Source organism: Passer domesticus, chromosome 5 (genome assembly GCF_036417665.1).
Source record: "Passer domesticus isolate bPasDom1 chromosome 5, bPasDom1.hap1, whole genome shotgun sequence".
In the NCBI taxonomy this organism is placed as follows: domain Eukaryota; kingdom Metazoa; phylum Chordata; class Aves; order Passeriformes; family Passeridae; genus Passer; species Passer domesticus.
The window spans coordinates 10933391-11077569 of NC_087478.1; the positions used below are offsets into that span (position 1 = coordinate 10933391).

General features: G+C 39.0%; 2 protein-coding genes and 1 long non-coding RNA gene across 11 annotated transcripts in view; 1 reads left to right on the forward strand and 2 right to left on the reverse strand.

The window, feature by feature from the left end:
• Nucleotides 1–562: 562 nt before the first annotated feature.
• Nucleotides 563–69848, reverse strand: PTPN12 (protein tyrosine phosphatase non-receptor type 12). Of its 2 annotated transcripts, XM_064421921.1 has the most exons (18): nt 69543–69848; nt 38411–38519; nt 35311–35387; nt 34145–34240; nt 33058–33096; nt 32258–32329; nt 30780–30839; nt 28192–28334; nt 26735–26801; nt 26079–26156; nt 25887–25985; nt 16683–16768; nt 8449–9413; nt 5442–5519; nt 4059–4147; nt 3081–3111; nt 2474–2590; nt 563–1861 (listed from the first exon to the last, which is right to left on the reverse strand). In XM_064421921.1, exons 1-18 carry the CDS (start codon nt 69639–69641, stop codon nt 1800–1802), a joined length of 2367 nt encoding a protein of 788 aa, XP_064277991.1. In that variant the 5' UTR covers nt 69642–69848; the 3' UTR covers nt 563–1799. The 2 variants fall into 2 exon arrangements, with proteins under 2 accessions (XP_064277991.1, XP_064277990.1); XM_064421920.1 differs by lacking the exon at nt 5442–5519 and having other exon boundaries at nt 69543–69791.
• Nucleotides 69849–80771: 10923 nt separating this feature from the next.
• On the reverse strand, nt 80772–102326 carry LOC135301658 (uncharacterized). 2 transcript variants are annotated; one of them, XR_010363426.1, is made up of 5 exons: nt 102190–102326; nt 92255–92367; nt 90128–90270; nt 87055–87263; nt 80772–84627 (listed from the first exon to the last, which is right to left on the reverse strand). It is a non-coding gene; the product is annotated as an uncharacterized LOC135301658 (long non-coding RNA). The 2 variants fall into 2 exon arrangements; XR_010363425.1 differs by lacking the exons at nt 90128–90270; nt 92255–92367 and having other exon boundaries at nt 102190–102322.
• A 214-nt stretch (nt 102327–102540) lies between these two features.
• The window catches only part of GSAP (gamma-secretase activating protein), a 44320-nt gene continuing 2681 nt past the window's right edge, over nt 102541–144179 (forward strand). Inside the window, exons 1-28 of one of the 7 annotated variants that reach the window (XM_064421923.1) lie at nt 102541–103126; nt 106568–106641; nt 109450–109506; nt 110209–110278; nt 110682–110738; nt 110869–110957; nt 111381–111450; nt 112225–112271; nt 113578–113682; nt 114605–114664; nt 115276–115319; nt 116857–116942; nt 121270–121347; nt 123452–123529; nt 123998–124090; nt 125388–125605; nt 125901–125970; nt 126606–126688; nt 127301–127354; nt 131109–131234; nt 131654–131709; nt 132132–132163; nt 133727–133788; nt 135297–135392; nt 139808–139878; nt 140446–140540; nt 141656–141775; nt 143180–143241. In XM_064421923.1, coding sequence (XP_064277993.1) covers nt 102541–103126; nt 106568–106641; nt 109450–109506; nt 110209–110278; nt 110682–110738; nt 110869–110957; nt 111381–111450; nt 112225–112271; nt 113578–113682; nt 114605–114664; nt 115276–115319; nt 116857–116942; nt 121270–121347; nt 123452–123529; nt 123998–124090; nt 125388–125605; nt 125901–125970; nt 126606–126688; nt 127301–127354; nt 131109–131234; nt 131654–131709; nt 132132–132163; nt 133727–133788; nt 135297–135392; nt 139808–139878; nt 140446–140540; nt 141656–141775; nt 143180–143241 — 2739 coding nt within the window. Of the gene's footprint in view, nt 103127–103727; nt 104149–104524; nt 104789–104870; nt 105040–106567; nt 106642–107621; nt 107643–109449; nt 109507–110208; nt 110279–110681; nt 110739–110868; nt 110958–111380; nt 111451–112224; nt 112272–113577; nt 113683–114604; nt 114665–115275; nt 115320–116856; nt 116943–121269; nt 121348–123451; nt 123530–123997; nt 124091–125387; nt 125606–125900; nt 125971–126605; nt 126689–127300; nt 127355–131108; nt 131235–131653; nt 131710–132131; nt 132164–133726; nt 133789–135296; nt 135393–139807; nt 139879–140445; nt 140541–141655; nt 141776–143179; nt 143242–144179 lie in introns of those variants that run through there. The other 6 variants (XM_064421924.1, XM_064421926.1, XM_064421925.1 and 3 more) reach the window with 6 other exon arrangements.

Below are 144179 nucleotides of genomic sequence, written 5' to 3' on the forward strand. Positions count from 1 at the left end.
ACAAGTCAGAAACACAGTTGATATAGATTATCCCAGATGGCACATATCATTGAATTATTTATTTTTAAATGAATAACTACAGAACTACATCCATGGGAAGTATTTATAGTGCACACAGTTCTTTGAAAGAGCTCCCCAGCTTGGCAGTCTGTCACATGCACGAAGCACATGGTGATTAAACCCAGAGTCAGAGGCAGTAATTGCAGTAATTGCAAGTTACATCCCTTCAGGAGGTTACACCAGAGCTGCTATCGGGGCATCGGCTCTCTTTTAGCAGAGACACTAAAGGTACAAGTAGCAGATCAGACAAAGTTCCCAGCTTAAGTTCAGATTAATATAGTTTCACTACCTAAAATGAACATTTTCTTCTCAACATTCTTCTTTGCTTCTCTGGCATTCTTGCCAGCCAGAACTTCTAAAGTAGTTACTAAAAATAAGGTTCTGAGTGTCAGTGTTCTGTTCAAGTATGAGATCTGTAAGCTAAGCCAGACTGTCATCCTTCACTGTGTTACACTTGGCTTTTGGACACAGTTTTCTTTTCTAAGAGTAAAAACACCCAGAGTGAGATTTTTACTTTCTTTAATTTAAAGATTGTATTACAGAAAAGTTTAAGTAAGGAATCCTTATAAGGATTAACTCTTGACACAATATATTGCCAAGATACAGTGTAGCTGCAAGGGCTCCAGGTGAACCTTCATATAAGTTGCTTTCTTACATACACAGTCGCTGAACAACATAAATTGTATTCCCCATCTGCAAGAGAAGACAGTGGTATTGAACAGTCCTTTCAGCAGTGTGTTCTGGTTTTCCCAAATTAGAAACACGCCGTATTAAAACTGTAAAATCCTACTACACAGAAAGGTGATAGAGATGAACTTTCTAAAGATTGCAACTGATGAAACATTAAAATGAAAACTAAGGAGTGTTGATTATGTAAAATGGTTTCTCTTTTACTGGCAGGTCAAATATACTAAGGGACATACAAATCTTTTGATAATCTAATTCCAGATGAACTCAAAACACTGAAGAAACATACACAGGCTAAGAGAATTCAATACTGTTCCAAGGCACTTACTGAATCTCCATGACCAGATGAAAACCAGAACAAATCAGGTCTGACAATTAAACAGTATATAATATAAAAATAACCTTTTGCTTACAATTTACAAAATGCATTACAATCTTTATCTCTGCTAACCTGCAATTCTGGCTGTGTGTGTCCAGCAATTTTTGTAAAAAACCCCAGAAACTATTTTCTAAAACTTCAGGGCAAATAACTTACAAATAAGGTACACAAAAATTTAGATCATGCAGAGATTTCTTACATCTTCTGTTAATATTTTATGATTGCAACTTTATCAAATTATATACTTACTTGCCCTGTACATATACAAAATAATGCATACATGGTAATCAAATGTTAGCAAAAAGTAGTCCATAAACACAATCTGTCAAAAGTATTACTATATTAACATATGTCTACAAGCAGCGTGTAACAGGGTTAAAAGACATTAAGGCAATAATACTTGAAGTTACAAAATAAATCATATGTAATACTTTCTCCTAAGTGTAGTAAGGCAGGTAGATGGCCCCAGCAAAAGGTTGTAATACTGGAATCCACTGTTGTGAACCATGTGTCAGGCTTTGCGTGGGATGCACTGCAAGGATGTACCATTGATAGTTAGATCTACACTGCTCTGTTAGTCGCCCCCCAGGAAAGTGGAACACTATTTCTCTAGTTCAGTGGCACTTGAGTTTTCCAGTATAATTTATTGATAGTATGTCCATTGGTTCTTGGATCATGTCCATTCTGAGGGTGGCTCTCTTGGTCCCCTGGGCTTTGCACAGCGGTTACCAAAACCTGAGGAAAGAAATGTATTTGATACTTCTGTCTGCTGGGACAGCACAGGCTCACAAAGGCTGGCAGCAGTCAGAAGATCACTAAGACATGGCTTCAGCTCTTACAGAATACATTTACTCTCAGGGCTAGAAAACAACTTTGTAATACAAGGAATTCTGAAGGCACTCTGGCCGTAGGAAATAGAAATGTGAAGAATTTGTATTATATTATAGTTCGGTACTTAAACCTCACTGGAAAGTACTTTTCATTAAATACAGTATTACAGCCTTTATTATATTATTTTTCCCTCCTTCTCTGCATACCTAGGCTGTTATCAGGTATTATTTCTGGAAGTTTTCAAAAACGCGTAAAACTTTACAAAAATTATGATCCATTTGACAAATTCTGTATTTTTTACACTTCAGCTTTTTTTCAAAGTGAAGAATTATTTAATCATTTATTCTGGGGAAAACTTCTTCAGCACTGCTGAAGAGACCAGGCAGCTTATTTGTCTGGGTTCTGCATCTCAGTGCGTTGAAGAGTGGCAGCAGTAGCAGCTATCCAAACCAGTACTGACAGTGAATCCCCTGTTGAAGTCATCTAGTGATTATATTTTAAAAGAATTGTAATTACCAATATCTGTTACTTCTGCAGGAAATTCTGAAATTTGACCTCTTGTGTCAGTGGAACCAGAGAAAGCAATCTGAGGTAAAGTGTCAGTTGGTGTTTTGTTGCTTCGTTCAGGACGATCTAGAAAACACACAGACCCCTCACTGTAACATCCACTTAGTCACCACTGTGGCAAGGCCACTTGTCATGACAGCCCAGAAAACAACTGGCAGCAAATATCATTTACAAAAATAAAGCTTTGAAAGACAATTTCTCATTTCCTAAAAGTGAAACTTGAAAATTGTTTATGAAGTAAATATTCAGTGACAGCAACATATTCCTGCTTTCCATATCTGGATTATTTTGTATTAGTTTGTATGGATAGCTGAAATCCCACATAGCATCTATTTATAGCAAAAGCTCACAGTGCCATTTAATACAGCAACATAAAGTCTTCAGTTCATGTTCTTTCTAAACTAAAGGTGCTTAGACATCATAGATAACAATATATTTAGTATAATACAAGTATACTTAGATACCTTCAGAGCAAACACCAAGTTCAGGCAAATTTTTGTTCAGTAGGAAAAAAGTATTTTGAAAAAAAAAATTTAGAAAAGCTTCCACCACTTACCAGGTAGTATAGGTGAAGTTGTTTTCAAACCCTGTTAATGAGAGATATATAAAATAATTACACAAACCACTTCCAGAAAGTTAAAAGAAACACAGAAATTTAAGATTATGAAAACATCACCAAAATCATATAACTTTCATGGAAATGGTAATTTACCTCGACATTTTTTACTTGACTCAACACTGAAAAAATGCTACAGTAGTTAGTATAAGAATTTACTATTAAAACCCTAGCATTTAATAAAAATTTGAAAACATGACACTGCAACTTATTTAGGTAGGTTTGTTTTCACACTATATTTACAGTCCCTGAAAATTCACATCTATCTTTTCTGTCATATTTTTAAGTGAGATACTGGGAGCACATGAAAAAAAGGGACAAATGTAAAAAGGACTTATATGCTTTTAAAGTTTTGTCAGTTGTTGATGCAGGATGACTGTGAGCTGGATGAGAGAAAAGTGAAATCTGATGGGCAAAAATGGTTTGTTTAAAATAAATATGGACATAAGGGAAAACCATTTTCAGGCAGCAAAACAGGTTGCCCATTAAAAGTGTCCATCCATCCCTGGAGGTTCTCAAGACCCAGCTGGAAAAATCCCTCGTTAGTCTGGAGTGAGGCCCTGCAGAAGTTTAGATGAGAGACTGCTGTTCTCTTCCAGTTTGAATTGGGCTAAGATCTATTTAAGGGCAGACAGCAAGCTCCCTAAAAGCAGCATATTTACACTCTTAAGGCCATAGTTTAACATATATTTTGGAGTACTCCTTTTAAAAACATTGCTGACCTTAGAAAAACAGATCATTTTCTTGGAAAGAAAACATACTTTTCATGTCAATTCAGCAGCTCAGGCAGAGGAAAACCTGGCCAGTTGTTGATGACCAACAGCTGCAACTTCTCACAAGTATGGATTTTACTTTTTGTTGTAGGTCCCAACCAGACCAGGAATGAGTGATGAGTACAGACTTGTCTGCTGCACTTACTGGGGAGGCTGTGTGCTCAGGCAGGTGCTGGTCACGCAGCACGCTCCACTCCGACTGCGCAGCCACAGCTGGCTTCAGCAAGGGCGTGCCTAGGGAGAATTACATCAGCTCAACACACTTCACATCTCCTCATGATCAGGCATTAGTACACAGCATTAGAAATGTGCTCTAAACTTTTTTTTTTAGATTACATGCCTGTAAAACCAGAAAAATTTCTTTACATGAAAAGTGCTCCAAAAAAGGCAAAATGCCACAATCTAACTCAAAGCACAAGAGTACAGTGCTTGCATTATGGATGTTCATTTTGTTCCTTTGGGGGTTCCTAATCAACCTTCCTTTTCAAGGACAATTTAGAACTTCTGTTACATCAGCTGGGCAGTGATAGTATGTATTTTTCAGATCTCCTAAGTAAACATACAAGTCAGGACAGCCACACCTGTCCTTACTAACATTGTGCAAAAAGACAAAATAAAAGTGGTTTTAGTGATTCCAGTTCTGGAGAGAGATTTTTAAAGAAAACAGCTTTGTTCCTTGTGCGGTCACAGAAAAGCAACAGGTCCATGATATCCAAAGAAAGGATCACTTCGACTCTGAACTACCTATGCTTATGTGCTCAAAGAACACATTTACAAAACTTCAGCGTTTTCCTGCTGAAAATATTTAGATTTGGGCCCAATTTTTTTTTTTTATTTCAAAATGGCACTAAACAAAGTCTCAGTAAATAATTATATCATTTTAGGTTTTTTGGAAGGTACCAAGCATAAACCTAATTTATCACTTCATTTCAATTCATCTGTTTTGTGTTCTGCCATTATTAGCTTGATGAATGAACTATGACAATAGGAGCACATCATCTGTAAGTGTCAGCTTTCTCTTGCAGTTACCCTTTTGACACAAAGAGTGAACTAGATTAAACTTGACTAACTGGGCTTGTTCACTCCATGCAGTGCAGAATGAAGTGTCATCATCTTTCCTTTGCCCAAGAAAGGGGATCAGATAAACACTGTTCATGTGCATACTCACTCCCTACCTGGGAGCAGTAGCAAACTAAAATAGCTGGGAAATTCCCTAACCATACTGCATTTCCCCACTGTATCATCTCATTTCCATACCCTTCAGACTGAAAACCAGCTCTACTACTATTGAAGCCCCCAATTACTTAAATATCATAAACACCATATTTAGTCAGAAAATGAAAAATAATTTCTCTGTGTTCAAGGGTGTGGAAAAGTTAAATCCCAAAATAAGCCATTGCACATGCTAGATTTCATTCAATTTTACAATTGTTCCAACAGACTAACCAAAAATCAGGGGTACTCAAATACAATACTGACAAGCTCTTCACATTTTATCTCCAATTACCACCAAACATCAAAAACTCACTCTGTTCACTTGCTAATACAAACGATTCTGGTGTTCTTTCTGGGAGCGGGGGAGAGGAATCTTCACTAGCATCAGCATCTAAATCAAATATGACATTTAGATAAGTTAAAATACATAGATTTTTCTCCTAGTCTTTTAGAAGTTGATTTTTTCATATATGTGATAATCCTAAACTTGGTATAGTATCTAAAGCAAACGAAAAATTTGCTCTAAGTATTATAAAACATTTTGGTTTACCACACTAACACTGTGGAGCAACTTCATCTAACAACAATAACTTCACATTAAGGGCATAGGATCAGTTTGTGTGTTATGCAAGCAAGAAAACAAAAACATTTTCAGTCTAAATAATTCAGAGGAAAAAAACCCTAAGTAATTCAAATGAATACTTTTTGTTCATTCTTTCAAGTCTCAGTTTTGCTTACCAAATCCATGTTGAGCCCACTGGCTCCCACACCACTGACATGGTTAAACAGCCTGGTGCAAGGTTTACTGGGCCAAAGGGCAAACAGGAGCCAGAGGAGACGGCTACTGTTGGTGCCAGTACCACATCCTGTCCCCAGCCTGTCCCCTCTCACCTCCCAGGAGTGCACTAACACGAGCTATTCTGGCAGCAAAAGCCTGCTCTGACCTGCTAAGAAATTTGGAGTAGTAATTAAAGGTTTAAAGCAATTTAAAGTAGCTGCTGCCATAAGAAATCTCCTCTGACAACTGTACTCTGCGCAGGATTCAAAAATACAACATTTCAACTAATAAAGACGTGAAGCTTGAGCTGCCAGCATCCCCAGCTGCTCCAGGGACAGAATTCCATCAAGTTCTACAAGCCATCATCTTCCAAGTGACTTCTGAGACCTGCTCCATCTCAAGTTTACATACAGCACAAGAAAACCTTCATTATCAGAAAGAGCCTCTATAAAACCATCAAATAAAGTCACCATGGATCTGCACTAACTGAAAGTGAGTTTTTAGGGTTTTGTTTAGGTGTTGTTTCTAGTTTATTGTTCTCTTTGTTTTTTTCCTTTTACCTCAGGGTACAACTACTTTTCACTTCATTTGAATGAAAAGGAGGATTTAAGTGTGTGGTAAGATCATGCACAGCAGCAGTTATGGTTAGGCAATTAGGGTGCTGCTAAGTTCACAGACAAGTTTCACTGGTGATTGCAGCCACATTCCCAGCTGCAGACAGAAGAGTCCTGAGCCAGTATGAAAATGAGAAAGCCACTGTAAACAGGGTTTAGGATCACTGGTGCAAAGCAATCTAACCCTATATTCTTGAGTCCCAGAGGGATTACAAGACCTACAACCAGAATGTAAAATGGGAAGTGTTCATGATCAAACAGGGAACAGATACACCCTTATTAACATGAGATAAATGATAAGAAAAATTACTGTTAGAATTTTAATAAATTCCTGTGAAATGATCAACATACCAGCAGCAAAGGGCTGTACTGTTATTTCAAGACGTTTCTGATACACAGTTACATGAAACAAATTCTAGAGTGACATTTCTCCAATTCTTTATCATATTTATGACATATCACTTATTTTATTTGCATGTTCTTACAGCATCTACATAGTGAGATGCACAGAGAGGTGATAATTTCCAAACAGTGACAAACAATGATTGCTCTGGGAAAGCAGAAAAAATTCTGCCTAAAAGGAAAAATACAATAGCCTGCAAATCTATAAAACAAATCCAAGAACTGCTTGCAAAGTTGAAATAACTATGACAAAAGGGCTTTGTCAGCTCTGCAGCGCATCTTTTAAGTCACAGTGTTAAAAATATACAGGTATGTGCAAGTATTGTCCTGTGTTTACACAATCTAAACCAAAATCTATAGATCTATGGGTACATATCAATATCTATAGCTCTACATCAAGATCTACAGAAATAGATTGTTTTTAAGGCTGCAAAACAGTTCACATCTCTGGATATACGACTTTTGGTGAACATTCAGTTCACAAAGCCAGTACTTGCAATTCAGCTGGTTCTGCATCTTGCATCATACACTGAGCCCCATTTCACTTCAGAAGGTCATGAAGTCTGCACAGCCTCCTGAGGTGAGGCCATCACTGTAAGCAACTCCAAGCACAGGAGTCTGAGCTGGATCCAGAAGTTCATGTTCTTCCTTCAGCTCCACAGCCTCACTTCTTGTTTTGTTGGGCTTTGCACAAGCAGTTGCCAAGGCCTAATCTCTTCTTCCCTGCTCTATCCTCCATCTGCTCTAAGTGTGCCAGCCTGACTGAAATGTGCACTTGCATATTATGGGACTCTTTTGCCTTCAATAAGTGATGTTCTAACTTGCAAACTTTTGCAAAAAAAAACCAAACCTCAAAGTAGTAAAATATAAAAAGCCACTAAATAAATTTCAAAGTGCTAATAAAGCATAACTTGGATTTTCAGATGAACAGCTGTATTAGCTTGTCACCCCCAGCCATGTACAGAAAAAGAGGAAAGCACAGCTAAATATTTACAACACTATTAAAATGCAGAAGCCAAATCATGAGCAACTTCAAAGAGCAACGCAGTGAATGAGGTTACATCTACATTTTTAGGAACAGCACATCAACCAATAAGCATGAAATTGTTATGTATTTGCACAAGCCTGTTGAAAATGCTTTGACTAGTCAACCCCCAATTATTATAAACACTTCCATGAAACTGGGCATAGAGAAAAAATATGCACCAAATAATAACACAGAAACCTACAATCACATACAAACCTACAGGAATGCATTATAAATAAAACATTAAACAAATGCTCACAACAAAGCTCACAGTACAGCTTTTGAAGCAGCTAATCATGGTCCATAGCACTTTATACCAAAAACAGCTCACATGCAAATTGAAAGCTGTCAGGAAAAGACCTGTGCCCTCTCTGAAGCTGCCATACTGCACTGATCAAATTTACATTTAGAAAATTGTATTGAAAAGAAATTTATGTTGTCCAACTCTACAGATGCAGCTAGATAAAGAGCAGCACTTGTGAACCTCAGTGAAACCTACCTTTGCCATCTTCAGAACATGTTACAGCTGTTAAGTCTTGCCTAGCAATAGACATTGGCAGTACTTTTCTGGCAGAAATGTTTTCAGTATTAGTGGCAGCAGAGACTGTGGCACTTGCGGTTGACACGTTGGACGCGCTTTTGCTCATGGCTCTGTCGAAGTCCACCTCATCCGTGTCAGAATCATCTGCATGGAGAGGATTAGTAAAGCAGAGGGGTGCTCGAACAGAAAGAGGAGTATGGTCAACAGTATCACTGGAAGGATGTTCAGCTGGGCTGTTTGAGGCTAGAGAGAGAGTTTTAACACCGTGACACAAGGTGTCTGAAGACAGCTCTTCAGACAGGGACGTGCGCTGTGCATTGTCAGGCCCTTGTAGTGACCACGTGGCGTGTCCCTTTTCTGTCAGAGGCAGACGATCCGGCCTGGGTGGGGCATCAGACACCTGCTGGCCCTGCAGACTTTCTGGTGAAGGTATTAAGGCTGTGTTAGACTGTGGCACGCTGTATTCCACACATGAGTTTTGAGGAGCATCTACAAATGAATCCCCTGAAATCTGTTCCTGTGGCTTAAAGCTCTTCTCAGTTACACAGGATGACACAGGCTTAATTTTAATTGCATGTCCCCTGTTCAAGAGGGAGTTCCCATCGAAGCTGCGTGGTCCCTCCTGCAGAGGGACCTTCTTGATCTCAAAACTCAAGTTGCGCTCCAGCCTCTTCTCCGTGTGTTCGCTGGGTTCGTTCTTCCCTGAATGTTCTGTGGATTTATTATAATTCTCGTTGAGGTCTGTTGAATGCTCTGATGAAACCATGTGCAAAACTGGCTTTGGATGGTATCTGTCATTGTCCTGCCACACTGTAGTGACTGTTGGATAAGCTGATGGGGGAGATGGTGTTAGGATTGGTGGTACTGGCTGAGGCTCTGGAGGCTGCAAGATTTCTTCTTTAGCATCTCCTTCTACAAGGCAACTGCAAAACAACCAAGACACAATTATCTAAATTTTCTGGATTTTGACAAGATTTTAGCTGTCTATCCATCTGCCACTGCAGTAGTTAATGCTGTAACACCAGTATCAAACTCCACACAGAGTTTCCATTGCACACAGAAAACGATTATAGAATATGACTAGTGGGGTAGGCAAGAATTAAGTCAACACACTCAAAATGTCTTTCAGAATATCACAAGCACATTCATTCAGGCCACAACTAATCCTCACTAATAGTTCAAAGATTGCTCACATCCTTTCCCAGAAGCATTTTGCAAAGACATTGCAAGATAGGCCCTCTTGTGGCAGCATTTCACTACTTTTTTCTTTAAGTGGCTCTGAGAAACTTGACATATGGAATTCAAATTTCAATAAAGCCTAGAAAGATTTCTTTAAAAAAAAAAATCCTTACAGCCCACTTAACATTGAATGTCTTCCTTCAATTTAATTTTCTGCAAATGCTCAAGAGTTTTATTATGTTTGTGTATTTGATAGTCTCGGCTTAGTTGCAAACCAAATTTAGCTGACATGAGGTATATACAACATAAAAAATATTTCCAGTAGAATTTATGATTCAAATTACAGTGCATATTAGTGAGACCACAGCACTTGTAATTGCAGTTCATCTCAAGATACTTAAAAGGAGAAGTTCTTCAAGCATGTGGGGTCAGATTAGATGCAGAGTTGTTGACGACAAATGCTTAGCACAACTGATGAAGGCATTTTAGAATGTTCATTCCTTTAAAAATCCAGGATGACCCACCAACCTCAAGAGATGGGCCCATGAGAACATCATCAGGTTCAACAAAGCCAAGTGCAAAGTGCTGCACCTGGGCTGGGGCCACCCCTGGCATCCATACAGACTGGGGGTTGAACAGACTGGGAGCAGCCCCGGAGAAGGACTTGGGGGGCTGGTGGAGGAGAAGCTGGACATGACCCAGCAGTGTGCAGAAACCAACCCACAGTCCAAAAACCAACCATGTCCTGGGCTGCATCCAAAGCAGCATGGCCAGCACATGGAAGGAAAGAATTCTACTTTGCCCTAACGAGACCTCCAGCTTAAGAAGGACAAGATTGTGCAAGAACTCTGTCTACAAGAGAAAGGACAGGCTGTCATTATTTGTCTGCATGCCCCGTAATGAGCAAAATCAAAGTACTACTTCGGCTTCCTTGCTTCCAAACCATGCCTAAGAAGGACTCAGCAAGTGCAAATTCTTGAGACTATTGTGACATATAGGAAAAAACCCAAAACAAAAAAAGCCCAAAGACTGTTTCATAATGGAGTCTTGTAGGGAAGTAAAAGCATACCTGACTTGGGACAGGCCACAGCATGTGTTTCATCCTTGTGACTTTGTTAGCAACAAGCCATAGCAGAATGGGTTGTAGAACTAAAATCTTTATACAAGAGATTCCATGCTAAAGAGAACCATTTGGATTCTCAGTTTGTGAAAATCCTAACCCCCTGAAGTACTACAACAGCTTCCAAACTATCTTCTACAAGTTCCTGTATTTTTGTATCTGGAAAACCCGAGGTCCCCTTGCAGTCCTGGTTGATCCCTTCCAATCTCTGCCTGACCCCTCTCACAAAGAGTTGGGCCTCACATTCCTTCTCTTCCTCTCCTCCCTGCACTTGTATATTGCTGTTTTTCTTTACATTAAAACAGAAGAAATACAAAGTACATCAAAGCAATTGAACTGAAGTAACTTGGAAACTCTTGCCTCCAGTTGTTGAAAAATGAATAAGCTTGAGAATAAGTTGTTTGCCTGAATTAGTAAAGACAGGAAACAGGGGGACGTTAGTCTCATTCCAATTGAATACACACTAAGGACAAGAGAATTCCCTCCTCTTGGATTTCTCTCCTCTGTTCCAAATGGGGAGAGGAACACAGGGAGGGAGACAGTGAGTGCACTTGCACAAATGTTTACATGCCCCCTTTTACCAGCAGTGGTGCTCACTAGTAATCTCCACTAAATCCTCCTACTGAAAATCATGGTTTTCCCTTATTGACCTGATTTTCCTGACCCAGAGTTATTTGTAATCAGCAAAACTAATTCCTTATCTGGCACAGACCTAACATTACTCATTACAATTAGCTAAAGCAACAAATTAGCATTAAACTAGATATAACAAGGATATAGGTCCACAATACCAGTCAAAATTCATTAAGTTCTTCACCAATTACTGGTCAATAAAATCACTCTACCCTTTGATCCACTGGCAAACAGAGCCTCACACTTATTCAAACAGTTCCCTTAGATGAATCCATAGAACCGATGATACAGGAAATGCTGCACAAATCAGCAGCCCAAAAGTTGATTAAACAACTTCCTCCTACACATCTCAACAGAACTACTACAGTGTTCCCCATTACATTTGAAGTTAAATGTCACTTCTTTCTTAGATGAGAGCTTACAGTGAAGAAATGAGAAATTATTTGTCAAAAATCATTCTTTGCCTTATCAATATTGAAGGATATCTGTGCTCAGCAATTGAGATGTCCAAATAGCAGTCTAATGTATTTTTTATCTTTAAATTAGGAAATAAATCCCAATAGGCAACATTTTTCCATTTTACTGATATTTTTAATATCACTATTTCACATGTTCTGCATTGCAAATAATGTTTCTGTTCATTTTCACGCAGCAGAAATATTAGGATATTAACACATTCAGAAGATCTCTGGTAGTAGTTTTTTTCTAAAAGTCTTGTGAATCTTGGGCATTTTGGGCTGCTGCATAATGCTGTCTTTGGGCATGTCCTTCAGCAGCTGTGCTCCACAGACATTTCTGCCCCCAGAGGCAGAAAATTATCTGAAAATGAGCTACAAATACTGTTGAAAACAACAGGAGACAGTAAGACCAGATTGATTTAAAATACCAGGAAACTCACCTAAAGCTCATCAAAGAGGATATTGAGACAGAAAAGAGTCAGAGAACCAAAGAAAGCCAGGCCATTCAAGTAAGAGAAGAAAGCTTCCCTGTATTGCACCTTTAAATAAACACAGGCTTGCAAAACCTCACAGTGTGATAAAAAAATAGAAAGCTTTGTCATGACTCAGCCTCCAAGCGCCTCTTGAGACACAACTGCTCCTGATTATCTCAGAATGCCACTGCCTTGGCACTTCCTCATTTACAGCTGGACATGGAATTTCCCTGGGAGATCAAGGCAGCTTTTTCATACACTCTTATTGCCACACAGCTGATGCAGTGCCCTAGTGCCAGTGGCTTCTCAGGTGTCAGGTAAACCATGAATTAGGCAAAAACACCTTTTTAAAATTATTTGTCATAGTTACAATTACACACAATTTGCCAAAAGTACTAGAATTGGTTAAAAAAAAAAAAAGCCTTCCCACAGCTTTCAACCAAAAATGTATACATGAAAAAAGGCATTTATTGCTTTCTCTGCAATACATAACTTTTTAGAATGTTTTAGAATCTAATCCATTCTACTCCTAATGGAAAAGAGCTACATTACTAAAACTGCACACAATGGGTTCAGATTTAAATGAAACTTGGCCAGTGTTCAAAAGAAAAAAAGCCTTAAGTAATCCATGGTTATTCTATGCAGCATACTGTAGGGTATTTCAAATAAAAGAGAGTGATGCCAAGGTCATGGAATGCAGCTGATATGAACAGCCAAAAATAGATACCAAGCTCTACATCCTCCCTCATAATTAAAATAGGAAAATTAAACTCAACATAAGCAGGCTGAAGCTAGACAACCACACTATTCTACTTCAGCATGTTGCAAAAGCACTACAAATAATTTATATAAAAGTACAATGAATTAATAAAAATAACCAGCTGGTGAATTTATCTCTTAAAATTTACCTAACAAGGCTCTTTAGTTTTTCAATTGTGGCATACAAGTTAGACAGTTACTAAGAAGGAACACCCATCAATGAGTTTTGTCTTAGCTTTGCAGGAGACAGAGATAGTTTGCAGGGCTTGAAATGAACCAGAATAACACATAACCCTGGAAAGGTATTTACTATCATTAGACTGAAGTTGGAACAGAATCTGATGAGAAGTTAAACTGCTACAGTATTTCACCTTTTCACCTTCAGACAGCAGCACACAGCTCTTCATTACACTGCATACAAAAAAGCTGCTAAATCATCTTTGCTTTTTATGAGTTTATGTCTAAGTTTATGCTTTGATTTCAAACTGCATTTGAACTTGAAAAGAACTTTTTGTAACCAAGCCTGACTAAAATAAACCACTTCTTTCCCCTATACTTTAGAATCAACTACTAAGCACACAAATATTTCACAGACTGATACTCAAAAGTATTAAGATGCTCCCTCTGAATTCTGACACAATCACCTAAAATCAAGTACAGTCTTAAACTGTAAACTTAAAACTTAAGTTTTGTGCAGTCTCATAGCTAACAAAGTTAAACCTTACTTATGCCCTCTTCCTACCTTAACCTGAAAATAATGCAAACATATCTAACAAAGACTTTCCATGCCCTCAAGTCCTCTAAAGGGAGGTGACTTCCACAAGAAGTGATGATCAACTGCCAAGCCAAGCAATTTCTAGGATAAGGTGCTGGTGTATGCACTAATGAGTTGTTCTTGTTTACCTCTGTAATAATCAAGGAGTAATATTAGACTTTTTTTTATGTTGACATCAAATGGAGAGAGACATTAAGCTAAATTACTACACTCACAAGCAAATTTAATTACATTAAAGCATTACATGGTGATAAAAGATTGGAAGGCAATACAATTCCAAACCTCTGCAAAACAAGCACAGCTAGATGCTTCATGGCAACCTAAGTAAACAAGGTACCAATTTAATACCAACATAATAACGATATCCTAAAGATACTTCTAACTTCCAAGAAGACAAAAAAGCAGCCTAGAAAGTATCACTACATGCCCAGGCCAAAGCAAGTACTAAAATGATTAACTATACCTCTCTCTGAGTAAGCTTCCTACCTGGCATGGTAAAAGTGTTTAGTGACATCTCATCCTTAGCACAGACAAGAGCTACATGGTATTAACTGCACTTTCAGAAGAAGAGATCCTAAAGTCTAAAGATGATCCTGAGATGTTTTCATTAGAACATTACAAACAGAACAAGAGAGAATGAGAAAGCCAACTTCACAGAAAAATTGTGCCATCACCCGAGTGGTTCTCCAGTGGAAGGGGCTGCAGAGATGTCATCATCTCATCCAGCAGACTTGGGGCTGTCTATGATACTAACAGGTATCATAGACATTATTGTCTAAGCAAACATGGCTTAGTCCAGTAACAATATGGAAAACAAGCATCGTGAGGCCAAGAAAAAAAAATCTCAATTTTTTTCCTCCTCACTCAGGATCACCTCAGGCAAATTCACCTGAAACCAAGCTCGCCCAATGTACTCTGCACTGTCAGTCCCTATAACCCTTCTTGCTTTAGAAAAAGCAAATGTTAAACCTTCCCTTAAAAAATGCAGCTTGATTTACTAAATACACATTATAAAGCCATGTACAACATAGGTTATAAAGAATTTTAAAGCCTTATTTCTTTTCAAAAATAGTAGCTTCAGCAATTTGCTTGTAACTTCTTCCAAGACAGAGCATTTAAAACTCAAGTACACATTTGGCTGGCAACCTAAAAATGTTTCCTTGCGCATATGGGAATTAAATTAAAATGTTTCCCTGATTCTGCTCTCCCATCCTCTCCAGGAAAAGGATGTTAATCTATGCCAAAACATCCACAATACACAAAACCTGGCTCTATGTCCTGACTGAATCAGGCTGTAGATTTGTAAAATTACCCCCCACATCAAGAAAAAATCATGCTCATTAGTGGGTATTTTGAGCAGATATGACTAATAGCAAATAAAGTCTTTCCTCAGAAGCATCTTCCAGGAGGAGTTTAATTAATTGTTTTTAAAAAATAATCTCCATTTTAGAAAGACAACAACTTTGTTAAAAGCTTCCATTTATTCACCTCTAAGAAATCAATCTGCCTGCCACTGCTGGCAGATGGGAAAGTATGATTTTATAGAAACAGGCCCAAAAAAACCCCAGGCTTTAAGGAGAGATTAAAAGATTTTAACTTAATGCAGCAAGTAAACAACAATGCAGCGCACATAAGACAGATGTGTGCTTAAACATTAATTAAGTGAATTATACATATGTCAATATTACATTAATATATAAAAATGATAATAACTAAGGTACACCTGAGATTATTTCAAGGAACACTAGGAAGGAAATAATCTCTTGGACAGAAATCAGATTTCTAAACTCAGTGATGAAGTTCCAAGAGCTTGGAAGTCATCATGAACACAGGGTAACTGACTCCTTTGTCATCATCTTAATCTACATAATTGAATACAATGACATTACCATCAATCTGAACGAGGTAAAAAATACATTGCCTACATAGCACCAACCATGGAATTTGTTTGTAAAAAGCCCTAACCTACTTCCACCTCTTTCTTTATTTTAAAGGAACTATATTTTACTTCGCCTAAATGTTACCCAAGAACATCACCTGGCTGGTGGTTGCTTGGTTTGACAACTTTAGGAAACCCAAGTGCTCACCTTATGTCTGTTTAACTACAGGCAATGTAAGACAGGCAAGATCACCTGCCAAAGGCCACTACAAGCTCTGCACAACCAGCTGGGGGCCTTGGACACCTCGCTCAGGGAATTGCTTCTTTAGCTGTCTTAACACTTGGGTTGGGTACCCATTTTAGACTGATCAATCTGTTAGTTCAGATTTACTTTTGGCTTCTGTGAAGCTGTGCCTAGGCATTTTTAAGAGGTAGAGAAGATTTTCCTCTGCTGAATGAAAGGATTGGTGAGACCAGTTCTTCTCAATAATAACAGCATTTGGTTGCCATACTCTAGTCTAAAGCAGGATTTGTCTGAGATTTTTCTAGAGTAAATGAGGATGTTTCATTATGGTTTTGTCTCCAAAAAGGAGGGTTCAGTCATTATTTGAGGCTATTTGAGGTTTGTTTTGCTACTATCACCTAGCACAATTAAAACACAAGTAGATCTAACAATTCTGACTAGTAAACATGTCTATGCACAGATAATTATTGCAAGGTTGGTATATTTAAACACAGGCTTCACAAAAATATTGTAGCTTACATTTAGAGTCAATTATAAGACTTCTATTTGCATTATATATATTTCTATTTATAAACACAACACATTCATCTTAAGTCTTTATGGTATCAGTAGCTTAATTCTACTTTTTATTCATCTTTCAACCCAAAATATTAGAGGATTACAGTTAACTACCTGCGGGTCCTTGGAGGCTTTGGTGGAGGAGAATCCTGTTTCTCAGCATCTGAAGAACTGACAGCATTTTCTGTATTATTTTCATCCTGATTAAAAGAAAAAAAGGTATTTTTACTCATGGTTGTAAAGCTGATATATAGAATATTTGAACTGTGAGGCCCAAAGATCTGTAATGACACTTGGCAGTAACATATAACAATATGACCTATTTTTGTCTGTCATATAGAGACCACTTAGAAAACTCTCTTCTAAATGTAAAAAATTATTTTTCACCTTGTATATCCAACTTCAAATTTTTCTGACTGAAGATTTTGGTCGGCTTGGCATTGAACAATCCACTAGAGAAAATACTCAAAAGCTGATAGTTTTTAGTAAGCAAGCTCTTGTACACCCTCCCAATTATTCACCTTGAATAATTAAATGAATAATTGGATAATAAAGCATTTCTTTTCCAGTCAGTCTAATTATTTTCACTTGTACAATCACTCCAATGAAGATAAGAATAATCTAGAGTGTTGTAAGAAAATGAGAAAGGTCTTACTCACTTGTCTCCTAATGCATTGATCTAAAACACTTTTGAATATCTCCCATTTGTGTACAGGGAAGTTTAATTTACTCAGCAAAGCATGAAGATTTTAATTTCCCTTTGGGACCATAAACATAAAAGATATTTTTATATGTATGTATTTATAAATCCATACACACTTACACATACATACATGTAAAATACTATTGTGTGTTAACCCTGGCAGGCAGCTGAGCCCTACAAGAGCCACTCTCTCTCATTGCTCCACTCCAGCCCTGGAGGGGAAACAGGAATGGCAGGAAAACTCATGGGTCAAGACAAAATTGTTTAGCAGGCAAAGGAGAAGTGGGAGAAGATAAAAAGAAATCAAACAAGGAGTGCAAAAGCAATCACTCATAACCTTCCAGAGGTGGGCCTTTGCCAATTCCTGACAGTGCAAACACTGTTCAGCAATAGCTGCAGCATTAGCTACCAACAACCAGCAGCACTGTTTTCACCACAGATCTAAAACACAGCACCCCAAGAGTGGCTCTCAACACTATTTAACTACAACCCAGCCCCTAAGCAAAAATAGGGAAAAAACCATGATTAAAAATCAAAGTAGATCGTGCAACAGTCTAAAGCTGACATACCATTTCCAAACATGTGCCACAGCCAAAGACCCAACAAAACCAATGAGGACCTTAGTGTTATCTTAACTTTAATGCTTATTTTACCTAAAGACTGTTTTTGCAGGAGTTCTCTTTTGGAAAGCAATCTTTAAAAAGAACAACAAATATCCCAAATCTGTGTAATACATTTCAAAGCCCAATACCATATTCAGGCAACAGGGTCTGCTATGCCAGCCTACCTGCTGAGACTGTGGATACAGACTGACCTCCTTCAGTCTTACAGAACAAAAGGGAATTCCCTGTTAAATTTCTGCTTCAGGTGTGATAGTTGCATTTGAATTCAGTGAGCAATTTTTGCTTTGGAAGATAAACTACAAGTTGCCTCAACAGTTAACTAACTTCACCTAAATTTAGATGAATTATTTACATGTTTTTAACTTCCATTAATTGTCTTAAAAGTTACCATACTGCTGCTGGCTACTGTAAAGAGCCTATCATCAAATTCTATTCCTCAGTGTACTAAGTGGAGCTTTACCTGTGAAGGAAAAAATTAACTGTTTTGATCTTTCTTACTCTTTTTCCCTAGCAGCCCCCATTAACTTGCTGTCAAATATAATATTGCACAAGTACTCCAGCAGAAATACCCTATTGTTCCTTAATGAATGCATGGTGTTAGCCCTTTCAGGGAAATTGCACAGGGAGTTCATTGTCCTGTTGACCACTAGCTGTAACTATCAGGGTTTTTTGGAGTAAGATTCAATTAGTAGATAAAAGCCACTCACATTTAAATGAACACCACTGAAGCTCCCACTGCAGTCAATCAAGGTTGTTTGGTTTTATACAATCAAAGAACAGTTTCTGTAGGAAGGGCCCTTCAAAGGCCATTTAATCCACACCTTCCTGCAATGATCAGGGACATCTTTAAAAAGATCAAGTTACTCAGAGCCCTGTCCAAGCTGGCCTTGGCTGTTGTCAGGAATGCCAGGATGGGGCATCTACAGCCTCTCTGGGCAAGCTGTTCCAGCGTTTCATCACAAAACATTTCTTCTTGCAATCTAGTCTGAAATTAAAACCATTATCCTTTGTCCTACAGCAACAGGCCCTGATAAAAAAATCTGTCCCCATCTCTCTTATGAGCCCCCTGGAAGGACTGCAAGGCTACAATAAGGTCTCCCTGGGGCCTTCTTTTCTCCAGGCTGAGCAACTACAACCCTCTCAATGTGTTCATCTCCGTGTCCCTCCTCTGGACTCACTCCAACACGTCCCTCCAGCAGGGGACCCCAGTGCTGGAGGCAGCACCCAAGGTGGGGTCTCAGGCATGGAGCAGAGGGGCAGAATCACCTCCCTTCACCTCTGCCCATGCTGCTTTGGATGCAACTAATGACTGGGGGAAAATATGAAAGTGCATCGTTTTGGGTTTTTTTAATTAGTATGTCTATAGTGGTATGCACCCAGATTTAGGGTCCTCAGCACTGGAAACATTACCATGGGACATGAACATCCAGCCCCTCTACCAGCTTCTCTCAAAAATGTAAAAAAGGATTTCCTCCTTTTTGACATCAAGTTATGAATGACCATACAGATCACTTTGCCTTTAACAAATATGGACATTAATTTTATTGCCTCATTCAGGGAAAGGACCATGCTCAAGCTTGATGCCAAAGATGCTGAGGCTCCCAGTATTCAACAATAAACTCTGTTTCCTGCTCAATGGTTGTGTCATGTTCCTCCCCACTTCCCCCAGTTGTGCAATGCAAACTCTGAATCTCTCCCTTATGTATTTGTTACTATGGATAGCACTGGGTGCATTGGTATTGTACTAAAAAGGCTCCCCTTACTCATAAGTACTGACAACCAAAGCTAGAAAAGAATGCATCCTAAACAACTGCGTCCTGAGAACAGAGTGGGCTGCTGGCCTTGCTTCAGCACTGCAGCCCATGCCAGTTTCACAAGGCAGAAAGATACTAGAAAGAGAGAGACTCCACAAGAGTTCCTCCCCTCACCGCCAACCTCTCCATCCTACAGCAGATCAGAAAAGTCTCCCAGTTCAGTTTTACTGGCACAGAAGCTTTCAGGAACACATTTCTTATTTATGCACTCGGTTTTCTAAAGGGTATTGGCAAGGGAAAGGGTGTGCCTGTTGGCTCTAGACTAACTTGTCCAGAAAACAAACCAGCAGCTGCATCCCTGTCCTTCTATGTTTGTAAAGTGAAGTGTTTGTGAACAGAATGTTTCCTGAGATATGCTTTTCTCACAGGCAGAAGAAAAAGCTTACTAAAAAAGCTAACATATGTCAAAGCTTTTTAAAACTCCATGTATACAGTAAGAAGCAGTTTCTAGTTGAGACAGGCAGAAGTAGCTGAAAGGGCACTGCCATTTTTGTTACCGGTAACAAAAAGTTTGTATAAGCCTTAAAAAATGTATATAAACTCAAATGTCCAAGGCACATGCACAACCACAGAGTTTACAAAAACAATTCCTTGAAAAAGAAACATTTAAACTCCCAAACAAACAAAACCCAACAAGAAAATCTGCACACACAAAATGGTACTTTTTAACTTAACACCAGAAAAGCCAGTGGTTACCCCAATTTTGTACAGAGGGAAGACAGAGAGGTGCCAAAAGTTTCACTTGTGCATCAGGTTAAACTTCAGATCCATTCACTGTTTTAGTTATATTGAATGAGGAGCAAGAATGATTACATAAATTACTGCCACCAAAAAAGAGGTACTTTGCTACTTTATTTAATCAGATCGATGGATTGATGTTTCTGTGAGAAGGCTTTAGTTACTTTTAGAGAAGTCATTCCCTGTCACTTGTTCTCAGTTCTGTGTTACAAGAAATAGGGAATAACCAGTATTTTGAGTATTTCTCACCCTTGAGTGACACCAACTCACAGATTTCCCTGTCATATGTATCAAACTAAGTGAGCAGGCAAACATGCAGAAAAACTAGCACGGAGCAGAAACGAGGAAGCTGAGCTCTGAAAGTGAATATAGGGTATCTCACTGGGATGGCTGCATCTGTTGAGAGGAGCAGATGGTGGTATTAAGAAAAAGCCTTCCACAGCCTTCCTAAGCACAGCTTATCGACATCAGTCAACACTCCCTTGCTTCTCTAGACAGATGTTGTGCTCTCAGGCAGAGCACAATTTTTAAAAGTATCAGCTTAGACAAACCAGGACAAGATACGTAGCTCACAGGGGTTATCATACAGAATAATGTTTTAAAAATGGATTAACAAATGTGCAGTTCACTAAGTGTTCAGTGTAGCACCCTGCTTTCTCACAGAAGACAACTGTCCTACTGTCTCACTGCCCTGTCTTCTCACTGCAGCCTAGGTAAAGAGAAGAACAGGATCCTTCCCCAGCCTTTGTGTCTATATGCATCAAATGCTCAACAGTTCAAGAGTTGCCTTGGAGTTGCTCCCTGAGGGAGCAGCTACTGAGATCAAGTGAAAGTGCTCATAGTTAGGAATTTCTAGGTATGCTGCTAAATTGCAGATATAGAGATGAGTGCACACCTACCTACGAAAGACTACATTAACAAATGACAAGGTCACAAACTCAAATACTTCGTGTAGATTGCCCCTAGTCTACTGAAATGCAGAGTAACTTGTGTTCCTGTAGTAATACAGAGAAACAAGGAATTCTCAGAGCAGATGCAGTGCCTGAGCCCAGCTTGCTAAGGTAACCCAAACTGAGCTATCACCTCCCAAGGGGGCTTTCCCCACCTGCTTCCACCACGGGCTCAATCACCAAACAGTGCTGTCACTACCTTCAAGCAAACAGAGGACCACAGACTGAGATTTCACTCACACTGCCTACAAATCAAAACCTTTTCCCCAGGAATTGCAATGTATCATTTTCTTTTGGAACTCACTGTGGAAACATTTAATGTCATTCAGAAGCTTTCTGTACTAGTAAAATACTGGGAAATTTACTGCAAAGACTCCTCCAGAAGTAATCTCATGTTTTCCCTTAAAAGGAATTGAGACATTCCTTTTGCCCTTTTCATAAAGCAGCATGGGAATCACTGAGCATCAGTAGATAAAAAGAGAAATACTTCAGATTGAAATGATACACTCAAGTGACTCAGATTAAATAAAACATTCCAACAGAGGCAACGAGATCAATGTCTCTGAAGAAATACATGATTTTTTAGAAGGCTGCAATGACAAAAAATATCCTTCCAAGCTGCCAAACAGCAAAGAGAATATGAACAGCACAGTCTCTTCACTTACAGTTTCTAAACCATTAATGCTTCAAATAACAACATTCTTCTTATAGCAGCTGATTCCTCTGTGACTTCCACAAGTGCAGTCAACCACAGCAACAGAACTCTGCTGCTTTTACAGCACGAAATGCAAGAGACACTGAGAGCACCAGCACTGCCAGATTTTGGAGAAAGTGTTTATGAACACAAGCTTCTACTCATGGATAAGGGCAAAGCAAGGACTTGCAATACTGTAACATGCTTGGTACTGTCAAGAGAAAAAATTCAACAAGAAACATTTCTGAATTGAAAGTGAGCTTGCTTGTTTGTCTTTTAACCAATTTTCTTTTTTTGACTTCCAAACAGAACATCCAGCTTGATGAAATTCCATATGATTCAGACTTTCCAAGACAGCTACAATTCACAACTATATAGTTCACTACAGCTCATGAAGAACCTTCTCAAATAAAATATTTTACTGATACAAATCTGATACCTTATCAGATGACCAAGATTAATGATTTCACATATATTTCAAAGCTTCCAAACACAACACCAAGTGTAATAACTTTGCAGCAGTACTAGCAGAGCCAATGATGGTGAGAAGCACAGCTATCAACTTGAAATACATGACAATGTGATCAAGAACTTCAGTGGGAAGGGCTTCAGTCCAAGACTCTGTTCCAATTTAATTGTTTGGTAACTTGAAAGTACTACTAAGTAGGGGAAGGGAACAGTTCTGATTATCAAATCAGCATCTGAACTCTTTTCTTATCACAAAAACATGGCCCCTGAGCAGCAATTCTTCACCCTGCAATCGGGCTGCTGCAGGGTACTGCTGAAATTACTGGTATCTGAGCAGAGCTTTCCTTTTTTCATTTCATTTAAATACTTAGTGTTATGTTAAAGATTTGCAGCTCTACACATTCAGAATAGGTATAACTATATGGTAAGACATTAAAGCACATCATGTATTTTTGACATGGTTTGGGATCTATCAAATTCTAATGGAAATTCTCACCCTAAATCTCTGTTCAAACCCTGCATCCCTTGCTGCTGACTTTTTACAGTATTGTTTCCAGCAGGGAAAAGCTGGCCAGTTCCCAGGAACACACGTTTGGGATTGTGTCTGAGCTGCTTCCCCATGAATGCTGCCCCTCAGTGCCAATCAGATTAACCTTTTACTGGGATGTTACTGGCAGGCCCTCCTCTCAGAGCCTCTGGAACTCAACCCATTTCAAACACTGCTTGAAAGAACAGCAAGAGGAAAACAAAACCTTGAAACCAACCCTACAGAGCACTCCAGCTTCTCACAGTATTATCAAAATAGAATAAATGACACATTTCCTCTTCAACCCAGTAGCATCTCCTTCTTAACTAATAGTATTATATCCAAAGTAGGCACATGAATTTTATTTGGAATTATTTTCACCAGACTTAATTAAAACCGTTCACATATTGAAGCCTTCATATTGCTGTAGCATCTGCAGGCACAGTTACATACATGAAGGAGCCTTAGAATACTACATTGTATTTAATAAAGTTACTTTAAAACTTCCTGCCTCAGAATTCGTTTCTTAACCAGGATAAATTCCTGAATGCTTGGGGTTTTTTAAAAGACAGCAAAATAGAAAATTTCTGGGGAAAATCAGACATTATATACAACAGATGATACATACACTCCTGGAGGTGAAAAGGAGCTTTGTCAGAATATCATAACGAAGTCTCAAGTGAGCTTCAAAGTTCTGAGAATCAGGTTAAAACTACAAGAAAATATTTAACTGGATATGTGAAGTTTCCCTTATAAATCCTAAAGAGAAGCTAAGCCTATACCATTTAATTCATTAAAAGCAAATTTTCAGTAAAAAAATGGACAGTAGCCAATTTAAGTACCAAACTTTTAGATACAGAAATTCTTCACCTATGAGACTTCCTTCCCCTCAACCTTTCTTGCAGAACTATTCAAGTAACAGTAGGAAGAAGCATCATTTCCCAACACAAAAAAGGCTATGCCTAGTCAAACAAAGATTTACTTGGCCCTGCTTCCAGCAGTGACCAAAAGGGAACTTCCAGGGAAGAATAAGATCTGAGCAGGCATACTGGGACCCTTCCCTAGAATGTTTTCCAACAGATTGCAACTCTGGAATTTCATAGGTCAGAGGTCAGTGAAACTCATGGAAGAAGATTCCAAGATGGTGAGATATTCACCCCAAAGATGCAGGCTTTCAGCTGCAAGAAGCTCTGCAGTTTCATGTTGCATTTTTATACAGATGTCACTTTTTTATTAAGTCTTTCAGGTCTTACTGGTATCCCTTAGAAAAAGTTAAGAGCAATCAGCTTTCTGTTGTTACTCAGTAAATACTCTGTTGTATTTAACCTCAGCCATTTTTTTCTCCATCTCAGTCTGGCTGTTCTTTAAATTGAGCCTTCCAACACCTTTGATCCTTGTCCAGTTGTTTAATGTTCAAATTCTGTAACATGTTTTTGAGATAAGCAGACTTGACATGCAGTCAGTAGTCAAACTGCAAGGTACCCACACAAGGACATTACATTCTCTGCTCTTACCAGTTTCCAATTAACTGCTAAAATTCCATTTCCTTTACAACTTGTTGATCATAAACCGACATCATATCCAAGTAAAACTCAAAACTCACTCCATCACTGCCTTTTCAGAGCTGGGATTTATCCCTCTCTCACCCCCATATACATTTTCTATTTGATCTTGTTTTATTAGTCAGCAAATCTCTCAAGCTGTGCTAATGACAGCACTTGCCTTTGTTACAGACTCTCACCATATTGTGCCACAGCTTTACTCATCTTCTGGAATAGTAAGTCATTTAGTATATATAGTATTAGGAATAAGTAAATAAGAGACATTTTTGATTCTAGGTAAGAGCACAAACACAGGTCTAATTTAAGTCAAATAACCAGAAGATACAGTAGACTGATCTATCTATTATTTTATGATCACAACTCAAGTACTCAGAAATCACTTCTGTACAAAGCTAATCAATCTGCATATTCCAAACCCTGCCATGCTCATTTCTCAGGAAAAAGAACCACACATCAGCTTAATCAAACCTATAACAAATAAAAGCAGCCAGCCCTATCCACTGCATTTAGTCAACAGGCTTCTTGTCATAACTTAAAGTCGTAAGTACCTCATAAGTACTGCAGGAACTGATATAAATTCTTAGGAGTTAGCAGAAGGCTGGATGCATTTAATCCAGGAATTGAAAACATTCCTAGAAAGCACATATAGGACAGCTAAATCCCTAAAATAAATGGGATGCTTATTAATAAAACCACATTTAAAACTGCTTCAAAGAGTCCTGGAGATCCCACTTGTACTCCTTCTAGAGAGCTATGGAAACTACACCAATTAGGGACAGAAAAACATTGAATAAACAAAACACAATCCAGGGACAAAGGGTGGTACAGAAAGAAGAAAGCAAGAAAGAAGAAAGAAGATATTAATCCAAAAAGCCATTTCTCACACAGTGCCCAGCAACAGCCAAGAAAACATATCTAAACATAAAAAAGAGAATAAACCTATAGGGGACATGAAGCTTAAAGGGGAAGGATAGAAAGGCAGAAAAATCCTCAAATACTATGAATGCCAATGAAGAATATTTTTTCCTCTTCCTTCTCCTTTGTAAGAAGGGTAGAGCATGAAGGTCCTTGACAAAAGCATTTTAAACTTATTTTTCTCTCCCTTAACCTATTTCAATGCAAGCAGTACTTCAAAAAACATGAGAAACTTAATAAGATCACACCACTGAACACTCTAAAAACAACTTCACAGGAGAATTTTCATCAGAAGCTAACAGCTACATATGGGAAAGACACCTACCACTCCATCTGCAATCTTCCAGTCTGCACAACTTTCATATTTTTGCAGTTGCTTTTCAAACAGTTGTGCTATGGCTCGATGGACAAGTTCATACTGCTCCTATAAGGTACCAGATAAAAATTAATGCACAACATCTTTTCAAAGATGAATTATCACATTCATTTTAAAACAAACTTTTTGTTCTAAATATACCTTTGTTTGCACTGCAGAATGCCTCTGCGTCCTCATTTCCTGTATTAAATTAAATACATTGAATTCTTCAGGTATTTTCTGAAATAAAGAAGCAAGTTAATTACAATGACATAACTGTCACAGCAACAATACAAAAGCTGTTAAACATCAAAAAAATAAGTGTAACTTTTGTAGGTAATCTGTTCCTCTCCACACTGCAATTATTTAATTTTTTTTCAAAGCAACTCCAAACTGGCATTTGATTTAGACCAGATGAGAACATTTCAAGCGCTTTTGAAATGAGATATCCAATATTATTAATATGACACTGCAATGTTAACAATGCTTCATAATCTAAAAATCCCAGAATGAAGTTATCCCTTTATATTTGAGCTGCATGATAAATCAGAGACTGAGAATGTTGAATTCAAAAATCAATTTATATTGCAATCTATTTGTTAAAAATTAGAATTTTATAGTGATCTTTTTAGATAAAAACTTGATGTCAAAGGAAAGTAAGTTCATACTAAAGCACGAGTGCAATGAAACTAAACATCCAACCTGTCAAGAAGGTTCCAGAATGTCTTAAACATTTCACTATTTTTGAACACTTGGAAGCTCAATCAATCACTTATGAAATTACAGAATGTCATAAAACTTCTTTTAGGATTCCTTACCCCAGCTTTAAGCAAATTCCACGTATAATCTATGGCACAGATGGCTCCTGTTCTTCCACACCCTGCACTATGAACATAAACAGAGAGGTGTTAGATATTATTTAAATTTGATAAAAAACACTATAAGCCTTATATTTCAAAAGTCCACATTAAAAAAAAATCCAAATCCCTCAAGTATAATTTTAATTCACTCAGCCTGACACTATATTGTCTTACAAGTAAAATCAGCAGTGCAAAATGCAGCATTGAATATCTTAACGCAAGTTCTCATAGCCATTGGAACTGCAGTTGTGAAAGATGATTCACTGCTAACAATTTTATTGCCTCTTCCTTTTGTCACACTATTCCCAGCTACTACTGCTTCATCAGGTATGGTCTTCTCCAAGTTTAATGCTAAATGATGTAAAATGGCAGAACAGAAGACACTGAAAGACTTGCCACAATTTTCTGATTTAGTATCACATCCATATTTTTTCCTTTTTAGCTAAAAACATAAATCTGAAAGTTTAAGAATGACAGCAAACTATCTTATTTATTTTTCCTAATTGTATGAATTCCTGTTTTACACATGCAGAGTTATAATCAATGCCTATTTATTACATTATCATTACACTGTTGTAAAGAATCAACATTCAGAATTATATTGACATTCAAAAGGAACAGGACAGAGTGAACAGATTTCAGTGCTAAGTCGGTTTATGTTTTTAGACCTCACTTAAGAGTGATGACTCAAAAACAGAATGCAGCCCCTGAAGAGAATAACTAAGTTCTAAAGACTTACATCCCATTAATTTAACATGTCCTGGCTTATAAATCTTAATTCAATTTTTCCTGACATAACACGTGAACTTTTGTTGCTTTAAAAAGTGCTAAAAACAATAGGTAAGATTTCCAAATAAATTGCTGAAGTGTCAACACAGCAAAATACTTTCATAGCAATTCAGTCTTAACAGTTTTTCTGTTAGCCAAATTTCAGGTTAAAGATGAAACTGGTGTTGAGAAGTAAAGACTTCCCAACTGGAAACTACAGCCTACTCACTGAAGATCTTTTTTGTCATATTAGAACACAGACAGAGTTCTTAGTGATTCCATGTAGTCTCTCCTATTAAAAATGGAGCCTTTACTCTCAAGCTGATCTGCAGTGATCTTCAAAGTCTGTTTTGTCCTGATGAGGATTTATGTCTTAAATCTCAAAACAGGTCCCTTTTCAAAGGCTCATTCTTTTCTGATTGATATTATGTCTTAAACTGAAGTAAAAGCAAAATTTCACTGTGGCATCAGTTTTAAGAAAATAAAGCCTGTATGACTTTGAATTAAATTTTGACACAATTTTTTTTTTCGACTAAAATAAATAACTCAATTCTGACTTAGAACCAAAACTAGTGCAACCCATAACAAAAGTCTAGACTTCAAAAAATGAAAACATTTAAAAATTAAAAGATAAATACATTTGATACCTGCAGTGAATGCAAATAGGAACATCTTCATGTTCCTGGTATTCTCTCATCAAGCTGATCATGTCCAGAATAGAATCAAAAGATGAAGGGACATCGTGGTCAGGCCAGTTAACATAATGAAATTGATAGACACTGCGAGTCTCCTAAGGGAGAGCAGGGAGAAAGCTGTTAATGATAACACATATTTGAGTTTGTACCAAAGAAGTAGTTCCATGAACCTTTGCTTTGACAAGAGAAGTTATATACTGGATTAAAAATCCTACAGCCTTTACCGCTTCAAAAAATAGAAGAAAAATTCTGAAATCATATTTGAAGTGCTGATAGTGCCTAAGAACATGCCCTATGGGACAGTTCAGAAGCCCCTCTCTATTATATGGATAAAGGACCAACAATCCTGCACCATATGAAAAGGTTCTATGTCCTTACAGCTATAACCTGGAAATGGAGAAAATCTTTCATCTTTCTTCTTCTATTTGTACTTCAGTAACTTACATTGAGGAAAAAAAATGGGGGCAAAGGCATTGTTTTGTCACACTACAAAATAAAGTGTATGCACGTGTGCACAGAGAACAATAGAAATAATGGAGACCATATCTAAATATGGATCACACTTGCAACAACAACAGGTACATTTTTATTCTAGTAGCAGGAGCTACAATAGTACTAAAGACAAGGTAAGAAGCAGGCTTTAGAGCAGATTAGCTACTCAGCTACCTGAATCCCTGAAAATCCTCCCTTTCCTCACTACCCAAAGCATCTGCAGCTACCAGCAGCTGGTTCTACTGCACCTTTAATGCTGGTGTCACACCTCTGGGTTCCAGTATACCCCCAAAGTACTGTACTGGAGAGCACAAAGGCTGTGATCCTCCTACAGGCTTCAAGACCTACACTACCTTCTGTTTCAGTATGTGAGGAGCAACATAGCAGGCCTCTTGAGCATGGAAATTTATCTGCTTTTGATGCTTGACTTTTCCCAGCTCTATGGAAACACCATAGCTAGTTAAAACAAGAGAAAACACAAATTGAAAAATCTAGATGATAATGTAAAACCAAGGTCATCAATAAAAAGGAAGAGTTAGAGCTATCTATTAAGCCCCAGCAATAAATTTCACTTAATTACTTCTACAAAGACTAGTGATTTTTCACATTAGCAGAATGGTCAGGGAAAAAAAGGATTTGTTTTCTATATGAAAGTCAAAAATTTAAAAGAGCTTTTATAGTCCTTTTTCTCTACTGCCACTTATAAACTAAACAACCAAAGTTCTTTCTTGAAAATAATCAAGTTTCAGTCAAACTGTTTTTTCTTCTAGAAACTAAAAAAACTTTAGAGATTTATGGAAATTTTAAATCCTTTTGCATAGTTTCTTTTTGTATGATAATCCACTGCAAATGCTACAAAAGTGACAAAACATAATTATTCTGGAAAACCTGAAAGCAAACTTAAAAGGATATTACTTTTTACCACAAATACACTTTTCCTCCCCAGTGCAAGGCTATGCTTAGAATTCTTCAAAGAAAGATGAAAAATCTGCAGTTAATTTTACAGGAATCCTCAAGCAAATCTGCTACATAAATCTGAAGAAAAACCACTTTATCAGATGCACATATCAAATATCAACACATCTTGTTAACCCTTTCAGTGAAATTGCTCCTTGTTGGAACAAACATCTGTTTCCTTGCTAAGATCAAAAGCTCAGCACAAACTGTAACTTCTTGTTGCTGCTCAGTTTTTAAGCAGTACACAGGCTTCCAATTGGGACAGAACTCCCCAGAGTCAATAGCCAAACATGGTTTGCATGTATAGTGTAGGCAAGCAAAATCTACATCAGCTACAGTCTCTGGTGGAACTGGTTCATGCAATTTTTGGGTATTAAAAGGAAGGCAGGTTCTGCTTTGGGGGTTTTGGTATCCAGTTCTGTTTTGAAGTGCAACATTTCAAACAATGTCACAAACCCCAATTACTACACAGAATTTCTGTTATCTAAACTGTCCCACAGCCCAGTCAGTTATGAGCACTAACAGAAACAAACTGATTAAGTTCATGTATTTCTAGCAAATACTGCAGTAAATTATTCCCCAAAATTACTCCCCTCATGATTAAGCAGTTTTCATAACTGCTGCAGTATCTGTTGTTGAAATGGAACAAAGCTTTGATAAAGAAAACATAGCCACAAATGAGACTAACCTGTAATAAATCATTTATTAATGCTGATTGACAATTTAAATGACAGGTATTCTGTAAAACAGAGTATTGTGCTTTGTGTTTTTACAGGAGGACTCTACAGTTTTTATTTACTGGTAGCTGCTTTCAGTCAAATGAAGTCTGACATTTGACATCTGACATTTCAGTGTAACTTTATAAGAAAAGCTTAAGCCATTTGGGTAAACAAGAACATAGAAAAGGCAAAGAGTTTCACTATTCTTCCTTTATATGCTAAGACTTTAACATCACTTCCAAACTTTATCACTTACATCCATAATCAGCACCTAAAAAAGTGAAGATATTTTCATGAGTTTCTGACATTGTATCATTTTGGAGACTTTTGAACAACCATTGAAGGTGAGACCAGAAGTGACTGTGTACTTACATTTTGAAATTCAAGTAATAATGTTCTAATGAAATAATCTGTTCTTGCTTGCTCAGCTTCCTAAACATGAGAAAACAACAAAGCATTGGAAAAAATATTAAAAATCAATATGCAACATACAGGGCATAAGTAAAACTGCAAACTTTAAACCCAGGGGTCTTTTTTAATTTATTGGTTTTGTATTTATGATTTCATCAAGAGAGGGGCAATCAAAACACTGATTAACACACCAGCCAGTTAGCTTGCAGCACAGGATGTGCAAAATGGCTTAAAAGTGTGAGTTTTGAAATTGTCTGTTCCAAAGTCAATAAGCCGTCTGTTCTTATCAATAAGCCATACAAGAATATTTCTAAGTACCTCTTTTGCTTTATTTCTCCATACTTTTAATTTACAGACTGCCTTTCACAGCCATCCCTCTGTATAAAATTCAGCCTCTTACCACTCTATCCTTTGATGTCTCCTTTTATTTTTTCCTTTTCCATTGTTTTCAATTAAGGATGCATCTAAAAGAATCACTAATTATCTTGGTTGTGGCCAAAAAATCTAGCTTCTAGCTCACAGAATTTTCAAATCTTCCTTTGGAATATCAAGGAAAGCTTATACTGCAGAAATCAAACAATATTGTACTTTAAATACCATTAACACCAGATATGAAGATACCTTTAAAAACTTTGCATTACAGCTTCCCACAGAGAATTCAGGAGACTGAATATAGGCTTTAATGTGTTGCTATCTCCTCCTGGGAATTTACCATTTCCCATCAGCAATTGCAACACTGCAGGTTTTAAAGCAATGTAGCCCACACACACCAGAGCACCCAAAGGTAAGAGATTCTGCTGTAGCTAAGTCAATTACAACAAACACACAAACCCCTTTCACCAGTATGACAAGGAACAGGGCAAAAAGCAGCCAAATTTGAATCAACTTACCCTAGGAAAAGGTTACTCAGAATCTTTATAGACTAAAATTCACAAGTATGTATTTTCCTGACAAGATGAATTGGTGTGTACTTAATTTTTGTTAGACTATCCCAAAATCGTATTAGTAGCTGAATAAACAGGCATGCAAACTCTTTCTCAACACCTTAAAACACATCATGCTAATTAACTTAATAAAAATAACCTATTCCAGTGTTACTTTCAGTTCACTCAGAAGGTACAAGTCATAACAGACAAAACAACTGCACAAGACCTGGATTTTTGGAGCATGGTACAGACATTCAAGCAGCATATAAAGTTCAAGAAATAATACATAAAAACATACAAGAGCAAGGGACACAGGTTTCCTTCTTTAAAAAAATGAAACAATCATGGAGGATTCAAAAAATCACACAGCTTAGATGTGCATGTTCCTTTGAGAGTCCTTGTGTAAAATTTAGTACTGAACAACTAAAAAGCCCACTATATACATTTAATTGAACATTTAAGTTACAAACCCACTCAGTACTTGAAAACTAATTGATAAAGCTTTATACTTACACAAGAAACACGAAATGGTCCAAAAGTTACAGCTGCTTCTCCATACAGAGGCCAGTAACGCTCACATTTTTTCTGTTAAAGTAAAGAATCCTAATTTAATTCATGCACGGTACTGAAAGATGATTAACAGAAGCAGAGCAGACAAAATCACAGCCCTGAATGCCTTATTCTGGACTTCTTTTAAAATAATAAAATAACATTCCTTTTGGATAACAAGAGAAAAACAAAACCAAGACCTCAAACAACCAACATAAATACAGGCAAAAGACACTTTGCAAATTAGGATGCACACTTCATGTCTGCCTGTACCATATGCATAAGCATCATGCAGAGGGGAGCAACGAAAGCTTAGTTTTTGTCAAAGTTGGGAATTCACAATTCTGCATTTCCTTCTAAGGTCATAAGAATAAAGAAGAGAGATTTTAAAAAAAAAAATTGTTTTTGCAGCTGTATGAATTGACAGGAAATTCTGAAGGACTTGGGATTTTCATAGTTGGCCTTCATCCCACAAAGAGCAAGACACTTTTTCCACAGTGACACACACAGAAACAAACCCTTGGTACAGGGTTCTGTACATGAACACATATCCACTGAGATAATCCATTAAATAATCATGTAACCCTAAAAATGGGGCAAAGAAATGCAGTCTCATGGACTATTTCCTATGTACAGAAATGTAGGAATAAGCATTCTCATTTCATCTGGTATTATTATCACAGTTACGCATTTGGCATATGAAGTTTCACAGCTATTGCCCCATATGGGCAAAGCTCATTTATTTTTGTATTTAGGACACATACCCTTCCCATTTCAAATTCTCGACAGGCCATTACAATTATCTGGAAGAAAAAAAAAAAAAAAAGATGCTCCAAGTTAAATGATTTTGGATCATGCAACTTAAACCTACACTTCAACACTTGCTTCTGTCAGGGAGATGATACACTTCTGGTTACTATGGAAGAGACTAATTATTGATAATATTGTCCTGCATACACATGCTCTTGTAATTCTAAAACAGCAACCAAGTTTCATCCTTCACAAAATCTACATCACTAATACAACACTTCAAGGCTAGTTAATTCAAACTCACTGTAATCCTGTACAAATACCTTATTTATTCAGTCTGACTGTAAAGTCTAAACTTATAAAAATATAGAACCCTTTGCCAGCTGGAAGAAACATAGCTATATTTGCATAAATAGACATAGAATGCATAAAATATGAACAAATCCCCCCAAAAACCTCGACCATCAAATTTCTTAGATGAAGCTATTTCAGAAAGCATGAGTAGCACAATAAAAATGCACCAACAGATCAGCTATTTGTTACAGTAAGTAACAATGACATACATGTCAAACAACTACCCCCCCAAAAAAAATTTCAGAAGTAAATTGTCAAACCTATCCAATTTCCACAGGAATTTAAAAGTTAATTCCTGACAAAAGCGTTTAAACACATGTAGAATATATAAAGCAATAACTAACCAATATTAGCATAAAAAAGAAAGGTAAGTGGTTTGAGGGTTTTTTTGTTTTTTGGGTTTTTTTTGTTTGTTTTGTTTGTTTCACATGCTGGTTATGTATATGATTTTGTCAGTCTACATTAAGTCACAATTGTAAGGTCTCCTACCTTACAGATAAAGCAAGCAAGAACCTATTCATAAATATGAAGGACTTAACATTCATTCAACAAAATTATTACTTTAAATTTACGTTATTAAACTGAATAAATAATATTAATGCTATTTAAATACAAAAGGCAACATTTGGGAAGCAAACAATCTAAATCACTGTCAATATTTTGATAATAATAGCCAGCTTAAACAAAAAATGGACAATCACAGTGCCATGAAATAAGGTTACACTGAATTTTTCTGTAGCTACTTACAGCAACGTTGTATTCCCATATCATCCTCCAGAAGTCTATGACTGTATTGGCTAAGGGACCCTGGGTAGCAACATATGCTTTTGGCCCATGTACTCCCTGGGATTGCAGAAAAGAACCATTAATGTTTATAAAGAACATTTATCTGCACTGAATTAAAAAAGGTTTTGGGTTACAATGGCATAAAATTAGAATATCCTTTATATATATATATGTATAAATAACAGGAAGGGTGAATATGAAACATGACTCCTAATTACATTAGTGGGAATTTAGCTGGTAATCTCAAGGGAGCCCAAGTTCACAACAGCTACAGCACTGCCAGAGACTGTCACAGGAAATAAATGTGTTCAGATTCTGAAGATTCCCTTTAAGTCTGCTTTTTTTTTTTTTTTGTTATTCAAACATTCAGTGATGAAAAACTGAAAATCCTTCTGTAAAAAAGCATCCTCTTGAACAAATTTAAGTTCCTCCCTCCCTGTAATAAATTTCAAAAATATAAAATTCTAGAATTTGTTTTATATTAATTTTCAGTACATTAATGTTCAGCTTTTCAAGCTAAACATTCATGCCACAAGATTTACTACAGGAAGATTTCGATTTTACCTGTTGCTGAAAAATCAATATTGTGTAGAAGCAGCATCAGAATAAAGATACAAAGACAGCTCAAGATATTAATACTTTGAAACAAAACTGTAACAGGCTTTTAGTCAAATTCTGGCTTCTCTTTAAGAATGTTAGGTTAATTCCATTGCCATTGTTAGATTAAGAATGTTAGAGTATTAATTCCATTGCTACACTTCTTCCATGAATGGAGTGACATGCACATTAACATACACAATTTGTCAAACACCTCATTTATGATCCCTAAAAATGTCACCTGTTAAAAAAACTGCACCTGAATTTTCCTATGGTATAAGTCTCCAATGCACTTGGCCTGCCGCTTTGAAATTAAGTATTTTACACTGTATTTCCACTTTAGGAGTAAAATCAAAGCTTTGAAGATTGCGTTATAAATGGCATTATGTTTTCAAATTTATTCAAGTCATAACAAAAGAATATCTTCCCTTACAGCTTTAAAGTCTTATGTTAGACTATAATATTAAAACTGCACTGACAAGGAAAAAACCTAGAAAGAATAGTAGAACAGTTAAACTACCAGCACATACCTTTATAAAGTTTGCATTGATGTAATCTGAATCTTGTGGGGGAGTTTTTAAGGTCAGTTTAACTCTGCTGTGATCAACTGAAAAAAACCAGACCAAAATATTTTTTTGAACAAGGATTACAACACATGGAAATCAATATAGAACAGTAAATATATTATATATAATACATTAAAGAACACATTCCAAAGGTAAGTCGCACAAGCAAGTCAATATATTTGATTTATGGGTAAACCAACTCAGGTAGTGAGTGACAAGCAGAGTAGCTCCTGCTGCTCAAATTCACAGGGTATCACCTCCTGCAATTCCAAGAGCAATTCATTACAAAGAGGCAAGACAATTAATCAGCAGCCATCAAACCTGCAGTTACACAGCATTAACACAGATCACAGTGGTCAGAATTAAGACACACTTAGGGAAAGCAGAAAGCACAAAACACCAGTGCACAGTTAAAGCAGCTGGCAGCTCTCAGTCTCTGCCAAGGAGATTCCATCAGGTACCACAACAGGAAACAGGCTCCAGGGTTTACTGCTCAGCCACAGACTTACCCCTATCCCCCAAATACTGGGCTAGGCTCTTGGCTGGAGCACTGCTGCACTAGAAAGCAGCAGGTTCCTTCATTTAGGGGAATTTGGTCTGCCTCAAACATTACTGACTGTCTCAGAGAAAGCTTCTGATAAAACCATTTTTGGAGATCAAAATCCTCAGCAATGTAAAAATAGCCTTATTATTTGTTGACAGAATAAACTAAACATTTTGTTATTGTTTTTTGCCTTAAAAAATTTCATATTTAATACAACAACTTGATTGTTACTAAAATGGTGTAGGTGGTTGGCAGGTTTGCCAGCCCTTCCAGCTCTTGTTGATAACAAGACTTATCAGCTATCATATAAAAATTGTTCAGACTATCACTATACTAGAGGTTCTTTTAGTTGAAAATCCATATCAAAAAGGAAATTATCTTTAAATGGGGCAACAGAAGTATCTGTAAAAACAGCAGCTGCTCAAACAATTTGTTACTTTCTGCTCCCAGGGTCAATTTCTCAACCACAGAACAGCTGCTAAACCTTTGATTAGACCTAAATTCAAGAAAAAGACAAAGAACAAATGTATTTCAAAAGAAAATATGGTTTAGTTGGGTTTTTTGTTTTGTAAAAACATCACTGATAATAAAACAAGGAACCATGCCTAGAAGAAGTAAATGCTAAGAGTTACTTCTATACAGAAAGCTCTCCCAAAAAGCCTGAAAAATTGTGACATTTTTCTGCTAGAGTCCTCATAACATGCAAAAAATCGGTGTTACCATGTAATGCTTCTTAAAAAAGCATAAGTGTAAGTTAGGAGACTTTTAGATCACAAATCTAAAGACAACATGCTTGTATAAAGGCCTAGAAAAACCCTTAAAACATATTGCACTCTTACACTCTGATACATAGACTGTAAAAGCAAGAACATTCTCTAAGCATGAAATGGTGTCATGGACTTTATACTAAAAACTGCTTTTAAGTGGCAGAACAGACTAATTAAAGAAGCAGGCTAATGAGAGATCCTATCCTCTCAGCACATTAGATCCAAAATTCTAGAGCAGTTTCCAAATGTCAACTTTGCCATCCTGGGCCACAGTTCATCTGCTACAGAGCTTAAGGTCTGAAATAGAATTCCCCCAAAAAAATCCACTGCAGTTCTCAGCTTCTGAAGATTAAGTGCTTGGATACTGTTATAAAGGCTCAGTTCACAATAACTAATTGGTTCTTCAGGTGCCCAGTGAATACCATGTTGCATTTAACTACCATTTAGGATGGCTTAGTAAACTCTAATGGGAACATGAATCTTACTCTGAAGCCAGTGTCCAGTTAGTGCTGAGGTACTGATCTCTCTGGTAACAATTTCTGATAAATACAGCACTAATCTCTGATTAAGTTACAAATGTACATTATTTCCTCGATTTACAAGATATAGACATGGAAACTTTGCCTTTCTCCTGCTTCTCATTTCAAGCTGGTCTCCCATCATTTCATTGCTAGAGACTGAATGTTTGAAACACTCATTTAAACTGAAAATACACCTTCAGTTTTCCTCAATGTCAGCTTTGAAGTTCGCTCATTTCCCCACTGTGAGCTTTGTTCCCTCTCAGATCCCAGTGGCTCAGGTTTTATGTCTGTGCAGATGACAGATGTGCTCATCTTCTGCTGTAGCTGCAGCCAGGCACTGCTGCAGGGTCCCTGTCTCAGCAGTTCAGCCTGGCTGCTACCAAGATTTCACTGTATTGTTCACAATCTACCAAAATGCCAGGACACTGTTAATAAGATGACAATAACGACTTCCTCTCTCTTTTTCACTGAAGCTGTTAAACATTTCCTCCCAACTAATAAGCAGAGTAAAATGTACCTGTTGCTGACCTTCTGGAACAAGAGAAGTGGCATTTATCAAAGACTACCCTTCAATCTCACTGTCAGCTGCTCAGATCCAAAAGCACAGTGAGCTGTGCCTCAGGAGCTACACAAAGTGAGCATGTAACAGTCTTGTAATTTCAGATCACTGATCTGTAATATCCACATGGTGGTGGGTTTAAAATCTAAATTGTCCTCTGACTCTTGCTTTCTGTGTCCACACAGTAAAAAGAATTTCACCTGGACTCTAGCAAAATAGCAACCAAAGCTAATCCAGCACTGAAAGTTTTTCAACACCATTTGTAGGATACAAACAGGCAAAAAAGATCTATTCCACATCAAAACAGGTTCCTTAAGCCTCCTTAGAATTTCACCTAAGTATATGCTGACATTTGTTTGTTTTCTACTATTAATAACATGCTCCTAAGGAAAATATACATTTAAGCATCTAGTAAAGTTATCAGCTACTCTGAGCTAAAATGAAAGTGTTGGCTCGATACAACTTCAGAACCAGAACATCTTTATCTTTGGGTGATACCTCTCCTGATAACAATATTCAGTCACTTTGCCTTGCAAGTTAAAAGAAAAAAACATCTTTCAGCAAATTATGTCCAATTTTGCCTTTCAGTAATAACTAAAAAGTAGAATTCAGAATACATGGAGAATAACAAGCTGTTTCCTTTGTCTTCTATTAACAAGTAAATCAAACTTACATGGCAATATATCCTTGTATCTATTCTTTTTAACATTTTCTTCTTTTTCTCCAGTGGCTGTTGGGTAGATCTTCTCTGTTCTGTATTTTGTTGATAATCTTCTTAACCTCTGGAATAAAAGATTTATGTTAAATTTCAAGATAAACATCACAAAGGATTAGTTTCATTGATGAAGATCATCACTTGGAAAAAAAAATCTTTTATGATATTCACTATGATGAAGTTTAAACACCTAGTTATCCAGTGCTTTTAGCACATACAGGTTATACCCAAGCTCATGCCAACTCTATGCATGAGACATGGAATTTTGGAAAAGCCAGTACAGCACCAGCATGAACTATGGCCACATTTTACTTGGACAATGCATTGCCCTGTTGAGTAACAACTGCACTGAGAATACCTGTGAGCAACAGAAACATCTCAGGGTACCTGGAGGAAGAGCACAGCATGGGCTGGCTCAGGAACAGCTGGTACTTGGCTCTGAGGCACCAAGCTTCCAGCACTGACAACTGAACAGAAACCAAAATCTTACATTTAACCAGTGCCAACTCCTAACGCCTAACTCCTGTTGGGTTTCAAGCTCACAGAAAGAAGGTCCCTGTCTCTCAGGCACAAGCTATTCACAATTAAGATGAGTGACAAGAGGTCTCCTGTATTCACAGCAGTATGTCATTTTTCCCCTTTCATCTATTTCAAATCCTAGAAATGTGAGAGAGTCAAAATCTCTAATAATAAAAACCAGCCCCTGCCTTGCAGTAACCTAGGAAATAAAAAGAGCAATACAGCTTTTATCATTCCAAGCAAGTTAGGCCTTTGCAACCTTAAAACTGAGGAGTAAATTTATCATTGAAAAAAATAAATACAAGAGAAGCCAGTAGTCCTTGTTATTTTAAACAGTGTAGACATCCAGATTTAAAAAGAACATCAAAGAACTAAGAAATTTCACTCTGGTGGTTGCAAACCCAGCCATTCTACCAACACTGACAGGGTGGTGCTGCAGAAGACTACCAAGAGGAAGACAAAGTGGCTCCAAACAACTTTAGCACCCCAGTGGAGGGGAGTACTGCCCAGGCAGAAGGACAGACATTCTTCATATTTCCCTCCCGCTACATTCAATCCATCATTGTACACCTGAAGACTCAAAACATTCATGATTTGTGTTCTTTTGGGGAAGGGGGACAATGGGAGAGGTTTTTTGCCAGTTAAAAATGTAAATCTGGTCTGTCACTGACTATGCAACAACCTACAAGCAGAAAGGCATCATAACAAAGATGATCTGCCTGGAAAGCCAGTTTTAGTAGCTCTAGAAGAATTCAATAAGAAAATACTTGGGACACTCACCTTACACTTTAATTAAAAGAATGTTTTGGCAATTCAAGCCCCTCAATAATTCCTCCTAATTTATTAGGCAATTGAGATGACTAATTATGCAAATTAGGTCCAAAATTGTCCTAGCCCCACCATCAACCTTAAGAATAAAATCACATAAAACTTAGCATCTCTCTTACACAGAGAAAAACATTTTTATGAAATTTATATGGATATAACGAAAAAAATTATCAAATTACCTATGCAAATATTGATAAAACCTATCATTAATTTAGCTGAATAATACACATCTAATAAACCAGAAAAGTGACATTTGCAGAGCAAAAACAAATGGGAAAGTTAAAAAAAAAGGCAAATCAGGAAGCAGCACTTTTTTTTCAATTTTTTTCTCTTCTGCAATGACTTCATCAGAGATTAAAACACTGAACTAAATCACTCACTAAAAAGAGCAACAGAACTGGCCTGCAACTATTCTTTCATTCTTAAAATGAATTTTCTTGAGAAGTCTGCATTGTTAATCAATGAAGAAAAACAATAAATATCTGTAGGTGTGGTAGTGTCTGACCACACAGTGATCAAGCTGCTAAACATTTAACCTGAAAGGATTGTGAGAGTGATGTACAGGAAAATTCAATTCCTACAAGGACACAGTTTCTGAAGCCCTCCTGGTAGACTACGCTCATCTTTGCAACACTAAAAACAAATTCACAGCATAACCTGAACACACAGCAGGCAGAGAAACCTGGTTTGTCACGGCACACACAAAGAACGCCACTGCACGTAGGACACATTGTCCTACATAACGTTGACCTTTCCTAAGTAAAAAATATCACTTGTGCTAAGACTGACACACCCAGGAGTCTAGAAAAAGCCAAATGAATGCACATAATTTGGCTAAATCAGCTATGAACTGCAAGGCTGAGAAATACCTTGAAATAGGCTATGAATCTCCAATTAAGAGGGGAAAAAAAGCAAAGACCAACAATGATGCTTTCCAAGCACAGTCATTAACATGACTTTGTGTATTGTTCCAACATAGTTGTGAGACTTAAAGGGTTTTCCCTCCATCTTACTGATTATCACAGGGCAAATGTCATGATTCTGCTTAAATGAAGTTTAGAGAAAAACTATCTCTACAAACCATGACTAGAAGCAGAAGTTATTTTACATGAGAAAGAGCACACTCAAGGAATTCAGGTTAGGTAGCAAAATGCAGGAAGATGATCCTTTTTCTATAAGCCCACTTTAAAAGCACGCAAGAAAAAAGGCATGCACCTTCACCAACACAATTTGGACAAAATATAAGCCAAGAAGGCTCAAGTGATTAGTACTAACTTTCATTTTCTAGAAAGCAATGCTATGAGAATCCAACACAGCCTTCTTCCCTGCATGATTCAATCTCCCCTGCTCTGCAGCTTGCTAAACAGACAAGAAAGTAGGATTAGCTCAGCCTAGATCCAAGGCAAAGCTTGGAAATTAAATACAGGTTGATTTTAGCATACATCTGTTCCTAAAATACTTCAGGATCCACACTTTTAATGCATGCTTGCCAGCTGCTCTGTGACATGGGTAATAGAAGATACCTAAGTACAGTCCTGAGAGCAATCAAAACAAGTAAGGAACATTCTTTACAATTTATAGTAGTATACATAGAATAATAGCTATTTCATGCTTTGGAAGAGGAAGAATTGACTAAGGAGTAAGGAAAGAATTTTTAAAACTAGGCTTTGAACAGAGTACCACAGGAATGGAGAAGTGCCAGACTCAGCAGAGGGTTCTGCCCTACACACAATAGAAAATTCCTGCAAAAGGCTATTGCAGTGTGTGCTGACAGCCTGCTGTGGGATGCAAAGGATCCAGTGCTTCCTAGGTTACAGCCCAGAGTGACCAGGAGGAGGAGAATGTACTCAATAGCAGAACGGGGGTAATGACAGGGCAGAAGAGAAAGAATTCTGTTCAGACTACACTAAGCTGACAAGACAGGCAGCAAGATCCATCTCAGCCCAGTTTCAAGCTAATTCTTGATAAACAACTGTCTGGAGTACAAGGCAGCACTCATTTGGGTTAAGTCAGTCAACTGCCAAAATGCTTCCCTGAAGATACTTGGGCACCAAGAGCAGGGACATGGCAGGTCCAGCCTGGTGCCTCTGCAGATAACACCGGGCGCTTCCGTGACACTCGCCTGCTCAGCGGGACTGCTGCCCTGGCACCACGGAAATCCTCACTGGCATGCTCTTTCAAGAACAAACCAAATGGTCAAAGACCAGCATGATGAGCCAGAAATATACACTTGAAGAGCTACATTCACAAGGCCTTTAGTTCCAGTCATTAGAAAAGCTCAATTTTAATTCTGCTTATTCATTGCGTGACAGAAGTGGTTTGTGGGGTGGTGACAAACACCACATGTGACAGTGGGGAGATGAGTCTTTGAAACAATTTAAGTTTCAGAAACATACTTCCAACTTCCACGGTGGTTTTACAATCTGTACTACAAATCTACTTGAGTTTTTACAAAAAGACAAACCAGCTTTTCAAGCTCGACTTGTGGAATCCTACCATATTAAGAAGAACTCTGTCCAATCAGTTCAGGAAATACAGATCTTTGACTTTCATTGTCAGTTTATTTATTTATTTAACACTTTAGAAAGCCTTTAAAAGCAGAATGCCTAATATCATAGAAGTGATGTTTGTGGATTAAAGAGAGAATTTATATAGCCTACTGAAATTTAAAGAACTCACTTGAAGAGCATAAACTTTATTTAAGATACAAAAGTTCCTTTGACTCCTTTCTGGGCTTCTTTTCAAGGAGAACAAGACAAATATTGCACCAGAGTTTGTTATCTCAAGTCCTCAAACTGCCTCCTAAGCCTTGTCTGACATTTCTAATTGGCAAAACAAGAGATAATACAACAGAGATGTTCTCTTGCCTCTCCTTTCTGACCATTCCCGAGGAGCAGGACATACCAGAGTGCCAGATGCCAGGTGCTACAGTATTCCATGACACCCACTTGCCATGTGACAACAGGCCATAGAACCAGGCTCAGGAAGCTCTACACAGCCAGCTCTGGCAGTGGTCTCCTGACATTGTGCCAATCACACAGGTACATATTTTGTTCTGCAAAATTTGCCAAAGTGCATTAAGAAATACTCAAAGAAAAGCAATTAAAGAAAAGCTTCCATAAAAGTTCCCTTAAAAAGCAGGGCATAAAAGATGATGCTAGGAAACACTTCAAAAATGTTGTATTAATGCACTCATTTCATGAACTAAGACAGCTATTTCTATCATGAGGTGAACATTTCATTTTTCTTACTAACAGGAAGGGAAGAAACAAACAAGAATTATGAGCAACTCTGGTCTCATCCAAATAATTTAGACAAAGCTCACCAGGGCAGAATACATTCCCTAGTACTTATGAGAAAAATGTACCTGTATGGAGCAATGTGAACTAAATTACCACAAAAATTTCAAAAGTACTTATCTTCTGCTTATCTATAGTCAGATAACTCAGGTTTCAGGATCTGTACCTATGAAGAAATACCAGAGATGCCTTTGGTAACAGAGAGTTCAATGCTGACTTTGGTAACAGTGCTCAAATGCAGCTCTGACTTCCTAAAACTGCTTTGGTTCCAGAAGTATTTCAACTTCAAGGCCTTGCAAATCCAAATGGGGTTTTCCTATACCACCTTCTCATCAGTGAGGTCTCTGGGAAACACCAAACTAGCTGATGGCAGTAAACTCAGGTGGAGAATGGACTGTTCAGGAGTGCAGCTCCAGGCTAAATGAACACCCCTTTGTCTTTGGAGTATCTGTAGAATAGCATATACTTGTGACCCATGTCAATATTTCCAAAAGCAATTGTTTGCAAGAGTTCCTAGCCCTTATGAAGGAGGGAAAAAGCCTTCCCAATCACTAGTCAAACACTAACAGTGAAAGGAGAATGACTCGGCTTTGTAAAACTTCACTGCATCTCAACATTCACAGATGGCTTTGGCTACAAGAAAAACAGGCTAGCAGCCTGCACTGGACCCATCTCTCTGAAAGCAAGCCCTGAAGGGAGATTGCAGGCTGAACTGATAGCGGGAGGAGGTTTCATTGCCTTGGCATTCTCTTTTGGCAGCACTGACTACCCCTGGAGCTCCAGGTGCTCCAAGGGAATCTCTGCTGAAGTGATTAATAGACAAACTGGTAACTACACTCCCTTGGGAGCTCTGTCTTCAGCATTTCATAGCAGGACTCTGATGAGTCCAACAAACCCCACTGCATTCCAGGAAGCTTATGGGAACCACATAGAAGAAAAACCCTCCAAAATTACCCAGACAGCTGAAAGCAGCATTATTTCAGTATTAGATCGTATGGTGTGTTCTGTACCAGAGTTGGACTTCAGTGATCCTTGTGGGTCCCTTCCAACTCAGCACATTTTATGACTGACATCATCACAAGTCTCAGATATTTTCTCAGGAAAGAGGTGAATTCATGTTGCTACACTAATTGGAGACTTCTATCCCATAAAGAAGTATCAGCCAATGAAGACAATGCTGGTATATCCTCATGCAGAGAAGGCAAAATAATAATACTGCAAGCAGCCTGTTAAGGTATCTATTTTTTCAGTATCACATTAAAACCAGAATCAGGTAAAGAACTCCAACCAGCAGAATTACTCTCCAGAATTAGTTACTGTCAGAGTAAGACCAATATTTCCCATCTTTCCAAACCTATATTTTTCCCAAGAAAAATGTTAGAATTGGAAACATCTCCCACACTACTAATAAGTAAAGACAGTTTTACACAGACACTATTAAAATGTAGGCTGACTGTTACAAGTCTCCTTTCCTTTCCCTCATTTCTAAAACAATTTTTATATTATTTCCATATTAATCCTAGTGTAAACTAGCAGTACTATCAATTACAGTTAATTTATGTTCAGCATTATAGTTAAGCCACATACCTACTGCCCATTTTACAAGGTTGGAGAAGACTAAGAAGGTCTGTGGTTTGGTAACAAGCAAGGAAATAACTGAGCAAAACAGAACATTAAATTACTAAAGCATAATCTGGTTTTAGCTACTAGGTTGCTATTGCATGTTCTGAGATATTTTAGAAAGTCCTGCAGCACACTCATTAAGAATTGGGATTATAACTTCCCATCTCTGAACCATACTGTTTCCTCAGCACACTCACATTATTGCAGTGACTACTGTGAACACATTACAAGAAGTGAAGACATGCTGGACAATGAAACAGTAACAGGTCTTTATGGATGATGAGTGAAGCACAAGAAAACTTATATCGGTATGAAAGCACACAACTAGAAAGTTGACTGCTTTGGACTCAAGTCTAGGAAGCACCTTGATGCAAAACCAGAAAAGATTAACATTAGGACACACTACAGCTAGCAGGCTTCTTAAGTGTTAGAGCAGTTCCAGAACAACTGTTGATAATTCAAAACAGAAATAAGCCTCAAATTTTTTTGCAATAAGATGACTTTTTGTCTTCACAATATAAACCCAAACAGTCTATTGGAAGCAAAGCAGTTGAGAAACAAAGAAATAAAACTCATAAACCAGGGAACTTCGTTGTTTAAAATCACTATTTCCAAGTTACTGGATTATTCTCCTCTTATTCCCTCAGTATTAGGCTTTATGCATGCTGACAGCATAGGTATATTAAAAGCATCCCATTTAACTTTATTTAAAACAAAAAATGGCCATAGGTCTAACTAAACTTCTTTTCAAGAGCCATTCTGAGTTATCCAGGAGAGGTGACCACACTACAAGTCCACTCCATCCTGACAGTCTATCCCAGACTCTGCCTCTGAAGTAAATCAAATTTTGGCATCCTGGATGTGACACTACACTGTGAGTACAACATTTGAATGAAAACTTCTACAGACCATGTCCTCCACCCAAAACAGAGATGAAGTAGATACTTGTCCTCGTTTCTGTTACACCAAATTTACTTCAAAACCCAACAGCTCTGATGTAACAGGAACAGATACCAGTGTAACAATGTCCTCAGGACCAACCCTTGGAAACCTAGAAAAAAGTATCTAAAGGTGAGTTGAGACTTTTTCCACAAAGAAATATCCCATAGGCAAGCGGTTTTATTCCAGGTCAATCAGGCAGCTAAACAGAACCAAAGCCATATTTTTTTCCATGGCCACTACATGTGACAGCTTTGTGGCTCTTCAGCTTCAGTGCTTGTGTCTCAACCAACACAGCATCCTGAAACACTCAAAAGCAGCCTGTGACAAGCATTCACAGGAAAACCTGCACAGCAAATACACGTGAGGTACAGCTCATATCAACAAACAGCATGAGGATCTAAATAAGTACTAGTCTCTATCCTTGAAGAATATTGAGGGTTTTTAATCACATCAATTCTCCCTGAAATATTTTATCATCTATCACCACCTATTACTCCCCACAGTCTTTACCATTCCCTTGCCTGTGACTTCTCAGTATGTGGTATGAAGCATTAAGATCCATGGAGAATGTATCTTGCTTTTGTTTCTGCTCAGCACCAAAGAAAAGGGGGGAATCAACCCAAATTCTCCTCCCTCTTCCTTCACAAGATGCAAAACCCTTCCTCTTTTCCCACGCCTTGGAACACATTTCCTTGAGGTCAGTGTTTGTTTTCCAAGCAATTCACACAAGGTGGAAGAAAAAAAAAGCACCATGACTGAAACAGGAAACACTGAGCTTTCACTCCAACAGGAGTAAACTAGAATTTCCTACCTGCTAGTCCCCCACTACCAAAGCTGCCATAAATAAAGGCACAGGAGAATAGTCTTAGAGCCTTATAAAAACTTTATTTAAGCCTTTTAATAAATCTGTACACACTCCCTCAAAAAAGGTCTGCCATAGCAGTTATGTCCTGCCTTCCCAAAAGGGTTTTAACATTCATGCTTTGCAAATTGATCTGAAACACAGATCCTGCCCTGTAAGGCTTTCACTGAAAATGATTTTAAGCTGAAAAGCTGGAGCCTAACAACTGCTCTGAGTAAAATGCAGAGCTGTTTGTGCAGTCAAGAAACACTGTAACTGCAATCTAGTTTTGAGTCCAAATTACCTTACTGAAACATCTCTAGAGCTCAGAGGTGCTGTTCCTTTCAGTGACATCCTTTGGCATTCAGTTGAATTGCCATTCAATGACACATATTTAGTGTTTAATATACAACTCAAATTATAAATATGCCAATTTTGTCTTTCACCAAAAGTCTTAACTACTTTTTTTTTTTTAAGCAAGCTTGAACCTTGTATAGAAACACAGTATTTTTAGAGACTTTCAACAGTTTAGAACCCCCACTATTCAGCACATAAGACCAGGATACTGACAATATAGTTATGCCAGTTCATGATTGACAAATAAAACCCCCACTATTTAATAAACAAAAATAAGGAAACTTTTGACAAACACTGAACCAGTATTTCCATGCAGCAACTCATACATAGGGAATATATAAAGGATTGTAAAAAAAGTTAAGACATCAAATAGAAAATACATTTTTACTATCTGGAGAAAACATGCTTACAAATATTTTCACCCTTTCTTTGAGGCTGTGTTTGGAAGCCAAAGAATGTGCTAGTCATAAAGAGGCCATTTATGATAGTGTTCAATAGCATTTTAAGAGCTAGAAAGAAGTAGCCTCATTAAAGTCACAAACTTGTACTAAGATTTCAACTGTAATAACCCTAGCTAATAACCAGCACAATATTTACAGAGAGACAAAGTAAATTTGTGTTGTAATCATTTACATTTGCAGTGTCTGTCAATTTTTACCTAACAAATTTGTCCCCAACAATTCAGAGGCACACACCTTCCAAGCATAATTCTGGTTTCAAAAAGAGACAGGAGAGGGAATTCCATGGCCAACAAAATTCTCATCATTCTGGCAGAAAGACCTATAAGGCAACTATTGAAATGAAACCAAAGCACAATGGCTACTACAGAAACAATAAATTCAGACAACCAGTTATTTCCATGCATGACTTTAGATTATTTCTCTCCATTAAAGTTCTTGCTTTAAAGGCTGAACATTCAAGTAGAACTGCTAAATGTTCAAATGCTTGAACAATATGAACTTTGCCATTTAATTTGTTTCTGCTGAATTCAAGGAAAGCTCCTTAAATCTTCTTCATTCATGCTATATTGTATGCAATTGGCTCCTACAAAAGGAACATAGGCATCTACACAGTATTACCATTAAGAGTACATGTTATAGTATTAATACAGTGTCACAACTCATGGAGAATGTTTCTTACTTGCCTCTTATTTTGTTCAATAAGCACTTCAAGAAAAGGAAAAGGCTGTGCTTCTCCACCATAACCATTTATTCTTTGACATACCATTAACACTCTGAATTCCACGGTAACCCCAACCCAGGTATTCCCAGACCATGCCAATCCCAAAGTGGCTACAAGGGAAAGAGTTGCCTCTGTGGCAGGCCTGTATCTCGACAAAATACAAAGAAAAGAATACTACAGTGAAGTTACCAGAAAGCAAACAGTTTAAAGCTTAACCTTTTTTAAAATCATGAACATTTCTGAGGACATTTTTCATTTTGAAGACACACAAATGCTTGTACCTAAAGAATCAAGACATTCATTGTATATCCTTTTAAAACCAGTGTTGAAAACCTATACCACTATACTCCTCATACTTCTACAATAAAGCCTGCATATATATTTTATTCTGTACATGAAAAATGCAGTTTGAATTTTAAATTATTTTCCAAATAGTTGTAAGATGCCTTTTTTACATTTATAATGCAATCATTTCTGTAATTTTTATATTTTGAAGAGCAAAGAAAAAATTACCTCATATGAAGTATATGCTCAATCACCTAAAGGTTTTTAAGCACTCTACAACTTATATTTGCTACACAGCTAATGTGCAAAATACAGTCCTTCTACACTGCCAAATTTCAACAAACAAAGTTCAAGCCAACTGGTAGAATGAATCTTGTTCCCACAAGGGCCTTGTCAATCAAGCTGCTGAGAGATTTAAAATAAACCTCAGCTGCCATTGCTTAAAAAGATTAATATTTACAATCCAGAACGTACAAGTCGATAGTTTGTTTGGTAAACAATAGCACAGGTTTTTTATCTGATCCACAAACAACTTCATTCAACACCTCCAGGTTCTGGATGACAGATTTACTTCCAGGTATTTCAGAAACACACAGGAACACCTTCAGATCCCACCTCAAGATCTTTATCTATAATTCTCATCTATGTGGAATATGTGACTCCACTTCCTTTCTTGGAAAAGGAAACTGCTCCAATCTGAGCTTCAAATAAGTATTTGATACGGTGCCAATTCAAAAGAAGAGTATGTGAATTTCTACAGGAATTCAGTCCAGACTAGTCTCTTTAGTTTGTTTTGACAAGGAAATTTTTTTTTTTAAATCATCTGACTGAAGGAATTTCACAAGCAGAGCTTCTCAAAAACCTTCCCAGACCAAGCAGGCATTTTCCTTCATGACCTCTCCAGCAAAGCAGTGCACACTAACAAACATTTGATGACAAACCAGAAGAGATGAAGATGGGAGTGTAACATTAATCAAATGAACCAACTTTCAGGATAAAAGAAAAAAGAATAAACCCCAGAAATTCCAAATAAACTTGTAGGCTAGAAGTTATAATGAGGGAAACACATATGCATATCATAAATAACTAAGTGACAACTCAAGAGTTACAGAAGTAAGGAAAAAAGGCACAGAATAGTTACTGATAAGCTGTATTCAGTGGTTAGTCCAGCATGCTGGCAAACTACAGATGAGACAATATAAATTCTCAACAGACAACAGGACACAGGAAAAAAAAAAAGTTTTTCTTATGAATTAACAGGTTAGTTAAAGGAGTGATTTTTTCTGTTTTGATGGACTATGTTTTCAATTTTATTTGTGGTCTGAAATTAGTAAAACTAATTCAACTTGAAATTAATGAAATTTTCCTTTTAGGACAGAAGCATTCATATTCTACTATTGCTTGCATTGTCTAAATGCACATAAGAAGTGTTAATAGCTTTTATATTTGTTTCCTGGTACTTCATATAAAACATGAATTCTTTTTATGGCAATGGTTTTGGTTGTAATAGTCTGGTTTAATTTGGAGATACTTTCAAAGTAACCAAAGAATGCTAGAAAATATTAGCATCTTTCAGGAAAAAAAACAAAAAACCCACAAACAACTATGCTTACTCTGGAAAAGGAAGCAATATTTTCCTTTAAAAACAGTCCCTGAACATTTAAGTCTAACACCCTCATCCTAAGCAATGTCAGTCTATACTTTCTATGACCCTTGTACCATTAAAGGGGCCACAAAGACTTTTCTTTGATTTTAAGTCCTAATTTAAGTTCCTTGAAATTGTCTCATTCTAACCACATTTACAAAGTTACCAGATGGTCAACAAATCCAAACGCAGACCTTTACTGTTTAATGAGTACTAGTACAGAATAGTTTAAACACTTGAGAGATCAAACAACAGTCTGCAGCAATACTTAAGCATGACATCTCCTGCTGTCAAGCTTTAAGCAGTGTTTATTTTCTCTGATAAAGAAATGTGGATTTTATTACTTCAGAAACAAAATGTCTATTTTTGTCTTTAAAGAAATACTAACATTTTGATGAATATTTTCAGAAAGTTTGATTTCTAAGCACCGTTCTCTGCTTAGGAACATTCCTGGAAAATCTGTGGTTTTGTTAAATCTGCTACTTGGTTCCCAGCTAAACTAACATGTCCAGGACAAGCTGCAAGGCAGCTATTAGGCAATTATTAGTTTCATAGAAAGAACAGGAACAGAACTGGAGGCAACTCAGAGGCACTGCTTGTGTCAGAGGTGAGAAGCTGGAACACCTGCTGAGAGTTGGGGTTGTTCAGCCTGGAGAAGAGAAAGCTGCAAGGAGACCTTAGAGCAGCCAGCAAGAGAGATGGAGAGGGACTTTTCCCAAGGACATGTAGCCACAGGACATGGGCAATGGCTTCAAACTCAAAGAGGTCAGCTTTAGCTAAGATATTAGGAAGAAATGCTTTACTATGAGGGTGGTGAGACACTGGAACAGGTTGCCCATAAAAGCTGTGGGTGTCCCATCCTTGGAAGTGTTCAGGGGCAGGCTGGGTAGGGTTTTGAGCAAGATGTTCCATGGCAGGGCCATTGGAATTCGATGATCTTTAACATCCTCTCCAATCCAAACCACTCAATGATTTTATGATCTATCTCTTGCTATGCTCCACAGGTAACTTATATTCTTCACAGGCTGGGAGGACAACTGCCAATGCCCTAACTTGAATAATTTTATTACAAACAACCAAGGCTCATATGCTGGTGACTTGAAGGAACAAAAAGCCCCCAAAACCTAATAACAACAAAACACAACTAAGTACTTTGACTGCACAGACTTCCCTCCTTAAACTCCAGAAGTTACATAAAAATTGAGTGGACTTTTCCTTTTTTCCCTTATTCCTAACAACCCCAAGGATCTAAATGAAAGAAAAATGAGGTAAAAGTTTAGAAGAAAGACAGCCATAAGCAGCAGTTGTCCTGCCCTGTGTCAGTGGAACCCATCCACTAGATGTCAGTGTCCTCTTGGGCAGAGGAAAACCTTGGATCCCAATGGAAATAGGGCAGCTGGCAGTCCTTGGTTATCAGGCCAACTGTACAGGAGGAAATTCTTAAAAAGCATCCCTGGGCCACAACAGAAGCAGCCAGTTACAGCAGCATTTGTGGGTAAGAGACACAGAACAAATATAGCCCTAGACACAAAGCTCAGCCAATAGAGTTGAGAACCTCATGACTAAGAACTCTTTTGAGAAACATTACTGACATTTTTCAGGATGCTGAACATGGGTGTTAAAAAACCTGAGAGATAAAGTTATTTCTGTTTCCTACTTCTTGAAATACTCCAAAAAACCAACCACTGTTTTTGGACCAAAATAAAAAGCCAAACCAAAAACTAAACCACAAGAATGGGTTCTACCTCTACTAAAATATAAGTGAGGCTTAAAGAGGCTTAGACTTGGAAGTAATAATGTAAATTATTACAGCACAGTGTGAAATCCTCTGTGACAGGCATGAAACACCACACCCTAAATAAAGGGCAGAGCCAAAGTCAAAGTTCAGGCACATTAAGTGACTGCTGTCAGAAGAAATGGATAGAACTTTCTATTCACCTGCACTACATTTAGACATTAAGGCAAACTAAATATTGAATAGAATATTTCAGTTAGAAGAGACCTAAAATTATCATCTAGTCCAGCTGCCTGACCTCTTCTAGGGTGTCTAAATTTAAGTCTAAAAGGAGAATACCAATATAAAAGGAATCTTAAATTTGACTGCAGGACCATACTTGTAAATTAATGACACCTCTACAAATTATTTGGGGCTGATAGGCAGGGGTATGCCAGAGGGGAAGCAGCATCATGCATTACAAAAGAAGACAGACAAACAAGGAAGGTGAGAAAAATTTTGCAAGCCAAGTTTTATGTTATATTTTAATGCACCCAGGATTGTAAGAAACCTATACCATCAAGAAAATTATCTGTAGTGGTAGCACACATGAGAAACCTCTTGGTTCTCATGAAGGAGACTGGAAAAGCTATGAAGCTGAAAAAATAAAAAGAAATTAAGTAAAGTAAATTTCAGAGGGTTATGAAGTACAGATGTCTTTCTTTTTGAAGATATTGGACCAGTCTGCCAGACAATCTTTCAATCCCCCAGCAAGAAAAACACCTTGAAGACAATTTGAACAAGCACAGGACCTGGCTGAGGACACATCCTGAAGAACCACTTACAGTTACTGCACGCTTAGATCTGTTATGCTTGCCAGACAGGAAAAGGCTAAAAAAAAATTCACCGCAACTTTTTCTCTTAGAAATAGGCACTGAGAGGAAAAAAAAAATGGGGGAAGTTGAATGAAAGGAAATTATACAGAACTAAAAAAGTAAAACACTTGCAAGCAGTCCAGGGCCTGCTGAAACGTGGCAGGTAGCAGTACCTGTCACTGTCCTGTGCTCAACAACCTACTACTACTATGGACACAGTCTGAGCTTCTACTCTGCCACTGAGAAAGACTGGGAGGATGGCTCCATTTCATTCCTGACATTCTCACAGTATCCTACAGTCACTATAAAGTATTAGACTAGGTGCATATTTGATTTGACACATTACATCGTTTTAATACTCTGAAGAACCTGAAAAGTATCATATGATCCTAAAATTTATCTAATCTTCCTCCCTCATTGCACTATGTACACCAGACTGCATTGCACTGCCTGGAAAGAATGTAAAAAATAATCTAATTCATGTTATTACTTTCTTCCAACCACTACAACTGCACAACTGCAGTTTGATCACCTGAACTGTTCATTTCTTTATAACAAAGTTATTAAGGGACTGTCTGTCTTCTACTCAGATTCTATTTGCCCATGCAAGTCTAAGACAGTTTTACCCTTTTGCTCTTATGCTGCAAATCCAAAGAAATCTCAAGAAAATTGCCCTCAATACAGAAATAACTCCAGCTTTTATTTCCCATGTGTATGTATGCCCTACAATAACACTGTGCTTGCTAGTCCTTCTCTTTCCAAGATAATTGTTTTGATAATCTTAATGAACAAGTAGTACTTGAGAACAGCAAAAAGGGCAACCAGGGGAACATCCTGGCCAAATTCCAATTCTTCAGCACTTCCTGCAAGCCTTATTTAGATCACATCTTCATCCACATTGCTAACACTACTGGTTGGTCACATACAGTGATCTGTGGATTTACCTACTCATCTTCTTTCCTAATTATGAATATACCTCTCGTACCATGTGTAGCAGATTCTAATTCCAACAGCACTAAAAAATAACCCACACACCTCACACCTCCCCCCAAAAAACTCTAAAAATGTTTAGAATATTTTGAGATCCTTTCCAGGCAGCATAAGACAATCACATTCACTATTGTACCAAACACCACAACTATTAACATTCAACTAATTTACTGTGTTCAAGTAACAAGCCCATCACCTCAGCACACAAGTAGCCTTTACAAAGCAATACTTCTTACATGATTTATTGATTCTGATTTCATTATTATTATTATGTACCTAAATGTTTAGATACCACCCAAATCCTGAAAATTACAAATGCCAAAGGGTCAGTGAGATTGAATGGAAACCACAGGTTTCTTATTTTAAGAAACTCTAAAAAAAAAAAGAAAAAGCAGCTAAAGTAGATTCTAGGCTTTTCTACCTTGTAGAAAATGGCAAGTTACCACCTTGGATACAATTCTAAGGCATACTTCAGATTTTAAAGAAGTTTCCCTCTAGCTAAAACCACAAATGTAAAAACCGCTATTTATCTGCTTCCTTCCATCGTACACTGCAGAAGCTAACAAATGGAATTCAGGAAAGACAGGTTTTGATGATCTGCATGATCAAGATAAGGAAAGAGTGGTTTCTTTCTTTATAACTTTGGGATTCTTTAAGTTTGGTATGAGCCATACTTCATTATTCCAAGTCTCTTCAGCTTCTGGTACAAGGAACCAACACGAGGACAGGGTTTCATTCCCAGCCTACAGACAAGGGTCAGCTGGTTTGTTTTCCCTGTACCAGAGGCAACAGTTAATATCAATGACAACAACTAATTATATATTGAGATTTTCTCTAGCTGTTGCATCAAGTTTTAACAATATTTCACCTCAGCTTTTTACTCCAATTCTGTCGCATTAATCTTATTTCCTAAACCACTAATCTCCTTTATTGTCATTCCTTCCTCATCTCAGAGCAAATGCTGTCTGTACAGGAACTTGCTAGGGACACTGGCTGCAGCCCACACTTGCCTGTCTAGGAACAGGAGAAAGCTTCTTACATCTACATAAAAAAATTCTGAGCTGTGGTCAAATTCACATTCTAATTCTGGAAAACCAGAACCTATTTAGCAAAGCCACAGAATTAACAATGTGACTTGGTGAGACACTGGCAGTGTCTCTGGAAGAGCAGCAGCCACTGGATTGGCATCACAAAGCCCCACTGCCTGCAGAGACCAGAGTCGGGCCTTGTTTGAATGCAAAATCCTGGTGACAGCTCCTGGCACAAGCAGAATGCCTTCCACATTTTTACTGTCCCTTTCAACTCAGTATCTTGCTCAACATACATTACTCATGGAGAGAGCAGCAGGCTGCCAAAAGCCATGAACACCTTTCCTGCTCTAAGCCACTAAAATGCAATGCAATCCCCCAAAACTCCTCATTTTTGAACAGCTTCCTCCTAACCTTTACTCTTCTCTGCTGCCTTCTTCATCAAAATGTTTTACCTCCCTCAAGAAACATACACATTATAGCATTTTACTACTGAACTTACATTTCTGTTATTTGTAAGCATAATTAGGTGTCATATCTCCAAATTTGTGAAACTGCTAGTCACAGCTCTTCTGAAAGAGAAAAGAAGTAGATAAAATACAGGAAATGAAGAAAGTTGCATTACCAAAGTTATTTCCTCTGACCTACCAAAGCCACTCTCAGGAAAAGTTAAATAAGGAAGAAAGGAATTGAAAATTTTACAAAGATAGCAAATACTAAACCAAAGTGGGACATTCTTAGGAAAAAAAAAGGCATTTGGGAAAAATGAGGCTACTAAACAGTAGCACTAAACAGCTTAAAAGGAACAGTAGCATTGCTGCTTACAGCCATGAGAACTATGTGACTTGCTCTTCAGTGTAGAAACAGATGTGTCTTCAGTCAGAAAAACCCAAACTTGTAACTTCCTGCAGATGTTGAGGAATGTCTATATCAGTGTTTCTAGCTAAAAAATAAGCTACAGATACTGCATGAAATTTGGACTGGGGAGAAACAAAGACCCTTTCCAAATATCAGAATTCCCTACAATTACTAGTAGAATTATTTAAGCACAGTTAAATAGGACTCAAAATTTCTCAATCTTATTTTCCCTTAATGGTAGTGGCAGCATTCCAAACCAAATCCATACCTTTCAAAGACCTCAATTAATTTTCAACACATCAGTTAAATTAAATCTCAACTTCTGTATCTGCTGCTGCAGTTTGACTTTAAAGAACAGTAGCATTTTTCTAAAGCAATGTCCTCTTTAATCCTTCCATTGTGACTTCCCTTAAAGGCTACCTTCTTCTCACTCCCAGTTTCTAGCATTGTGCATCAGTATTCCACTGGGCAACCAGAACAGCTATTAATGCTAATAAGCCCAGACAGGAATACACATTTGTTCTAAGGAGACAGTAACTGCATGACAAGTAATAGGATGAGACATACAGGATTGTTAAGTCCTGGCTTTAAAATGCAAAATACAGAAACACATACTCTACAGCCAAAGCAAATTAATTCACAGGAGCAGTGAAGTATCACAATGTCTTATCAGGATGCAAGTGCTTCTTACAGATGCATTATGGTGAATAGCAGAGGATGTGAGCATGCTGAAGTACACCACTTACTGGGAGATTGCATCCTGGCCCCAGTGCAAGCCTCACTGCTACTCCCTCTGAATACTGACTGCATTCCTTGTAGCTGTCAGGACTCAATATTTATTTCTGAATACTCAAATTAGGCTTTGGTCTCCATGAATCTCTGTAATAACCAAGCTTAGACAACAGCTCAACACTACAGTGGCTCTTTTGAGGAAAGAGATCCATAAGCAATATTACCTGGTCCAATACAAACCCTGAAATATTATTCCTGGTGAAATGAAAAAACCACAACAGGAAAATTCATAAGGGACACTGCATGAAGATTCTTACAAAGACCATTTAAACCAGTCTGGTTAAATCTTAATGCCCACAGTCATTAAAAAAACAGTGACCATCAGAGCCAGGTAATCTTTATAAAAGTAACTTTCTCTTTAAGAGGATAACAAGGTCAATAAAATGTGTGGCTAAGCTACTCTGCTCTGAATTTAAAACCAAGACCCAAATAGACCAACCAGTTCTACTTTGACCACTGAATTAAGAAAAAAGACAAAACCTCCACACATATACTTTCTTTCAATCCAACAATTAATCATGCAATATTCACAAGCTTAAAAGGGTACCAAACTACACTATGGATAATCATTTACCTTCAGTTCATCAAATCCACAACAATCTGCATGAAACTAAAGCTTGTTCTGAAGAGCTTCTAGTCTAGAAGTGAGGCAAAGTTGAAGAAGGGTATGAAACTTATTCACATGGTTTTCCACTCAACATGCAGTGGCTTCTGTCATCCAAAACCAGTAAAAACCCAAAGGTTTCAAAACAATAAGGAAATCATTTTAGCAGCCCAGAGATAAGGTGGCACAAACAGAAATAAAAAAAAATAGTAAAATCCAATCATAACATAAAGAGATGAGCAGAATTAAAACATTCAAAACAGACCAGAATTGATATGGCTCAAAAATACATGTTGTAATTTGCATGAGATCTGACAGAAGTACTGTGCCCAGTGTAAAACCACACACTTCACAGGATGATTCAAGAACTAGCTGACATAAATGCAGAATTCCTGAAGGATATCTTGTTTTTAATGTCCAGAAACTAGATCCAATAAGCTAAAGACAAGTCAAAGACAAGGGTATGAATACAAGAGGAAGCTCACATGAGCAAGCATTTCTGTCTTGTCTTCCACAAAAATCCTTCCCCCCTGGCCTTCGAGCTAACCTCTAGAAGCAAGCTGGATAACTTTGGTTATGCAAGATGTGAATTTTAAGGGTATTTCAAGCCCAGCTGCTAAATTAAAAGACTTCATGTACTTAACTTGCCACACAATATGACAAGCATATATCCACTAACCTACCAACCACAGGAAGGAGAGATCTCCATCCAAACAGATCTGCAGCTCAGGCATGTGAAGTTGGTAAGAGAGGGAAAAGAAAAATATTATGAAAGGCTCATGAGTTATGGACAGGGAGAGATCACTCACTGACAGCCAACATGGGCAAAACAGATTTGACTTTGAATCAACTGAATTTATTACCAACAAAATATGAGAAATAAAATACCAACAAATAATGAGAAGTAAAAGTAATATTAAAACCAAACAAAACACCCTTCCTCCACCCCTCCCTCCTTCCCAGGCTCTATATCCCCCTCCCAAGCAGAGCAGGGAGATGGGGAATGGGAGTGACAGTCAGTTCATTACATGTTTTTCTTCTGCCACTGCTCAGGGAGATGAGTCCTTCTCCTGCCCCAGCATGGGATCCCTCCCACAGGAGACAGTTCTCCAGAAACAACTTCAGCGTGACCCTCTCAGCTGTCACCAATAAACACCAGTCCAGTACCACACTAAAAAGAACCTGTTAGCAGGAGAAGGAGGGACAAAAAATCCCCCAAGATAATAAGTAAATATTGTCTACTTTGTAATTTATCTTATTCAGGTGTTCTATGTAAAATATTTCATCTACACTATCAGTACACAATATGGGAAACTCCTGACTTCAGCATCTAGTTCTGGGGGTGTTAAAGTGGTAAGTAATACAACATCCCAATAAAAAATAAACCACATGGCATTCAAAGAACAGAAGAAATGAATTTGTGCATTTATTTACAAAAGCCAATTTCAGTGCCTCCCTGACATGCCCTACAAGATCCTCTAACCAGCAAAAAATCATGGTCAGTTTTAGTTTGAAATGTACTGTCTCTAGAAATAAATAAGTTCTTTACCTACTTATATCCCTTCACTGAATTCCCTTGCTACTTCATTGCTGCTTTTCTCACTTCTAAACATATCCTGACCTCAGATACACTTAATGCATCTGGAAGTTACCTTTCTCCCTAAGAGCTAAAGACATCATCATTGAGATTTTTATATCCACATACTTGCACTGGATGAGCATATCGTCTTACTGTACCAGACAGAGAATCCTTTTTCCATGAATACAGGAAGGGATGCCCATTATGTATGCTGTAAGGCAGGAGAAACAGGATGATGGCCTCATTTTCACAGGATCACCAATTTAAACAGTGCTAATGCTTTCTAAATTGCCATGCCAGAAAGACATGTTGCTAAAGCTTTGCACCAAAAGTACTGTAGTGTTTGATAATGTATAAGGTACTGAATGCAAGCCCACGTTCAGGCTATTCCATATTAGAATTAGTTATGGAATTAGCTAGCATTTTACAAAAAAATATTCATACCTTTTAGGAATACACACTTATTTATGGCAACAGCTTGTTAACTTTGGGATACATACATTTTTTCAGTGTTATTGGTCTCTCATTTTAAATAATTTATCAACAGGGTATAGATTTTTGTAATTTTTTAAAAAGACAACTAGGCTTCTCTGCCACAGTTTTACCTGCTCTTTTCAGAACAACAAAAATAGGAAGTTGACATCTTAGACAATTTGCAAGCTGCATTGGTTGCATTTGCAACCACAAAAGGGAAAAGAAATGAAAGCTCCCATTTCATCATCTTAGTCAAAATATTAAGAAAGTAGATGGTACCAGTTGAAGAAGCAACTGTAGCAGTGTTACTACAGAATGCCAGGGCAATTTCCACAGCAGTTCTGTAGAACAGCCTCTGGAAAAGTTCTTCTGTTTACAAGGAAAATATAAAAGATTGTGATAGGGCTTAATCTGCAGCTTAATAACAACTGACTTCAGAACACTCCGTTTGAAAAGCAGACTCATGTCCAAAGCTTTAAGTGCCTGTGTAGCACATAATGCAATTCTGTAGCAAAGAGCTATTAAAGGAAACAACATATATTTTTATATATATATATATTTCTCCCTTCTGGGCCTAGTCTTCATGAAGTAGAAATAACAGAAAAATAAAGCATCTATAAAACACCATATTTCTTTACTAAAGTAAATTCCAGTGTGTGCCTATAGTACTTCCCAAGTCCTTTCTACCTGACTAAAACCAGTAATTCTTCTCTATTAACATTTTCATATAGTTCCCTATATGTCCATTAACATCACAGTTCCGTTTATGCAACCTCAAAGAAAATGAGTTAAAATTGATTTTACAGTCTAATTTGGCAGGAATAAAATCCACACAGTTTTGTGTAGCCACCTAAACTACTAAACTTGAAATCTTGGAAGTTACTGTTGAATACTTAGAGCTATCTGGGGACATTCACAGTATCTAAGAGATTATTTCCTTCCTTTAGCAGTTTGTGCAATAGGGGTGCTGCCCTATAGACAATTTATAATTAATTCAACTCTGCAGGAATTCTCAGTTTCTTGAAGCAGTTCAACTAACCTACATATACCCTTCCCTCCAGAACAGTGTTTCATTTTCCAGCTTTATTTTGAGCTAAATGTTTCCCCTGATTATTCCCACTGGACAACTGTATTCATTTCAATTAACAATTACCTATTGGCTAAAATAATCAGAACATACAAGAGGGAGTAAGTAATAATGAAAGCATTGCAGTTGTAATCCTGCTTCCCATGCACAAAGGTAAAGATTCAAGTAGAAAATAAAGGAAAAATTAAAAATTATTTTCTACACATGTAAAAACATTAGAAAAAAGAGATGTGCACTACAAATATGCAGGACATGATACATTTACCACTGAGACATCTCCATGGTTAATTTTACTCTGCCACAGAGCAGCCAGTCATCAGCTTCCAAGCCAGCCTACCCACAGTCTAAGAGCAGTGCACTATTCCTATCACTTGTTCTTCGGTCTGTTCTGCTTTTTATATTAATTGATCTCTCAGTTTTGTGCAGTGAAACAACTAGACAACTAATCCAGTAAGAACATTTGTCTAAGTAGGAAGCTCTACCCAAGTACCACATGTGCTACCCATACACTTGAGGAAAAAAAGACACTGTTCCATCACAGGGTTATGCATTACAGAGTCAAACAATCAAATAAGGAGTGAAACATTTAGGACAGAGTAGAACACTATTCAGCCTTCTCAAGAGCAGTGCAGTTCCCACAGCAATCAGTCATTTAAACAGGATGCATAATCTACACTGACAAGTCCTCTGAACACTTGGACAGGAAACTCATGAAACATCCTTTCAGTTTAGAACAAAGTTGTTCAAAGATAGCTGTGTCCTCCAAGAACTACCAGGAGAATAGAAAAAAATGCCACACAGTCATAATGGAAGACAAAATGTATTTAAAAATGTAATCAACAATGGAAAACAATATGAAAGTTCTGGAACAGGCCCCTGAGACTCTCAATTGTGACAAATAGCTGGAAATCATGCCAGTAAGTCCAGGAAAAATGTGCATGAACCAGAACCTAGAACTAGTCTAGCTCAGCACAAGAAATTAATTTCTCATCCATGATATTGACCCTAAAGCAAATAAGAAAGATAGCAAGGATTGCAACAAGAGCAGAGGTGCTGACTACCCAACATCAATAAAAGCAGGAACATAAGACATCACTCATGACCACATTCCTTTCAGCCTCTCTTCAGTTGTATTAGCTGCCCAGAGGAACAAGCCTTGCCAGCTGCACAGCTGAAAGATGGTCATTTTCCTCTCCAGACCCCCCAAAACCCCACTCTTCCACTGATCCACATGGAAGTGTGATCACTGTTCTTCCAGTGATCACAAAGAGTACAACACATCTGTGTGTTTTCAGAAGAAAAACAAAAAGCAGATGTCATCCACATGAGGTAGCAAAAATGACAAGACAGCAGGACAAATGCAGCAAGACGTAAAATTGTGTAAGAGGACATCACTGTACTCTGACCCCAGAAATTCAAACCCAGCTACACCTTTGAGACTACATAAAAAGGAAGCTAATGTAAAAAGGTTTGTTTTAAAATGACAAGTTCAGTGTAATAACTAAATGAAAGAAATTAAAGCAGTACATACATTCTTTAAAGCAATATAGTTTTAACTAAGCTAACTTCCCTTTAGAGGCTGACGCTTTCCAACCCATGGCTTTAGACACCAAAAATCATAGCAAAGATCAGGCAATTAAAACTAAGAAATTTCAACAATGTTTAGGAATCAAGGTCTGCTCTCCAATGTGTAAAACATGAAGTGTATAGCCCTTCTGCCAAAAAGGAAGGAACACAAGTTATATGGATACCCTTAACAACTGTGTTAAGATTTCTCCAAATCACAGCAAATTAAAAATAGAAGAATCAAACCAGTCCATCCAGAACTTAAAACTTTCAGTCTACTCATGTAGCTGCCCTTGGCTCATTCCTAACACTAGGCAATTAAATTCTTTCTGCAGAACTAAGGGAGCTCAGAAGTAAAATTAATACAGAAAATTAACTGTCAGAAGCATTATGGTAGGATTTCCTTCAAAATTATTGATGCTTCCTTACGGAAATATGAATGAATGAAACATATTTCTTTATTTGCTTTATTCTTAATGATATGTGTAGCCCATGAGGCAACATCATTCATAGCTTCAGTCATCTTGTAATAGCCAGATATTTTCCCTCATTGAAGTAACTGTCTTGCTACTTTTTAGAGCTGATAATTCAATTCTTCTAGGTTTTACTTTCACAAGACACTTCCATTAGGACAATATTGTCTTTAAGTCTTTCCATAAATTAACACCAATAAAATTGCCCTGTAAAGAAATTAAAAGTATTGGCTTGTAGGAGGACAGATAGAGCAAAAATTAGGTCAACTAAACTAGGTCATCCATTTATACCTCTATTTATCTGGTACCTTTTGGGAAACATTTTTCTCTACTTGATCTTTTTAGCTGTGTAAGAATTTTTTCATTGTAAAGCTGATGACAAAACAGTAGCTAGAACAAGGCCCTCAGGGACACAAGCAGTAACCTTCCCATGAAAACCTCAGTGAGTGAAACACCCTGACACCAGTATTCAGAGATCCTTTAAAAGAAGTTTCCAACCCAGAATGACAGCCCTAAAGCCTGCCAGTCCTGACTGTGCTCTTCTGCTCTTACAACTCCTTCCTCACCTCGCTGCACTCTCAGCTTTCCTAACAAAGCTACTGGCTTTGCACTCATGTTGTCTCATCAATATTGGGTTTGGACACAGTCTGGTTTTTTAAGGTGCAGAGGGACTCCAGACACAGCTCCAAGAATACAGCTGCTCTCTGTGCTCCAGGTTCCAGAGCCAAAACTCCACAGCCATACCAGAATGCTCTCTTTGCATAAACACATTCTGATTGCTCAAATCTGAACAAATAATTCACGAGTTAAGTTTATATTAGCAAGTTTTTTTGTCAGATGAAGCAGGAAAACAAAGAGCTTAATCACTCTGCAACACTCACATGCTAGTTAAAAGAAATAGAAATGCAGGTCCATGCTCCATTGAGGGCAAACACACACAGCTGAGTTATCCAAGCCTGTGCTGGCATAACCATAGCAATTGTGGAGTACAACAGCCTGAGGAAAACACCAGGATACAAACAATGAACTTCCTAATGGCACAAAGAGCTCCTGCTCTACCTAATTCACTTGTGCTTTACTCGGTTCCTTATCTGACCTTTAACACTGATGCCTGTCCCTGACTGAAGGGCTGTTATATAAGACCAAGAAAAAAAACATCATCTACCATCTGATTTCAGTTCTAGAAATGCATACCCAAGGTACTCCTACAGTTTCATGTTTCCCCAACACTAAGAAATGCATTACTATTCCAAAAAGTCCTTTGTACTAAGCATATTATAGCCAAACTGTAGCAGTATACAACAGAAAATCCACAAATCTTAAATAGTAACAGTGAAGAAGATAGAACATGATTTCTGTTTATTACAAACTAATGGCTTTAAGAGATTAATATAGAAGCCTCACTTTTGTGACTTTTGTCACACTCATGATCAACAAATGTATACACATTAGATAATCTGAATATCTGCTTACCCTTCTCCTGCTTGCAGAGCTGATAACTTATACTTGGCTATAACAGCATCACGGAAAAACAACCTGAACCTACTGCAATTTTAAAGTAAATTACATGCAATCCAAACCAAGAAATTCATACTATAGATCAGTGACCCATATGCAGAGTACTACACAGACTTAGAACCATGCTTATACAAATACATAAGCATGTACATGGAGCTACAGAACTATAGATTAGGGTCTAAGGTTGATGAATCATGGTCACACGAGACATCTATATATAGGTATCTACTGATATGTATCTATCTGTATACATATATAGCTAAATGCAGCAAAAAGGTGCTGTAGAATTGAGGTAAGAATAAAAACAAAGTAAGTATTTGACATGCTATTTCAATTATTTGGAGTGCATGTAATATGCCATGAGGTGCAAGGTCAGCATCACCATTTTCTCCCCCTGAACAATTCTTTAATATTCAGCAAAATCCATACATAGTCCTTTATTCCATGAGAACAGTAGACTTACACACTGCTCTCTTTCGAAAATGAGCAAACAGAACTTATTACCACACAAGCTATTTGACACAACCCAGAGCATTGCCTAACTGACTTGGTTTAGTTTCACGTGCTGAAAGAACAGCAATTTTAGGCAGAGTTTGCAAGTTCTTATACCCCAGGGTCACTACAGCAGCTCTGTGGCTGTGTTCAACTGCCTCTATGGAGATTCAGAATGGCATCTTTGAAGCAACAGAAACAGCACTCATTTCCTCAGAAGGGGACAAAGAAGCTGAATATTTAAACTGAATGATTGTTCATGCAAAACTGTATTTTCATCTAACATTGAATGAACAGTATTTCACAAAATTTCAGAAGCCTCTAAAGTTTGGGCTTACTGAAATGACTATTCAGTCCCACTGCTCCAAGCAGATCTGGTCCATGTAAAAGAAGCTTTATGAATGGCCTCGATGACTACAGCCACACACAATGAAGTCATGTGCTGGGGTGTGCCCCCCACAGACAAATTAACAGCATCTAGATGAAACACAGCAAATGGAAACAAAACTTTAAAAATACATTTACAAGCACAATATGAAAGGTGACTACTAACAGATCCATTATTTAACCCTGAAATGATAAAAATGCACAAGGCATATCTGAAGTGACAGCTGCCTATGACCTATTAACTCACTGCTAAGAGCAGAGTTCCTTATGGCTGATCAGCTGTACAACACACTTACAGGTCATGTTCTCCAAGGCAATTACCCCTTCTGTCACACTCCAGGGAAAGTAAGTGCTCCAAATAGTTTTTTTCAAAAGAACTCAATTCACAAGAATTCCATGTAAACCTCTGCTTACACCAAGTAAATCTTGAATTTGAAGTTTCAAGAAACAGTTTACCATCTAGTTGATTCTACCAAAGCTTTTTTCCCAGTTTAACCTTTACAGATACAAATATCTCTTGAAAAAGACACCATACATTTTATAACACAAAGCATTAGTGTTTCTAACAATATTACAAGCACCAAATTCATTTAACAGATACTACAAAAAACATCACTTCCAAAAATGTCTATCCAGTGGGGTCTTAAACTTTTTTTTTTTACACTATCTGCAGTTTTTTTAAGTTTCCAGATTATATGCCTGTCTTATAAATTTGAAAAGTACCTTCACAGATACTCAAGAGGTGCACTAATAGTATTTGAATCAGAAAGGCTTATGCAAATGCACATTAATACACAGACAAGCTTTAAGAGGGGCATTTCTGAAGTGCTACAGTTGAATAGGCAGTTCTGGTATCCCTAATGCTGCTTCAGAACCAGAACAAAATCTATGTCATGACTGGCATCAGTATGTGGACTTTCACTATGTGTCTTAGTAGTTTAAATCAGTGATTTAGTAAAGTGTAGACGGTTCATTCATTTTAAGCAGGCTTTAGGCACTCTAGAAATTGTGCCTTTTCCTAGAAAAAATTACCAAAAAAACCCAAAACAAAGACAAAAGCCTCAAAAAATGCACAAAGCAAGTTTTATAACATCTGGTGTAGCACTTCCTATGACCAGCTACATTTTATCCTTACAAGTCAAGCACATTCCATCTCCCATTTTTTAAATAGCATTTTCACAAAAGAATCAGTTTAGAAGTGCTTAAATACAAAGATGTCAAAACCAAAACCAACTAGATGTAAAAAACATTGAAACAGGTAAAAAACTAGTTTCTAACCATTCAAATTCCCTTTCATACTTCAGAAAACAGCAACTTGAGTACTTTACTGTTTCCAAACCTAAAAGTTTCATCGTAGACAGATTGAACAGAACAGAGATACACAACATTCAGTCGAGTTAGTTACCTGTGTCCTCTTGAATGAAAGGTATAGAGATCTGTGACTAGGTGCAGCAAAGTTGTTAAAAAAATTTATTATTATTTAGACTGATAATCTAAGACAAGACCATTTTGACACCACCACCTCCAGACAGCAGCTGAGGGTCCCCTACATGGTATCCATCACAAAAAACCCATTCTCAGCCATACACGGTGTTCCATGACAACAGATTAGCCAGATATATAACTCAGAAGATGAAGCAAGACTGTCATATACCACAAAAAAATTGAAACATCTGATTTTTGAAGGCAAAGCTTCACACTATTCACATTTCAGTTCTCCTATAACAATGGCAATTGACATCAAACAAGAGAAAGGAGTGTCAGAATGCTTTTCTCATTACTAAAATGTAAGAAAACAAAAAATGTGTTAATCGTAGGTGGATTAAAATTTAAAAAATAAATCAGCAAATAATATTTATCAAGGTCTTTCTAAATTCTAGAATAGCTGTTTTCTTTTCTTCCATATGGAACGTTGCCTTCCAACCCTTGTTTGATGTAATACACATGTTCATTACAAAAAAAAATCACAATCTAGACCATGCTGGTTGTATTCATACAGCATGAAACACCAAGAGGAAGTAATCTATACTTATTTCCTTCTACCCAAATAGCAATGTCAGCAAAAACCCAGGAAAAAATATACTCCTGGATGTACCGCAAACACGGTAGCAAAATCCTAACCTATATTATTTTAGGGAAAAACCCACTTGCTCCATATCCACGTACACATGATTACTGGCAAGGCTTACAGACATGTCTGTCCTGTTTTCAAACTATCCACTTCATTTAATCCCAACTGTGCACACCCAGAGTACTGAAGTGATCCACTAGCCAGTCCTGCTTACTTCCTAGTGCAAATTAATTAAATGCATTTGATTTCCAGTAACAAACTTGCTACTGGTGCCCAGATGATAGAGCTTATCTTGCTCCTGGGGGAAGGCACTGGTGGAGTGGGTAATCATCAACTTTCCACCTTCCAAGAGGAAGTTGTTTCCAGGTATGTCATGGCATTATTAAATTGCAGTCTTAGTCATCTACACTCTGGACTTTCAATAGCAATCAGGCAGGCTTATCAGCCAACCTGTGCACACCTCCAGCTTCTCTAGCCTCTCCTCCAGCACTCCTTGGCACCCAGCACGTACTTCTAGTTCATTCACTCGGGCCCAAATACAACTCTCTAAGCCTATTACTCAACACATTCAAAGGCAATAAAGACCTAAAAGTAAAGAATTGTTTTCATTTGCATTCACCCACTATTCCATTCATATTTTAGATTCCATTTTGACTTGGAAATGAAGCGATGAGTAACAGCAATTCCTATTCCATAAACTTGCCACTATTTAACAGCCACAGAACATCCTGCACCTCAATGAGATAACACAACTTCCTCCCTTCTCAACCCTCAAAAAACATCTACTCATTCTTTAACTGAACAGAATACTGAAATTTAAATCCCCATTACCACCCTTTCATTCTTCCTTTTCAATCATTTCAAAGAGGACCTAAGCATAGCTCTGTTAAGACAGCCAAATACACCCCAAAACACATACCCCAAAAATGCCAAAATACCCCAGTACATTCATAGTGAAAATAAAAATTAAAAATCAGCAATTATGATTCTTGTCATCACACTAATCTATGTCTGCTTTATTACATAAAGGTGAATATTAGAACTGAAGATCCTAATTTCCTGGTTTTACTTTAATTTCCCACACAAAAATCAAATATGAAAGTTTGAAATACAAAGTGTTAAAGGACAAAAGACATTTTCAACACAAATCTCCCCAAAACATTCAACACTCTTTCAGGTAATACATCTTTCTCCTGAAATGTCTTGCCCAATAGTTCCTATAAATCCTATTTTCTCATTTTTACCCATATTCTCTTTTCTTGCTGCTACAGGAAAGCAGTGGGAAAACTCACTGTCTATACTGTTGAAAGCTACAAAAACAACATGCTGTCAAATAGAGAAATTGAAACAAAAGCTATTTTTCCATACAGGGGTGCCACTGCTTCAAAGAAAGGATGATAAAAATGTCTATTATATATCATTTGAGTACAACAAAACTAAAACATCAGGATAACTATCAGACATTAAATGGTAGAGGTGGATTAGGAGATCTAGAACAAAGTATTTAACATAGAGATTTTTAATAATGTCCCTCATGTTGCAGCAGTCTAGGCCAGCCTTTCTGTAAAGTATATATAATTTACATGAACAAGACAGGCTCATCAGTACAAGGCAAGATGTCAATTCTTGTTAAATAGCAATTATATTACTAAAACAATGACTAAATAAAAAGCTTCTGTCAAATTCTGCAACCTTTAAGCTCTCATGCGAAGATTTAAAAGGGTCCTATCGCTCCAATGCCTTTCTTCACCTCACACTTTCCTCTCTTCCTTTCCCACACGCTCAGATGTTTCAGCAGCATACTTTTAGCATTTGCAAAATCCTGCCCGAAGAGCGTGGCCGATTTCCCACGGGCTGCCTCCCCACCCTGGATGAACTCGTTACTTCCCAAAGTCCGCTTCCTCTTCCAGCCCTGGACCTGCCAGCGCTCCCAACGCCCCTCCGCCTTGCGCAACATCCGCGGCCTCCTCCCCGCATTTCGGACAATCGCCCATGCGACACTTACATTGAGATTTTTTAAATTTTTTTTTTGTTCCCAGACCACTAGCACAGACTGACAGCTTAAAGGGCTAACGATGTGCTTTTAATCCCCAAGAGCCGCACAGAATAAAACGAGCTACAAAGACACAAACGGAGGGCACTAACGCGCTCTCCTTCGGGTCAAACTGCATTTTGATATTAAGTATTTAAATGATATTGAAAAGCGCCAGCAACATCTGCCCAATCAAAATTATTGTTCACAGCTCAGACGACCAATTCAAAAATAAAACTCCCGAGATACTGTCACAGCCCGATTAAACAGCTAAAATAAACCAGGAAAAGCACTAATTTTCCAACAGAATTTTTCCCCGAGCGCACACGTTAAGCAAAGGCTGACGGTGAACTGATCTGGAAGGAAGAAAGGACGAGGGATACAGGCAGGGCTGCGATGGGGGATGGGAGACGCTAGCGAAGGGAAGATGAATATTCCTCCAAGGACTAGCAATACCTTTAACACATCTCCTCGGGAAGAAGACAAATCTCAAGCAGGCAGCTAGAGGGGCAGATGAAAGGGGAAGGAGAGCCCGATTATCCCCAGCTGACACCAGAGACCCTGCAGAAAAGGGGCTGCCAGGGCGAGGAAGCGCTCGCAGCCCCCCCGCCTCGCCCCTGCCCCCTTTATGCGCTCAGGGAAGCAGCGCGGCGGGCGGACGAGGAGCCTCCCGGTTAATTTTGCAAGAGCCGATGACCATCAGCTCCCCAGGAGCGGGGACGGGCCGGGGCCGCGGTGACAAACCTCCGGGGGCCGGAGGGCAGGAAGGAGGCTGAGCACAGGCGGACACTCTCCCTCCCTCCCCCCGCCGAGCTCCGGAGCGGTGCCGGGCGCAGGGAGCCGGCCGAGCCGCGGGGCACACAATAGCCGGTCACCCCCAGGGATGCGACACCGCCCGCCCCGACACCGCCCGCCGGCGGGGCTGGGGCTGGGGAAGGGGCTGGGGATGGGGCTGGGGAAGGGGCTGCGGTCCCCCCGCCCCGGGGCCGCAGGAGCCCCGCCCGCCCCGCCCGCGCCGCCGCCCCTCACCATGAAGTCGCTGGCGAAGTTGTCCTCCCCATTGTGGTCCGTGTCCTTCATGGCCTGGACTCGCTTAATGAATTTCCTCAGGATCTCCTCCTGGCTCATCCTGCCCCGCCGGCCGCCCTGCGGAGCGGGAGCCGCGGCCGCCCGCCCGCTCTCCGCCCGGAGCCCCCTCCGCCGCACGACCCGGCACCCGGTTGCCTTCCTTCCCCTCCCTGCCTCGCCTCTCGCCCTCCCGGGCCTGCCCGCGGCCTGCTGGCCCCGCTCTGGCTCCGCTCCCGCCCCGCTCACGGCCGCCCGGCCGCCCGCTCCATCCTCCCCTCCCTCCGCCCGACCCTCCCTGGAGCAGCCGACACGGACACGACGCGGCCCCGCCTCCTCCCGCCCCGCGCACGCGCGGCGCCCGCCGCGCCCCGCCCTCTCCCCTCTGCCCCGCCCCGCCCCGGCAACGCTCCGCGCCCATTGGCTCTCCCGACCGCCGCCTCGCCCTATTGGCGGCCACGCACGCCAATCACCGTCAGGCAGGGCTTCGAGGGAGCGCTGACTGGGCTCCACGCCTCGCCCTCTCCCCCGGCCCCCCCCCCCCGTTTCCCATGGATGGGACCGCCCGAAGGGCGCCTCATGGAGCGCTGGAAGGGACCACTTGGCGCGCGAGGGGGAGGCTGAGGGAGAGGAGCGCGGCTTCCCCTGGCTGGAGCACAATGGGCGGCAGTGGGTGCCCGCGGCGCCGCGCCGGGAGGCAGCGGCATGTCGGGACGTGTAGTCGCGACAGCGCCGCGTCCCGCGGCTGGGGGCTCGCGCAGCATCCCACTGAACGCCCGGATCAAAAGGGTCCCGCCCGGGTGGGAAGCCCGCAGCCGTGGGAAGCGCCGGGGGTCCCTGCCGCGGCGGTGCCGAGGCGCGGGGCGGGTGGACGGCGGGCAGCGGGAAGATGGCGGGGCGGGACGGGGAACGGGCGCGGACACCTGGCCGGGGACCGCTCCTCGCGTACTTGTATGTATGTACATCAAGTGTATATATATGCGTGTGTGTTTATATTAATTTTACATATAGATATATGAAATTTTTCGTATAGATACATGTCAGTGTACACTCTTTATGAAGTGTAGATATATATATGTGTGTATGTATGTATGTGTGTGCGGATAGATAGATAGATAGATAGATAGATAGATAGATAGATAGATAGATAGATAGATCGATCTACTTAATAAACATGTCCGCAGGCGAAGCCGATCCGTGGGAGTGCCGCCGGCAGGTGCCTGCAGCCCCGGGCCGGTCCCGCACCCTCGGCACCCCGCGCCTTCCTGTGTTAAACATAGCCTAAAATCTGCCTTACGTGGTGCTGGAGGATTTGGCAATGTGCTGTTGAATTCTTGATGTTATATGGAAATGTTAAACGCCTTCATGTTTGGTGTCCTGATGGCATTTATAACTTCTGCTTAAGCAAGTAAAGCAGTTGTAGAGGGGTGTGTATGTACAGCCTTATAGCTTAATAAATATTCCAAGTGAAGTCGTTTGAAATGTGGTTTTATTGATGAAGATCCTCACGGCCTTGAGTGATGCTGTTGATGAGTAAAAGTTTGTCACACAAGGCAGATAAAGGTCCAAGCTGAGAAGCATTACCCGGCTAAGGGTAATCCTGCTGCCCAATTGCCCGTTCCCTACCGCTCATTCCCTGCCCCGGGAGCGTGTGGCACTTGCAGTGCCACCAACACCACCCCTGTGGGACAGGCATTGAACCGGCTCAGGGAACTCACTCTGCTGCAACATAAGTCCATAGAAAATCAGTGTGTTTTCTTATCTGATCATTCCATTAATCTGGTTTTGTTACCAAAAGAAACCTACAGAAAGCTTGGTCTTCCTGCACTGGTGTAAGATATTACTGTTTTAGAAGGCTGCCAAGGAATACCATTTCCACACCAGAATAAGTACAATGGCACATTACCACCCTCAGCCCAAATCACTGCCCACTAACTGCCCATCTTCCTAGTGGAGGCAAGTTTTGAGATATGGCATTGGAACCTGAACTGCAGCTGCTGATGCATGGACACACATTTCCTTCTCCTGCATCTGCTACAGACACAGCCATCTCTGGCAGAGGGGTAGGCTGGAAAATTGAGAGGCTTAGCATTTTCACATGACTTGCTACAGACCTCAGCATCTTATTAAGGTGTTAGGGTTTTTAGCTGTTGATGTTCATCAGCTAATACACAGGAGAGAGACATAAGGACCCATGAAGGAGCTGGGAAAGGGCATCAGCTCTGTGCTGAGGTTTAGTGAAGCCTTTAGTGAGCCCTCCACACAAACACATCAGCTGCCAATGTCAGTCTCCTCTCCATGTCCTTTGCACCAGCTTCCATAATAAGCTAATCAATTGGCCCTGAAGAGCCACAAGGATATCTGCTTTTCTTGTTTTAATTTCTCTCTTCCTTCTCCTTTTCCAAACCTCCTACTTTCCTACAATACCAAAAAGCAGCTTTAAAGGGAAAGATAGAAATTAGAGTGAGACCTGAGACCACAAGGATAGCTGGGGCTTGGATCATCAGATACTTTTTCTATGCCACCTTGCTGGATTTCCATCTGCTTAGGAAGGTTGCTGTTTACTCAGCAGTTGTTCTGGCAAACCTGCTCCCAGTGCCAGATGGCAGGTAACTTCAGAAAAGTGACACTTGAGACTACACAACCAGTTAAGGAAGTCTTGAATGTCATATGGTTTTCTTCATTTATTCACACAACTGGGTTATAGAGGAGGAAAATAAATATCATGATGAACCTGATACCATTATTGCCTGACATGGAAAGGACCCAGTTTTTAGTCTGGTCTCATTCACAATCTGCAACTCAACTGTAACAAACTGTTGTAAACCAGCAAGTGCAACCGTGGCCTTTCATTTGGTTTAACTGATAAGAAGGTTATCAGTCTCAGAAGACAAAAAAAGTCCCCAAACTAGGCATGTGTTGCTAGCCAGAACAAAGGTTAATATGAAACTAAGAAATTAGGAATAGTGTGGAGAACTGTGCCTGGCATTGTCTGCCTGTGCATGTGTACCTGTGCATGTGTACCTGGGAGAGCTGCAAGCCAAATAGCACCAGTTTTATCTCCCACAGCCCTGCAAACGGTGCATAAAGTCTCATGTCTGTGCTATGAACAGACACCTCAAGCCTCAGCAGCAAAAATAGCATTTTCACTCAGGCTTTTGATCTGAGGCTCATACTATCTGGGTTAACCCCAGACATCTGACCAATGCAGCATGTGTGCATGAGTGCCTATTTGTGTAGCTGTAGGAGAGGGGCGGAAAAACAGACACATAGCGTGAATTACTCACCCTAGAGATAGAACAGGAAGTTTCAACCCAAATCTGTAGAGGAAAATTCTAGTTTTGTCTTAACAATCCATATAAGCACGGTCCTTGAAGAAAAGCAAGTAAATCACCTACAGCTTCTCTGCTATAATCTCATTTTGCCTTGCCGTGCACCACTCCAGCTGCAGCAGGGGAGGGAGACAGACGCTTTTTTCTGTTCCAAGGTGGCTTCTCATGTTCCCACAAGGTAAACATGGTGTAAATTGGTAAATGTGCTTCCTGGCCTGCATACCATGGTGCTGCCCAGTCAATGGGTGGGACTACCACACATCCCAGTTTACCAACCTTCAGAGGATTCCCTCAAGCTGAGATGGAGCACAGGCTCACATCAAAGCTGTTTGCCTTCAGTGCCTCCGTGGCTTGGAGCTGTGTTCAAAACCCAGCACACAGCTACCCAAAAGTATGCTTCAGAAAGAAATCAAAGAACTGGGGTGGGAGGCAAGGGTGAAAGAAGCCTACAGCTCTGAGTAAGGGCATCACCTCTGACAATTTTAATACCTCCTTTGTCCAGCAACACAAGACCTTGTGTATTCCTTGTAATTTCGTGTGACTGCATTACAATGATTGCTCACTTTGTCACTGGTTTCTTCTCCCCTTTGCAATAATCTGCAGACTCATGGACTTTCACTATTTGGAGTAATGCAAAAGAACCATAATGCACCATAACACTTTATGTTGTTGTATAATTAATAACGTAATACTGAAATTATAATTAAATTATGATAAATATATCCTATACATGAAAGTCCAATTAATTTTATCTATACTGGCTGTCTGAAAAGTTTTTCTAATCAAAATTATTTAGGATAAAAAATAGATGCTAGCATTTATAGATTTCATAAATAACACTCCTGAAATATACTTTATGTGCAGTTAGTTGGAAGTTTTCTAAAAATGTGGTGTTTCAATGGAAAATGCTGTTTCTGTAAAAGTTACATTTTCCACAGGAAACAATTTTGCCAATGTTTTTCTGCTTTCCGACAAAAACAATGCACTGTTATACTTACAGATGCAGAAATGTCTTTACCATTGAAGTCAGCACAACTTGGGTTAGGGACTCAGCACATGAAAGAACTGGAGCATGGAGTATAAATGCCAGGAAGCTGTTGAACAGCTCAAGGGTACACATAAAAACTAAGTCCAAGCGAAACATTTGTCTTTGATCTGACAAACTGAAATGCAATGTGTCTTTCCACAAATGTCAAAATGTTTCATGCTGGTTGAAAATAGTTAAATGAAACATTCAGGAATATGAGGATCATATACTGTTTGTATACTCTTATCCTCAAAACATTTCAGTATTTAGTCACTTTTGTTTCTGAAGAGGATAAAAATACTGTATCAAGTTTTCTGGCTGATCTTCAGCTACAGTTTAACCACTTAGATTATAAGTAACAAACTAAAAGACAGCAACCCCCATGGAGTCTCAAAATTCTAATTTTGGAAACAAAAGGCAGTGTGGACAATAGATTTGAGTAACATACATGGTATCCTTTCTATACTACAAATTAATTGAATTTCTGATTTAAACCTGAAACTAATCTTATTTTAAATGAGTCATAAAGACCTGATCAGTCTCTGTACAATATGTTCCATTCATATTCATTAACTGCCATGTGACTGCTGAATTTCTTGACATTTGCCTCTATTACTCTAAGTTCAGCAATGACAGACTCCTGTAATTACCACTGAAAATGCTCCTACTACAATTTAATTTTACCTGGCTTGCTTCATTTTTATTTATTTATTTACCATTTTCTGGCATTCATTGTGTGATATTGCTAAAACCCTTTATATGTGACATTTTTTATGCAGGTAATAAATATTTTAGAACAGAATTACTGAGTTTCATGATCAGGGCATATTTCGGAATCCTATAGAAGTGTAGCATACACCTCCCCACCCCATACAAACACAGTTTCAGTACATAGAAGAAACTTTGTTCTTGCTGCAGCACTTACTGAAGCAGCATTGAGGTTTAAAGTGGTTTTTAGGTATTGCTAGCATGCAACTGAAACAAAAATAAGAGTGTGCATTATGATCATCAGCATAATATTCTACCATGACCAGCTTTCAAAAGAAAATATCTGTGAAATACTGTCCAGACTTAAAATGTTTCTGCTTCATTTTTTAAAAATTTAATTTAATTAAGGATTCTTGACTGAAGTACTTCTTTGATTTTTGTGAGTGGAAAAATAAAAGTTTCAGAATACAATCAAGATTTTCTGCAAGTTTTTAACAGTATTAAAATAAATAGCATATGGGTTTCAAATTAATTGCTGTGTCCCCTTTTGATAGTTGCCGTTTGATAACCTCACTGTAAACCCACCCCTGAGAGACCCGATGACTGTCATTTATACATGTCACTATTAATGCAGCAGGAGACCTGCTTTGTGCTATTGGATCGGGAAACCAGGAGCCATTTTCCATCTGTATCTTTTGACCTTATTGAAATTGGACACAGAATTTCTGAAGCCTGTCCTGTGCCTCGGCACAGCCCTGAGCCGGGGTGCCGGGGCCAGCTGCAGCGCTGCGGTGGGCTGCCCCGGGGAACCTCATTTGCCTCCCTGTGACAAAGCTTTCCTCGAGGGTATTCCCCAGGCACAGCCAGCACATCTGAAATGGAAATAGCAGCAGCAGAAGGTAAGCCTGTGCACAGGCCATGCTAGGTAGCTGTGCTCTCCAGCCTTCGCCTGCAAGTATCAGAAAGAGCATCGTTAAAAAACTGGCGTGTTTAAAAGACATCAGGGAAGAATCTCGATGTTCTAATGGGAGGAACTCATTCAAAATGTGATTTTAAAATGGGTAATTGAATAAAAATGAAGTTTTCAGTAACCCTTGTAAAAAAAAATCATAGTATGAAATTTAGCATTGATGAATCCAAAAAGTTACTATAAACTGAATGAGCTTTGCTTAATTTATCTTGTTCAGTTATTGTGAATCAGCCTTGAGAACAAAAGAATTAACCAGTTCTATTTCAAGGTTCTTATCCATTAGCATAGCAGTATTTGTATCATCCTTAAACAAATCTTAGACTTGTTTGTCTCAAGGTTTTACATTCATCAATACACATTAAAGTATTCCCACTTCTCTGAAATGCATCTTTACTGCAAATAAAAAAGAAATTGCTAGATAGAATCTAATCCAAATTATGAAACACTGCTCTTATACCTGGCATAAGCATTCTCTGGATGCACATACTATCTATCCCATTTTATTCTGAAAATCCTATTAAAATAATAAGGACAGAGACTGCTAATGCATTAGATGGACTGGTGAAACTGAGCCCCCTGAGTCCCTCCTGTGAAATGCCTGCTGTTATGACCATTAGTACTCATAATGGCCAGTTCAGATTCTCAACTATTTTGTAGATTTAAAAAAAATATTTTTAATAGTCTCTTAAGGGAAATAGTAAGCTTTATAGTTTGGGAAACAAAACCAGATGGGAAGGGGAAAAAAATTAAAACTAAAGACACTCCTCCCCCTCAAGCCCACAAAAATTATACTATAGGGAGCCACCCTCCTATATACGACCAGATCTGTTTATATGTTAACTTCAAAAAATATGGGTACAGTTATGACTTTATTCTCAAAAGTGAGTTTTCTCCCCACATTTCAGTGAAAGGTTTGCTGTTATATCTGAGCACTATAGCAAAGTGACAGAAGCCCAGCATATACTGTGTCCAACAATATTCCTATTTCATTATCAGAGAGCACAACAATAGTTCCATTGTGTAGGGCAGCTCTCCTTGGAGGTGGAAGGAAGGCTGCACACAAGCTTCCAGAGTGGTCCAGAAATACGATGGTGACACCAGACTGGCTCGTGTAAACAGGAAATCAAACCAGGATGTAAACTGGACTGCTTCCATATTCAGTAATATTTAGCTAAAAATAAACAGTTTAAATAGAGGTAGGAAAGCTAATTCTCTCTGTAAACTCATTTTTCAACTTGAATTTTTCAAGACCTAATAGAAAAATGCAAATAAAATGAGTGTTAGTGTTGCTCTATCAATATGTTTGTAATGAGATTGCAGTAACTTTCAGAGGGCCTATTAGTGTGAAAAGAGCAATGGAAAGTCTCTTTCTAGGGAATAATAATGACTGGGAGATGAAGACTGAAAAGGGATACAACTGATCTATAAGTACACCAATGAATTAAAAAAATCAAGGAGAAGGAAATTCTACTTCAGCTGAAAGACAATGTAATCTTAAGAATAAATAAATACAGACTGTGAACTCTGGAACATTCTGAGAAGGCAGCTCACACAGAGTGAGGAGAAGCTGGGGATTTTTTTGTAAGAGTATTATCTAATGTTATCGCTGTCTTCAAAACCATCATGTGGAGTTCACTTGGAAGATCCTCTGCAGTCCTGAAGTTTCTTATGAATTCTCTGACTGTTGAAATTAGGCCAAACTGCTCTTAAACTTTAGGAATAGGTGAATATAAGGTAAGAACTGGAAAAGAACAGCAAAAATCACCAAGTCCATGCTCCTGCCGGTGCATGTAAATCTGAATATAATCCAATTAATAATTCTGTCAAGCTTCATCACCAAATAAATCACATTATTTACCTCCACTGGCCACACAAGAAGAGTATTCTGAAACCTCAGGCCTATAACTCTGGGAGGTTCTTATTTTCAACTTCAGTTTTTCAAGGATATTCTTTCCAGCACAAAATATCTCTTCATTACAGTCATCTTCTTTTTACTGCATTAGAAAAGTTATGTTTTTGCTCTAGTCTTATGCCATAAACTGTTAATCATTTCTAACAGGGTCTTCTTCCTAGCTGGAGAATCAAATTAATTCTTTAAGATGAATCAGTCTTTCTTGGATGGGGAAGATTAGGTATGTGCCAAGTTCCAGATTATTGAAAGACTTCCCTAACCTCTGCATCTGCTTGCTGAGGATGAAGGGTAAAAGACACAAGGAGTAAATGTAATTCTGAAGGAAAATAAGGAAACACAGGAGGAAGTTTTTTGGTTAGAGTTTCACTGCTGGTAAGCAAGAGCAGTATGTCATTTCCCAGAGTGATGCTTGCTGCCTGAGAACAGCAGCAAGGAATGGCCAAAGGTTCTCTAATGTGTGGCTGTCTTTGTTCCCACCTGGAGTACTGCATCCAGTTCTGGGGTCCTCAGAACAAGAAAGACAGGACACTCACCTGGAGTGAGTCCAGAAAAGGGCCACCAAGATGGCTAGAGGGATGGAGGACCTCATACAAGAAAAGGCTGAGAGAATTTGGTTTATTCAACCTGGAGAAGAGAAGGCTTTGGGGTGATCTAATTGTGATCTTTCAGTACCTGAAGGGAGCCTACAATAAAGATGGAGAAAGACTTTTTACAAGTCCAGGTTGTGATGGGATATGGGTGAATGTATTCAAACTGAAAGACAGTATGTTTAGATTAGATATTAGAAGGAAGTTCTTTGCTATGAGGATGGTGAGATACTGGACCATGTTGCCCAGAGAAGAATTCCTGGGGCAGATCAAGATGGATGGAGTTCTGAGCATGGATGACCAAGATGGATAGAGGTCTGTCTACAGAAAAGTCCTCCTGTCCATGGCAGGGGGGTTGGAACAGGATGATCTTTAAGTTCCCTTCCAATCCAAACCATTCATAGCACTTTCCATTAACAGCTAATCAAGGCCTTGGCATTGCCACAGACTATGTGACACTGGAATAGGACTCAGAAAGCAAGTAAGCCAACTGACCTAGCCTTCAAGAAGGGCTCTTTCTTGAGAAAACAGTCCACATGATCCAATCTTGTCACCTCAGGCCCACTGGAAATGTTGGATAAGTAAATAAATAAGATGCTCAGTTTTTTTTTTCTCTCCCTGAATGTAGAACTTCCCCAGAAACTTGTGGAAGGAGAAAAGCCCAGACAAACTTGGCCATGAGACAAACCTCTTGGTTTAGGAGTCACAGTTCTGACCTGGAGACACACAAAGGGTATCCTGGACAGCAGAGGTAGAATTTAAGTGATGGCCATTAGAAGGAAGAATCACATATAGTAGAGGTGGTGCATGTTCTCACTCATGGGCAAGCTCTGAGGGGAAAGGATTTTTAGAAGTTGATGAGAAGGTGTAAATGCAAACTCTGTGACAAGGCCTGTAATGGAACTGCCCTCCAGTGCAATAGATTTTGCTCTAACTTCCACCTTGTTCCTAGTCCTCAGGTCTTCAAGGATTGCTTTTCTTCCCTCTTTAGCCTTTTGCCACCAAAAAGTTCATTAGCATATTCTTATTTTGATCATTAATGTAGGTGATGAATAGTACCATTGAATGATCCTGTGCTCATGACTAAATTTTGAGAAATTCCACTTGCAAAACAATCAAATCCAGAAAACCAAAAATACTAGCATGCAACTTCCAGTAGTTAAAACTGTTCCATTTTCATAGTACAGACTTCGGGCTTCTTAGCTTCATAGCAAACTAAAGTGGAGTATAAAATCTGTAAATATGAACTAAAATAGAAAGAGGAAGACAAGAAGGATTCAGTTGTGATAAAAGGAAATCTGCACAAAGAATGAGGGTAAAGTACAATGCAGCTGTTACATTTCAGCATCACTTATTGAAGAAAATTAATATCAAGCTCTTTTAAAATGATCTTTTTTCTTCCTTTTATTTAGCTCTTATGTACAAAAATGCAGTAATTGCTGAATAAATGCACTCTTGAAAGTGCTAAGACCTCAGCATTAATAGAACTTGCTTTCAGTATTGATTGCATGTATGTTTGCTGGTTAATTATTTAACTGTGAAACTCTTCATTGTTTTATTGTTCCTGGTTGTTCTACCAATTTATACTTCTGGCAAGCATCAATTTCTACTCATCACAGAAGAAACTCTACTTGATTAGAGTCAGAAACCATTCTATTTGGTTCTATTTTTTAAGTGCAACATGTTCTCTGTACATGGAATAAATTATATACCTGCTACATTGCCAGATGCATAGTCAGTAGGCAATCTTCTGCAAACATGGGGGGGTTTGTTGTTTTCACATCAAAATGAACCATCTCAATCAAAATGCAAAATTCACACTCATTGCCATCTGGATGGTTGTAAACACAAAGTCCCCAGACAGTATTGTCCAGAAACTTTGTGTTTACAAATTGAGAATGGCTCTCCCTCCTTTACTGATGTAACTCCAGAAACAAAACTAGCAAGATAAAAATCACCATGAGGTATTATAGCATATACTAAACGTTTTCAAAGCATTTGTGTCAAAGAATTTAACAGGATGTAAATTATTAATATCAAGGAAACAATGGCATAAGCACATGGGCAGAGCAACAAAGATAAAAGTTGTGCCTTTCATTACAGAGAGCATCAAGCAGATTGAAGGTATGCATGATGGAGAACACACCTGAGTATTTCTAATTTACAACAACAATAATCACAGGCAATGTACAAAAATAATGAGGCAAATTTCTTCCACTAATGTATTTTGAAGTTACAGCCCTGTGAAAGACATACTGCCTGGACATTAGTATTTTTTACAAATTAGTATGGTGTCAGTGTGTTGGAAGGGTATATCTGCTAAGCAGCCGGGAAGTCTCCCAGAACAAGACACATAATTGGCAAATATTTAATAGATCAAATCTGCTATATATACATACAGGTTGTCTTATTGGAAATACCTGCAGAATCCATTAGCTACTCATTGGATTACATTATTTTTCTCCCAAACAACCAAGAACCAAGCAGCCTTTAACATAGTAAAGCACACCATTTTTGCCATAATCCATCTGGCAGTCAATGAGTAGGTAATAGAGTGTCTGAATGCTTTGAATACTAAATGCAAAACAGAGAAAGCCAAAATATTCTCAGGTCCACACACAACTGCTAAAATAGAATGCTCACAAAGTTATCAGTACTCATGTTTTAAATCTGCTTTTAATTTTAGCCTTTACTTGTATTATACAAATCCAGTCAAGTCGACAGTCACATTCTGTAAAACTGGTATAACCAAATAAACCTTTTAATACGCTCAGCAAAATTCACTATTCCTGAAAAGCCTGATCTCTGGTTAAGTGCAAATCTACATGTTGTCTGAGTACTTTTTTGGTTTTGCTTTGTTTCATTCTAAATGAAACATGAACGGTTGTCTTCTATACTGCTCACAGAAATGGAGATCCATAGGAGAGCAAACACTCAGCAGAATTTTTATTAAGAAGCTTCTCAAATGCAGTGATCCCAGCAGCACTGCTCAGCCCATGCCAGAGCATGGGGACAGCATCTTGGGGCTGTCTCCTGCATATACTTCAAAAGCAAAGATCCAGCTGCCTAATTAGGTATCCATTTAATTCACCTCCCTTAGAGACAGCCCGGAGAAGCCATTGCTAAACTTATTGCTCACTGCCTTGATACCAGTTTTTAAGCAGGTCTGCAGGGCAGACCTTCAATATCCTGAACTAATGCCCTGTACTGATTCAAACAGAAAAAACAATAATAAGCCACAGATTAGTAGATACCAGGATAAATATGGTGCAAAGAGGAAGATTCAGCATGGTTTTTCTAAAGAGAAGCTGTGCTTCACCTACCAAAGTCCTCTGACACGTCAAGAAAACATTGGCAGCACAGATCTGTTTGATACCATCTGTCTGGATTTCCAGAAGGCACTTAAAAAGTTGCCTCCCTTGAGGCTCTTGAGGAAGCTAATCAGACATGAAGAAATGTTCAGAAGATGGGAAGAAAGGAGGTTAAGTATTAGTTGCCTCTCACAGTAGAAAGAGATCACACATGGCCTCCCACATGGCTTTGTGCTGAAGTCTGCATTGCTCAACACAGATCACAAGGGATCAGAAAACAGTGTCAAAAAGGGATGAAAATATTTGCTGATGGCACTGAATTAGTCAGTGATAGAGACTATGGCTGATTGCAGACTCACATAAGAACTTCCTAGTATGTAATGACTAGGCAACAAAAATTCACTGCAGAGGAATGTAAAATGAGGACAAACATTGCTAGAAATCACCACAAAAGGAATCAAGAACATAAAATATTATTTTTCTGTTGTATAAATACATTACATATCCACATCTTCAGCAGTGTTTATAGTTATGTGTCCATCTGAAGACAGATATAGAGTCCTGTAAAAGATACAGATAAGTGCAACAAGTATGACTAAAGTTATGGAGTGATTACAGGATGAAGAACAATAAAATAATTAAGGTGTTTTTTTTGCAAAAAAGAAATCATATACTAGAGAACAGTAAAATCAGGAGTGGCCTGAATAAGGTGAGTAGGAAATAATTGTTTCTTTCAGCTCAAAATCTGGAAGATATCAAATGAAGCCAGAATATGCCAGTCTCCAGGCAAACAAAAGGATGTGTGCCTTTACTCATCACATTATCAACCAAGAGAACTTTTGTGCCAGGACACTGAGGATGCTAAAAATGGACCTGAATTCAAAATAAGGTTTTGATAAATTCATGGAACAAAAGGACACCTAGGACTATTCAATACAAACCTACATCAAATAGTTTAGGAAGTCACAGAATTACTGATCAGCAGACACTCAAAAGGTATTTTGGGGAGGGCTTCTAGAAGGCCCTTACAACCTTCTCAGGAAACTTACTTGGTAGTCACTGTTGGAAAGGAAACAAGGCAGAGAGCTGGAGGAAACTGCTCTTACCCATATGCAATTATTCAAGTTAGAATTGGAGTTATGCACTGTCAGTTTTGAGTCACTGTACACAGAAGTAATCTGTGCCTCACCTGCAGAATGAAACTGGAATTTCTGGGCTATGCCATCAAACTGTGCACATATAGATGTGCTTCTTGGAGAAACACCAAGCCTGCTCTACACATGGAGCCACCATCTCCAATGTGTTCTGAATGTCCAGGGTTTCTGAAGAGAGGCGTTTCTATGCCACGCCTCTCTTCACAACTGCACATGCTCACTGTCATTGCACAATTGTCAGATTTCCCAGGAAAAGGGTTGCTGCATATCTGAAAATCTTAGATAAATATACAGTTTCTCTATATTGTGCCAGACCATTTCTAAGTGAGAAATAATTTCTGTTCATGAGAAAACAGAAGGATGGTAATCCTGGAGTGAATGTGGCTTCTCTGTCTTGAACCACAGTTTTTATATCTTTCACTAGTTCTTGTTTTCATTGCCTGCAAATGAGAGGCCTCTTTGTCTCTGCTTGGTGGTGGCATCTAAAGGTTTGCTAGACAGTTACATTTCTTTACCCTCACCATTTTTGTTGTCACACTTCACAGTCCTATAATGTGTTCACGAGAACATCCTCAAATTTCCTTTTGCCAAAGTGATCTTCCTGGTCCATACTGCACTGAGGCTCTTGGGTGCACAGGTGTGGTTTCATAGTGAAGTAAACCAAGATAGGGTCTTCACCATGTTCATTTGCCTTAGTGTTTGCTTTGCTGTTTCAACATAGTTTTCTAAATCCATTGACCTTCAAATAATACAGGCTGCAAGTGCATCTATGAGACGTCCATACCTTTCAATATCTGAAATTCCTGGGATATTTCATGTCTTCTGCTATATGAAACAATTTTATCATAAATGTTGCCATTTAATGCTATCCTGTTGTTATTGATTGCCTTGCTGACTAATTATTTAGCTGAATTTCACTAATAAAACTGGTGCAATAGTTGCTGCAAGCATGTCCTGGTCACCTCTGTGTTTAAACAATTCCATTGCCAAATGCTTTCAGTCTCTGCCTCAGAAATTAGCACAAGTTTACTGTAAGTTTATCCTTAATATTCTCTGTACAATGAAAAAAATTTTTTTTCTTCTGTTTCTGCTTTGTGTTGAATTTTTTTTTTCAATTATTCTTGCATGTTTTTGGTCAGCACAATATCAGTATGAGTTCTTTGGGATTTTTCTCAAATCTCCACATTTTCCTCAAAATAACTGTTTCCTTTTCTTCTGGGACTAGTTCACTTCCTGCAGACAATTCTGCTTTTATTTTAAATGTCTGTAAGAATTGATTAAGTTTTCTATCAGCTATCCAGATGACTTTTTGGTTTTTTAAAGCATTATATTACTTCCCTTTGTATCTGAGGGATTATTTGTAGATTACAGTTAGTGTATTGTGCTATGCCCTGGTCCTACATCTCATACTCTGAAACAAAGTGAGACCTGTTTGACAAAAAAGTAATGTAAGCCTCCAGTTTTACATTCAATTACAAGCTATATTTTCCATCTTTTTTCCTCACAGAGAAACGTTTTCTCACAGAAAATCTGGCAGCAAGGATACCAAACCTTCCTTAAGAATATTTTCCAGGAATCATTTATACAATTTACCTCTCCAAATCTTGGTTTTCCTTGCTGTCCTATCATTGTGTCTCACTTCAAAGCTCTTGTAGACACATTATGATTCTCACGTGTCTCACAAATAAATATGGAAAGTTTTCTTACTGTTACTAGTGTGACTTTCACCTGGGGGTTAGGAGGGCTGGTGCTTTGGCTGTTTCTGAAAGAACACAGATAAACTTTCTGACATCTAATGACAATGTAAAATAATTCCTTCTCTGCTTGAGCATGAATTTGCTCCCCCAGTTAAGCATTCTCCATTTGCTCCATTCCTGCCACAAGGCTGTTCCAAGGGCTGCTGGTGAAGGAGCTCAGAAACCTGTTTCACACATGTTAATGAATTATCAGACTTTCCAGCTCACACTCTGCTTTCAGTAGCCAGCTCAGCAGAAGCAGTCAATCACCAAAAAGCTGGAGCCTTCATTGATTTCAGCTGCTTGGCTTTTCTAAAGGGAAATATACATGGATATAGATATTTATTATCGATTCCTCTCACTCTATCTCCTAAAAGCTTAAGCAATTAATCAATAATGAACAGCCTCCTTTATATTTTACAGTCACATTTTAAGCTGAAAAATAGCCTGAATGACAACATGTGTTGATTGCAGACATCCCCAGTAGCAGCTGCAATCCAGTTTCTGTGGGAGGTTCTTCTGCAGCCAACACCAGGAGAGGGGACAGTGTGGGAGCAGGTGTTTGTGGCTCTGTGTCCTGTACAGGAGATCAGCCCTTGTCCCACCAGCCCTGTGAGGAGGAATGGGCATAGCCAGCATGATCCACCACCAGAAAAGGGGTACAGGGAATTACTGATGGTGCTGCTGGAGTGTTGCTGGCCCTCGCTTTGGGTGTTGTTTATTTAGAGCATACTGAGAGCTGCTGAATTTGGAATCTCCTCTTTTTGGCACAGCCACAAGAAGTGCAGGCTTAGGACTTAAGCTTAAGAACATTAATGTTAGGGGATTCTGATATGCACTTTTATTCTGTCATTACCAATAATTTGCAAAGGCAGGAACAAAATCAATCTCATAAATAACATAATCCGTCTTGGCAGAAAATGCCTATAGAGGAATTAACATTTTAAAATACTTCCAGCTTCCACTGGAAAACTGTGAAGCATCAGTCTCAAAAGTAAAGGGTTTTTAAATAGTTTTCTGGAGGTCAGGTAATTTTTTTACACATTATTACCTCATAATTTAGTTGGATGCAGATTATGGCCTAAGAACATCAAATACTTGATCTTCTCACTCCTTTTGTTGACATTTTTGTGCACATTGCTCATCATACACTACTCTAATGCAAACTTATTCCTTCTGACCTAACAGTGATCTCAATTGTTTTTCTCAGAAGAACCTACCTTTTAGCAATGTTTATGACAAAATATTTTCAATTGGTTTTGTTGCTACCTTTTGATTTTATTATTCACAATGGGTTATGGTTGGTGATTACTAAATGCATCTTTCTACTCACTAAGGCTTTAATTTCTACTAAAATTGAATAAAATAAGCTTCATGACTCAAGCTTTAAAAAGCCAGATGTTTTTAAAAAATCTTTCAACATTTTAAAACAACTGTTTATTAGACAGATGAAGAGAACATTTTAAAGTTAATTTTGCTATCAGGACAAATAGTTCAACAAAACTGGAATTTTTCCAACAACACCAGTTGAAATAGGATAAAATCATAAGGGTTAGAAATTGAGTGTAAAAAGTATAGGTCGGATGAATGAACCTGAGATATTAAATGTGCATCCAACTGCAAGCAACATACCCTTTCTGACATTAAAACCCTTCCCCATTTCCTTTTCCCCTCAAATGCAACGTGGGCAGTTTATAGGTAATGGTGTCTGACCATAATGGTAGGTTAAAGATTACTCAGTAATAGTCACTAAAAGGCTTAACATTAAAAATTTTACTGGTTTTACACATTTTTTTGTTTTTCTTTTTTTTTTCTTTTTTTTTCTTTTTTTTGCTGGTAATTTGTGTTCACAGAGGTCAAAGAGTGAATTCCAATGGACTTTTTGAGTTTCTTTCCAAAATTTCAGTGAAAAAAGTATTACAACATTTTTTGATCACGGCAGGTCAGGTCACAGTCCAGCTGGATCCACGCCCCTCTTTAACCTATCTCTAAAGTGGCCAGTAGTGGATGTTGAGTGAATGAATGCAAAAGATGAGACAGATCCACAGCCAGGTCATCCACAGGCACTGACACTTTGCTGCTAAGGACATCCTTAGCTGGAGTTTATACACTGACATCCTGTGCCACAGCTATAAACGGTATCTGAGTGTTGCAGCTCCTTGACATGATACATTTCAAGTCCAAAACATTCTATGGGATCTAGTTCTACTTCATTAATTATAATGTTTCCTGGAGAAGTACATCACTTTGCTCATTTTAAATCTGTTGTCCAACAGGATTTAATTTGATTCCTCCTAAATGCTTGTATTAGCAGAAAATGATGGCTAACACCCATTGTATTAACAAGTTCAGAGTACTCTCTCAAATCCCTCCTTAAATTTTCTTCTGCAAGCCAGTCAGACCAAAACTATTTTGAGTTTCTTCCTACAGAATCTATTCTATCTGCTCAATGTTTGAAATTTTCAGCTGTCACCTTTAAACTGGACTAGCCTGAATAATTCATTACCATTCCCAAACTAACCTCTACATATCCAAGATTGTTTATGGCCAGTTAATTGAGTAGTGTCCATCTCAGTAGAGATACTTTCAGAGACTCTATAACATCCTTCATTGTGAAGACAAGAACTCTGAAGAGAACTTTTTCTTTCATTAGATGATACATCCATTTATTTCAAATACTTTGGTGAGTGACTTCAGATTTAAAAAAACCTGAAAAAATCAGTAAATCAGTATACTTACTATAAACACTGGGTGACCCTTGTCCATTGACCTCTAGCATCTCCAGTAGCTTTGTGAAACAGCACATCAGGTATAGAGGTTTGGCTGATTTTATTCCAGCATATCAATCTGAATGCAGTATTTACTTTTTTGTATTCTTTTGTATAGTTTCCACCAACATATTCATATGGACTTTCTTCTTGTATGCCCTTTCTGTTTTAGAACAGCATCTGTAAGGAAAACATATTTTCATTTTTTGTACTCTATGCACAACAAGCCAAAGGAACTTTAATAAAAAAATAATACAACACCTTTGCAGAACTTCAAGGGCAGGTTTAACTGTAGAGAGAGGCTTGAAGGCCTTTTGGAAGTAATTCAAAGCCCACTGAGTCTTTTTGCAGGTCCAAAGATTTCCAGTGCATTTAGATGACTTGGTCACTGTGTGTTTGATGCAAAGAAAAATTTGCAGCCAAAGCTCTGCTGTAAAAAAGGCTTCTGACTGGTTGTAAAGTTCCCCATGAGGCTGATGCTGTTCTGGAGACTTCCAAGACTTCCTGCTGACTTCAGTGAGCACAGAACAAAGCTACACCATCCCACTGCTGCTTTAGGAAGCAAAGCCCATTTCAAGCAGAAGGAATTCTTCCATGGAGAAGAATCCTATGCCATGTTTTGGGAGAACAAATCTCAAAGTCTGTCCTCTGGAAAACTTTCATCTGAAGTAACAGCTTAAAGGAATTCTGCACTAGACAGTAAGTGTCTAATTATTAAAAATGCTGCGTCAAGGTAAGGAAAGAAAAAGTTGGTCTGGCATTTTATTGAATTTTTTTCATTTGTAAAATATGTAAATGAGCAGTGAGAAAAATGTCAGTACTGATATTTTATCTACTCTTCCTCCTTTTCTTACATATTTTACATTTTCCAAATAACTCCTTATCAGCTCATTTTTGAAAAAATGCGCTTTATGTCTATTTTCCCAATGCTTTGATGCAAAACTTCCATGCATGCACCACAACTTGCACATTGAAAGCCAATTTACAATGCAAAATTTCATGTTAATTTATATATGCAATTCAAATTTCCAGAACAATGGCACATACATTAAAAAATACTGCATTTTGAAAATATAATCTTAGGTAGGCAATAGATTGCTATTGCATCTACAAAAGAATATCAAAAAACAGTGAAACACATCTACAAGTCACAGCAAAAAACACATTAGCACTCTAAGCAGTAGTTTGTTTACATTAAAATTAGCTCTGAGAAGGTTTACTGGGAAACCAAGTACTTATATTTTCCATTAGAGTACTGAGTGCAAGATGTAGAGTTACTTCCATTTTTGTGTGGCTCTTGTTCTTCTAAGCCATGTGGAAATACCCATACATTGAATTTTCTGTAAAAGTCCAAATGAATTTCAACTGAAGACTTAGAGTTACATGAAACCAATAAATAAGACTGTGATGGCTGCATGCCTTTAGGGAAGCAATCATTAGTTTACACTCAGGAATATGGTGGTGGATCTCACCAGGGATGTCTGCAGCTACAGAAAGGCTCAGGGACAGCAAAATTTCCAAGCCTGTACTTCACACTTGGCCCAGTCACTTCTCATTTAATACCAGAGGATGATTTAACTAACTGGATAAATAGGAAGTGCTATAAAGGTGCTACTGTCATCTAAAAATGACCTAAAGAAAAGTAAAAATATTCATACTTTGGAGGCCTCTGGTATCTCTGCAATTTAGATAAGATAGTGCAGCACCAGTTCTGCAGCCCAGATGTCACATTAGAGATTTTTCTGTAACCATGAGCTAAAAAAAAATCCTTTTTGTTAATGAGTCCTGAAATTTTGGACAGTTGGTAGCCCAGATTTTGAATTTGTTGGTAGGCCCCAAAAATGCTTCTTTAAATGCCACAGATCCACTGTACAGTCTGTTTATGTGATAGTCCTGTTTCAAAGCATGAGGGGGGGACAGAATAAAAGAGACCTGCTGAAATGTACTTGTTACTTGGGGTTAATTTTGATTTGCTGAGTTGTTCTTGACCTTTTACTATCCCAGACTTTTTACTACCCCCATTTACCATATCTGCACTAAGATCCCTCTGCACAGCCATGAGTAAGAGCAGGATGACCACAGCCACTCTGTAGAACCAAGTCAACAGCTTAAATTGTGATCAAATGTTGGTTACTCGGGCAAATGCTTTTTTAAATTTTCAGCTAGGGAAACTAATATTTATCATTTATACAGCATTCCACATATCTGAAATACTGAAAACATTTTAAATTGATTAATCCTGTCTGTCATACACATTGAGGTCAAGCTCGCTTTTATGGGCAGCAGTATTACTCAGGATTAACTCAGCAGAATTCAGCTTCTTCAGCATTACATGATAATCTAATTTGGCTTTTAGTAATTACAAATATTTTAAAGAGGTTAAAACATTGAATGAAATGTTGTCCTGATCTGCAAAGCTATTGCTGTGGTCTACAGGATTCCACAGTTTTAGGCAATGGCAGGATCTGCTCATTTTGAGGTTACGCTTGTGTAAGGGATAAAATTTATGCCTGAGACAAATTCACTGAACACAGGTTTTTGCCAACACCACATGCTCTTGCCACATCTGCACTACAAGAACAAAAATTCGGAGCAAGGCAAAAGGTTACTGAATCTCCACCTGACTAGACCAGTGCAAATACAGGCCAAAGGGAGGGTTTCTCTTACTGCTACGGAAGAGTGGCAGGCTGGCACACAGAAAGGACAGTGAGCACACACCACTAACTAGGTCCAATACAGCAAATCCTCACCTTCCAGTATTAATGCACTTTATCATATTGGATATATATTTAAATAACTGTAGGTTAAAAAAAAAAAAGTAATAGCCTTCTTAAAAAAAGAGCAGATAGTTAATTCCTACTCATGGTCACAAGAGGAAAACCAAGAAATAACTAGGTTATTTTATATCTTGGGCGATTTAGAATAGACATTAGGAATATGCTTTCCAACCTAAAGGATTGTTAAATACCAAAATAGGTTAGCTTGAAGGCAATGAACTAGAAAGGCTTTAGGAAATGGGAAGCTGTAAGATCACTTAAGCATACTTGCATTGAGGATGGTCTAGGATACAGCTGATCAGCTCAGTGTAGGGGATGAAGCACCAATCTCCTGAATTCCCATACAGCTTCTCAGTACCATGATCCCATAGGGGTACAGCTGCCCTTAGCCTGGCACAATATAAACAATCCTGAAAGCAAATGACCAACCTGAAACAATTGTACAGCTGACTACATTAAAGAGAAAGGAAATGTCCTCACAATTTTTTTACTACTCTTTATCTGAAAGTTATGTATTATATTGGGTCAGACAAGAAAACAAACATCATATTCTGATGCAATCCAGTCCTGTCTGTTTTGCCCACATCACTGTTTCTTTTTCTCTATCTTGATTACAGATCAGAGTAGTCCAGGCTTAAAATTGTAGTTGTCAGAACAAGAGGTCACTTGCAATTTCCAGAAATGTGGCTTATGCCCTCAGAATTTTCTCTGGCATGGTTTCATTGAAAATGAAACATATTCCATATCACCCTGTCTTTGCAAAACTTTAAAAGAGCTGACAAAGTGGGACAGAATGGCCAAAGGGTTTCTGTTTGGTTTTTTTTTTACTTCATAAACATTAGAACAATACATTCCTGGTTTGGCCACTTTTATGGCTGCCTGCCTGCACTTCTGGTAAAGAAATAGTTTAAATGAACCAAACTGTAAACTGATGCCCTATTGCAGTCATGGTGACTGCATCCCCCCATTAGAGAGGGCAAAACATTTTGATTTGCCTTGGAACTAAACTCTTCACTTCTGTAACTCCTTTGATCTGTGTAAACCTGACTTTTGCTTTCTTTAGTTTTTCAAATTGCAGCTCGAGTTTTCTCATGCATTTTTTAATGGTAAAAATTACATTTGTGTAAAAACACAAACCCTGATCTGAACAGAGTCTTGGTCACCTAATACTGTAAAACTAGAAACTGAAAGCTGAAATGACACATTCAAGCATATATAGTCATTCTAATTCATATTAGAGGAAACAAAACAAAAAAATAATGGGATAGAATTCACTAATTTTTTCCCTTAAATACCAATCTTATTCCCACAGTAAGATTACTAGCTAGTAAGTCTAGCTAGTGTCTAGAAAGCTAATTTTCAAATGTGCACCAATACTTTGCTCATAAGTATAATCTGTAAAGATGCACGTGGAATACAGACATTAAAAATATTACATCAAATTCTGGTCCAAACCAAATTATGTTCCTATTTTCTATCAGTAAATCCCCAACACAGGTCAAAAGGCACAACCAGCACACAACAGAATAAAAGCTGAGCACTGAAAAAAACCTTTACTGTATCAACAACACTGAAGCAGGAATAAAAAATACTAGCATTAAAAAAACAGTAGAAAGTAGGCTACATTTATTCTCTAAATAGGGAAAAAAAAGTCCATAGTATTTGTGGTTCTCAAATGCTTCAGAAGATTGCAGAGTATTTAGTGGAAATCTTTCAAAATTGCCAACTAAACTGATGGACATCTTGTTTGTACATGTTACATTACCAAAATTGGGCATTGCTATATTTAAATGAGATTTTGTGGAAGCTTTTCAGGTCTTACCAGTTTCAGACTAAACCAAACAGTGGTTCATTGAAATTGAAACATTTTCCAGTCAGTCTGGCCTAAAGACAAGCCTTAAGTGACTTTAATTCTGGAATTGTTTCAATTAAAAAAAAGAAAGTTTAAAGATGCTATGCTACTTATGCTAATTTGTTTTTGCTACACAGAATTTTTTCCCAGCTTTTATATTTATTAGTTACATTTCCACGATTTTAATATCTGCCTCTAATTCTTTTTTCATTTATTTTGTATTCTAGATGGGTTGTGAGAGGTGTAGTCCAGGTGGGAAAGGCTGCATTACAGTGTTCAGAAAGCATGCTATAAAATGTAATTCTTAGTAGCATCAGCTATATCTTCATGGGCTAACAGCAGCTGATACAAGAATCTAGCCTCTGGGACAGTCTGACAACAATAAGCCAGTTAAAATACAACAAGATTCTCTCTTCTGTTTTTATAGATTTATATACATATAACCAAAAAAAAACTTACTGTGGTCTTCACACACCCTAAACATACCTACTTCTTCCTGTTCAAAGATAGTCCATTTTAAGCAAAAATGATATATGCCTTACATGAGCACAGCTGTCCTAAAATCTGCAGCTTTATCTTTCAGGTCAAGCAGTAATTCCTGTGTTTTCCTGCTTCTGTGACCTTTATACATCCATGTAGGCCAATCCCAAAAAACCTGTAAGAAAAAAACCACAAGTTTCCCCACTTCATGAACACAATTCACCCTCACAGACAATTAAACCTGATCTAGTTCACTAGCAGGCCCAGCTTGTGGCTGTAATCATTTTGCTGTTTGAGTTAACTATTTCTACCCATTCCTTGTTTTGTACTACTTTGTATTTGTAGTTACAAAGCACCTTGGGGTGGTGGGCAGACAGACCACTCTTGCCCATCTTCTTCTACTCAATAAATAGTTGCACAAGTTTGGGTTCTTAGGTAACTCTCTAGAAGACTTGGATGTTTTTATTATTAGTCTTGTTTTTAAACTCTGTATCCCCCACTGGAGAAGACCAAGCCTTCCACCACCCACTCATCCTCTTCAGTCATGGGAAACTGGGATGACTCTTACTTCCCTGTTTGAAGGAATCACATACTTTCTTCAAATTTTGTGTATCCAGGACTCCTAAATGAACTTATGGCCTTTCACCTGAAAGGACCAGTCTGCCCTGATCAAACTGCTCTTCCAGGAACAGCAGCATATTTCAAAACACTCAGCTTCTCCTGGTAGTGACAGCTCCTTGGGAAAGGGTGGTGAGAGGGCAGTCATTACAGTAGGATTGCAGGCCTGAGCAAATTGAAAGCTGGTCTTAGGGTGTTTGCAGTCCCCTGAAACAAATGTACTTGCACTGGCCATTTGAAAGTGAAAACTGTACTGTGCATGCCTGGTGAGCCCATCAGATGTGCTGGAGAAGTGGTGGCTTTATAGACTGGCACAGCTGAAAATGAAGCACTGAGAGGAGGTTACAAATTACTGCTCTGTGCTTTCCACAGTTTAGGAGAGGTGACGTCTTGGGGATCCCATCTTCAGATAAAAAGACACAGGATAAAAGGCTGAAATAAATTACTCATGATCATTAGCTTCTTAGTCATGGGAGAACTACAAAAAGCACCTACAACTGGTTAGATTTGCATGTTGTGCACTCACCCTGTGTCCTCAGTGAGTTTCTCAGTGGAAGGAACAGAGCCTGATCAGCGAGCTGGAAATGCAGCTCTGCAGGATGCTGCCTGCCCTCCTCAGTGACTCTGATGATTACTTCATTAGATTGTTTAATGGAGCAAATTTTCTACCTCCACCTAGATTTTAAGCAAGATTGCTCTTTTTCTAACTTTTCATACATTTACCAACTTCAAACCTTTCCAGAAATGACAAAAAGCAGAGCAGCAGCAGGCGGTATTACTTTCAACTGACTTCACTGCCTTTAGTTCAGGCAATCTGAGTTGTCCTGATATTTAAAGTGACCTATGAAGTTGATCTTTACATTCAGAACCAAAAATATTATTTCAGGATTTTGAGAAAAAGAGATATGTACCAGTAATTAAAAGGTAGAATAAAAAATAAGATTGTGGTAATAAAAAAAAAGTGAGGGTGTTTACAGTAAAATATCAAGGTGTTCTAAGGTACCTAAATAATTGTAACCTCACTTCAGAGAGAAGTCACACAACAGTCAGACAATTAGAATTAAGGTATTTGGTGCACTTAGCTTTTAAGTAATTAAAACTGGTTTTTAAAGATGTATTTACATTTTTATGTAATTTTTTCCCAGCCTGAGAATACCACTCAAGGCTATTATTCATGGAGTTTGTAAAACCAAACTTTGTAGAAACATTCATTCTGCACAGTAAGGGACATACAACTCATTAGCTAACCTCATTAGGCTCCCAGTCCACAAAGCAGCATAGAGTATCTAATCTGAGGTTCTTAAGAAATTTAGAGCATGAAAACTAAGGAAGCTTCTTGTTCCCATAACTAAGAGCCACAGTCCCACTGTTAGTGTGCCCAGCACCACCCTGCACATTTCCCTACCCACAGTCCCCACTAGGAATGTGTGAACATGTAAAACCTACTGCAGCTGCAAGGCACTGCTGTTTTCCATGGCCACTCTCCTCCTGCTGGGCAAGGAGCAGGTGAGAAAATGGTTTGGCAAGTAGCAAACACAGAATCAATCTGCATCAGAAGGGACCTTAAAGATCATCTGGTCCAACCCTCTGCCATGGTCAGGACATCTTTTCCTGCCATGGGCAGGGAGATTGTGCAAAGTCCCATCCAAACCTGAACATTTCCTGGGATGGGGTGTCTAGAACTTCACCTGGGCAATCTGTTCCTGTGTCTCACCCACCCCTCACCATAAAACGTTTCTTCCTTATAAGCAATCTAATCTACTCCCTCACTGTTTAAAAGCATTGCCCTTTCTCCTATCACCACAGGCCTCAGTAAAAAGCAATCCTCCATCTTTCATGTAAGCCACTTTTAAGTAAAGAAAGGTCACAGTAACATCTTCCTGGAATCCTCTCTTCTCCAGGCTGGCCAACTCCAACTCTCTGAGCCTGTCCTCAATAAGAGAGGTGCTCCAGCCCTCTGAACATTTTTGTGACCCTCTTCTGACACCCTCCAACAGGTCTACTTCTTTCCTGGGGAGAAGACGCCGGACCTGGATGCAGAACTCCAGGTGGGGTCTCATGAGAACAAAGAAAGAGGGGCAGAATCCCCTCCCTCTCCCTGCTCCACATTGCTTTGGATGCAGCCCAGGACCCAACTGGCTTTCTCGGCAGAGAGAGCACATTGCCAGGTCACGTCCAGCTCTCATCCCCCAGCATCCCCAGTCCTTCTCATCAGGGCTGTTCTCAATCCCTTCATCCACCAGCCTGTACTGATACTGGGGATTGTCCCAGTCCAGGTGGAGGACCTTGCTCTTGGCCTTGTTGAACCTCATGGGTTCATCTCGATCTCCTAAGTCTTCTGAAGGATGTTGCCAAGTACAAACTGTTTCTGCAGCAATTTACCTGTCCCCACCAGTCTGCTGTCCTGGACAGCTGCTTCCTGCCCTAGGGCCAAAGCTAAAAGCAATGTGTGAGCTACAGCTGATAATTAACATTAGATGGCTTTTGTGCCTGTGAAAAGCAAACCACCCTTTTACATGCCTTCAAAAAGATACTTATGGAAAATAAAGCATAAAATGGAAATTAGAAGGTCTAGGTGAGAATTTGACAAGCAAATAGTCATTGACATAAGAAAAATTAAAGGGAACTTTATTACAATATTAAAGATGCAAATTATGGATCAATGGCACTCCCAAGAAAATAAAAACAACAATTACAAAGAATAAAGCCTCTGTAGGTCTATTCAAACACAAGCCTCAGAAAAACACAAAGAAGTTTAATAAGGATTTTTAGAAGTAGGGCATATATTTTACATTAAAGGATATTAAATACACTCCTCACCTTGGAATAAGGAAAATGTGATAAATGTATATAAAATACTGAGTGAATAATTAATTTTTAAAATTAATTTTTCTTAACTTAAAAACTACAGTACACCACACAAAATTATCAGGCAGGTGAATTAAATAGACAGATGTACTCTTTTCCATTTATTACATCATTAAACGAGTTATCATAGGAATTTTTGGCTGCCAAAAAAATAAATTAGTATACTCAAGATTGTCTTGGTTCCTTAATTTTATAATCTGGAAGAGTTGCAAAAGAAGGAAAAAAAACTTTTATGTTTTTATATATGCTTGCTCTCAGCATCTATTACTGGCTACTCTCAGAGGCGAGATGTTATTTGGATGGACCTTTGATCTGACTGGTTTAGTTAGTCTGAAGTTTTATGCAAAACAAATAATCACCCCTGTTTAGCTTTTTTTTCCCCAGCAGAGAACATTGATTATAATAATATTATTCTTTTTACAAAAATACAAAAACAACAGAAGGATTACAGAGGAAATAACACAGATGTTAGAAACTGATAAATTTAAAATGAAACATAGGTAGGGTACCTCCAATACTGTAAGAATGAGAAAGTTCATGGGCTAACATAAAAACCTCATTAAAATCATCTAACTATCTAATAGTACTTTAAGTCAGTAACATGCATATACATCCACAATAATATGGCTAAAAAAGATTTCTAGGATTATAAAATAAGGATATTTATCACTAGGTCAAGTGGTTGATACAGTCTCTAATGACAGACTTATGGAAGGCCTAACCATGATCATGATAGGCCAAACACCTCTGCCCATGAAAAGGAAAACCACACTCCTGAGTGTCCTGACAAAATGGGAAAATACATTAATTCTGGGTTTTAAAGTTGGTTTTTGAAAGGCCCTCCTCAGATGTTCAGGAAAAGCTACAAGCTTGATCTAGAGCATGGAAAGCAGCTTCTCTGAAGAAAAATTTAAAAGATGAATTGTGATTGACTTAGGAAAGAGCACAGAAGAGTAAATGTGCTATAGGAAAGATGGAGCAGGACTTTGAAATTAATTCAAAGCAATTAAATGATGGAAGTTTCTTAAATAATTCTCTTACTTTTCTCTTACTTCTCATGTACCCTGTAATTAGACTGTAATAAAAAAGATTATTGAGCCTAAAACTTAAAAAGGAATTAAACATTTCTATGGATTTTGAGAATATGTATAGTTTTAATTAATCTAAATACCCTAGAATATTAAATGTTACACTTTGAGGATAAATCAGTCTCTATCAGAGATCAGAATAAAACCTAACATTGAAGACAGGTGCACAGTATCATTATTTGACAACCACAGGGCTGCTTGCACCTGTCTCAGAAGCATTTGGAACTGACCATATCTGAAGGTACAACAATGCATCCATATGCAATTTTAAGTAAATTTTTGGTTTCTGTACTCCTGCTGTGATGAGAACAATTAATAGTGCTGTGGGAAGAGGTGGAATCAAGCCCAGTTGCAGCATTGCTCAGTTTTGGACTGATGTCATTTATAGTGGAATGAGGAGACAATGGCCCAAAATGGGAGAAAGAGGAAGAGGAAAGCAAAAGGTGCCTTTTAGTTAGAACCCAGGACAGACTGGGCTATAAAAAAAAAAAATCAGCACTAGTTAGAAGGGTTTTTAGAAAAAGACACAAAAATACAGAAATACGATTGTCATTGTCATACTGTGCTAGTGTAATCACCTAACACTGCAATAATATTCTACTTAAACACAGTTGTATCTTCCTGAGAAAAAAATCAAGTACTTTTAGTAATAATTCTTATGATTGAGCTATCTAGTGACTACTTTCTTCTAAAAATACATGTACCATCTTCCAAAATGAGAATTTAATGCTTTCATTTTTAGCTGTACACACATAATGTAATAACACTCAGTTTATTGTTGCAGTACTGAATGCAGAAGTTAGCTGCATATTTCCCTTATTTTTGTACTTATAACATTGTAAAAATAATACATGCATATCAGGAATTGATTCTGTGGCATTTTACCATGTACCACTGAGCTGGGAACCAAGCCTGCAAAATCATACTCATGGGAATACGTTCCCCAAGTCAGGTCAGCAAATAAAAGCTCCTCACATGAGTAAGGCTACAAGAATAGACTACAGGAGGTCAAGGTCAGTGGTGAGTTTTGGCTGAGTCAGGGTTGGAGGATAAGGCCCTTATGAATCCTATAAATAGTTCATTGTTAAAAGAGGTCAGACCTAATTCTGGAAGTATTTTGAAAGAAGAAACTACTGCGTGACTGATGACGTACACTTACCCAGGCCCCTCGGCTTATTAATGTGACATTTGTTTGGAACCAACACATAATAAATAAAAGATATTTTTAGGATGTGCCAGGGAAATGTATTCAGATTTTTACAGAATAATTTGAGTATATTAGAAGTGTTGCACAGTGTCAAAGAAATGGTTGTTAGAGCATACAAATAAGGTATTAAAAAGCAGTGGTTTCTACTGATCCTGATGGAACAGAAAAGCAGGCCAAGGAGGCTAAAAGCAGGTTTTACTCACCTGATTTCAATCAGCTAAAAGCTCATACCTAGACTCCTGTTACTGTAAGTCAAGGGAAGCAGGTGTCTCTACTACCATCAACCACATCCTAAGGCTGCAGTTTGGCACAAACTTACACTGATCTAAGTGAGCACCAACATCAGGAAAAGCAGTATCCCCCAGGTCTTTTGCCCAGAATGAGTGGTTTATTCCCAGTTCTGTAATTTTTGTTGACATAAGGTTTCAGTAACCTTGATAGATAGCTGACATTACTGAAACCATCCTCTTCCACCTCCTTCTTTCTTCCCTCAAGGTTACTTTTCAGTTGGATCAGTTCTCTGGTCTGGAAACTATGCCAGCAGTGGCTGGGCAATGGACCAGAGCAATGCTGGGCAAAAATGACTGCTTCTTTCAACTTGAATGTCAGAGGAAGGCATTTTGCAAAGGGTCTGAATGAGCCATGTGAGTCTAACACTTCACTGCCACCAGCACAGGGAGATCTATTCCATTCCCCTCCCTGCTGCCAGGGCCACACAACCACTGCTTCCCTTTGCAATGGCTGTGGACTTGTAAAGGCCTTCTGTGACTGGAGACACCTTCATAAGCTGGTAGAAAATTAAACCATTAAAAAAAAGTAAATAGATTTTAGTGTGTTAGCCAGTACAGCTGGATCACAGAGGTGTTAGATGGACAGGAGAGCCAGCAAACCAAGAAAGAGGCTGAGTGACCTGGGATGAGGAAAGGAGAAGAAAACAAGAAGGGAATAAAGCCTGGGTGCATCCTTTCAACAGTCATGAGCTGTTAGATCAGCTGCCCATCAAACTGCACCCTCAGGGTCCCCTTCCATATTACATTGGATATGATCTAATTGGAGGCAGACATGGGAAGGGACAGTGCCACTTTCCTCCAGGCCTTCAGCTGCACATTCCCAATAGGCAGGAGAGCAGAAGTGAGGGGACAGGGGAACCAGCATCCAGAACGAGGTAAAATGCATCTTAAATTAACTGCTAAAACCAGGTGGTATCAGTTACTCTCTAGAGTTCTTATATTTCCTCATTAACTAGGAGGGCCCTAAACAAAAAACTTCACACTAGAACCCTATTTCAAAGTGTCTGAATATCAGTGAGACAAAAATCAGACATATGTGTTCATCCTGTGCTATCCCTGTCTATAGTCTCCATTCTACAGCACTGCAACCTTACATTTTGAAGGAATGAATTAGTGCTAAATATTTCTTTCATGTTACAATAAAAATGGTAATGGAAAGACATCTAAAAAGTGTAAGAAATTCAAATTGATTTGCTGATATATACATTATTATACCAATTCCCAAGAGAATTGCAACTCTGTTGCAAAGTATTGACACTGTCCTCTTGCAATTCAAAATGCAGTCAAAACTGAAACATCACAAAGGAAAAATCACCATGTTTCTAAACCCTACTGATGAATCCCAATCAGGCTGGAGCTGAAGAATAAACACAGAGCCAAGAGCTCCTCCAACAGCTGTTGAGACAGTGTGTGCTCACAGGGCTTTCATCAGCACTAGCAGGGGTTAGTCTCTGGAAAGAACAAAGGAGCCTCAGAGCCTGGGCCATGGAGGGAGAAGCAGCGGAAACAAAAATGTCACTTGGATGACAGTCAGAGACTTCCCTAAGTCCCATTCTCTTCCCCTCCCTCACTTTGAGGAACACCTTAACTGTTTCAGGAGCCTCGTTCACTCATGTTACTGGCTTGAGCATGTTACTGACTTCAATGAAGCCATTAAAAAAAAAAGTGCTGTTCAACACGAGCATGAATAGCAAGATGATTTTTTCATTAGCAGTTGAAAGACTATTTCCTATGATGAATTATTAAACAAAGCATACAAAAGCACCTCCATGAAGCACTGGCTTCCACAACAGATGCTGACTGATTTCAGTGAAATAACTAAGATCTGTGTTGATATTCAGTGATTAAAGAGACTAAAAAAAAAGTAATCTCACACACTGAAATAAAGGTATTTTATTCTCCTAACTCTGAATTGCACACTTCACTACTAAAATATTGATTTCAAATTGCATCTTATTGTGCCAAAAGGATTTAGTAAATATATTAAGCACCAACTTCAGGAAGAAAAATTATGTATATTTTTTGTGTTTGACTGGATGAAAACATTCAAGGAAACAAATGTCTAGACATGATGACAATAAACCCTCTATTACTGGAACGGCGGGAAAAGAGGCTGCCCTCAGTAAGCAGTACTTCCCAAAAAAGTCACGAACTGTTTGCCAGGCTGTCATGTGCTCAAATAATTATTTCAGATATTCATTCTTCATAAGAAGTCCTATGTATAATTTCCCAAAGTGGAACACATCGATGGTTTATGGATTTGTGGTTTTGTCCATGAACAAAGCTGTGTTCTGTTGAGAGCTGAAAGGTGCCTTACACCATCCCTGCCATGTCAGGCTGCAATGCCTCATCAGACCCACACTTGTGTCATGGTAAAATATTCTAATTCTTGTAAAAAGGGATTATAGGGACACAGGAAGTTAGCACAAAAATTCTTATTAGCAATAAAATAATGATGATGATGGTTACAATACAATCAGTAGGGCCATTACTGCTCTCTAATGATTTCCCTGTGGTTAAGACTCAATATCCAGATAAAAATTCAAGGGAGATCCTCCTGTTACTAAGGCGGGAACAGATTTCTGAATTAAAAATAAAATAGAGAAATTTAATTTGTCTCTTTTTTAAAGGGAGCTTTAGTTTCACATCCCACTCCTGGAAGTTGCTCCATTGGGATCAGCTCCTGTGCCTGCACAGCTTCAGACTGGAGCTAAAAACCAAAATTAAGTGAGTCAGATAATCAGAAAAGGAAACTGAGTATAATTGAAAGTAAAATTCATAATTTGGTTTTATGATGCAAGCAAAAGTGACAAATGGGTTATAACATTAATTTAATCTGACAGAGATAAGAAAATGGGTTGTTTCTTTAAACCAAGAGCTTCTTTCTCCATCTAGCAAAAATATATCAAAATATATCAGGCTCTGTCTTAATTCAAACACTGCCGAAGGGTTTTTTTAGATGCTTATGTCTTTTTCATCAACTGTTTAATTTTATGCACCAGGTTAATGTGGCCTAATACTCTATACTGAGTTATTAGTTGAAGAATTCTTCAGAGTTCTTCAACTAATGAGTCAGCTTTGTGCTTTCTGAGGAATGTGTTGTGCTTCTAGGAAGTCAGTTCGGAGCTCTGGGCCTCTGATGTGCATAGCCAGGCTGAAGGTTCAAGGAATGCAGAGTTTACATAATAAACATGAACTCTAGATCTGGGTACAGGAGACTTTCGCCATATGAAAATCTCCCCTTTTGCACACACTTGCAGAATCAGTCATTTCATTGGCTTTGTTGCCCTCCCTTGCTTGCCTCTCCAGTTATGTAATTTCCAGTTGTGTCATTCTCATGGTCATGAAGTAGCCCCCTCTTTTATCTCAAAAAAATGCATCCATTCAGGACCTCTTGTCTGTTTTCTACTTTCACGTCTGAAATAAATACTCCAGCCATATTTTCAAGCTTTATTTCACAACAGTGAAAATATAAGCTGAAATTCTTGCACAACCACTTGATCTAAGGAGCTTTAAGAAAAATGCTGAACACAAAACTTCTGGTAAAATTGTAAAAGTTGGCAATATGGAGATTGAGAAGTAGAACATGTTTGCTTTGCATTTTGATTATCAACCTGCCTTTCATTCATACTTTGCAGACATAGCTGATTCTGATCTGGCCTAATTAGAGTTCCAGATCTCAGTAGTGATGGGAAAAAACTTGGTACAGGGATTAGCTCTTAGAACAGGCTCACAGCCCCTCTCTGCTTTTATGCCACCTCTAGCTGGCTCATATCAGCCAGCACATTTCAGAAGGGAAACGGTAATTAGGCAAGCTAAAGATAGCCATGGAGTAGCACCTTATCAGTGCTACAAATATTTTCAACAGCTAAAATAACCCCAAGCAAACAAACCACAACCTCCCCTAAGATTACATGAAGTTTTACCTCCTTTGCAGATGAAATGCACAAACAGGCCAGGCCTAGTCTGAGGACATCCCAAGCTTTTGCCAGCAGTCTACAGACAGAGGCTCCATCTATTCAACAAGCAATTTCAGATTGAACAGTCTCAGAAAACAGGGATGCTACTTGAAGTTCTGGAAAACAACTAATGCTTCCTGAGGGATCACGAGCAGGGCAACTCATCATGGGGCCGCCTGGTTTGTGAACACCAAGTGACTGAAGCTCAACTCCAGCCCTCCCTGACAGGCTGCTGTCTGAGGCACCTGGAGTCACTCCGAGGTGAAGCTTCCTAAAGGATCGCTCCTTCTTCTCTCTGGGGACCAGTAACAGGAGGGAATGGCCTGGAGCTGTGCCAGAGGAAGTGTAGGTTGGGTATTAGGAAAACGTTCTTCACACAGAAGATGGAGAGACAGTGGAACAGGCTCTCCTGGGAAGCGGTCACAGCACCAAGAAGCGTTTGGACAACCCTCTCAAGCACGTGGTGTGATTCTTGAGGCTGACCTGCTCCGGGCCAGGAGCTGGACTCTTTTCATGTTTGTGTGTCCCTTCCATCACAGACTATTTTGTGATTCTGTGATTCTTCCAGCCGGCCTGAGGAGGAGCCTGCGCGCCTGCTCCACGGGGAAAACGAGAGCCCTCGAGTCCGGCGGGCCCCGGCAGGGAGGCGGCCTGCCGCGGAGGCTCGGAGGCGCTGTGCGGCCGCGGCGTGAGGAAGCGGAAGGGCCGGCGGCGCCGGGAGCGGGCCGGGAGCCGCCGGAACCCCCGAGGGCCGTGCCCCCCCTCAGGGGGCGGGCTGAGGGCAGCCGAGCCGGAGCGGCGGCGGGCAGGGCCGGGGCTATGCTGCTGCGCCTGGCGCCCGAGTTCCAGCTGCGGAGGGACGTGCTGCCCTGGCTGGCGGAGCGGGGCTGCGCCGCGGCTCTAGGTAACGCTCCGGGAGGCCGAGGAGAGCCCCATCCCTCCGGCCGGCCGTCCCTCCCTCTCTCCGGCCGCCTCCGTGCCCTCCCTCCCGCGGAGGCCGGGCTGCGGCGAGGCCCCCGGGTGCGGGTCCCCGAGAGACCCCCGGGCAGGGGCGCAGCGGGAGCTCCGGCCGCGGGGGCCCGGGGATGGCGGCGGGGGAGCGGCCCCCGGGCCCCCCTCGGCCGGGGCTCGAGGGGAGCGACCCTCGGGAGCCGGGGGACTCGAGGCGGCCAAGTTCGCTGTCCTCAAGGAATTTCTAACAAGCCGAAAACACTTCTACACTTCTGCTACACTCCACAGCTTGTTTCTTCTTCCTGCTTCTTCGCACGTTTGGGGCTTTCTCTTTTTCTTCTCCTCTCCTCTCTCACCCCCCCCCCCCCCGCCCCACCAAAAAAAAAAGAAATAAAAAGTGTTAGCATTACTCTCTCTCCCACGCTACTCCCCTTTCTGGGAGGAAAAGCCCCACAGCCTGAGCGCTTCGGTGTGCCTGGCAAACGCGTGCTGGTTTAAAATTAGATGCGGCGTCAGCTGTCACAGCACCGCGCGATCGCCGGGCAGCGAGCGCCCGCGGTAGTGGTTGGAAAAAAGTGACCTCCCGTATTCTTGGCACTGTGGCTTTTTGCTTGTTATTCATCCGCACAGCAGCTGGCTCAGTTCTGCTTTTCAGAAACTGATGAAAACCTTGTTGTAATGAAATTGTAATGCAGTAAAAGTTGTTGCTTCAGTAGAAATACCATCAATATGCAAGTGTGATGAACTTGAAACGCCTTCACTTGCTTTTACTTACAATACTTAACTTGCTTGCTGCGTTGAGAGGCTGTTATCAAATAAGCTCAGAAGATTTTGTTTGGTGACAAACCAGAAAGTATCAGCTTGGAGAAGAAGATAATTGTTTAGCAAGCCATCATTAAAAAAAATCTGAAAAAGTACTTCACATTTTCTATGTTTACAGAACAATTATTGAAAGGTATCCTGAAGGGATCTGAGGTAAAACTCTGAAATTCTCCATGTATAATTGATTAATCTATGGATTTTTCAGTTCACCAGTGAACTTGTTAATGGCAAAAGGGTCACAAAAAGGCACTGACTTGTGTTTGGGAAGGAGGAAATTATATTAAGTCTTCTGAAATATAATGAATTCTTCATTCAGTAATGTCCCTGGTAACACAGAAACATAAGAATCTAGTTTGGAGGGTGCATCTGATCAAATACCAGCACTGCTGTATTGTGCTTTAACTTATCTGTGTGTAGTTACTTCTTCCCCCTCATGCAATTCTGTCATATTAAGAATGTGAAGGTGGGAGGTAGGGATTTGAAAAGATTAATTTAAACATCAAAGAAATATCTAATCACAGAAAGCAAGTAATTTTTAGGAGTCATGGTACTTTGTGTCAGTATTTTCAGATGTTACTCATTCATATTTATTATTTTCTTTCCTAAGGACTTGAAAGCACTTGATAGCATGTGAGAACTGCTAATTGCATGAGAGCTGGGAGTAGCTGTGATGATAGGAAGGGAGTGGCAGGCAAAGTGAACCAGCCTTGTTCTCTTTATTCCACTTAAATTGGTATGAGCTGCATAGAATGGTCTTCAGGAAATCAAACTCTGCATTCTCCTGATTGTGTTGGTAAAAGCTCTGTGCTGGGCAGGCAGGCTGGGTTGGGTCTTTTGCAGCCCTTCATCTGCTGCTCTCAGCTGTGGGCATAAGGAAGAAGTTCTAATTCTGTGTGCAGGATTTTACTGCAGGAGTTTCCAAGGGCAGAGACCATTGCCACTTCTTTGCCTCCGTATTCCCACTGACTGTTCTCTAGAGAAGAGAAACTCTTTTCTGACACAGAACTTTTTCAGCACCTTTAAGATGTCTGTGTCAGGTGATAGGTAAATCCAATGACATGGAGATTCTCTACTAAAATTCTGTACTGAGGAAGTATTGCATGAGAAAATGTGGAGACCATAGTACTCATCTTGAAAGTTTGAGGTGGTTGTTAAGTTCCAGGAACCTTCAGATAAAAAAAAAAAAGAGAGTATATTGTTACCTTAAACTCTCCCAGCTGTCACCATCTAGCCCTAATGTAGTGGTTTTATAGCGTATTTTGAGTGACCTGAAACCAATAGAAAGTGATGTGTTGCTCAATGTACAGGAAGGGTTTTCATTGCCCTCCCACAACCAAATGGAAAATTTACTTTCTTCTGATAATACTTGAAAACAGTTTTTTTTAAAATTATCACTGCAGGCTGTACAAGCCAGTTTATAGTATCAGGCTCGTTAAACTAAGTTTCACTAAGTGTCTTCCTTCTATCAACACTTTGTGATAACTGCCAAGTAAATGGTGTCAGACTTGACTAAATGCTTGCAGAGGGTTGAGGAGAGTTCTTTATGTTGATGCTTACTGAACAGCCCACCTTTATTAGAAAATTGAGACCAATCATACAGCTTCAACCTTGCTAAGGGCAAAATTTCCACTTCTAGTAAAAATATTATCGCAGATAAACACATTTTTGATGGCTGCAGTGATGAGAAGACATAAAAGCAGCGTCCGGAAAGCATGCATTTTTCTCACCTTGAGTACTATATTTTATCCTTTTTTTCTGGTGGTTTTGTTTTTAATTTGTACTGCTTTGTCTAGATATGCTCTTCTCTTTATGTGTCCATCTTAGCTTCCTGCTTGTTTGTTTCTATTTTAACAGTACTTTCATTTGCATCCCATATAATTTTGTGCCCTGCATTGTTTAGTCCCCCGTACTTGTAGGTAGGTTGTATATCTCCCTGTATGATATTTAATCTTGTGGTTCTTTGGATTTTGGTGGGGTTTTTTCTTTATTTATTTCTTTTTGGAGGAGGAGGATGAGCTAAGAATGACACAGGAGTGCTGGTGTTGGTGTTGTAGAACTAATGTCTAAAGATGTAGTTTATTTTCAGGCTTTCCTTTGAGATGCTGAAGGGGCAGGTGTGAAAAAATGATATTTTCCTCAGGCTAGTTCTCTCTTCCTGTAGTGCCCAGAGGACTGGAGTATGGCTTAACTGTCTGAACCCCATGTTGTGTATAGAGAATAAATGCAAGGGGCTAATTTTGGTTTGGTTTGGTTTTTTTATTCTTTGAAAAAGCGCATTCCATTTTCATAACAAAAGGTAGTGGTAATTAGAAACATAATTATAATGAAGAGGTAGGTGTTTACAAATATAATTTTTTCTTGCATGTTTTGAAGTCCCTTAACTATCTGTGTTGAAGTTTATCAGATTTAAATCATGGTGTAACAAGTACTCCCTCTTTTTCCAGAAAGGAGTAATTTTGGCATATGCAAATAAGTATTTACAAGTAAAAATGTATTTAGCATATTTGCTTAAAGTGTGCATAAAAACCAGCTAAAATGAAAATCCTGTGTCTTTTTATACTTCTTATTTCAGACACTTCTGAGAATTCATCAGCACTCTATGTTGTAAATGTTGAAAGAAATGGAAAAGTTATTTATACCTGGAAGGTAAGTCCACCTTGGAATTTAATAAAAATGTAGTTGAGAATAATAGTATATGTGAATCTAATTAAGTTTCTTGTAGTTTAATTTTTTTTTTAAGTGTTAGAACATGAAAACACAGCTGATTACAGCCTGGGGGGGTTGGACAGTGGGAAAATACCCATCTCCACTTCAGTCAAAGGTTAAGAGTGATGAAATGGAGAGTAAAGCACTCACCTGATTAAGTCTACAGGGGTTTTGCCCATGATTTTTTGCTGGCCCAGAATCTCCCCATGAATGAAATGCAATTTCTTTAAAACACTTCATAAACACAATTTCACCCTCAATTTCTTAGTGGAGCCTAGCTATTAAATTCATGTTCAGTGCTTTGGTTAAATGTTTTCTCCTGCTAAAATGTCTTAAGATACCATTTGTCTAGCACTGTTCTGCATATACCTTTCTTTAAGATTCACCTATAACACTTTATTGCAAGTAGTCTGAAGTGACCCCTGTTTATTTGATGTCTTGAAGCATCTAGAGCTGGCTTCTTAACATAGAATTCTGTTCTCCATGGTACATGTTTTATTTTTACTTCCAAGTGGGTTTTCTAGTGGTTTTAGAAAGTGAGACTTTGTCTTCTTCTCATTGTTCCTTTGATGAGACAAGCTGTGCAGCTCAGAGAAGTCCATAGATCCAGCTGGATCCTGGGGGATCTTGGTTCTTGAGGAGTACAGATATGAAATGAACTCCAGTAGAGTAGGGGTGCTTTTCATTCCTCTCTGGCTCAACAATGCTAAAACTCTCCAGCTACCCTAGGGTTAAGGGAAGAGGTGAGGCCTTCATCAAGGCTTTAACTTTCACTGTGGGTGGATGTTTCCTTTAGTACAAGCATAGGGAGGGGAGTTTGTACAAGACAATAATAACCATAAAAACAATTCTAAAGAGTTTGTCAAATTTTGGGTTCTTTTCATTGCTTAAGACTCTAGAAGCCTTAATACAAATAACCATGGAGCTCAGCAGGAGATCTGGTACTCTTGTGTATGGTGTTGCTGCTTTCTAGCACCTGTGGAATCTCACACTAAGCTTTTTTTGGGTCTCTGACAGTCTGACTGCCTTGTGTGCTCTTCAGGCTCTTGCAGCTGGCACAAGGGATGAGTTGTAGCTCAAGGTTCACATGTCTGAATGGAGGTGTCTGCCTGCATGCTGGGTGTTTAGCTCCCACTGTAGTCTGTAGGGATCTGGTCAAAGCAGTTGGTGGAGCTTAGGGAACTGGCCACTTGTAGCCTGTGCTTTGGGAGGAGGTGTGTGGTGTGGAGGATGTAAACTAGACTGAGCTGGCCTGGCTTGTTTCCTAATGGATACAAATAGAAAACAAGCTTTGTCTTTTAAGTGAGTGACAGTCAGGTGTATTCTGTGTGAAGCCAGGGGAAGGTGGAGACTGAGTTTTATTTTCAAGCTTATTGTAGAGTATTATGTTGTACTGTGGTTTTGATGGTGTCCATATTCTGTGAAATTAATAGTTAATGTAAAGGAAGATATTTTTAACAGAAGTGAATTCTATTTGCAAGGTAATGCAAGAGTCTTCAGAGTGCACATGAAAAGAAGTGATCTAGTTTATGCATAGTCATGGTCATTGATGTAGTTCTGTTACCAGTCTTGTGAAGTGTATTTTTCAGTATCTAAGTAAGATGGTGTTAACATTTCAAACACACTTGAAAAAAAAAAAGTTGTTTGTGAAAGCACTTGCTTAATCCTAAATTAGGAGACCTAGAGCCTGTGTCTTAATATAAAGACATTTTGTTTTCCTTTTTTAAATCAGAAGTCAAAGACTTTTGTCATTGCCACAACAATAATGACACATTCAGAAACAGACCCCTTAGGAAGCAAATTCTCAGGCTTTTGTTTCAACTTCACAAAGCAAGATGCCATAAATTTGTAAATAACCACAGATCTCTCCCCTCTTCCCCTAAGCAATTGTTAAAAACAATGAAGCTCACTGTGGAAGTAGAAGCCTGTGTGGCTGGATTTAATTTCAGTAGTTTACAATTTAGTGCCTCTACCCAGAGTACATTAATACACATCAGTTTGATTTGCTATCCAGTATATGCTGAAAAGCAGAATTTTTAAAAAATATATTTGGAAAATTTAATGTATGGTAAAAATTAAGAAGTGGTAAAGTTCTGATTTGTAGTCCCAAACATTTGTAAGTGCCCCAAATAAAATAATCATACATTATTTATCAATAAGCTAGAAAGGATATATGTTATCTTACTCTTCAAAGGCAGAAGGCTAATGGTGAGCTTTTAAAACACTTAGCCTTCAAACAATCACTTCCTAATGCAGTGAAATCCTTTTTCCAGGCTGCAGCCAGATCACTGGGAGCTGATTTTTGGTGATGTTCGATGGTTCTGTGGTCCCTTTTGACCCACCAAGTTGGTGAGGTTTGGAATTCCAGCCTTAAATCTCCAAGGGCCAGAGCATCCCTGCTGATTGTACAGACGTCTCTCTTCCTGGCCCTATTGCCTGTAACTAAAACCAGTTTAGAAGCAAAGTGAGAGAGAGGCATTAGGTTTATGCAATGGCTTGTGGGCTGTGGATTGGCCACATTTCAGCTTTATCCCATGTGTTAGCTCTAAAAGGAAAAAATAAATATTTGTTCTCTTGGAATTAGAATTTGCTTTCTTGGAATTAGATAATTAACTGCCTGTTTATATATAGGACAGGAAAGTGTGTGAGGATGTGTGTCAAGGGGCAGAGAGAACAGGGAGGTAGGAAAAAAAGTGTTTAACTTTGTGTGTATTTATATTGCTAGTGATAATTTGTTTCCATCCACAGGGAAATCAGAGAAACACTCACATTGGATTGTATGATCTTCAAACAAAACAAAACGAGGTGAGAGCAATACCAGGTTTCTCTCTGGTGATGACAGTACTGTAATGTTTCAGATTTTGATGCTTTGCAACACAGTATGTTATGTCCTTAAGGAGTGTATCCTTGTTGGAAACAGAAAAGATACTGGAGAAGGTATTGGGATGATTCTCAGTAGTGTTAGAATGTACCACATTGCAGAACGTCTGAAAGGCTTGAGAGTAGTAAAGCATCATGTCTGCAATCTTCATTTCTAAACAACCTTTTAAACAACAAGTCCTTTCCACTCCTCTTCATATTGCACACGTGTGCCAAGAAGTAAATATTTGGAGGTTTTTTAATATGTGCATTCTTGGTCTGTTTGGTGATACTGTTTTAAGAGATTATTTTATTCTAAAACTGAACACATTTCAATTCAGTAAGTAAAATCATGATAAGTTTTTGAAGGTGTCCCCATAATTGCATGAAATAAGTGAAATTTTATATTTATAAAGAGGTCTGCTGTGCTGCTCCAGTGGCAACACAGAGCTCAAAAGAACCACTAAAAAAAAAGAGAAAAAGGAGAACTGTTACAATTCAAACCTGAAATGTGGTTCTTCTGGGCATGAAAAGATATGGCTTAAAGATAAAAACTGTGGGACAGCAGCGTTTTCCTAAGTAATTAGATGGTTTCCTTTGTGGAGTTTGAAAAAGCAGAGTTATTAACATTACTGTGTTTCTCTGTAGCACCTCTATATGTTTGAGAAGAATCTGCACATAATCAGCTGTTCGATCAACAATGAAAGGACCTTATTGGGTAAATATGTGCTTTATCATTAGATTTTTTTTTTGGTAAAGATTTAGTTTAGCACGGTGTACATTTGGGTTTAGAATTACTTAAATGTATTTTGACCTATGTATTGCCCATAGCAGTTTATGAATTTCTGTGGATCCATCATCTAATGTAGGTAACAACATAAAGACACAGCTGTGACAATATTGCTGTTTTATTAAAACATCTAAGACACACTGCCCCTTTTTTCACTTTCTCCTCCTGCATTTGTGCATACCTGCTACATCTAGAAGAGCTTCTTGTGTTCCTTTAACATACATGTTTTTGGTAAAAGAATTGTGATGCTCATTCTTCAAGGATGTTTGGTAAGATTACTGTCAAATATGCACACTGACTGTGGTTGTGTTGGTGTTTTCTCCTCCCACAGCAGTCAGCTTCTGTCAATATACAGAGGAAGAAAGAGCAAGTCAGCTCTTACAGTCAGGTACTGCACGTGGATTTTTTAATACTGTTTGAAATATTGTACCTTTTTGCTTTCTTTCTCAGGTATTTCTGTTTAGAAAATAAACTTGCTTACATAAAAGAATATTATCTAAAACATTTTCCTTTTGCAGTGTCCAAGTATTTAACCTTGCTAATTGAAATTCATCCCATTAATAATGTGAGAGTCCTAAAGGCTGTGGACAGCTGTGTTCGAGTACAGGTAAAGTATCCAACTAATCTGAAGATAAGCCTCTTTAATCTGCTGTGCTAGAGAGAAAACATGATTTAGTGCAGAAGAGATATCATGTTGACTTGCAACTGTTACAGAGATAATGTCCCCTGTTTCTTCAGAGAAATAAAAAAATGTCATAAAATGAAACTTGATAAAATGTTTGGTATAGACTATTTCTCCAACATGAGGGCTGTTTTTTTATTTCTCTTCAGTCTTCCAATTTTGCAGTTATAGTGACTGGTGACTATTAGTATGTAATAATAGCTATTTTTATTAATTAAATATCATTAATGTGTCTGATTAAATTAAAAATACATAAATATCCAGCTTAAAAAAAACCCCAAAACATTTTAGATAAATGTTCTGAACGTCTTTGCTTTTTTACTTACTTTTGTGAAATTTTCTGTACAGTTTCTTTATCCAGTTGAAGGCAGAAATGCTTCTAGAGAAAGTCGTCTCTTGCTAGTTTCAGAAGATAAATGTGAGTTAATATTTTCAAAGTACATTGTAATTCTTTTATCTCAAGATTATTATAGATTGTATTTTTGGTAGACTTTTATTGGGGAAAAAAACCAGGAAAAAGAAGGGTGTGAGTTATTCTAGGTATTCCAAAGGTCTTTCAAAAACTGTATAATTTTTTACCAGATTTTTTTTTCAATATTAACAGAATGGCCATCTTTTCTACAATTAGTTGGTTAGCTCTTGCATTCATCAGTTATCTTTATTTCTAAAAAAGCTAAAATAGACTCCTTATAGCTGCCTATATAAATCCAGAGCAAATTAATTGACTGAAAGATTTCATTTAACATGGGAAGTGGGACAAGAATAGAGCAATAGTTCCTTGGATTCAGCTAACATTGCATGTTCAGCCTAATCTAATGGCAGGGAATGGATAAAGATGGACACTTGGAAAAGACTGGGTTTTTCCGTCTTATTTCCATCCCCTTGGAGAGGCCCATCTTCCCTGAGCTAGACACCAACCTTGGGAAGGTGGCCTTAGGTGGACAGAGCTAAATCAGAAACACAACATCTGCTGGGTGAATGTTGCATTTCTCATGCAGGCCAGCTGTGGACAACTTCCAGGAGTTTTGTGTGGGACAGGACTGTGAGGGGTGTTCATGGCAGGAAGTGAAACAGGTCAGGGATGGTCTTGGACATGGACATGCAGCTCTGCAGACTCTTTCTCTTCATGGGTGCTCTGTTTAAAAGCATTAAAAAATGTTTGTAATAATTTTTAAAAAATTTTATTTTAAAGATATTGAACAATATGACATTCATGTTGTTGCAGAAGAACACAAAGTGGTAAGATTCAAAAATCTTTGGGTTTGAGGGTTTTTGTTTTACTTTAATTAATTTAGCTGAAAGTTTTGAAATTTTTTTTTAGTTATATACTTGGGCAACACAAAGTTTATTAAAGAAAGCATGATTACTATGGCAACTTATGCAGGTAACCACAAAGCTGATTGAAAAACTTTACACCTTGTAATCTATGAGGAAATTTTTTTATTTTACTGGGCTTGTTATGTTTTGCTGAGTGCTTCAGTGTGTTAGAAGTTGGGAGTAAAAATTATTATATTTATTCATTTTAAAACTATTTTAAATATTTGCAACCATTTAAAATATTTTCAGAGTTGCCTTCCTAACCTTGTCTATTATGAGTCTGTGTGAACTCAGTAGAGGATTCACTTAAAAAGAAAAATGAGCAGAAGATGTAAAACTTAGATAGAGTTCGAGTACAGTGAATGTTCCAATATCTGTTTCCCCTCTTTCTTTTTCTGTTTATAACATTAATTTGTTTTCAAAAAAATTGTGGATATTCTCCTTGAAAGACTTATTGTTAATGAGCACTTGTCTAATATTGTAATGATTGTGTCATGAAAGCCAATGTTTTGTGTTATGGAGGTGAATGCAGGCTTTGAAGGAAAAGTTAAGGACCTGATTTTTGTCCTTTCAGTCTTTCATGGTTTTCTCAGTTTTTCATGACCCTTCAAGCAGATGCATTTTATATTCTAGACTACAGTAGTGGAGTAAAGACTTAAGTTTTGTGATTACACAAAACAGATTGGTGTCATGTCCTTCTGACAAACAGATTTGTTTTGGTTGCCATGAAAGCTCCCTGTATCATGCAAGTGTGCATGTATACAATCCCAAGAGTTTTCCACAGTTCTAGCCTTTTCTCTACTCCAGCCCTCTCTCTCACATGGCTGAGGCTTTGGATAGAAATCTCTTTTGGAGCTGTCACTTCTCCCTTCTGAAGTTAATGTAGCTGGTTCTGAACTGACTGTGGTATTTCCATCCTCTCTGAGGAAGGGTGCCTCTGCTATTCTTTGTTCACTTTGAGCAGTTTGAGTGGTGAATTTCTTGCAAGCAAGGAAGACTGAAGAAAAGTTTTGTTAGTAGGTGTACTCTGAAAACTGTGCTTCTGATCTCTTTAAACTGAGCACCTTGCACACAACAAAGGTGGACTTCATGCTGCTGACAGGAGCCTGTTCCTTTCAAGCTATTTGTGTGTGTTCTCTCACTGCTTTTCTCTTTAAAGTACAGACTGTGCATAATTGTTGCAAAACCTTATTTGATGCCTTCTAATATTTTTATTCTTTCCTTGTAGGTGATTCAAAAGTCAGGTCAGCTTCCAAGAGCCAAAGTTGTAGATGACCTCGTTTGGGCACAGTGGGATATGATGGAGCAGAGACTCTTCTACATTGTTCCAAAGGTGAGCTGAAAGTCATTCTTGCAGTTTTGCTCCTGCCTGCCTAGTGACAGGGAAGTTTTAAGGGTGTGGAGTAGCAAGTGGGGGTTTGTTTTCCTTAGGATGGTCTTTCTTGTTCTTGCCTCAAATAACTTCAAGCAAAAGCCAAACTTGCCGTAGCTGCTGTTGTGGTTAGTATGTGGCAAGAAGACTGGTGGTCTTAGTGCTTTCTACATAAAAGGTGGGCTTGGTAATTTTTTTTTCTTGCTTTAGAAAGGTCTTTTATTCAAAAGTATCTAAATCTATCCAAAACTGCTGTGAGTATAATGCCTCTCTTCTGGAGAATTCACATCTAGAAAGTATATTGTGTGCAGACTTACTGGGTGACCAAATGAGGACAGGTTGTTGGTAAGAAGCTCTGAAACTCTCAGGGTTTGGATTTTTTATTTTTTCTGAGGGATATTTGCACTTGATGCATTCTCTATGAATAAAAACAAGATTTTTCTTTATTCTTCTTAGCCACGAAGAGAATGAATGTTAGGAAATAACAGGAAGGGAACTGTGATGGAGAAATGTATTTATGTTTTTGTTTCTGAGATACTTTTTTGAACTGACCAAAGTAAGATGCAATTCTTTTTACCATATAGGTAGATATGAAAAACATTTTTTTAACCTTCTAAAATGTGTGAGACATGTATTGCTGTGCTTAAGTGAGAGCCCACGCAATTATATATGATTGGCAGATAATGATCTGGGACAGGAAGGAAGCATGTCATAGTGCTATTGTAAGGGGTTATATGTGGTTTTTAAATTCTTTTGTCCCCTAACTTCTGCATATCTGTTAGCAAAGCAGGTTGAGTGTGAAGAATAGTGCTGAGTATCCAGTCACTTCTCAGTCTGTATAATATCCTTTCTTACTTACAAAACACATCCTTTTTAATTCCAGGAATCAAAGAGTACTTTAAGGTGTGTCCAGTTTTATCCTGAGGAAAATTTTAACTCAATAGTAAGTTATGAGTATTTTATTATAAATGGTTTTCAGTGGAATGTAATTGTACTGGTGTAGAGATCTGTTTGTCTTTTTCATTGTTGAAACTTTTTCAGAGGAAAACTGGAGTTTCTTGGGGGTTTTTTGCATTATTTTCTTGTCAAGAATATATTCAGTCAGATTCAGATTTTTCCCACAGTAAGGTACTTTAGTGGAATTGCACTTTTCTTCACCTAGAAGGCAGTAAGTGACATTCATGACACTATACTGAACTTATACTCACTTATTGAAAAAGCAGGCTTATCAAGTGCACTAGAGAAAGAAACCATGTGATTTTGTGTCAGTTTGAGTGAGACAGGAACATTTGTTGCAGCCAAAATACGAAAAGCAACATAAAAATTACAACATGATTGTTACTATACCTTTGTCCCAGTGGCTTTTATTTTCTCCTTTTAAAAAAGAATCTGTTTTATGGGGGTTTTTGACATGACTGTAAGGAGGATAAATAAACTTGTTAAAATGTTGAATTTGGTGAAATGTGACTATGACACATTTTACTGGTCTGAAATGCTAAACATAGTATATTGACCTCTGTAAAGAACAGGTTTGTTTTCCTTTTTGTTTAACAGCTGGAATCACACCTGGATATTGCTGTAAATGACACACAATTAAAGTAAGTTGGTTTTTTTAATGTTTTGGTTTGCTTTCCTTTCAATATACGTGGTAACATTTTACAAACCTAAGTAAAATTTGTCCAAACCACAGTATCTTTGTTTGCAGTTGCCTACATGGCACTGGAACATGAGAATAACATGAAAACTGTGTCCAGACCTCCAGTTCTTATTCTCATCAGGGCCAACTGTAAAAAGTAATTTAATCCTTGACTGCTTCTTAGTGCCATTTAAAAAAATTATTTGTCTGAAGAGCTAGCTATGGGTTAAACTTTCTGATTATGCTAAACCTATTTAAATTAATTTGCTTTAACCTTGGTCACCCATTTAATGGTGATGTCAAAATATCTGTCAAGGGAAGCTCTGCATTTTTAATTGCTGTTTTATTGGGCAGTTAAGCAAACCAGTAGCACCTTTTTATGGCCTGTGAAGACACTGCCTGTACTCTGTTTTCCTCCAGCATGCTCCTTCCAGCAGGCTGCACTTCCAAAGACAAAGATTTGTCTGATTCTCATGACTGCATCTGAGCTTGTCTCCTGAGGGCTCCCTTTTAACTGAGGGAAAAAACTATTCAGGCTGGTTTTACCCTGTCATAATCCTCATCTATCTTTACATTCCAAAAGGGCCTATTTATTTTTGTGAATAAAAAGGGAGGCCAGAGCTGTTAGGCCAGGTATCAATAGCTGAAGGTGGTTTAGTTGCACCCTGCCCCAGCTGCGGTCACGGAATGTCTCAGTGCTGTGCACAAGGCTCAGTGTGGTGCTCCTGCACATACAGGTTGTGTCCTCTTACAGTTGGTGCTGAAAGAGCACACCTCTTGTAAGAGCTTCAGTGCTGTATTTTACTTTATTTTATTGGTTTTCAAAATTACTGCAGAAGACCAAAGGGAAAATCCCTACAGGATCAAAATACTTCCTGAAAGAAAATACAACCAGACAAAAAAGCCACCCAGCAACAAAAAAAATGAAGCAGACTGACTATAATCTTGTGCTGCATGTTTTGCAGGGTGAAAGTAGGCCTTGTAGATTTAAAAATATGTAAAACCATTAAAACACAGGCAGCATGAGACTGAAAATGTCACGGTATAACAAGTTCCATGTGAGTGTGATTTTGAGCTTTCCTTTTCAAGTATTTCCACTGAAGGTAGTGTCCTGATTGCACATTAAAATGTAGCTTTACAGACATGGGCTGTACAATTAGTCTGCAAAACCTGTGAGTTATTAGGTGTCACAAGTATTTGGATTTCCAGTATGTCATGACAACTTGCTTTCACTTCAAAGTATAGGAATGGTTGGTGAGTGAATATGAAGTTGTCAGGTATGTTCAAAATTGGTGGATAACAGTGTGCAGTCTTGGAATTCTTGTTTCTAAGAGCATTGAGCAAATTGGTTAAAGCCCAATTTAACTTGTATTGCAGAATATTTGATTATAATTTAATTAGTATATTTTGGTTATATAGTGACTGTTCTGGTGATCTTTTTGTTGTGATAAATCTCTGTGGATGAAGTGCTTTACTTAGTGATCTTTATTTGCTCATAGACTTGTGAATTTTGGATATGATTACTGTCAAGATCAAGATGTTGCATCTAAATCTTTGAACCTTCAGGTTTTCACAAGTAAAGCAGGTAATGAGTAAATCAAGTATGGTCAAAATTACCTCCACTAGTAATTATCATGCAGTGTAATCCTAATTGTTTACTGAGTTTATTCATAAAATATTGGAAAACACACAAAAGTACAAAAATTTATAATGTGAGATTTGTATTCCTTTAGAGCATACTTGGCAGGTAACTGTGAGGAGAGGGAGAAGGCAACTGTGCTTTATTAGTATTAATAAATTTCTTACCTTCTGAAAGCTGCAGTGAAGTTGAGCTGAAGTACCCAGGGTGTTATATATCAACACCAACAACAAAACAGTCACCCAGAAACCTTTTGGTAGCCTATCTTCAAAGAACTGATACCAGTGAAATCTCTCAGCCTAAGAACACCCTAGCATTTTCCTGGCAGTTTCAGAACTTAAAGCTGACCAAAATGATGTTAGAAAGTAAATTCAAGGAAGGTTTTGCCTGGATTTCTGATCTAGTATATGTTTGTGTTACAGAATGGACATATGTGGACATAGCATGTGCAATGCAGGCTTTAAGAGCTTCTTATTGCTGTTAGAATGTGGTGTTTAGAAGGTCCAAGTATGTGATACTAAACATGGTATGTGCTACTCAAGGGTTTAGTATATATATGATTCCTTAAACTTGAACCTAAAACGTTTCTTAAACCTTTAGGATTTTGGAGTCTCCCTCCATCTTGATGTATGCCATGAGTTTTTTTGGATTAAAAGCTTGTCTCAAGAGGTGTCTCTTCATCACAGCTCCTTTCAGCTTCTGAATTAGACTATCCAGACAGGCAGAGATAGATGGCGTCTGTTTAACCTTTGACTGGTCAGCAGTTCCCTGGTCAACAGGGAAGTGTTGCAGGAGAGGCTTTACCTGTCCCTCCCCGAGGCCTCTGTGCACACAGGAACTGCTGAGCTGTCTGCCACTTGCACTGAAATGACCATCAGTGCAAATCAAGTGAAATACAGCTTCCTTACATGGATTTCTTTCCTTACCAAGGCAAACTGCTTGCTTATGAAGATTAGAGGGAAGGAATAAGAAGTAAGAAAAAGCCAAGTTTCTATCTTTCAAATGTAGATGAGGCTTTTTCTCTGTTTCTCTCTTATATAATATAACAGCCAGTCCAATAATGGAAAATATTATAGATTTGTATATAGGTTTCCTTTTAAAACCTATACTTCTCTGGGGAGGAGTATATTCAGATTGAAGTACCTCCTTGAGTTTAGGATGAAATTCAGTCATCCTCCAACGAGACTTGTTTAGTTACTGTAAAGGAAAATATTTTTTTCTGTCTGGTCACACAGTATTTAAAGTCTGTGAGGAACCTTTCTAAAGCACAAGCAAGAGTAAGTGCTTTTCACTTACTGTGAAAAAGATAATTTGACAATTGCACGTAAATGAGATTACTGTATGTGGCTTTTCCTTGAATAATATTTAAAACTGAGGATTACCTTGCACAACCCATTTCTGATAATTAACAGTTTGGACCAAGTTATTTTGGTGCTAAAACCATATCTAGTTATTGAAGAACACTGTGGGTAATCACACTAAAGATTCCCTTTTGTGCCTCAGGGGTGATTTGCAAAACTGGACTGCAAGTTCTTTGTGAAGCAGACTGTGCCTGCAGTAGGACTGCTAGCACAGCTCTGATATTGATGCCAGTATCCCTGCTCAGACTTCAGATATCCCTGGCAAAGTGTAATTGGCAAAACTTCAAACTGCAATATTCCATGCAATTTCCCATTTAATTAAACTGTTATTGGCTCCTGCCAATATGAACTCTGAATGAAATCACTTCTCCTTTCTCAAACTTCTGCAGCAGAAAAGTAGCTCTCTTCCTTACACTCAGCACAGACAAAATCTCTCCAGATAAAAACTTCCTCATAATTCTTGAATAGCTGAGATCAAGCAGTTCCAGTCTCAGAATTCAGTGGTTATTAGATAAACACTGTACTATTTTCTCTTAGTATTTTAGAAATATTTTTCAATTAAATTTGCTCAATATTTTAAAAAATACAAACAGTAAGAGGTCATAGACACTGGATTACCATCAGCTAACTATCCCCTGATATTTAGGCATCTGGACTATGTTTCTAGAGAGAAATAGGCATCTCCAGAGTATGAGTCAATCCATATTTCTTTGTTTCCTGAATAGGGCTCTAAATGAGAGATGTTTGGATGGCTGAAGTTAAGTGAGGCAAGTCCCAACTAAGTCAGTACAACTAGACAAAATGCCCTGGTGCAATGTTGTATTTCAGTTGTGACATTTGGATGCTTTGTTGAGATGCTGTTACAGCCTCATGTCTTGAGTTTTTGCTTGAACAGAAATGAGGAATTTAGTTAAAGTTTCCTAGGGAAAACTTAATTTCTGCATATCATAGGTGACTCTTACAGTCTCAGTGGGCTGACTTTGTCATAACTCGTGTTTCCTGAATAGGAGTAGAATTTAATTTTAAAGTTCTTGCTTCTCTTTATTTTTTTTTTAACCTTTGTGGTCAATGTCTTTTTTCCGTTTTATTTCTGGAAAGACAAGTGTCCATCCAAGTATATCCTCACATAAGTCTTCTCACCTTGCAGTATTCAGCTACAGCTTTTACTGCTTGCAAATGATTTTGAAATGAGTGTGGAAGACCTGGCTCTGCATACAGTTGCAATAGGCTAATAACCTTTCCCTGCAGCAGCCCAACCCAGCTCTAATTTGCAGAGAGCACTGCTAAGGGTAGGAAAGGAGTCTGTGATGTATTCTCAGTCTGTGGCTGCTCTACTGGGATTGCCAGGACTGTGTCAGATGTAACTTTGCTTGGACACCTGTTGGTCTGAGGCTGCCATGTTTCTGTCTGTATTTAACAAAGCACCGTTTGTTATTTCCGGTTGTTTGTAGCTCAGTTTGTTGACACATGGACCAATATTGTTGAGCTGAAAGATGTACATCCTATTTATAGTCTCCCATAGCTGCTGTTTCTGTGGCCAGCTTGCACATTGCCCACTGACACTTCAGTCTGAACACCCTCACTTGAATGTTGTGCAATTTACAGAGCAGTGTACACAGAAGACACCAGCATACAAAAAGGAAATTTGCAGTGCTGGAAGGGAGCTGTTGATAATAAAACAGCAATCCAGTGGGTTGCTGGAACTTCTCCAGTCTTCCTCATGAGTCCTGATGCTGCTACTTTAAAAATTATGCATGTTCTGAAAGGAGCCAAGTGCTCTGGCAAAATGCCCTGTCTGTTGTCTGAATGACTCAAATATCCAAGCAAAACTGTATCAAACCATATTCAGTCAGCTAAAAATAAGCAGAAAGAAAAATTGCATCTTAAGAAAGCAGTTACCTTCCCCAGAGGGCAGAAGCATGAACTGTCTCAGCCATATCTGTACAGTCTTGTGGTGTGAAATACTGAAGCATTTATTCAAATAAAGTAACTGGGTACCTGTGCTTTTTTTGTGCTTGTGCTTTTTCCATAATGTGCTGTTTTCTGCATAACTTGTATACCGAGCCTTTTATTTTTACCTGTATTAGCATTACTTTCTTCTTTTAAATGATAAATTTACAATAAAGGTAAAAGGTGAATGGTCATATTTGTGGATGAGCTTTCCCAGCTGTATTGGGATAATGTGATTTGGAAGCTGTTTTTAACATGAAAGCCAAAGCATCAGAGTAAGGGGATTAAAGTTTTTGTAAGATATGAAAGCAGGGTTACCATCCAGTGGGGTCAAAACAGGATCAGTCTGATCTAGAATTATTCTGGGAGTGGGAAACCTTCCTGTATGCAGTATCCTGGCTGAAATAAACTTGTCCCAAAGACTGACTTCCCTTCTAAAAATGGTAATAGCAGCTCTTTGGGCTGGAAAGGGGAGAAGTGGCTATCACTTCTAGTGTGAGAAAGCCTTGGTAGTGTTTTCATGCTGCTGCCAATATGAGATTACTTGAAAAGCAAAGAAATACTGTTTTATTATGTTGTTGAGCGTATCTGACAGCTCCTGAACACAAAATATCTGGATTGAGGCAGTTTGTGGAAAGAAAGGCTTGGTCAGTTTTCTGGCTGCAAGCATGATTTCTCCTGGAAATGGCTAAGATGTTACATCCCCTAAAAGAAAGAACTGGCCATGACAGGACCCAGGTTTCCATTGTGCCAGATTGCCTCCTCTGTTTTTCTTGATTTTGTTGCATTAGGTAAATGATGATTACAGTCCATAATAGATATTCCTATAATCCTTATCTTTTTTTGAGAGATTATTTTTAGTTTCTAATTTGAAACAGTCTTGATTTGGTTTTGTGCAGTATAAAGATATCTAGATATTCAGCTGGACAAGTGAATTTTCTTTCCCTATTTTGTCTTTTTAGGAGGCTTGTGTGTGTGTTGTAGTCTAGCCTCCGATATTCCTCATGAGATCATATACTCCATATATTTTTTACATAAAGGTAAGACTAACTTGTTAACTTACTGTACCTTATTTTGGAGAATGGCAGTGTGCTGAAAGAGTCAGAGAATGCCTTTCAAAACAAATAACTACCAAAGCTGCAGACAATAAACTACTGTGACTGGTGTTTCAAGACAGCAGCTGCCTTTAGCTGCAGAGTTGGCTTTCCTGCTGTAGGCTTCCTGCCTGATGCTGAGTGAGTAGCTTCAAACCAGTGGCCTTGTAAATGGTTATTAATTTGGTCCCTTATTTCTAGCCAGACTTTCCGGCATGCTGAGCACAGACATCAATGAAATCTGTGGGAGCTTGCAGGTGTGTTGTACTTATGCCATAAGGCATTTGTATGGGAAATAGAGCCAACAGCTCTTAGCTTGAATGTCTGTTTAGAATTCCAGTTCAATGTGTCATTTTCACAGCAAGAGGTGCAACACCCACTGACTCTAAGAATAGTTGCTGTGTAAGTGGTGCTCTGGCTCTTAAAGTTAAGACCTTTGTTTTAAAATAATAAAGGATATTGTTTTATTCCAATCAGAATAAAAGTTCTCATTATCAAGATTTTCTTATTTGATACCTGGACAGAGGGGCAAATTATTTCTCAATTGATAAGCTGCATAAGATGGAGTAACTGTTCAAGTGCACACTATGTTCTACCTTAACTGTTTGCTTTCTTGTGTCAGGATGCTTCCCATATGTCAGAGCTGCACATAACACATTGCTTGCTGCTGGAATATTGTTGGATTGAGTGAGCTACCTTTTTGTGTTCTTGAAGGCATTAGGAAATTGGGAAAAGTCCTTTTTGGGTGTGGCACACTGTGCATTGCACTGCTGTGAAGGGCTGATTTCCCCAGACACACCTGATGTGTCGCCAAAGAGTTGTTGGATTGCTAGGAGCCAACCATGGCCCTTTTACAGCCTGATCTGCACTAGGAAGAAACTGAGGATAAATATTGACATTGACTAGCTAAGTCTGAAATGACCTCTGGAAATGGAATGGAGTTGTTTGGTGCAGAGCTGTTTGTGGGTTCATGTAAGATTCATCAGTTGTACAAGAGAATTTTAGTAATGATCCTGCAGTGACCCACAGCAGCAGTGGTATGTTGGGTCCCTTACTCACATTTTGGAGTCCATAAGCCATATTTTGAAGACATTTAAGAAGCTCAGTTTGTTCTGCAGCCTCTGTAATCTTGACTGGAAGCTTCCCACCCCTGCTAAAACAGTCACTGCAGCATAAACAGAGAAGTCACGATATTGCAGTTGAATTCTGCAGTGCTGCTTTTAGTTTGCATGTGGTCATGCTGGCAAGTGACAAAGTGGTGATGGGGAGTACACTGACTCATTGCAAGCTAGCTTCAGTCAGTAATTTGTATGAAAAACTATTATCTTTTGACACCTCTGCCTCTGTAGAGTTGCTGTTGGTTTTCTCTTGGTGGTCCTGTAAACTGTGGATCTTATAGTGAATTTCCATGCATTATCAAGTAGCATCCTGATCATGACACCATTAGTTACTAGAATCTTCAGCTTTTCTCAGAGACAGAGGAAATGTGAGGGCATTGTGTCATTCTTACTGGGTGTCAGAAGTGTGGTACAAGTCTAGATTAAAACAACAGCTGTGCTGATGCATAGCCCATGCAAACACAGCAGGTCTGAAATTGGCCTTTGTATAAACTGAGCTGAACTAAATTAGAGCAATAAGGCATGAAGATAAACAAAGTGGAAATTCTTTAAAGCAATTGAAAGACCACCAGAATGTGAAACACAGCTACATAAAGGATTTGCATTTGTGTTTTTCTGGGGAAAGGTATTTTCACACAAGCTTCCTCTGGGATGGAGTGTTTCTTTAAACACAAATGTAGGCTGTGCAGTGCATGGCTAGTTTTCACACACTGAAGAACTGCGTTGTGTATGTACCAGTCTACTGAGTGTGCAGTAACTCAGTTCAGGATGGGTTAAATCTATCTGTGCAGATAACCCCATAAAGCAGTCTAAAAGATCCCCATTTGGGTCTATGGGAACTGCAGAAGTTTCTAGCTATAAAGTCGTAGGTGGATTGTAACAAATGGTGTTTATTGTTTGAGGTTTTTAAAGGTTTTTTTTTTTCCCCTCAGGTTACAACAAAACTTTTACAGTTTCTCTGGAAAGAACAAAATCTAATCAATTCAAGGAAGTGGCTTTTATGAATCTTGGTAGGTTACTTGTGTTACTTTCCTGTGTGATTGCCATTCTCTGTGTAGTACAGAGACAAATGACTAACTCTTCTCTGGAAGGAAAGGATTTTTTTTTCCTTGGCTTTAGGTAGCAGTGTTATTTTGCTGCTTTTCTTCTGCTTGCCTTTTGTATTTGGCATTTGATATTGCAATGCCTCACGATTAGTAAGCAGCTTCCTCTGAAATTGCCTCAAAATCTGTGCTGGACTCCAGCTGCTGAGTTCTTGAGTATCTCAAGTTTCTTGACTCCTACCCTGGAAACCCAAATGTACTGCTAGTGTTTCCTGTGTTAATACAACAGCAGCTTTTAATTAACTCCTTTTATATTTCCTAGATATAATCAATTCCTGACAGAGAAGTGGGCCAAGTTGAGAATCATGTGAAAGAGCCTCTTAAAGCAAATAAGTGATCAGGTGCTAAATTGACCACTGTTGTTTCTTTAAATAGACTATTATGTGGCTGCTTATTTGCCTGGCCAGTTCCTGCACCTCCTGAACATTCAACATCCTGACATGCTGTGCTATAGTTTATTTCTGACAGGTATAGTAAAACTGCTTTAAGTAATTTAATTGTTGTGGAAACTTGTTCATATCTCTTTACATGGAAGTTGTATTTCTCAATGTTTCCTTATTGCACAGTGTTCTGACAAAGGAAGGATATTGAAAAAATAAGAATGACATTTTTGCTACTTTCCATTTTAGAAAGAGAAGCTGAACTGGCATTTCATACTTTATGTATTTCATACTTCTTGCTTGTTATGAAATGGAAAAAGACCTTTCACTGAATTTGAAATTCTCTGCCTTGGTTTCACAGTTTCCCTTCCCCCAACTTTGCCCATGGTTCTTGGTCCTCCACTGTTTTCTAATTTCACATGAGATGTAAATTTGATTTTACATTTCCTTCCTCCAATTGAGTTGCTCTAAATGTGTGTATTTGGAGGGTGTGGGGAAAGGAAATCTGTGTTTCCTTCACCTGATCAGGCTGATGCAATTTAATTTAGAGTCTCATCTGAGATGCGTGCTACTTCATTTCCAACGCGTTTCCAACAAACATGTCGCTGTGGGAAGTGGTTTATTTTTGGAAGTGGGGTGCCTTTGTTTGAAAACAGAAATCTCTTGTTCTGATTGGGTGAAGGGGACATAAATTTTGGAAACTGTTGCAGAGGCAGTGTCATAGGAAGCTAATACCTGTTTTGTATGTGTAATGAAATACTGTCCTGCTAAAAATGAGTGGGAAGTATCACTGCTGGATGGTGGGTCTGATTTCTCTGATGCAAGGGCTCTGAAATACAGTACCTGTATGGTACCATGGTGGTGAACACTGGTACATAAATACAATGGTTTTGGTCTGATGCTTCAGTGAATAATCTTAGAGCAGAACCTTCCTGTTCTGGCCATTTGGATTGATGGCAAGACATCCACCAAAAGAAGTTTGTATCATGCTTCTGCATGTGAGCAGTTCTGACCTGCACAAACTGTACCAATAGGTGCTAATTCTAGTGCTGAACTTGTGCAACTGTCCTTGTGCTCTGCTCTGTTCCATCACATGTACTCTGATTTGCCTTGGTGATTTGCAGCATTGTGAGCCTGAAATCTCTACACCTTCTCTGTGTCAGCAATAGGGAAGGAGAGAAGTGAGTGTGCTCTGTGCTCCTTATCTGCCTTCTTTATGGAGCCAGCACCATTCCTACTCCTCTTCAGTATATACTACCATGGTAGGCAGTGCAAGAGGCAGACTCTTTCTTATTGCTGCAGGCCTAGGAATCTTAGGAGAAATACCGGTAGCAGGCAAATTTTATGTTCTTACTCCTTTTTGTTCTTAAACCAATGTTCTTCAGGTGAGGATGCAAGAATTGACATGTTACAAAACTGTTCCATCCGGTCCCCATGGGTGTCAGCAGTCCTGGATTGCAATGCAGGAAGTCTGTATGATGTGAGCATCAGTGACAGCGCCTTGCTGCAGTTCCTACAGAAGAGCAAACGAGACTGTGAGAGATTGGCAGCTCTGCATTGTGCCCTGCTCTACTTCCAACACACAGAAGACTTGGAAATGCAGGTGGGAAAAGAACCTTCTCTAAATTTTTTCCCAGTGACTGATGTCTTATACAAGCAGGAGCAGGGCATGAATGTGATCAGCCAAAGAAAGGTCCTGATTCACCTGGCAGTGCCAAGAGGCTCATCAGCTGGGCTGCCCTAAACCCTGGTATCAGTCCAGTCTGTCCTGAAAACACTTATGTCTCTATCACTACTCCATGCAAAGTGTTAACTACCAAAACCAAATTTTCTATGCTCTCTTACAACGCTTGATTAAACAGAGAGATGTGACAAGCTCTCTGTTCTCATTCTGACAGATTATTCGGTGGATTTCTGAGAACCTGTCAACATGTCATTCTTTTAACCCCATTCAAGAATTTATCATTGGTAGGTATTTCTTTTCCTGCATTCTGAGTTTTCCTGCATTCTCTAGTTGACACTAAGGAGAGGCCATGGCAGTGCAAACTGACTCTTATTTCTGAACTTTTTGGTTATGATTTGTATTACTAACGTGCATTTTCTGGCATTAAGAGAGAGTATCAGTAGTTTAGAAGGTACACAGACATCTCAAAATCAGATTGGCAGTAAAAACTTTTCAAATGCATTCTTCTGTCTAATGGAACAAATGGATTTATCATTATTTTAGGTCTCTGGAGATTGTCTCCTCAGCTCCATCCTCCTCTAGCTCTAGCCCAAACCATTTTTTTCAAAAGGATTTGGCTTATCATGATACTCTCTTCTAATAGGTAGTCTCAGTCTAGCCAGTACAGAGTCTTTGTACAAAGGACCCCTGCAGTGCTGAGCTGTAGCCAAGCAGCTGACCCAGCCCTGCAGCCATCTGGACTTCTCTTCCTCCTTTTGTGCACAGAATGGGACCAGTTCCACAATGGAGGAAGCTGTTTCAGAGACAGCAGCAGGATTTGTCCCTAAAAAAGTGTCAGATAAGGAACAGTGAAGCCTACTCTTGTTGACTGATAGTTTATACAATCTTGCCCTTGTAAATCTTTTTACATTACATTCAGCCTCCCTGTACTGCAGAATGTGTCCAGAAACTCAGAACCTGGATAAACTCCTGCCCTACACTTCACTGCATGACTGGATTGGGGTAAGATAACAGCTGGTACTTTAATTAATAGCTAGAGGGTCTTGTTTTTTATCCCTTAGTACAGCCTATGGCTTACCTTTTCATAGATATGCTCCGAATTGATACCTTTGTGCCTGTGCTTTATGCCTGTTTTAGTTTGCCAAGTCTTACCCTTTGTGGCGTTTTCCATTAGTCAATTTTTTTGTCAACAAATAAAAGCATTTGCAAAACCAAGAACAGTTATTATAATTGAATGGACAGTTAAATATCTCAGTTTTCATCATGAAGTATTCATTTATTCCTTATCATATGAGGTTTATAATAAATACAAAATACATTTAACCAGCAAAATCATGCAGTTTTCAGGACAAACAGAATCAGTAGAGTTAAGATTTACAAGTAAGCTTGCAGAAGTAAAATAACTTTCAGCAAGACTTTACAGTTAGAGCAAATAGTGTCTTAATTTCTCTGCTGTGACACTGTTCTAATATATTGGTTTTTTTCTGAAAAATAAGGGCACAGTTTTGGCTAGCTAGCTAGTTTCCTGGAGGAAGTGGGTGATGGAGATTTGTTTAGGTGCCCCACGTTCATTGCTAAATTGTGAGACTATAAATAATTTATCTGTGTTTATAGGTTGTCCCTGGAGTAATATGTGCCACAGACATTATTTCTCTACCTGTGTTGGAGGTAAGTTCCAGTATAAAACCATATTTGTATTTGCAGATTAATAGCTGCTTTTTTTTGTGGATTGGGGGCATGCTAACTATTAATGCAGCAGTATCCCCACTGCCCTATCCAAAAATAGATGCGAACAGGAAATGCCCTGTTGGAAATGATTTATGCATTTACTAAAATATCAGTTAATCAGACTCAAAGATGGTGGGGTTTTTTTCCCCTTTCTGAAGACACTTCTATTCAACAGGGAGGATTATCCACTAATTAATTGTTAATCCGATTGATACCACTTCGCTTTATGACTTTGACTTGGTAGCTGAAGGCAGAGGTGGCATAACAGACAAGTAGGATTGTTATGTTATGTTATTGTTATATTGTTATGTTATTCATCTACACGTCTACATGTGCCTGCTTTGATGGCAATTTCATTGTGCTGCCATTGGTGTGGATGGTTTGTGACCCCCTCACTCTGTTTTGTCCAGAGCATCCTGTGATTGCACTTATGTCAGGGCTTTGGCTACTAAATCTAGACAAATTCCTGCAGAGCCTGGAAAGGGCAGTGGGCTGTATGGGGAGAGCAGGGTAGGTTGTTTGGGTAGGAAATTGTACTTTCCGTTGAAAACAACATGAGTGATGCTTCCTGTCTTCCCATTCCACTCCCTCAGCTCCAGTTTAGAGAAATTCTTGAAATTTTCCTATTCCCCTACAAAATCTGAAAGAGAATTTTAATAAGCAGTTTCTTGTGGAGAGCTAAGGGGAAGAATGAGGAATTTAGACACACCAGCAACACATAGGATTAGACTCTGGATACATGACAATGTTGTTCCATGTAGCTCTTTAAAGATGTGCTTATGATTAGTCATAAAGCACCACAGTTCACAAAACCTTTTAAAAATCAGTGAAATTGCCCACTGCTCTCTCACTCTGCAGCAGTGCATCACAGCTGCACTGCACACATTCACAGCATTGCTGTCAGGGAATAGGGCTTTGCATGGCTTTGCTTGGAAAGGCTGCCCTGGGAACTGGGACACCTGGGAAAATCAGATCTTGAGAAAATTTGTGTGCAGATAATCCCTGTAATTCACTGAGGTCAAAGTTAGCAGGACTTTAATTTGTCTGAGATTGAACCTCAAGCCCCTGGGGGCACATGCCTTTAGCAGCTATACTTCCTGATTGTGGAACTCATTTCCTATTTCTGTCTGAAACCTAAACAGATTGAAAAGGTCAGAGTTGAGCTAAAGACAAATATTTCCTGCTACTTTTGATGGCAAATTGCTGTGACTCTTGCATGAGGACAAAGATGCTAATGCACAGGGTAAGGTTTAATGCTCTGGCTGTTTTGTACCACACCAGTGTCACAAACCCACCACTGCTTGAGTTTAAGTGGTCAGCTGGTGTTTCAGTTGGTGCATGTTGTTGGCATCAGGAGTCAGACCCTGGTGACAGATCTGGTTCTACAAGTAGCATTTCTGTTGCAGAGATTTTATGACATGGTTAATTGTTACTTTGAGAACTTTTTGGAGTTCTCAAGTCCATGAGTTGTTGAGAGCTTTTGGGAGGGCTATGTCCATGTTCACATTAAAAAAATTGTGCTATTTGGGTATCAGGTGATTTTATCACTAAATTCTTGTTCATCAAGATATACTGAGAAAGAGGGAATGGTTAGTCCCATTGTCCAAAAGCACTACATAAGGATTGCAATTAATAAGTCTATTTCCCCCCCCCCTTTTTAAGCACAAACCAGACTTGCAGGGTGTAAATAAGTTCAATTGGAAAGGAGGAAGAAGGGAAATAAAGACAATAGGAGGACGTCCAGGGGAAGAGTGAAAATGTATAGTGCAAGAAATTGTCAGAGCACCAGGAAAGAGTTTCTCCCTTATTCTGTGCTGAGCCCCTGGGGTGCACAGGGATGCTTTACTCTCTGAATGCCATCCCTGCTGGGGAGAAACAGCACTACAGTACTGAGAGACATGGGCCTCTTGAAGACAATTGTCACCCCGCATCTTTTCCAAAGGGTGTAGCAGAGAGCTCTCTATCTTCAGTTAAAAACCCACTACTTATGAAAGGCTTCATGGGAACTTTTTGTGTATTGCAAACTGGTGAGGCCTTGCTTTGACTTCTGGTAATACAATGTCTTTTAAGTGTCATGCTTAGGTGTTAATTCTTGACTGTCTAGAAATGTCTCCCAAATAAACACCTAAGATGAAGAAGCCTTCTCTTTTTAGTCCTTGCCCTGATGATCCTCAAGAAACAATAGATTTAATTGAAAAAATCCTTTACTTTAAACTTTTGGCTTTGAAATGAGATTTAATACAATGCATCTTTTTGGGATTAAAAGCAGATAACACTCAAGCCTACCACTTCCTGTGAGAGATTTCTTATGTGAAAGAAAATCACTGTCTTGCTTCCCCCTGCCACATATCCAAGTCCAGTGTGGCCTGAACACAATTCTGCAGTGGTAGTGCTGTTGCATGGATTGGTCACTAGATGATACCCTTATGCTGTATTTAGTATTTCTCTGATTTCATATTGGTAACATTTAGGCAACATTCTGCAGTAGTAGTAGGTTGCAGATCTCATGAGTTATGTACAACAGAGTGAACATATGGTGCCATATGTGATCCTAGTTTGCAGCTGCTAAGTTTAACTAATATGAAGCAAACCCAAGATTTATTTTCTCTGCTGCAGTTACAATAATAAAGTGACAGTAGGCACTGGCAACAAGAGGAAAGTGGCTAGCAGGATTGAGTCTTTGAAATTTATTTTCCTTGACAAATTATAGTTTATTGTAGGAAGTGGTTTCTTCCCTTTGAGGTTTTCTTTTAAGGTTATTGTTATTGCAGGATAGTTGAGAGGAGAGAGCAAAATCCAGTATGTCAGTGCAAGTGGAGGAATATTGTGAATTCAGAGCTCTCTTTATTCAAATGTTGTTACTGTAGTGTCTGTGTTGGGAGATAATGTATATTAAGAGGGGCAAGAACAGCTTGTACCATCTCTTGTTTTTTAAAACTGTCAAAAAGAATTGTCTTAATCTCATCTCTTCTTCAGCAATGCCCCCTATTTTGTCTTGCCCCCCTTATAAACAGCGGCTTCAAATTTTTATACCCAGTCCAAGAAGTAGCTCAGGAAACTGGTGTGTTTTTGTTTAGATTTTGATCCTCCTGTCTGTTCATGGCCAGGTTTAGATTAATTTTAGTATTAGAGTCAAATCCTTTAGAATTGCTATGGAAATTGTTGGATTTTGTTTCTTTTCTGGGATGAAGCACTGTTATTTGGGGTTGGTAAATGGATGTTTGCAATCTAAGCATTAATGCAGCTTGAAACTAGTGCTGTCCTGCAGCTGTCATGGCCATGGTGGTATTCCTGTATTTGGAACTACTAGAAACCTCAAATGGGATTTATTTGACCAAATGTAAACATTTACATCTAAGTTAGTAGCCTAAGGCTCTTTTTACAGTCAGAGGAAGTCTAGACAATATGGTCAGTGTAGTCTGTGGTGCAGTTCTTCCCATCTCAAACATGTAAATAGGTCAGATGAATTGTGACCCAGAAATACTTGTTCCTTTTCAGGCACCGAATCTTGACCTCAAGTCAAGTAAGTGCCAGACCATCAAGAGGAATTAGTTTTGGTGCTTTGGTTTAACTTTTTTCATTTAGATTGTTTTTACACTAATCACATTTCTTTGCAGTCACTTAGTGGGAGGGTGATGAGGTATTTCTTTAAGAGGGCAGCCTATATTCATGCTTTCCCTGCAACATTTTGCAGTTCCAAAACTCCAAAGGCTTCTGGGAGAAACTCAACTCAAACTTGGAGAGTGTGAAGTATGCAGAGCCACACTTGCACTACCACAGTAAGGTGCTGAGGAGGGAATGGCGTAACCTTTCAGAAGAGGTGAGTGAGAGGCACTGGAGCTGAGACACTGGAACACTCCAGAGCTGCCTCTGAAGTGGGTGTTTTAAAGTCAAGCATGGACAAGTTGGCTTTTTTATTTTGTAAATAAATAAATGGGAATCTGATTATCAGAAATGTAAAGACTTTTGCAGTCATTTCACCTAAGGTGATTGCCTGTAAGTTTTGTTTTCTTAAAATAATGCGAGAAATTAAAGAAAAGCGGAGCTTGCTCTGTATGTCACAAGGTTTACATGTGTGTGAGAGCACAGGCACTTGGAAGATGGTGTGAGGCCCCACTGTATTTTATTTCCATTCAAAGAGAAAACCAAATTAATTTCTGATCTTCATTCTGTCAGGGAGTATTTTATTTGGTCTTCTGTTTTGTTCATTTTGGGATTTTTGTTTGTTTTCCAAACCAGAGAGAGGAAAGAAGAACCACAGCATATTTGAGGAATATTTTTGAAAATGCCAAAAAGTACGTACTGGTTTGTATTATATTTACCCCTTCTTATTTTGCACAAATATGTTGGAGGAATTAATGTGCCATTTAATTAGTTGTTTAGGTATCTGATTAAAAGATACCTTCTCATCTTTAAAGAACATTATCCTGATGAAAATCAGTTATTGGAATCCTTGTAATCACTACAGCATGATCTGAAATACAGGCCTCTAGAGCTAGGGAATTTATGGTAGATGTGAAGTCATTCTCATGCACCTAGACAGATAGAATTTTTTTAATTCTATCTAGTATTTTTACTACATGTAGTCAGATGTACTGTTCTCAGATGTCTTTAGCCATCTTTGAAAGATCAAAGGCTCATTTGAGTTTTTAATGATGTTATGAAAGCCTTTAGAGTATTGCATATGAAACACACTCATTTTGGTTTCAAACCCCAGGGTGCTTTCTCATCTGGACACTTGGGACTCTGGTAAGTGAAACCTTTCTTGATGTAGGCTTTAGCTGTAAGAATTAGATTTATTACAATATTTCCATCCAGATGTTGTTTGCTAAAAATCAGTTGCTATGTGTGTTTTCAGCACAGAAGAGTTTGAGAATTTAAGATGAGAAGAAAACTTTCATGAACTGACTAGGAAATGTTGACAATAAAGTCCCTAGTTCATATTGGATCTAACAACATAAGCAGTAAAATGTGGTCTGCTAAAAGATATCTTCTTCAGGATTTTTCTTGTGGAGCAGAGTATCAATGAGATCATGTTACTGTTGAGTCTTGTCCACTTGTAGCTGCCTTTGCAACATCAGAACTTGTGCAGGAGATCAAGGCTGGTGAGAAAACATGGTGTAGGGGAGAGCAGGTGTAATGAATTTCCTTAGGCTAGAAACACTTGAGATTTTTTGATGCTCAGTTCCTCTGTCACAAATAAGTAAAACTGAATTTAGGGGTGTATTATGTTCCTGCTGCTCACACATCAGTGCCTTCCTTCTGTGTGCCCTGCCACTGTGTGCTGTGACATGATGCTCATGTAAGTGCTGCTTGGTCCTTTTATTACCAAGAATTTTCAGTGCACTCGTTTCTAGCCCCTGATAGCAGTCATCTGTGTCACTGCTACTTATTGCAATGGGCTCTGACTTTGAAAGACTTTGTATCAACCTTGTGAATCTCAGCTTCATGTTTTCAAAGGTGCTAATTGATAAAGAAGTCAGATGTTTAAATGTTACTAGATAATTTCTAAATAGCTGCCATCCAGTAATAAGCACCTGTGTCGTGTTTCCCTGTAGATTTGAGTCCTTTAAAATCAAGCAGCACAGGTCTTTGTGCTGCTAAGTGGTGGTGTAATTATAATTAAAGGTGAGCAAAAACAGGTGAAAATTTTGAAAGAGTTCAGAACTTGGTTCCATAAAATCTTGTGTCGGTTTTCTCTGTATCATGAAATAGATGATTGGCTTTCTTCCTTTGTTTTAGTAGACAGGACGTACTGATTAGGAAATACAGGTTATTAATTTCAGCAGACACTGTAATCTCCTTCCATTTAGTTAGAGAAGTTGTGTTCTTTTCATAGTGGTCTACAAATCTGAGTAACAGAAGCAGCCAGATCATGGGAGAGAATCAGTGGGAGGTGATTCCCTGAACTATTTACTTTCTGTCTAGCCATTTTCTTGGAAAACCCATGCAGCTGCTAGAGTTTGTTTGTTTGTAAATGACAAGATCTAAGTAGCACATTAGTGCTGGTGTTACCAGAAGGTTCTCTCTGCCTCTTTGCTCTCTTGGGTCAGCACACTGTGCTGACAGCACAGCACTCTTACTTAAATATCAAAGAGAAGAAGAAGTGGATGGCAGGCAAAGGATTATTTTCCATTTTTCAGTTCTCTTATTCAGTCCATGGTTCTTCAGTGTCTTAGTTCTGTAGCTGAGTAGGTCAGACCACAGCTTCTGTTTGCTCCTCTGCTCCTAAGTGCTTTTGAAGCTGGCTGAATTCTTGTGATATTTCTGTAGTGCCATGTCCTTGAATGATTGTTGCTCTGTTTGTTTCAGAGGCAAGGCTGGTACCTCTCTTTGAAGAGGAGGATTATCAGCAGCAGTTGCTCATGGGACTGGTATGTGCTTTTGTCAGTGTGCACTAGAGGACGCACAGGCTCCACAGATGTGTGAGGAGTGACCTTCCCAGTTCCAGTGCTGAGTGGAAGCTCACTCAGGGTAGCTATGGGGCAAACATGGCATTTCCTAAGTTTTAGAATTCATCATCATGATATTATCTTAGCTGGTTATTGTGAGGCATAGGGGAAAAACAGGAATAGAAAGTTGATTTGTCAAAATGCTTTTTCCCAATATAACTTTGGCTGGAAACTGGGAGGCCATTTAATCTGTCAGTTATTTTTGGACTACTTTATGCCTTTGAAAGATATATAAATGAATTCCTCCCCCTCCATTCTCTCATTTTGATGAACAGAGATCTTCTTGCTCCTCAATTTAACACCTTTTTTACTGTTTCTTTTTCCTTCTAGCTCACTTCTGAGACTGCTATCAGCATTCTGAGGTTCCTTCTTCCTTTTCACTGTTTTTGCCAGTGATCTCCCATCTATATGCTTCTGGGCAATAAATCCCGTCTCAAATTCCTACCTGTCCTCCCTCTGTCTTAATACATATATTGGCTTATCTCTTGTTCTCTTACTTTTAAGATAAACTAACCCTTCAGCATGCACTAGAAGGTCTCAACAGTGAAGACCAGATCAACACTGTCCTGTCTGTTCACATCTGAGGCAAATTTTCCTTCTTTGCAGTAGTCTCCCAGTTTCCAAGTTTTGCCTCTCATTCTCTGCAGATTCTCTACATTCCTTCCCTTCTGTTTATTCAGACAGATCCAAAAAGCAGGTCACTTTTTCTATGCCTTCCTCATACCTGTATTGCTGTCTTGACACACTGACATTAGTCTACATATAACTTCCTTAAGACAGAGATTTTTATTTGCTCCAGTTTCACTCTGAGCTTCTTAGTGACTCTCAGAAAAGAGCCAGCATGGACTTGAGTTGCAGTCTGAAGCTACATGAGGTCAGCGAATATTTCAGAAAGGAGAGAGTAGGGAGTGGCAGGGACTGTATGTTAACAAACACCCAACTTTAATGACTTCACAATTAATGTTTAACCTGAAATTGCTATTAATCACTCTGGTTCTCAGGTTCTTGGCAACTACCACAAATTGTACCTCTGCTAGTTTTCTCTATGACAAAATCTCTCAGGTTTATTTGTTTGTACTAAGTACTTATATTCTTAGAATTCAATGATATTTTTAAATCCTTCTTTCATCCAGTTCCCTTGGTTTTGCACAGAGAGGTGTGAGAACTGTAAGCTTTTTCTTTTCAGTATCATGGAAAGTTCAACTTAGTATTCATTTTGCTGAATTTGCACCAAGTAACCATTTTGAATATTCACATCTGCTGATGATTTTAGGGAGATTATACAGCAGCTTGGGGTCTCACTCTGAACTGGAGTTTTGTAATGGGGAAATGTTTTGTTGAGTGCCTATTGATCAGGTCCTGCATCTGCTACAGCTTTTGTGTTTCTTTGAAGATGCCCAACATCAACAAATTGTTGGATTTTTTTCTAGATGGTTGCTCAGCTGAAGGATCACCTTATGAGACATCTACAATATGTTGGAAAAAAGAAGATTGACCAAATAGTTTTGGATTATGTTGCAAACCTGGTTAGTTTGATTTCATAGTCACTATTGTGAGCAAGTATGTATTTGTTGGAGTGTAGGTCCTTGTGTGTGTACCAGTTGTATGTAGCATATATTTGGTGGGAAGAAATTGTTTTTAAGATATTTAAATATATTTTTCAGCCTAATATTGTATAAATAGATAAAGAAAATTAATATTATTTAAATATTATTTAAAAAGTTGTACCAGTCACTCAGAATACAGAAGAAATGGTTCCATTTACAGCTTGTGCAAATATAGTCTACTCCCAGAAATAAAATGAGAACTCATCCCGAAAGTTTAAAGCTGTTAGATCCATTTGATTTTGTGTAGAACACATTGCTGCAGGTCTTGAATAATGAAAGTGCCACCAAGGGAAATAAAAAATGAACAAAAAAAGATGTCACTACAATCTGACATGTGAGTAAATCACTACCACTCCTACACAGTGCCTTCAGTGGGCTGTGTGTGTTACAGGAGACAGTCTTGCATGAAGAAATCTTCGTAAACTACTGTGAAAATTTGCTTTCCAAACTCTTATTTTTCTGTCTTTCATCCTCTTGAGACCTTTAAAAAAAAGCCACAAAAACCATAGCTTGTGCACAGAATTTATCTGCTTGGTTTTGTCTGTCTCAAGATCATGTCCTTTAAGTGCAGAATGCAGAGTTCTCAAAAGCTTGCATGGCAACTGTAAATCCTGTTCTTTGTGCCAGTGTTCAGTAGAAGCTCCCCACAGTGCTGTTTTCTAGGGATGAAAACCTTGGGAAGCTTCCTTGAGGCTACTGATGCCTGCATCTCCTCCAAAGTCCTGTGTGAGTCAGTCACTCTGTCAATGTCACAGTGTTCTCTGAACCCCTGCAGCCCCACTGCAGTTCCTGACTTTTCAGGCCTCACTTTGACAACTTCACAAGTTGTTTCACTAATAATTGGCAGACTTTTATGTATCTGTGTAGGAAAGAAACTGAAACTAGTGGTTGATTAAAATAGGAACAGTACAACATGAACCAAAGCTCTGTACCTGAAAATGGTGCTGAAAAAAGCCCAAGTGGAACATTTATTCTCCTTTTATTCAACTTCTAATAACAATTTGTTTTTGTTCACTTTTAGTAAAAAGTAAGATAAAAAATGTGAAAACATCTATTCAACCTTGATCTGCAAGGCTAAATTATTGTAGACTAAATCTTGCAAAATAAATCTCAGCCCTCCCCACAAGCAAACTCTCAGGCCTAATTCTCTCAACTCAATTGACAGGCTTATTCTTAGAAAAGCTACTATAAATGAAGATAATGTGCCTCTAAAAGTTGCTTCTGCTTTCTGCTGGTGCATCTTAGGCACTGTTTGGAAATCTTTAGAAATTATTTCATTTTTAACCTTATGTTTCCTCTCATCCTAATTAGAAACTCTTACATCTCAAACCTTTCCATATCCTGAATGTTTCGGAGTTCTTCAGGGGAATGTACTGGTTTGAGCCTTCCTGCATTTCTTTTGTAGCATCAGCAGTGAGTAGCAGAGCTATTGAAACTAATGAAACAAGAAGAGACTTGAAGTTTGTCTGTTTACTTTCATAAAATATTTTGCATGACATTCAGGAGCCCAGGAGTGGCTGAGATTAGACTCTGTGGTGTGTAGTCACTGTGTAAATCAATTGCAGAAGAAGTCAGAGAAGCCAAAACTTAGGAGCACTGAGAGTTTCTTACAAAACAACAGGCAAAGGCTGGTTGCTGTCAGAGAACTGGTGTGTTCCTGTATACAGAGAAGTAAAGTAGGGAAGTGTGAATGACACACCTCAGTGGGAATTCCGTTTGCTGAGGAGCTCTGCAGAGCTGGAGTGTGCCTGGTTCCCAGTCCATGTGCCACCTTTCCTGCTGTGGTTATTGTATGTCCATAGGCTCTCTCTCCTCTGCAATCACTTTACCTTGGCTTTGCTCCATATCTGTTTCTCTCACTCTTTTCATTTCAGTGAGGCAGGAAAGGGGAGAAATAACTTACAGAAGCAGTGTGACATTTGCTGCCCTGACAGCAAGTGGAAGGGGAGGCAGGGTGAGCAGGCAGTCTGTGGCACAGGAAACAGGCAGACCTGAATAAACTGCTGAAATTTCTCTGCAAGTCGCTGCAGTAGCTGCACATTTTCCCCTGATGTCTGTAGGCTCAGCTGCAGAGGAACAGAAGACAGACACCATTTGGATTTGAGTTTCCTCAGGAGGAGGAAGACTGTATCATACTGCACAGGAGGGGATCTGAAAGACAGCAAGACCTTGTCTCACTTCCTTTTCTCCTTTGCTCCTGGTTCTTTTCTTTGACTTTCTTTGGCTTTGAAGTCTTTCCTGTAGAAACAGCCAAGGGAGCTGAGCACTTGTGGTTCCCAATTACTTTAGGGGAACTTCAGTTTCCTTGGCACCATTGCCTGGAACTGTAGATGTTTCAAGACAAGGTGACAGCACTGTCAGCCAAGGCCTTCCTGCATGTGCTGTCTTGCTGCTGGTCATGTGTGCTCTTGTTAGTTTAGAGCACTTCAAGAGAAATGGCTTCATGTGTGTGCCCCAAAAAACTTCTCATTTTGTGTCTGTTATTCAGGGGAAAATGGCCTCCCCTGCTATGAGTGTAGCTCTTAACTTTGGCTGCCCCAGACACCCACTGCTAACCTCAGACAGGAAGCTGCCTGTACTCCTTCCATCAGACAGATAATGCTGCCTTTCTCTCATGCACATTATCTTGTGTGTTTTTTCTTAAAAAAAAGATTGAGATTTGGGTTATCTTTCTGTATGTATTTTCTACAATGCCAAGAGTAGATGTTGATCTCCAAAGTGAGTTCTGCTGTTAGTGAAGGTGTCACATCACAAACATTCATGTATTTAAGATGCAAGTATGTTGTGATAGCTTGGATGATTATTACTTAAGTTGTTCTGTGCCCTGTGAAAGCTGTACAGTTTGCTGTGTTGTTAAGTGAAAAATGCTTATTCTGGAGTAGCACACTCTTGAAAACCATTTGTGTTGCACAAATAAGAATTGGTGATTTTCAAGCTTGTAAGAACCTTCACTTCAACACTGATCTTTCAGATCCAGCTGCAGCTCCTGATGCAGAGGCCTTAGCTGCACTCTCTGTGCTGGCCAGAGCTGAAATTCATTCCAGCAGCAGGTGTGGTTCTTGTGACCCTTCTGTGGAAACTGGAAATCACTCATTTCCTAGAAAACTTGCTAGACTCCAGAAAGATTAAATTGGATCTTTCCATTGCACCTAGAAAGTGTGGAGATGGCAACTGTTAGGTGATTATTTTGCATCAGGCAGCTGTGCAAGCCTGGCTCAAGTCGTGGTGGATGGGAAAGGTGCTACCTTGTAGAGTTTTCTGGCCAAGGTACAGAGGAACACTCGGGAACATTACTGAAGGTGAATATTGCAGTTCTGGCCTTTGCATGCAGATCTCTCCTGTGTTCCTGTTTCTCTCTTGCTCAGAGCCTGTGATGAGTCAGACAATGGAGAGGGCAAAGCCTATGAGGGGAAAAGAGAGTGGGGAAAAAGCATTCCTGGATTCTGACCATCTGGAGGGAGGAAAAGTGTTCCTAACTTCTTGTGACACCTCTTTGCAGAACAGGGGCCAGACTGGTTTCCCGAGTTTCCTGGGATTGATTGATTGCTGTGCTTTGAGGGCCAGAGATAAAAGGCACAGAGGAAGTGTCTCAGTTGTGTTACTGAGATGTGGAACTGGTTACACATGACAACCATGAGGAAGTTATTTCAGCTCTTCCGTGTGTGGTTTCTCTTTCAGCTGCAGAAGCTGAGGAGGCCCAAGTGAGAACAGGGCTTGTGGCTTTGGTATGTGCTGACTGTGTGTGGTGGACGTCAGTTTGGGAGCACGGAGAGCAACAACATGGGCCAAGGGATTGTTTCACTTCACTGGGGACAAAAAGGAAACTCAGTAGATGAGGAGAGGCATTTGTTTGTCTCATTTTTCCTCCTTTCCAGGACTAGATCTGTGATTCCTCCTGCATACTTTTCTTGGCAAACTAAACATTCCACTGTCTTCAACGTTATCTGCTTTTGCTGAGCCCTTGGGACAGTTCCTTGCCAAATGCTCAGCCACTTGGACATGCTGTTTTTGCTTTCATGGCAAGCAGATCTTGGAGAATTTGCTGCAAGAGCCTGAGATCAGTTATCTCCAAGAAGCACAGTGTGTTAAGTTGCTGTATGTCTTGCATGATGCTTTCATGAGCTGGAAGCACTTTAAACAGCTGGAATAGGGAAATTTGTTACAATTCAAATTTTAATAACTTTACATTTTAAGGGCCTAGAGAAAAAAAATGAAGACTTAGTAGGAGTCCCCTGAGAAGTTTTTAACATAAACTGGTGTGTGGAATAAATGAAGGCCAAGAGCCTGCTGTACACAAGCTCCTGGAAACATCCAGTCTTTTTTTTTTGTTTTAGCTGAATCTGGTGCACCGAATAATGAAAGAAGTTTGGAGGAGATACCAGCTTCATTCCTGTATCTTCTGCTTGTGAGCAAGTGATTTGTTAAAGTTTTCATCCTGCCTTTTAAAATATGGACGTAATGATTTTGGTCTTCATCAGTAGTACTCTCTGAACAGTCAGTGCTTCTGCTGCTGTCAGTGTCAATGTTACTGGCACTATCTCTTCCTGAGGATCCTGCTGGCCCTCTCTAGGCCAGTGTGAATATTAACCACACAGGCAGTCTTATAGCTGGAGCTCGAACTTGCTGAGTTTGCAGTGGTCCTAAGCTGGGTGGGGGGTGTTAAACGCCTATAAAAGCCAGGTTACTCACACCAGCACCATTTTACCTGTAGCTGCTGATTCCAGGTACTGCTGAGAGCCTTGTAAATGTGCATCAGTGTGGGGAGGAGATGGGGACACCACAGAGACTTTGTGTGTCTGCAGCACTGGGTGGCTGGTGCTGGCTCAGACACCTCAGTAAACAAGGCATCATCCCATGGCCCTGAATCCCAAAGGCAGGCATTCAGTGCACTCCCAGCGTGCCAAATTGACCCTCTCTCCAGGAGAGAGTGGGTGCCCCGGGTTCTTAATGTGTTGCTACTTTGTTAACTCAGTGATGAGAGAGGAAGTGCGGGAGAGTTCGCGGTGTTCCACATCATGAGTCGGATTCTGGAAGCAGCAAATGGCATGTGCATGCCTTTACCTCCTGGTAAGTTCTGTGTTTTGCTGTTTTAATCTTGAGTGAGGAGAGCAGTGCTGTAAATTGCTCCCAGCACAGCACTGGTTGCAGCACATGTGTCAAGTTAGCTTTGGCACTATTGACAGCTATTCATGTTAAGTTATAGAGGGGAAGGCTCTTGATAAACCTGTACAAGTGAAATGAAACAAAACTAAATCGTTACTAGAAACAGAGAAAACTAAACAGAGGTTTCCAATGGAATGTGTGGGTGTGGTCTTATCTTAGAATTAAGATTTAGACTCACATATATATATATATTTGGACAACTGGACTTCAGTGTCAAGAGCCACAAGGGAAAATCCTATCCTGTAGAAGACAGATGTTTTTTCTCATGATTTTGCCTTGCTAATAATTTTCAGTTTTTTCCTGAAGGGATTACTTCCAACCTTGATGGAAAAGCTGGTCTTGATAGTAGATTTTCATTTCCTAGAGCTCCTCATAATTCTTTACAGCATTTTCAAAGCACTTGCTTATTTTCATTAGGGAAAGGCATTTTGACATCTTAATATCTTAATGCTTGCCAATTCTGTTTGAATCTTTCTGGGTTTTATTTCCTGATCTGTCTTCAGTCATTGCAACGCCTTTTGGTATGAGTTTGTCCCTCAGTCTGTGTGGGCACAAATGCTGCCTCACAGTAGTGTTACATAATAACAAGACCATCACCATGCTGATGTCAAAGGAAAGCTGAAGTATTAATGCTGCCCATGGGAGTGTCTTTGTGGCAACAACATCCTGAGGGTGGTGAGGCCTCGGATTTTGATTAATTAAGAAGAGAGAGGGAGATAAAAGAAAAATTAAAGAACAATTCAGATACAAGGCAACAGCTTGGAGACATTTAGGCACAGTGTATGACTATAATGACTGTTTGCAATCTCCTCAGCTTTCTTCTTTCTGACAAGATGCTACTTGAGAGGACTTAAAGGATGTCTAAATAAGAATACCTGACTTGATAAATTGATTTCCTCACCAACTATAAACAATCAGAAGTAAAGGGAAGTGTTTGCTTTAGCTAGAGTAATTCCAATCTTGAACAGAGAATTAGAAAAAACTACATATTGTACCAAACAAGTTTGTCTCTTTCATAGGTTTTCACACTCTGCACCTGGGTCTTGGTGTTCGATGTCTCCCTCTGCACACCCTCCTGCACTATATTGACAGTGGCATCTTGCAACTGACAGAAACGTGTGTCAGGAAATTGCTGAAAGGTACAGTGAACAGGGTGTTTCATTTGTTCCCAGCCAGCTAACTGGGAGCGTTGTCCTCTGAGCCACTCCCCTTGGACACAGGTTTTATTGCCCAGGACGCTCAGCTCTCTTTACGAGTGTTGTTTCAGTGATGGCTGTAGCTGATGGTGTTGCCTACCTGAAAGGAGAAAGTTAGGGCTCAGGCTATGTGATTGGCCTTACCACAGCACACAAAGAAATATCTCTGTGGAGAGAATTTGTGTTTGTAGCTTTTCCACTTGAGAATTCTTAGAAAAACAAATACTAAAGATCATCATAGGATTTGTTGGAGAATTTCTGTGACTGTGAATGTGCACACCTGTGTGTAAGGAAGTTGGTCTGCTGTCCAGCCCTCAGCTTTTGCTTTTTGTCTGGAAAGAGAAGAACAGGCCTATCAAGCTGACCTCATGGCTGGGGAAGCTGATGGAGCAGATCATCTTGAGTGCCATCACGTGGCACGTGCAGGACAACCAGGGATCAGACCCAGCCAGCATGGGTTTGTGAAAGGCAGGTCCTGCTTGATCAGCCTGAGCTCCTTCTGTCACCGAGTGACCCACACAGGGGTGAGGGAAAGGCTCTGGGTGTTGTCTACCTGGACTTTACTGAAGCCTTTGACACCATTTCCCACAGCATTCTCCTGGAGAAACTGACTGATCATGGCCTGGATGGGAGCACTGTTCACTGGGGATAAAACTGGCTGGACAGCTGGGCCCAGAGAGTGGAGGGGAATGGAGTTACATCCAGCTGGTGGCTGGTCCCCAGTGGGGTTCCAGAACTCAGTATTGGGCCCAGTCCTGTTTAATGTCTCTATCAATGATCTGGACAAGGGGATCAAGCACTTCCTCAGCCATTTTGCAGATGACACCAGACTGGGTAGGAGGGCTCTGCAGACACACATGAACAGGCTGGATTGATGGGCTGAGGTCAGTTGTGTGAGGTTCAACAAGGCCAAGTGCTGGGTCCTGCCCTTGGTCACAATAACCCCACACAGCATCACAGGCTGGGCAGAGAGGCTGCAAAGCTGCCCAGGGGTGCTGGTCAGTGGTGGCTGAACATGAGCCAGCTGTGCCCAGTGATGTGCTACTTCTCCAGTGTCCAAGAAAAGGGACAACAAAATATGCTGTATCAGTCTGTGCCTGATCCTGATAAATAAAATATTATAAACTTGGAGAGTTGCACTTAGTCAAAGTGCATTTGAATTACAGTACAAATTGTTACGTAAAATGGTGAAGTTCTGGACAGCTAAACATGTAAATAATAGTCTTTAAATTGAAATTTTAATTTCACTAAGGAGGTGATGTTTATTCAGAATGTCTTCAGTGAAAGTTGGAAGTTTGTTATGTGATTACTGTTTGTTTGATTTACCTTTTTCCCTGTTGCTTATAGATCTGGATGACACTGAACAGAATGAAAAGCTGAAGTTTAGTATTGTCATGAGGCTTCCAGAGGTAACTAATGGCTTTAGATGTAATTTCTTGGATTTTGAAATTGATGAGAAATTCCTCCTTGTGCATAGGGTCAAACCAATGAAAGACTTGGCTGTGGTTCAAATAGAGCCTGATTCAAATGTAACCAGAATATTCACAGTTTCTCCATCTGCCTCTCTTGGACTGTAGGTTACCGTAATAACTTAAATTACAGATTTGTCTGTAGTATTTTGCAGATCTCCCCTCAGTTAAACCTCACAGTCTCACCCACTGACAAAGTGACTTGTGTAGCCACAGGAGCTGGTTACTGATCCTCCATAAATTGTTCCAGCAGGATGGGAGATGCATTTCTCCTTCTCCCCTTTTGCTCTTAGTGCACAGCACAGGACTGCAGGGGAAGCACAAGATGTCAAGAAGCAGAGGAACACCAGGGATCCCCTTCAGGGAATGCCTCACTGCAGAACAGGCTTTTTTCCATATGAGTTGCCCATTGTTTGCTCATTGTGTGCTGTCACTTATAGTTCAAATGGCCAGAAGTGCTACTTGGGTTTTCCTCCAACAAAGGCTTCTTTATTTGGCAGCAGTTTTGAGAAGGGTAGAGGAGGAGAACTCCACAGGATGTTCTTTGTCCTCTGTGTTGTTTTGGGCCAGGCTGGTCAGCTGGGGTCAGCATGGGGCCCCGAGTTGCCAGCCCTGGGCCTGGTGCGTGGGGAACTCCATTCCAACCACGCTCTGACGTGAAGGGCTGAGCTGGGAGAGACTTAGGGAACAACTACTGCTAGCTATGCACACTAGACTCAGTGCTTTATTGTATCTATTTACAGCTTTGGGAAAAAATGCTGGGAATAGTCTTTTTGCCAGAAAGGTCACTTTGGGGTGATTCAGACTATTTTGAGCAGGTTACATGCAGTGGATGACTTCAGTTTAATCAGAAGCAAGGATTTAAGCACCATTAAACC

Excerpts from the sequence above, each read along its gene's own strand:
- PTPN12 (XM_064421921.1), bottom strand. The coding sequence starts at position 69,641 with ATGAGCCAGGAGGAGATCCTGAGGAAATTCATTAAGCGAGTCCAGGCC. Across the intron at positions 26,802-28,191 it reads CCTATTTGCATTCACTGCAG|TGCAGGGTGTGGAAGAACAG; the intron begins GTATCAAATGTA and ends TTATGTTCATAG. Across the intron at positions 26,157-26,734 it reads GGAATTTGCTTAAAGCTGGG|AAAATACCTGAAGAATTCAA; the intron begins GTAAGGAATCCT and ends TCTTTATTTCAG.